The 121,896-nt window shown below is 42.0% G+C and overlaps 1 protein-coding gene and 1 non-coding gene across 2 annotated transcripts; both read right to left on the minus strand.

The window, feature by feature from the left end:
• Nucleotides 1-20,536: 20,536 nt before the first annotated feature.
• Nucleotides 20,537-121,556, minus strand: LOC126100839 (cytochrome P450 6j1-like). The gene is made up of 8 exons (XM_049911492.1): nt 121,515-121,556; nt 95,708-96,120; nt 79,869-79,993; nt 59,497-59,756; nt 55,769-55,892; nt 47,208-47,426; nt 29,405-29,656; nt 20,537-21,958 (listed from the first exon to the last, which is right to left on the minus strand). The coding sequence occupies exons 2-8, from the start codon at nt 96,094-96,096 to the stop codon at nt 21,786-21,788; spliced, it is 1,542 nt and encodes a 513-aa protein (XP_049767449.1). The 5' UTR covers nt 96,097-96,120; nt 121,515-121,556; the 3' UTR covers nt 20,537-21,785.
• Nucleotides 94,905-94,979, minus strand: Trnas-cga (transfer RNA serine (anticodon CGA)). Its single transcript has one exon. It is a non-coding gene; the product is annotated as a tRNA-Ser (tRNA).
• Nucleotides 121,557-121,896: the final 340 nt, after the last annotated feature.

The raw sequence follows: 121,896 nt of genomic DNA on the forward strand, positions 1-121,896 counted from the left end.
ATTTATCAACTATTTTAGTGATTACATTCATGAGGAGAGGAATTTTCATTTTGATGTGCTATTTGTACATAACCAGCAACACACCCCACTTTCACATGGGTAGTGTTAAGTACCTACAATCCGACAAGTTCTCTCCCAAGGCGGTAATTGTATTCGTAGACTACCGTGGAGAATTGTGATTAAAGTTAGGACAACAACCTGATGTAATGAACATCATCACATTCTGTGACACAAATGATGCAGTCAGTGCCCATCACGAAAGTTCTTGGGAGGGACAAGCATTATCTGTTCCATACGTAACTGGTGCTTGGATTGACATCTCATGACTATGATGAAGCCTGGAGGTACTGTAACACCTCGTATGCCCTGTACCAGTGTAACTGTTAGTGAAAAGAGTGTCAAAATACCTAAACCATTTCTTGCAATGAGCTTGAATACACAGGCAGAAACTGTGGTGCGGGACTTTAACTTTTAATATGTGTGGATGGAAAAGTTATGTATAGATTGTGGTGTAATAATTTCATATGACCCAATGACTTTCACTTCATGTCCATAATAGACAAAATTGACTTGTGAGACCTCAGTTTCTGTCAGCATATACTGTTTCCAAATAACTTATCGGAATGTAGCCAGGTCACACCATCGATAACTGTCGATATTTCGACAGGGGCTCACCCTTCCATTTTCAAGGCACAACTGCAGCAAGTAAGCACTGTGCAAGCAATTGACTTGATCCATGAAAATGAGTAGACACCACAAAATGTATTAACTGCAGAACAGAACATGACAATAGGCCACACAGCCACATTAATGGTGTCTGAAAGTGAGCAGAGAATCATCACCACCACAGGAAACAGCAAAGAACAAACCATCACACTTTACTGTGCAGCAACAGTCCTGCTGCGACAGATGTCAGTCGACACTGCTCTCGCTCTTCTCCACTGAGCAGTCCTGATGCAGGGGCGTGGTATGCCTCCTGAATTTCCGACACCCATAGCGTCACTCGTCAACTATCATGGATAGGCAGAACCTACTACTGCATTTGGAAATGCCAAAACTATAAACAGCATTAACACAACAGCTGTAACAGGATATGAACAAGGAATTCTGTATGATGGAAAAAGGGGTGGTTTCATCTGAGTAAGGTCGAAAGTGGCACAGTCCCCAAAAATATCCTTAGCTTTCTGCAGAAGACCTTTCCGAAAAGTAACAAATTTCCAGATGAAATGATTGTAACAAAGGATCTGAATAACAATTTCAAAGTTAGTGTCAACTTTGAGCAAAAAGATAAAGTAATGGATCATAGTGTATTACCCACAAATATTATGATACATCATCTTTTGTTCCAGGGAATTGACAAAATTCCAATAAAATAGGCTCTGCACTGAAAAATAAGCAGAAAATGCTAAACAGTAAGTGCCGATGTACAATTCCTGAGAACTAATTTTGATGTATTGCTATTCTTTATAGAAGAAGTGAGGCTAGATGTGCTGTGTCTATGTGAGTGCTAGTTATCAGCACAAAAAGGAGAGTACTACAAAAAAAGAAAGGTGAGTACTACAATTGTATTGAATTCCATAAACCAGGGTGACCTTGCAAATTTCTTCTAGGGAATCGTTTTTGACCAATTCTGAAGGTGTATGTAAGGTGAACTTATGGCTCAACCGTTAAACTTAACACTATTTTCCTGGAGTACACCTGCCTACCAAAAGTAACATTATAAACTTGGCACAAAGTCACCCTGTAGGGGAGGGTGGCTTGCATCATTGTCTTGTTCTTGATTTTTTCCTCCGATGCTAAACAGTAAGTCGCCTATGTGACAGCCTAGCTACAAGGAAGCTATGTGAGAATAAAAAGTAAATACTCCAAAAGAATTAGACTTTCTTGAGTATTTAATGTTTTATTACAAGTTTTGCTTTACAGGATTACTGATCCCAAATTCTTTTTAACTCAAGAATATAAAAGCATTCTCTTTAATTGTTATTCACCATATAGAGGAGACTTTCAGTTGCAGACCGGCACGATAAAAAGACTGCTGTGCATTTAAACTTCTGACCAAAAGGCCTTCTTCACCTAAGCATGATCCACACACGAGACCACTGTCTCTGGCTGCTGTGGCTGTCGTTATTGTATCCTGAACTTTCCACTGTTTGAAAGAGTTTTGTTTTACTCTAACTATGGAATTTTCATTTTTTGGAGATAGTTTGTGTATGTATACAAAATTTCATCTTATTATTTTCACTACTTCCAAAACACACAACTTTTTTGTAGAACACTCACTCGAGCAGAGCCAGTTTCATTTCCTGTGATTTACCCAGGTGAAACTCTCCCTCATGTTGGACGATTACACAGTCCACTGTAGAGAGAGCTTTTGAAGAGAGTACAGATAGTGCAGCATTACTGCAGGAGTCGTGCACAGATGGCAGACTCTCCAGTACCGGCTGTTTCAGTTTCATTGTCAATGAATAAGCCACTATTCCTGTCCTGGCATGGAACATTGCTTACATCTTCACTACTGTCACTAGAGCTGCCTGTTTTTGTTGGTCTCTTCTTTCCAGTTTTTTGCTATTGATGTGTTAGATAGTGAAGCTTCTGGTACGAATGACACTGATTGTGTGTCTCTTCCACTACATTGCTGAGCACTGACCAACGCTAATTATGAAATGCGCTTACCAGGAGGAACATTCAAGCATTTCTGCATCTTCGTAGTTTGTATTACTACGCTACTGTCCATTACAATTGCTACACCAAGAAGAAATGCAGACGATAAACGGTATTCATTGGACAAATATATTATACTAGAACTGACATGTGATTACATTTTCACGCAATTTGGGTGCATAGATCCTACGAAATCAGTACCCAGAACAACCACCTCTGGCCATAATAACGGCCTTGATATGCCTGGGAATTGAGTCAAACAGGTACAGGTACAGGTACAGCTGCCCATGCAGCTTCAACACGATACCACAATTCATTAAGAGTAGTGACTGGCATATTGTGTCGAACCAATTGCTCGGCCACCATTGACCAGACGTTTTCAGTTGGTGAAATATCTGGAGTATGTGCTGGACAGGGCAGCAATCAAACATTTTCTGTATCCAGAAAGGCCCGTAAAGGACCTGCAACATGCGGTCGTGAATTATCCTACTGAAATGTAGGGTTTTGCAGGGATCGAATGAAGGGTAGAGCCACGGGTCATAACACATCTGAAAGGTAACGTCCACTGTTCAAAGTGCCATCAATGCGAACAAGAGGTGACCGAGACATGTAACCAATGGCATCCCATACCATCACGCCGGGTGATACACCAGTATGGTGATGACGAATACATGCTTCCAACGTGCGTTCACCGCGATGTCGCCAAATATGGATGCGACCATCATTATGCTGTAAACAGAACCTGTATTCATCCGGAAAAATGGCGTTTTCCCGTTTGTGCACCCAGGTTCGTCGCTGAGTACACCATCGCAGGCGCTCCTGTCTGTGATGCAGCATCAAGGGTAACCACAGCCATGGTCTCCGAGCTGATAGTCCATGCTGCTGCAAATGTCGTCAAACTATTCGTACAGATGATTGTTGTCTTGCAAACGTCCCCATCTGTTGACTCAGGGAACGAGATGTGGCTGCATGATCTATTACAGCCATGAGGATAAGATGCCTGTCATCTCGACTGCTAATGATACGAGAGCGTTGGGATCCAGCATGGCAGTCCATATTACCCTCCTGAACCCACCGATTCCATATTCTGCTAACATTCATTGGATCTCGACCAAAGCGAGCAGCAATGTCGCCATACGATAAACCGCAATTGCTATAGGCTACAATCCGCATTAATATCTGCAAGAGGGGTTGCCTCTACCCATCAAGACCCTGTCAATTGCTGTAATAAAGTAATGGAAGCCAACAGAGATTGGTAGCAGTCCCATGAGGTCCAAATGAATGTGTTGTAGCCTCCAAATTGGGATGTCAAACTTGCCTAATGGTGGGCTCACATCTTCCCATCCTACTCCGCTGACAGTCTACACACAGCTTGAGACCACTGTCAGCAATCAGGGTTCAATCCAGGCCATACAAAGCCTTCAGTCATTAACTGAACCAATGGACGTACACAGGGATGTGCCAGGCTGTGCGAACATCTGAATATAGTCAAACTCTATGGCTTAGAAATAAATGGCCCTGCACAGTCCTGCGATGTGCCACACCACAATTTACAATTCATAGTATGTGCTTGGAAATATTGAAGCTTAAGAGTACTTGCATTGCCTGTTAACAATTTTCATAATTCAACATGATTGTCCTGAGCTTCCGTGATTTACGCCATTTCAGTAGGGTTTGACAGGGCATTAATCCTTGACAGGATAAAGTGACTAAATTCTCAGTCCCCTTAATTTGTTTCATAATTGTTGAAAATTGTACAATAAAATGAATTTTCTGAAACGGCAGGGAGGGTAGTCTCTCCTTGGGTTTCTAACTGCCTCTGCCAGTGGCCGGCGATCCATATAGATCCTGAACTCCCATTCCTCTATGTCTAGTTTGAAGTACCAAATTGATTCATACAAGGTTAACAAATCTTGGTTAAATGATGACAGGTTTCGCTGGGAAGCTACAAATTCTTGGAAAAAGCTAAGGGGCAATGCTGTCCCTGTATACTCTTATGAAGAATTCTGCCTATTGCCTTGTTGCTTGTGTCAGCTGTGAGGGTCAATGCCTGTTGCATTTCTTCCATCCATTTTAAAACCCTCTTTCCTTATGTATCCTTACCAGCCAATGTGTCTCTTAGCAGCACTTGTACCTGTCCTGCTAAGGGTATGTGTTTCCTGTAATATTTATTGCACTGAGGAAATAGCGTAATTACTAGAAATTCATGGCACATGGTATTTTACAGATAGTTTTTTTCCTCTCTGTACTTGGTCTGATTCCCTCACTACTAATGGAGTGGCATAAAAATGTTACCTGCTCCTTATATAAATTACATTTTTCTTTATTTACTAAAACTCCATGTGAGCCTAATGTGTAAAGTAGTATTTGAATGTTTCTCATGCTCTTCTGCCAACAGGGAACAAACCAGAATGTCATCTAAATAACGGAAACATTGAACTGATAAAATGCTGCTTTGTTTGGGCAGCATTTTTAAATCTGTATGTTATTCTAACAAATTCAAACAACGTGAAGGGCAGAATGATTGCTGTCTTATCTATGTTGGGTAGTAACAAAGGAATCTGGTGATATGCATTTGTGCAGTCTCTTATGCTGAAAATTTTTACACCTGCTAAGGTATGGGAGAAGTCAAGCAGATACAGTATTGTGTTCCTATCTGGTACCACTTGGGAAATGAGTACTCTGTAATGCCTGCAAAGCCTGAGTGACCCATCCTTTTTTTAGAACTAAAAGGATTGGTGAAGACGAAGCACTGGATGGAGGTCTAATAATTCCTAAATTTAACAGGTCTTCTTCCATTTTCTTAGCCTTTCAGAGTTTGTCGAGCACCATTCGGCATGCTCCAGTGAAAACTGAAAGCCTGATCACAGTTTGAATGTGATGCCTTGTGTTATGTAAAACTCTGCTGCCAGCCTCTTTGTCTGTCCTAGCCTTGACAGCTCAGTGTTCACACCTCTGACCACACTACTGACCTTTTACTGTTGTTGTCGATGGTCAGAAGTGACTTGTAGCACTTGTGTCTCCAGTAGTTGCTGTTTCAGCCTTTGATGTGATGGAGAGCATTGCTGGCCCTACTGAAATATTTACTACTACTGTAAAGGAGTAGTCTGCCGTAGGTGGCTAGGTGCTTGGGGCACCACCAGCAGTGCCTGTGGTGTTGATAGAGGATCTGGAGCTTGCCCCCGCTGATAAGACTTGTGATGTGTTCGTAGGAGTTGTGAAAACTGCTGTCTTCTGTGCTGACGCGGTTATTAATGTGACTAACTGAAAAATGGCTGCTGTATGCCTTGCCCTTCATCTTGTGATTTTTATTGGCTAAGCTGCTGATGACTGTCAAGATTGTCCTGATGTGTGATGTATTTTAGTGCAGGTATGGCCTTTTTCAAATCGTGCAACTGCAATTCTCGCTCTAACACATCAGTCTGCAATGGTGCATTTTGTCAATATAATGATGCAACTTCGTGATTAACAGCCCATAATTGTGAGCTCTTGTCAACAATGCCACTTTCTATTTGGCACATGCAGTCCATCAAACTGTTCCTGCTGTCTTGTTCCGACAGTGTATTGGTGGACCCAGCGTGTTCTCTTGTGTGCATTGATTTTTTGTACCCCCATCGTTGATTTCAAAGGTACCAAAGATTATTGACAGTTTATAGTGACTAAGGAAGTCTGCACCTACAATCGAAACTGACAATTCAGTCACACAAAAATTCCACACAAAACTGAGTTGCAGTCCCAGGTCGATCGTTAAAAGTTTGTAGCCAATATCCTGCACTGGTGTGCCGCTAACAGCCCATAAGGATACCACCCCACATTTATTGACTCCACATGACTGTTCATAGGGGATGGTGTTAATTGCTGAGCCTGAGTCAATCAGAAAGTTAGAGTCAGGCCCACACATAAATTCTCAGGGTCTTTAGATGGCTAAGCATCATGTGTGATTTAGTGTCATATCCTGGTAATTTGGAGTCACACGCTGTCACATTGTCCAATGTGTCTACATGTGGTGGTTGCATCTGGTGCAGAAAAATGCAGATCGGATTGCATTTGTGTGCAGAAGCCATAAACAATACATGAAACCAATTCTGAGTGATGTTCCTCCTTGTACTGAAGCATGCTGACACGTTCCATGACCTTGGAGATTTGCTCCTCAGTTTGGTCCTACGGAACTTGACGAGTAAATAGAATAAATAAATAAAAATTAACTGCTGAGTGGTGGGCCTGGTCCATGCAGCCAACACCCTGCATTCTAGATCTCATACTCTTAAAGCTTTGTTAGTCTCTGGCAGTACTTGTGTAGCCTGTGTCCAGCAAGCCGATCCAGCTTTGTGTGTATTTGGAAGTGGTTGGGTAACTCTTGGGGCACACCTACTCCATACCTCGATGCTTGCACCATATTGGCGTTACATGGAATAACACGACTACCTTAGTCTTGTCTCTGTTGAAGGGCAAGCATCCTGTCTGCTAAACCAAGTTTGCTGCTGTTAGAATTTCCCTGACTGATTACTAATGGTGTTTGCAGAGCCAATGGCAACTCCAGAAACCAGATCCTCCATAAAGTGGCATTCGACAACATATAAGTTTCCATAGGTAGCCAAAGGTACCACCATTATGAACCTTCAACATCGCAGCGCGTCAGCAATCGTTGGTTAATATATTAAAAAACTAGAAACCCGCCTTGATTGCAAAAAAAGCACCTAGTGTTAACCTAGGTTTCGGCGTAGATAACTACACCTTCTTCAGAACAATAAAACCCACAAGTGTCTAAGAAGATCTTTGTCAATGATTAAAAGACCACCTTAGCTAATATCTAAGTATCTACTTGCTGCATCTGACATCTTGGCTGGTATGAATTTAAGAACCTTCAACATCGCAGCACGTCAGCAATTGTTGGTTAATATATTAAAAAACTAGAAACTCGCCTCAATTGCAAAAATGTATGTAAATGAATGTAAGTGAGCGACCATTTGTAGTTGCAGTTTATGGCGGGTCATGGCCCATCGAACACAGGCCGGTGTGAGGTGGAGGTTACACCATTAAGTTAAGTAGTGGTTTAGACTTTGTATATATGTACTGTTTGTATTTGCCTTTTTTCGTTTATAAATGTATAGATATGGTGGTCTTTTAATCATTGACAAAGGTCTTCTTAGGCACTTGTGGGTTTTATTGTTCTGAAGAAGGTGTAGTTATCTACGCCGAAACCTAGGTTAACACTAGGCGCTTTTTTCGCAATCGAGGTGAGTTTCTAGTTTTTTAATAATTTAATACCACCATTACTCTGATGATGCCTTATTGTTGAGCATGCTTTCATAATGTATCTGATACATCTGTAGTTCTGCTGACTTTGATAAATGAAGTAATATGATTTTTTTTAGCACATTCATCTTGGTTGATGACAGGAGTGCTGCTAATATGTTACTAACTTTATGAGGGTGTTGTGCTAAACCATTTAACACTGTCATGAACTTACTGTCTTCAGTGATACTGTAGTTTTGTAGAATTAATTCTATTATGCAAAGCCATGTTTGTGGTTCTAAAAGCTGACAGGATGGGAATTTGGGTATACCTTTCCTTTTATGTCGCATTTGCCCATCCATATTTTGCCTGAGATATTGGCAAACTCTCTTGAGACACTCACAGCATGGTTCAAAATGCAGGGCAACACTTATGCGTCTGTGTCTGCTGTAGAGATAGCTTTGGACATATAACTTGTGCATTTCTTGGTTGTGCAGATACTGGCAAACCTTGGGACATTTCTTGACACTGAAAATTGAAGCTCGGCATGGTAGATCTGATGAACAGCATTCACTGATTGTGTACATAACCAGCACTGTCACAATCATACACAGTTCACCACCCGATGCCTGTGATGAAACACTAGTTACAGCTACCCATACCGGCGAAGTCAATATATTGCATGTTCACTTCCCCATAACTGCTACACACACTTTTTTCTTGCACTCTTGGGTTTTGAATTTCTGCAGTTCATACATATCTTCGGAATTCTGGTAGGTGAGATCCCTATCTTGCCATAGAAGTTGATGAACGTTCATGTGGATAGCTTACAGTACCTGTTTTGTGCACTCACTGGGGTTACCAGTACAGTAAACTAATGTCCTTATTGTGTATATGCCTTTGAAGAAGCCACATTTTTTGTTTGTGTGAGGATCTTTCCCAATATTGACCATGTTTGGATTGACCATTAAACAGTTATTGCTTCATTGCCATGAGGTGTTCTTCACTAAGTGGGTTATGTAGATAGAAATTCTTTTCACAGAAGCTCTGGAAGTAATCTTTGTAACTGTCATACAAACTACTCAACAAATTTCTTTCCTGACAAATATTATTCCTTTCATTACATTGTGTACTGTTAGACCAATATTTGGGTAATAATTCTTTAATTAACTCCTTATGTGACTGGCAATACTGTCCTGCTCTCATTTTCCATAAGAGAGCATGCACTTCCGTTCTACCAGGACACAGTCTATCTTTCTCCTGTCATCTAATTTCTCTGGTAATACACCTTGAAACCTTTTTACAAACACCTTGGGATGTAGTCTCTCTTGTGATGTAAAATTGTGGAATATACACACCTCTAAATAGTGGTCCTCATTGCTACTGTTTTCACAGTTATTATTGTTATTAATATAATAAGCTTTCTTAATTTTGAGTCTAACGTTTCTCCTAATCTTTCACCAAAGATGTCAGTGGCCCTGGCAGTAAAATCACTGGCCTCTTGCCAAATAGCAGCTACACTGTCCAATATCTCTTTAGTATAAACTTTTACAAAATTCTGCACTGACTCTATTCTGTTAGAAAACACTGACCCAGTTTCATTGAATTTTCTGTTTAACTTAGAGACCAACACATAATGTTTTTAAATCTCATTGGAAGTTTTAGTATTCTGTTTGAGGTCCTTGCTACATTTATCATGATTTTCAGCCTTGGTTACTCCAGAAATTATTCAGTCTAACAAATCCTTAGCTTCTGCCTCTGTTCCTCTAATATGTCCCCTATTCTTTCATCCACTTCTGTAAATCTTTTGTCAGTCTGTCTGATTTATTTCTCTAATTTATCAGTGGATCTTTTATTAGTTTCCTGAATGAATTTCATCAGCTGTTGGTTAGTAAACCAAGCAATTTCTTCTATTTTCTTATTAGTTGTATCCACCTTATCTTCTCAGTTTCTTCTAATTTCTTGTTAGTTGCTTCTAGTTTCTTGTTATTTGCATCTATAGTTGTATTTAATTGTTTCTTAGCATTCCTAATAGTTTATTCCATTTTCTTTATTACAACTGTACACATTCCCTGCATATTAAATTCTGTGTCCTTACTCCACATTTTCTCACAATGAAGACTTTCTTCCTTGAATATGGGTTACCCCAGAACATTATTCCATATGACATTATGGAATGAAAATACGCAAATTATATCAACTTACTGATTAGTCTCTCCCCAAGATTTTCAATGATTCTTAGTGCAAATGTGGCTGAAGTAAGTTTTTTTGGGAGTTCCAAAATGTGTTTTTTCCCATTTAAATTCTTATCGATATGACCCCCCAACTTTTCAGAACTGAATATATTGTATCTTTTTAAAATTAAGTGTGAGACTATTCACAGAAAACCAGTCAATGATATTTTTAAGAATTCTGTTTACCACTTCTGTACATGTGCTTGTATTGATTATAATACTAGTGCCATCTACAAAAGAACTAATTCTGCCTTTGGTATACTAGATGGAAGATCTTTCAAATAATGTGAGGAATATTGGTGGACATAAGATTGATCCTTTAAGAACCCCATATTTGATTTCTCCCCAGTCATAATTATGTGCTGTTGATAAAATATTGATATATAAATACTAATGAAACATTGATATATCAATAATTATTCCAGAAACATTGATAATTATTGGTGATATCTTTCCACTGATATATTGATATTGAAATGGCAACATTGAGTGCTGAATCAGGTGTGGTTTTAAAAGTTTTCGGAATGGAATAGAAAAAAGTACTTACATCATCGACACTTTTTTTATTTTTCAATGTAGTCTCCTTGTAGATTAAAGCACTTGGTTCAATGTTCTTCCAGTGTCTTGATCCCATCTCGAAAATAAGTTTCCTCCAGGCCTGAAAAATAGTTGTCAACTCCAGCTATCAATTCTTTGTTTCACGTGAATCTTCATCCACCAAGAAAAATTTACAGTTTCGGGAAGAGATGGAAGACTGACGGAGCTATGTCAGCTAAATAAGGTGGATGTGGCAACAATTCGTACCTTAGTTTGTGTAATTGGCTCAAATGGCTCTGAGCACTATGGGACTCAACATCTTGGGTCATAAGTCCCCTAGAACTTAGAACTACTTAAACCTAACTAACCTAAGGACATCACACACACCCATGCCCGAGGCAGGATTCGAACCTGCGACCATAGCAGTCCCACGGTTCCGGACTGCAGCGCCAGAACCGCTAGACCACCGCGGCCGGCAGTTTGTGTAATTTTGCCATGGTGATGACACATGTGTGCAGGCGCACATCAAGAGTTGCGGCACCCATCTTGCAGATAATTTTTTCATTTCTAATCCCTCAGTTAAAATGTGATATACTCTTTCAGATGACATTTGGCAAGCATGAGCAATTTCACGCACTTGCAATCGGCAATCCTCCATGACCATTTTGTGTATTTTTGCAATGATTTCAGGAGTAGTGACACATTTTGGCCAACCACTGCATGGATCACCATCTAAGCTCTCCCAACCAAATTTAAATTCATTTGTGCACTTGGCAACAGTTGAATATGAAGTAGCAGAGTCCCCCAGTGTATTATGGAAATCAGCATGATACCTTTCATTACAAAGTACATAATCACTGCTCAAATCTCGTTTTTTTTTCCATGTTCGCAAATCAATATGTAGGAACAACAACAGAGCCATGTCACTACTGCCACAGCTCTCTTCCAAGAGCATTGATGTGGCATGTGCAGTGTGCTCTTTCTTTACATCAGTATTCTTCAAAAACAGTTGCTGAAAATGATGAACAAAAATCTAAATGACAAGATTTGTCTTTGCAGTGAGTGGAGGTGCATGAGGGGAAATGCTGATATTATCAGCACTTGGCACTACCAACAGAAACCACATTTAACTTCACGATACAATTTCAACACTAGAACAGCTGGGTCGCTGGTATTTGCAGAAATGAAAGTACAGGGAAGTCGACATGAAGTGCTCTGGACAAACCCAGTTTGTAATGAAACCGAACGATGGACCCATCAGACATCTTTCATCGTGTGACACACACACACAGTTGCCATTGTTAGTAAAGTGTTAATCGCCAAGAATGAGCATGCATTGTCTTCCTTTCAGTTATTGCTTTAAGAGGGATAAACTGGCTGCTAGCTTGTTGATGTACAGAGTATCTAATAATAAATCAATAATGAGTATACTGCTCTAGAACTGGCAGTATATTTACAATCTGCAGCTGATATATCTTTAAACTGGTACAATAAAATGATATATCGATATTTTATTTTGATATATCAAGGGCCAATAATGACTTTTTTTAAATATCAATATATCGTATTTCTAATATTTTAAAAACATCAACAATCCTACCCTGGAATAAACTGCCTGAATTAACTAAGTTCAACTTTCTGCATTATTTTGGTCACATATGACATTATCCATTGGTTTGCTATACCATCAGGGCCATAAAATGTCAATTTACCTAGGAGAATACTGTATTCACACAGTCAAATGGCATAGAGCGCTTGCAGAAAATACCAACTGATACTGTCTTATTATTTAATGCTTGTAAAATAGAATAACTCTTCTGAAACCCAAACTGATTTGCTAAGGATACTGTTGTTGCTAACGTGAGATACTATTCTACAATACATCATCTTCTCAAACATTTTGGAGAATAATGTCAGCAGTGAAATAGGTTGGTAGTTATTGACATCTCTCTTATCAGTTTGCTTAAAGAGGGGTTTAAGAACAGCATATTTCAGTCCCTTTGGAAAAATGCCTTCAGAAAGTGATGCATTACATGTTGCACATAAGACTGACCTTATTGCTGGTAACATATTTGTAGTACTCTATTGGAAACACTGTTAAAACCAGATGAATTTTTATTTTTAAGAGAATGTATAATTTTCTTAATTTCAGAGGAAGAATAAGTTGGTGATTCATAAAATTCAGTCATATGAATGTAAGTTACATTTTCAGCATACTGCTGTTGCTCTCGAATGCTTTCTACTATATTTAAGAAGTGATTATTGAACGCATTGCTACCTGTGCCCTTCCATTCAGTTCAATAGTGATGTTTTGGTTTATGACAGGTTGTCCTGTCTCTCATTTCACTACATTCCATATAGACTTAAGCCTGTTGTTGGAAGTACTGATTTCTGACATGTGCGTGTTCTTTGATTTTTTAATAACCTTTCTTGGTAATGTTGAATAGTTTTTGTAATGTGCAGCTACTGCAGGACCCCTACCTGTTCTTGTCAAAAGATACATTTCCCTTTTCCTTTCACAAGATACTTTAATCCCTCCAGTGATCCAAGGTTTTTATATGGTTGTTTAGTGTCCTTTCTCATTAGCTTATGTGGAAAGCTATTTTAAAATGATATGAATTACTTATGGGTTCTAGTGTTGTAGGATTGCTGAATCAGGAAGAGTCCGCAAGACTTTAAGCATTGTTCCATCACTGTGGATGAAACATGGATACATTACCATACTTCTGAGACCAAACAACAATCTAAAAAATGGGTTACCAAGGAAGAATCTGCACCAAAAAAGGTGAAGACCATTCCTGCAGCCAGAAAGATTATGGCGACTGTCTTTTGGGATTCACAAGGGATAATCCTGATCAACTAGCTGAAAAAGGGTAAAACTATTACAGGTGCATATTATTCATTGTTATTGGACTGTTTGAAAACCGAGCTACAAGAAAAACACCGGTGAACCATCCTTGCAACACTTCACACGATTCTGTTTTTGGTCAAGTGTGAGCAATCGCAGAACCCATCTTGCGGATAGCTTTCTCATGTCCAAATGTTTATGCAAAATATTATGTACCCATTCATTTGAGATGTCCACAGCACTAGCAATCTCATGCACATTAACTCTTCTGTCATTCATCACCATATCATGGATTTTATCAATGATTTCTGGAGTCGTAACCTCCACAAGAACGTTCAGCATCTCTTGTGCCCATATGGCCACTGTAATGTTTACCAAGCTTCTCTTTTACCTGTTGTAAAGTAATGTTCAATCACCACACAAAATTCTTTTTTGTCCATTTTTTGACAATCACTCAGGTTCCTTGATTCATACGAATGCCAAACACAAAGAAATAGACCAATATGGCTGAAACTTGGTGTGCGTTCTTTCCGAAGATGCTACTAACTAAACATGACCTCAATAAACATCAGTGGTGCCATCTCTCGGATTCTGCATGGACTTTTCAAATGCCCCTCGTACATTACATTACATTAGTAACTGAAGCCTTTGAGCCAGTGAGGGGGGCGGATGGTCCTGCCTGCCCAGGTGAATCCTCATACAGCAGTCGAGGGATCCAGGGAGGGGACAGTGGGTGTGAGGGGCCAGGGTAGCAGACCTGAATACCTGTTGCGGTACGTAGTACTTTTACTATTGATGGATCAGTACCAACAGGTAAGGGGACAGACTGGAGAAGATTAATGTGGGTTAAGTTGCCATTGGGGGAGCTGGGTCATTTGTAGAAGATACACACATTATCCGGCTGCATAACAAAAAACACTTTAGAGCTGCAAATAAAATGTGTACTGACATTCGCTACCACTTCCATATACAGGTTGATAGAATCTCCACACGAGTTGTCATCATTGACATCACATGTTCCGATGTTGGCTCCTGATATGTCACTGAATCCTAACAGGGGAAAGGTGGGGGGTTGCCTGTAGGAGGGGGAGTCGTCACACGCATCACTCTGTATGGGAATGTCACACGCACCTGTAGCATGTGTAGCAGGGGGTCGTGGCTGACTGGGTTCGGTATTGGGCAGTTCTCCCAGAGACCACGCTGGTTTTAGGCGGCAGACAGATACCGTTTGAGGTGTGCCATTAATGAGCACTACGAACGTGTTGGTATGCCACAATATGATTCTGTGCGGGCCCAAGTATGAAGGTCTGAGTGCTGGTCGGACTGTGTCATCGTGCACCATGACGTGAGTGCACGACACTCAGTACTTATGCAGAAATACCGGAGGGAGCGAGTGCGGTTGAGGTGGAGACACGAGAATGTTAGTAATTAGCTCCTTAACATGCCCAACGAATGTCGAGTCGCAGATTTGATCTGGAGGAAGTGAAGGCTCGACTAGCTCTGCTGGGAGTGTGATTGGTTCTCCGTACAGTACTTCTGCCAGGGATGCACCAAGCTCTTTGTAAACGGCCCGATCGCCTAACCTTACCTATGGTAAGGCGTCGGCCCACTCACCTCTGTGGCACATCAGGGAAGCTTTAAGCGTTTGGTGCCAGTGTTTGACAAGCTCATTGCTCTGGGGGTGGTATGCTGTAGTCCTAAATCGTTTCATCCCACATAGATCACAAAGCTATTGGAAAAGGGCAGATTTGAACTGGTGGCCCTGGTCAGTGGTGATAGAAACTGGGCAGCCGAAGTGCGAGATCCAAATTAATAAAAGGGCTCGGCCCACTGTGTCAGCTGTGATAGTGATGAGAGGAATTACCTCTACCCAGAGGATAAACCTGTCAATGGCGGACAGTATGTAATGGATGGGTCCCAATGGGGGTAAGGGCCCGACAATATTGTTGTGTATGTGCTGGAATCATCTTTTTGCTACATTGAACGTACCCATTGGGGGCTGTGCATGACGTCCTACTTTTGTGCGCTGTCGAGCCACACATGCTTGCACCCAACTGTTTTATCACCCTGGACCAAACGAAATGTTCATATACCAGATGTGTGGTGGCGCGAATGCCAGGGTGTGCCAAGTTGTGGATACTATTAAAAAGTCCTGGTGGAGAGGTGCAGGAATCACTGGACATAAGCGTCCTGTTGAAATGTCACACCAGATGGGTGATGAAAACCCAGGAAGTGTCCATAACTCTAGTTTGCATCCTGTTTTAACATCAGAGTGCAATGTGGTGAGTTCAGTATCCTCTGTCCGCAATGTAGGGAGTTCGCTGAGGTCCAGTTGTGAAGATAAAACCGACACATTAGATAGAAAATTGGCGACGACATTGTCTGCCCCTCTGACGTAGCGTATGTTGTTCATAAACTGACATATGAGGTCCATATGCTGAAAACATCTCGGGGATGATTCCATGCCTGGGATACCGAAAGCGTATACCAATGGCTTGTGGTTGGTAAATAGCACGAGATGGCGACCTTCGATATCATCTTGGAAATATTTGATAGCGGCGTAAATCGCAAACAGTTCACGATCAAAGGTCGACCATTTATGTTGGGAAGCAGACAGTTTGTGGGAGAAAAATCTGAGCAGCTGTACAACAAAACCCATGGATTGCTGAAGTACCGCCCCCTCTGCTGTATCACTCGTGTCTGTAGTAAGCGAGATGGGAGCATCAGCAATGGGGTGAGCAAGTGTAATGGCTGTCTGTAAGGCTGACTTTAGGTTATTAAATGTGCAATGCATATCCGGAGTTCATGTGACTGCTCGAGACCCTTAAGTGTTCTTTCCTGCAAGAGCACCAGCCAGTGGGGCTTGTATGTTGGCGGTGTGGAGGATGTGCTTGCGGTAGTAATGGGGGCCCTGAAAATCTTTGGGCAAAGGCACCATACTAATGGCCTCGACCCGTTTGCGTAGGAGGCGGATGTCGTCGGCAGAAAGCCCATGGCCCAGAAAAGTGGCACTAGTGCGGCGGAGTTGTGACTTAGCATTGTTCACTGTGACACCATTTGCTTTTAATAGTTGGAACACTGTATTTAAATGGAGTCCATGTTCCTCAAGGGAGGAAGAAAAAATTAACAAAGTCATCCAGGTAGGCATATGCAAAGTCCAGTTTTCCAGCCAACAAGTCGATGAACCATTGCCACATCTGTGCAGCATTTTTAAGGCCGAACGGCATAAACAAATACTCAAACCACCTGAATGGGGTGATGATAGCAGTTTTTCCAACATCCTCCGGTGCCATTGGCAGTTGGTGATACAACTTGTGACAGTCGATTAAATGGAAAATTTGTGCTCCGTGCAGTTGGGACGCAAAGTCTTGAATATTTGTGATGGGATAATTATCTAGAATTATTCTGGTGTTAAGCACCTGATAGTCACTGCAGAGGCAGAAAGTGTCATCTTTCTTGGACGACCAACTACTAGAAAAACGGCAAATAGTCTTATATCTAAAAGTTCCTGACTAATAGCTGTGGCGTGTTTAAGTTTTTCTGGATTTAAATGCCTAGCCTTTGCACGTACTGGTGGACCTTCTGTGGTATTGATTCTGTGGACAGTACCATTGTTGACTGTGAATACCGATGGGGATGATGGACCTGCACCTGATGTACCATGACTAACCTGTGCCGGCCGGAGTGGCCATGCGGTTCTAGGCACTTCAGTTTGGAACCGCGTGACTGCTACGGTCGCAGGTTTGAATCCTGCCTCGGGCAAGGATGTGTGTGATGTCCTTAGGTTAGTTAGGTTTAAGTAGTTCCAAGTTCTAGGGGACTGATGCCCTCAGATGTTAAGTCCCATAGTGCTCAGAGCCATTTGAACCATTTTTGAACTAACCTGTAATGCACATGCTTATGTGTCCCAGGTCAGCATAATTGGCTCGGGTGCAGTAGCAGTGCACCAGCTTCCGGCACTATCAGTGGCACGTGGCACAGTAGACGCAGCTGGCTCGACCTTGGTCGAGAAATCAATGAATCCTGTGTTCGACGGAGTAATGCAACAGGCAAAGGATGGACTGGCGTGGTAGAGCCTACCGTAGTTGATCGATGTGTGGAGAATGACCGAGTACAGTTTCTGGGTCCCTCCCCTACAAGTGCATTAAAATTGTTAAAATCACCTAATGTTTGTGGAACACAAGCGATAGGCGTGGCAGGGATGGCATGTGCCATCAGAAACACTCCTCATAACGCATATGCTGGTAGTATGTGTGTGTGGGAGGGGGGGGGGGATAGGGGGGCTGGTGCAAAATCCGGATTCCGGGATAAACATTAAATTTCCCAACTTTAGCATCTGGCTCGATTTGTACCACCACTGATTCGGGTCGAAAGTTCACTCTGGCACTTGAGAGACCTATAAACATAGTCACTGCGGTCTGAGCACATTGTGTTGCCTGTTGTTGAGCACTCGGAACACGTGGAAAGTTCATATTTGATGTAAAACGTTCGCATGCAAAGTTTTGTGTGCGGAAAACGTTCTGTTGCTACAGAACACTGCCACACGACTGCTGGCTCATGTACGGTAATGGAAAGTTATTGTTTGTACCTGATGCCGGCACATGTGGCTGTGGGAATGCAGAAGCATTGTTCTGTTGAGTACACCTAGTAGGCGTGTTCAGGAACTGCGTCGAACTATTGTGAACACTAGGTGGATAATTGGAAAACCGTGCTGAAGCGTCCGTTGGGAAACTTAGTTGGCACATGTGTGGTGTAGCGGGCCACAAGCGATCCATTGTGTACGGCTCGACAGTATGACTGTTCGCAGTAGCATTCACGTACAAAATTCGGGGTCACCAGTATGTGTTTTAGTGTTGTAGGATAGTCGAATACAATGATGCACACTATACCACATGTAATAAGCACTGTTTTATTACTCGGAAGCAGACATATAAAGTTATATACATTCTTCATTCTCTGTCCACGTGTGTACTCTTTCGTGCGCAGCCACAGACTGCCACAAAGAGCTTCCCAAAACAAAGATATTACACACGACTTGGTCGATAGTCACCATATAGTAGTAGAATAGATTGAATTTTATGTTACCATTTGGTTCATTATATATTACAACCCATGTCATCTCCTGTAAACTATTCTTAAGAACATTTGTCCTGGGGTCATTAATTATTCTAATTGATTTCCACTGAGGACCATCCATACTGTAAGGTGCTATGTTATTTATCCCAACTGTGCATCATTATCAGAGAGAGCATTTGTTAGTGGGTGAACAGTAGTTTTGTACATTGATATTCATCAAAGACAACACTATCAATTAGTTTCCTACTGTTTTTGTCCACACTTGTTGGAAAGTTAATTACTGGGACCAAATTGTAGGATACAAATAAGGTTTCCAGATCATTTTTCCTATCAGAGTCCTTTAGAAAACCTACACAGAGGTCATCACAGACTATTAAGTGCTTGCTGCTGTCTGATAGACAGCATAGTATGGCATCCATATTCCTCATAAATAGTTCAAAATTTCCCACTGCGAATCTGTGTATGGTTATAATTAAAAGTGAACAATTTTCAGCATTAATTCACAAGCACACACCTCTGTATGCTGATCACTATAAAATCTACTCGTCTCAATGTTGTTGAATGTGTGTTCTGTCTTAATGTACGTAATAGCTCCTCCTTTTCCTATGTTATTTCTGTATGAGTAAGCTCCAATAGTGTAATCTTTTATATGTAACTTATCTAACCCTGATCAGACAGACACAGGATGTCTATCTTTCCAGAGCTCTCTAAATTTTCCAAACAGACATGAAGCTCTTCTACCTTATTACTCGATCCTCTAATATTTTGAGGAAATACTTTTCAGTGCTTTATCAAGCATTTTGTGGGGCTCTTATGTTATTTTCACTTCTTTCAAAACATTGTGCTTGAATCCTGATTCTAACCTAAAAAAGGTGCCCCTCTGACACCAGTAACCACAGGGATCTTGTTATGTGTGATGGTGGCCCCCCCCCCCCCATATATTATCTGCAACCTAGCTTTCCCTCCCGTTTTCAGGTGTTTGCCACAAACAGCAGCAGCCTGCTCAACTCAGTGTTCAAACAGTTCACAGCAGTATTTATTAAGGGCTGCTCATGATGCTGCAAGACCTACACAAATCCCACATTTGTGGGTGTAGTTGCTATTTATATTTCATTCAGGTCACCCCCAATGCTGTACTTACTGTTCTTATCCAGGCTTTTCCCTGGTGCACCAACTATAATAGCCTGATCCTCTTTGACAAAACCTTTGCACAAATTCCCTATGTCCTCCACCACCTGGTTAAGGCTAACATTTGGCTTCACAATACTTGTGACCTGGTACCCTGTGTCTAATTTTTCCTGTACCGTCTGGCCTACAGCGCTCTCATGACTACTACTTAGAAGCAAGACTCTTTTCTCCCTACTCTCTTTCAGTACTGGCCTACATTGAATTTCTTTGCTAGAAGTCTGCTGCATCCTACTGTGACTTACAACTGGTGAGGCTCTTCCCCTCCTACTTCAGGTAACAAGCCAAATTTGTTTGCTACTGTTAGTTGAAATGTAGATGGAGTTAGTTAAAGAGCTGTTCTTCTTTCACCCATTGGTTGTTATCTTCGCCAAGTTCCCAAAACCTCTTTCCCCTTTCAACCTATCTAGTACAAATTTCACATGATATAATTCAACCTGAAGAGCACAAATCTTTGCCTTCTGCTCATCATTTCTCTTGTGTTTTTTGCAAAGCATACAGTTACCTGTGAGAGCCTCATTGAGTTTCTCATTCAGTTCCCACTACAGTCACCCTAGTGAAATTCCAACCCACTTTCTACACACACCACTCTCCCTGCAACTCTCCTACGGTGACAGTCACTCTTCTCACACATTGTAACACAGATTACATGCTTAAAAATAGAATTAAATCACTTAAACTTTACACTACATGAATTTTCAAAACTTGTGAGCAGCAAAAATTAGACCTACATGTTAAATAAGTGCATATAATTCTTAGGAAAAACAATTTTTTTCCATTTTTAAGTTTTTTCCATTACTCTTAACATAGTTTGTTTACAAAAAAGTGTAACATTTATTTGTTAACATTGCTTTTTTTGTTATTTTTAATCCTCTCATACTGAAACAGGTAGTTTTACTCAATGTGCTGCAACTGAATGTTGCATGTACAGCAGATAAAAATGTTCTATTTTCTAAGAGGAGTCTCCTACAAAAAATATTAGAAGAATGTCTCCAGTATTATTTACTGTGATAAACACATTGAAAAGTAGTCTCACAGGAAAGCATTTCTCCACAAATTATTTATGGTAGTTGACTCAACAAATATATTTTGCAATGTTCAATCTACAAGTTTACATGAACTCTGCAGAGAAATAAACACAGGCAGGAATTTAATTTTAAATGGTCTCTCATATAAAGAATGATCAGTCAATATGAGCCCTATAAATCTTCATGAACAGATCACATTATCAACACAAAGTTTTTGGCAAGTGATATACACAAAGAGATGCTTATCTCTATGTCATTAATACTCTTACAGTCTGTTGTATAAACAGAAAGCTGTACTCTTGAGAGCATATGGTAGCTCCTGAAGAGTGATACAGTGCATGGTAGGTTTTACCAGTGAAACTGTTTGCAGCACAAGGTCAGAATCATGTTTAACTTAAAATCTAGACTCCCAGTCTAGAGTCTTTTCCACCCTATGAAGTGATTTTTAACTTAGCAATGGCAGTGTGACTATGCTGCACTGGAAGTCAGAACTAATTATGAACTAAGACATCTTGTTTAATAAAGAAACAAGCAAGTCTAGCAACTTGAGTAAACTTCTTACAGATGCAAACACACAAGACCTTCAAGCCCATTTAAAGACAGTGTAGATCTACTGAAATTATGCTACTCTGGCATAGTTCCAAGACACACGTAGCCTACCTCTTTCAGAAGATATAATATAACACTCATGCATGGTTAATATCTTGAGTTCGGGAACATTACCATGACAATAATTTAAATAGTTACTGATGAAGCAGTATCTGAGACTTCAGTAACAGTATGTAACTTACTTCCTGGCTTCAGTGTGCTGTATTTTTGGATTTTGTTTCCACTTTGTTAGCAGTACTTTCACTGCACTGTTCTACGACAACTGTCAATAGAACTAAAAGAATGCAATTATGCTGTGATGCATTCACTGACACACTATGGCAGTCCACTTCTGTGAGTGTTGTGCCTGGACTGTTGACTACCCAGGACTCATCACTGTGTTACCAGCTTCTGGAAGCTGAGCAGCAGTGGCCCTTGTGGCTTCCGGAGGAAGGTTTTGGGGTCCAGAAGCAGAGGAACTGGCGTATGCACTGTGGGGCCAACGACGAAGTTGCTGAGGATGTGCGCAAGGCCAAGACGCACCTGCATCAGACCCATCCTCATTCCTGTAACAAAAGCATATGTTTGTAACAGCATAGCACACAGACATTACAGGACCTCTTGTGTAAACCATGTAATAGCATATATGTTTGGTCCTATGTGGATATGTGGAACTTAAGAGTGGAATGTCGCCAAAAGGCAAAGTGTGGTATGGTAGATAAGGCAGACCACCCCAAATACATTCAGAATGAATAAATGTATCAAGGTGCACATTTTGTACCAACTTTTAAAAAAATACTTTTTTCATTGGAAAATGACTTCAAAGAGGAATTCAATGACATAATGTGTGGAAGACAATCAAATAGAAACAAATTAATAGCACTGCAAACCACTGTCCCACAGCCATGAGAAGTGGTGCCACCAGTATCTGCTCTAGTGTATCAAATGCAAACAAATACCTAATGGAGGTGCAGTTCATGTGTTTACATTCATCCTAGAAGCCCAACAGTCTGTGCTCATCTGTTGTAGCAATCAGACAACTTGCCCTTGAAGCTGTATAGACTTTAACAATTATACGACATCCAAAAAAGTGTGTGTGTTCTGGCACCACTTGGTGAGCAGATCTTTTTATCTATCCAGTTACATTATTTTGTTGAAAAGTGGATATGGTTTTTGTTTTTGATGAAATCATAAAACCTTTGCAACCAATCCTTTCAAATATAATTTAAAAAAATTAAGAAACTGGAACTGAATAATAAAATACACCAACAGTAAAGAACAGTAACTGATGAGAAAAAAGCCACTAAAATTTGACAGTGGTAATATGCACTATACACATCACTAAGAGGCAGCTTTAATGTGCAAGTGCAATCAGCCAGAGGAGTGTTCCATGAATACTATATTCCAATGCATTTCATCCATTCCACATTCTGCTTCATCAACCGCTCCACATCAATAACTTCGAAAACCTGTTATGGTTCAGGGGCAGTCGTTTCAAGAATCACATAATTGGTCCCTGTATTATTGGTGCAACTTAAAATAGCCACAAGTATCCACAGTTAACAGATATGCTGCCACAAATATTAGAGGACATCCCACTGTAGTTTTAACGTGATGTGCATCACACTTACTCACACAGATAGTTGCAACAGAGCTTCTTAACAGAAGATTTGGATATTGGTTGCACTGGCTGTTGTGGAAACACAAAATGATTCATATTCTCATCAGACTTTACAGCTTGGAATTTTCATCTGTGCATTAAATTAAAACAAGAGTTTTACAAGCAAATACTGAAGAATCATTGAGATGTGATGCAGCAAGAGCCTGTGCTATGATAAGTCCAGTTTAAATTAAGCACGGAGATGGATGTAGTTATGTATACTGTGAGACCAGCTGTCATACTGGAATGAAATTCACGTTACCTAAGCAACTCATAATTATGACAGCTAAGCGCTCTTCAATATGCCGAGAAGCATGTGGGCTCTGAGTTCTTTACTGTTTCTGATTCCAGATCAGCATTGGAACTATTCCAAGGCATCTGCACTGTGTACAGTCCCACCAGCCAATAGCATAGATATCATGAATCTGAGGTTACCGATGATAAGCAGGAATCAGGAAGTTAAAATGTGCTGGGTAAAAGTCCACTGTGGCATACCTGGCAATGAAAGAGTAGATAAGCTAGCCAAAGCAGCTGTCTATGATTGAGTAAAAGGATACATGGAATAATCAGCCACAGATCTTTTAAACACAATTAAATCAGCAATCTGGGAGAAATGTAATTCTGAATGGCAACAAACCATTAAATACAAAGGCACAGAAATCTTGCCAAAGTGAACCCTCTGCTGATTCCAAGTTTCTGGCACAAGAAAAATCAGTGCTTCCAAAGAATGATGAACACTACAAGACACCTCACATTGAACCACAGCTATTACAGGAAGCATCTACACCATACTGGTCTGGTGACATTCCTATTGTGCATTCACATCATTTTTGGCTATGCAAACAGATACTGTCTACAAGTTACCTCCTACATTGTCTGGTTGATTGAAATACTTGACAATGTGTCACTCTTCATGCCTTTTCATTGGAGGAGCAGGTCAACTTCTAAGACGATTCTACTGTAATTTTATGTTTATATTGATGCATAATGTATTAAATCCAATGTTTGATGTGTTGAACCTTATATGTATGATGACACCTGATCCTGGTCAGATGAAAAAAAATTGCAAAGACTCAACATTTTTAGCACAGTCAAACACATGAACTGTTCCCAAGTTACATGCTTGTTTGCATTTGGTACAGTAGAAGAGATATTTGTAGGACCTCTTCTCTTGAAGGCAGAAGGGTTAGTTTTGCAGTGCTGTTACTGTTTCACCAACATCCACACATATTAAGCCTTTAAAATCCTCTTTAAAGGGTCTCCTCAATGACACAAAAGGTATATATTACCATTTTCAAACATGAAAGATTTGTGTCATATTTTGGCAGCTATAAAAGTTGAAAATCACTTGCCTACATCAGAGAATTTACCACACTGTCACCTACAACTTAGCAAAATCTGCAACTCAGCACGTTTACTTGTTATGATTGCATTTGAGTTGGTCTGTCTTAGCTGCCTCACCCCTTACAGAGGTTACAGCAAAACTATGATCCTTTGCAATGGTGCCCACTTTTGCAGTTTATGAGATGACATAGACAGTTCTTGTTATGGACCTACTGTTCATAGGCAGAGTGTAAGTTTGTGGTTCCAGAAACCATACATAAGCAACTCCACTTTTTAAAGTTCTAAAGCATAATTTCTCAGATACAAATGGACAGAGCAAAAAAAAGTTGTTACCAATATTTGAATTGAATTGTAGCTTGTCCTTTTCATACACTAATATAGTATTTTTAAAATAATAAATAGTAAATTCAAACAATGGAAAATCCAGGATGGAATGTAACAATATTAGAGAAGGAAAGTTGCTACTCAACATATAGCGGAGATGCTGAGTCAAGATAGGCACAGCAAAAAGATTCACACAATTATAGCTTTCGACCATTAAAGCCTTTGTCAGCAGTAGACACACATATACTCACACAAATGCAACTTGCACACACGTCTGCAGTCTCAGACAACTGAAAGCACACTGCGAGCAGCAGCACCAGTGCATGATGGTAGTGGCGACTGGATTTGGGGGGGGGGGGGGGGGGGGGGTAAGGAGGAGGCTGGGGTGGGGAGGGGGAGGTATAGTATGGTGGGGGTGGTGGGCAGTGAAGTGCTGCAGCTTAGACGGAGGGCAGGAGAGAAGGTGGGGAGGGGGGGGAGGGGTAAGTAGTAGAAAGGAGAGAAAGAAAAGGAATTAAAAGACTGGGTGTAGTGGTAAAATGATGGCTGTGTAGTGCTGGAATGGGAACAGGGAGGGGCTGGATGAAGTTTGAGGCCAGGAGGGTTATGGGAACATAGGATGTATTGCAGGGAAAGTCCCACCTGGGCAATTCAGAAAAGCTGGTGTTGGTAGGAAGGATCCATATGGCACAGGCTGTGAAGCAGTCATTGAGATGAGGGATATCATGTTTGGCAGCATGTTCAGCAACAGGGTGGTCCACTTGTTTTTTGGGCACAGTTTGTCGGTGACCATTCATGTGGACAGACAGCTTGTTGGTTGTCTTGCCTACATAGAATGCAGCACAGTGGTTGCAGCTTAGCTTGTAAGTCACATGACTGGTTTCACAGGTACCCCTGCCTTTGATGGGACTGGTGATGTTAGTGACTGGACTGGAGTAGGTGGTGGTAGGAGGATGTATGGGACAGGTCTTGCATCTAGGTCTATACAGGGGTATGAGACATGAGGTAAGGGATGGGGAGCAGGGGTTATGTAAGGATGGACGAATATATTGTATAGGTTTGGTGGATGGCAGGGAGGGGTGGAATGGACAGTGGGCAGGACATTTCTCATATCAGGGCATGATGAGAGGTAATCGAAACTCTGCCGGAGTATGTAATTCAGTTGCTCCTGTCCCGGATGGTACTGAGTTACAAGGGGAATGCTCCTCTGTGGCCGGACTGTGGGAAACTGGAAAGATAAGGCATGGGAGATTTGATTTTGTACCTATCCAGCAAGCCAGTAGTGGATTATGATTTCTGCTTTCAGAAATAGAATGGGCATTGGAAAAGATGGATATAACTAATGAGAAACTGGCTATAAATGAGGACCAAGATTTGGAACATTAAATATACAAACATTGACTGGAAAGGTGGAGGAGATGGTAGAATGATGGACAGAAGGAGTTAGCTGAAACGAGATGGAAAGGAGAAGGAAGGAGACAACTGAGGAAAGGCTACCGACTGTACTGGAGTGGAAATGAGGAGGCTAGGAGAAATGGAGTTGGAATAGTAGTAAGAGACAGATTAAAAGAGGAAGTGAAGAGAATAAGTGATAGGATGATGATGACCAAAATATCAATTAAGGGGGCGACCATAGAGGTAATACAAGTGTATGCACTGCAGGTGGGTTGCACTTTTGAGGAGAAGCAAGTGTTTGAAGAGGAAATGCAGAAGCAGATGGGAAGGAACAATATGATAGTAATGGGGGATTTAAATGCACACATTGGAAGAGAAAGACAAGGCTGCATAAGTGTGCTTGGACCAGAGGGTTGGGGCTGCCGAAATGAAGACGTGGAAAGACTATTTCAGTTCTGTCAAATGAATGGCTTGCTGGTTGGGAGCTCATGGTTCAGGAAAAGCGAGAGCCACAAGATTACCTGGTACAGTCAAGACTTAAAGAGAAAGTCAATAGTTGACTACTTCCTGTACAATAGTGAGCTGAATAGGAACATCACTGACATTAAGGTAAGGTAAGGTAAGGCCTTGGATAGTGACCACCGTTTGCTGGTAATGAACCTGAGAGGGACTAAGGATGATAAAGGGACAGAAAACCAGGAAAGACATAAAAGAATATGGAAGTTGAAGGAGGAAGAAAGCAGGCTACAGTACCTACAAGTAGTAAAGGAAAGAATTCCAAAGGATGAACCAAAAATGGTAGAAGAGGAATGGGGTAGATTCAAGGAAACATTAGTAAGTGCGACGGAAGCAATATGTGGGAGGACAAGCAACAAAAAGAGATGGTAAGAAACACCCTGATGGAATGATAATACAAAAGGATATAGTACAGAAGAATAATAGAGCCTTTAGGGTATGATTCCAGAAGAGAACAGTAGAGACAAGAGAAGAGTATCAGGCAAGAAAGAAAGAAGCAACAAGAGTGGTGGTGGAGGAAAGAAGAAAGTGGAGGAAACAGTGGACCAGAATGATGGAGGAGTATAAAGTGGACAAGATGTAAAGAATGAGGAGGAACTCAAGAATATGTGGAAGGAGTATTTTGAAGAACTCCTGAACCTGAATGAGGACCTGGATGAGGGGGGATACGCTAAGGAGAAAAAAGAGGAGGACCAGCAAATAGAAAAAGACCTTACATGAGGAGAACTGGAAGAGGCATTAGACAAGGTGAAGGGAGGGAAGTCACCAGGTCTGGACGAGCTAAGTGTAGAGATGGTGAGAGCAGCAGGAGAGGTGGGGATGCAATGGCTACATCGAGTAATGAAAATTGTGTGGAGTCAGAAGATGATCACAGAAAACTGGAAGAAGGGAATAACTGTCCCAATCTTGAGGAAGGCAAATAGAAACGAGTGCAAGAACTATGGTGGGATAACATTGATGAGTCATTGTGCAAAGATTTTTGAGAAAATTTTGGAAGCACAAATTTGGGCATAATTAGCAGGAAAAATGGGAGAAGAGCAGCATGGCTTCAGGACAGGAAGGTCCACAGTGGATCTAATTTTTGCTGTAAGACAACTGCAGGAACAGCACTATGAATATGGAATAGATCTACTAATGACCTTCCTGGACATTGAAAAAGCATATGGTAGTGTATGTAGAAGCAAAGTGTGGAAAACCCCAGAGAACAGAGGAGTAGCAAGACAGATTATTTGGAGGATAAGGAAAATGTACCATGGTAGTGTGAGCTGTGTGAAAGTGGGAGGAGAGAGATCAGCATGGATTTAATGGAAGAATGGCTTGAGGCAGGGAAGTGCACTTTCACCATTACTCTTCATTGTAGTAACGAATGATATAATGAGTACAGTAGCACAAGTAATTGGTAAAAGGGAGATGAAAGCTATGGTGTTTGCAGATGATCTGATGATTTGGAGAAATAAGGAGGAGGAAGTAAAAGAACAGTTGGACGTGTGAGAATGAACAGTACAAGAATATGGGATGAAATTTAGTATAAGTAAGATTCAGATGTTTATCACAACAAGACAGAAGGAGAGAGGAACAACTGGAATAAGAATTGGTGGGGAACGATTGAGGAGAGTGGAGAGTTTCAAGTACCTAGGAAGCCTTATGCAGGAAGATGGAAAAAACAACAGAGAAATAAACGAGCGGGGGAGAAAAGCAGAAGCATTTTGTAAGTGTCAGAAGCCTGATACGGAGCAAGGATGTACCCTAAATCAGTAAAAAGGTTATATACCAGTCATACTATGTCCCAATCCTGACATAGGTATCAGAAACCTGGGTTATGAAAGGAAGAGAGAAAAGCAAAGTAGAAGCTAGTGAGATGAAATTCTTGAGAAACAGTATTGGAGTGACAAAGATAGACAGATTAAGAAATAAGAGGATCAGATAGTTAATGAAGGTGGAACCATTACAGGATGAGATAGAGAAATCAAGGCTGAGATGGTATGGACAGGTTAAGAGAATGGAGAAGAGGATACCCAGGAGGATACACAAGATGAAACTGGAAGGAAAGAGACCAAGAGGAAGACTGAGAGACAGATGGCTAAAGGAGTAGAGGAATGCATCCAGAAGAAAGGAGAAGACTGGACCAAGGTGAAGATGGAGAGATGGTGGCAAGACAGAAGACAATGGGGAGGCATATGTTCCATACAGGCCCGGCCAGATGCTGGAAACTGTTCAAGATGATGATGATGATGATGATCAGCTGTAGTGGTTCCCATGGCTGTTGAACATATACAGAATTTCTGCTAATTGAGCGCTGCATCGTAAAACTGATTTAACCCTCTTCTGCATAATAAATCTGCACATCACACTTTTTACATCATTCAACATCTACTAGTTACTAAACTTCATTAACAAGATGTTTTGTAGCTTCTATTGAGGGGGCTATAACTCACCTGATGCTAAAATTTTGTTCAACAGTAATTACAGTCTTTGCAGGAAAAATATTGTGCATCAGGGGAAGAGGTTATTTAAAACAACAACAGAGCTGCCTCTTCTCTTGACAGATTCATCAATTTATGCACAGTGTGAATTCTAATTGCTCTAATTTGCTTTAAAATGATATTTCAAACTATTTTTTGAAAGGTTCTTAATTAAATACCTTGCACTTTGGTAACTTAGTTAGCTGCAACTACCTTTTTGCAATGATTTTATGTAATGACTCAATGTTTCTGGGAACAGTTCATATAATGCATGCAATTTTTTGTGCGGGTGACTGAAGTACAGTACTTACCAATGCACTGTCTGGGCCCGTCACCAAAGGGCAAGTAGGTGTAGTTGGGCCGCCCCTTTGAGTTCTCCTCACTGAACCTGTCGGGTATGAAGTGATGTGGCCGCTGCCAGTACCTCGGGTCATAGTGCAGACCCAGCACCGAGATCACCACCCCTGTGTCTTTCGGTAGCACCACAGATGTGCCAGGGATCTTGTAGTCCCGTGTTGAGCGCCTGTCCAGGAAGTTGACCACGGGATACATGCGAAGGGCCTCTGTGAGCACGTAAAGTTAAGGATCAGTAGGGCTGTGACATAATTCTGTTTAGTCCTAAACTTTTTATGTCAGTTAAGATCTGGGTTCGAGAAGATTTTTTGACATAAGTGACATATCATTTGTTCCCCAACCAACCCTCCCTCCCTCCCCTGCTCCCTCAGACATTGCATGGCTGTATTCCCTTGGACTCCTGATAAGAACTTTAAAAATAAATATAAAGCTAGACTTAGTAGAAATGGGTTATTTTATCTTAAAACGAGTACTACAGATACATTCTCTGTAATGGGAATAAATTTCTGAATTTTATTCCAGTGCTAAATGTTAAAAGAAAAAAACAATTCATATTTATTTAAGGTAAATCTTGAGAGTTTTAAAAGCTTTTAGCAAAAAAAAAAAAAAAAAAAAAAAAAAAAAAAAAAAAAAAAAAAAAAAAAAAAAGAAAAAAAAAGAAAAAAAACCACACTAGACCTACAGTACTGTTCTAGCTACCAGTATGGCTAGAAAGAATGGAAACATAAAATTTGTTATCATTTTTAGTTTGATAACTGAGGTTTGCAATTCTATAACTTGCACATTATGTCACTTTCAGTCAGAACATAAGATAAGATAAGATACTTTGTCACATAACATGTTTTTATACAAGCAAGCTACATGGAAATCTGCACACGAAGCATGGAATGCATTTGAACTATGATGGGAAAAGATTTGTTTGTGATCGTGTTAGTGAAATAATCAAAGAAAGACTTGTAAGGGATAGAACAATTTATCAGCTTCCTGAACATCCTTCCAACAGCGAGGAAAACAAAATAAACAAGAAAGAAGAATGAAAATACAACGCTGCTGACGTTCCTAATTTAAACTAGAGGTATGTGATGCTGTAAATATGATTCCCAATTACCAAATCGTGAATACGCCCGAACTAAAAATTTATCACCATAATGTGCAATCCCTGCGTAATAAGATTGATGAAATTAACGTTCTATTAACACATGAACTTAATGATATCTCAGTGTTATGCATTTCAGAGCACTGGCTTAACCCAGAATTAATCCAGAATATGAAAATAAACAAATTTGTCTTGGCTGCTTACTACTGCAGGAAAAACAGCAAACAGGGTGGGGTAGCAATTTACACAAAGGATAATGTAGATTTTATTACACTACCTGACTTAACTAGGGCAAATGTCGAAAAGGATTATGAAATTGCAGCTATAAAAATTACTCAGTTCAACCTGGTTATTGCTACAGTTTACCGAACACCGTCCGGGAATTTTGAACTTTTCTTAAACAAAATGGAGTCATTGCTAAATAAAGTAAATAAAATGGATTGTGAATTGATAATCTGTGGTGACTTCAATGTTGACTTCCTCACGAATAGTGGAAATAGGGAGACCATTTTGAACGTTGCAACGTCCTACAATTTAAAGGCTGAAGTAAAAGCAGCTACCCGAGTATCAGAAACTTGTCAAACAGCTCTTGATCAGTTTCTAGTAAAGAAGAGTTTACACAACACCTCACTAAAAATTTTCAATGCAGGTTTTAGTGATCATCTTGCTCAAATATTAAGCATAAAAGTACAAGGCAGTATTATTAACAACATGTCTCTTAGAACAGCATATCGAAGCTATAATCAGCATAATGTGAACTACTTCAACAACTTATTACAGAAAGAAAAATGGCTAGGAGTGTACAAAATGAACGATATAAATGAAAAATTCGACACTTTCATTGATACATTAACCCATTTCTTTGAACTTGCATTCCCACTGAAAACATTAACCATACAGGGAAACTCTAGAACAAACAGCTGGATCACAAAGGGAATAAGGGTTTCATGCCAGAAGAAAAGACTAGTTCATGAAATATGTAACTCAAAAAATTCCTCACCTGTAGTACGCGCATACTATAAAAAATACTCCAAAATATTAAGAAAAGTAATAAAAGCAGCAAAAATAATGCATAATGATGAAATCATTTATAATTCAGCTAATAAATGAAAGGCTATGTGGAGTGTTATAAAAAAAGAATGTGGAGAATACAGACAACCTTGGAAAAATATAACACTATCACATAAAAATAAAAAAGTAACAAACCCCTTAGAAGTAGCTAACACATTTAACAACTTTTTCACAGGTGTTGCTGAAAATATGTTACAATCAAACTTTAAGAGCATCCAGGCAAATGAATATAAAATAAGTACATGTAGAGGATCAATGTACATCAGTTCTGTTTCACAAGATGAAGTAGCTAAAGCAATAAAAGGACTAAAAAATTCCAAATTGGCAGGTATTGATGGTATACCTGCAACAATGTTAAAAAAGAGTGCATCAAACCTAATTGAAGTACTCACACATTTATGCGACTGCTCACTTCAGGCAGGCACTTTCCCTGATGTGTTAAAAACATCAAAAGTTATTCCTGTATATAAAAAATGGGATAAAGACAATGTAAATAACTACAGACCCATCACAATTTCCTCCTGCATCTCTAAAGTACTGGAAAAAGTTATGTACGAGAAACTTATGAAATTTATAAATAAAAATAGCATCGTATGTAATGAACAACATGGATTCAGAAATAAGAGGTCAACGACAACTGCTGTCTATGAGTGCATCAATTCCATCCTAAACCTGATGGACAAAAAACAGGAAACAATAGGAGTCTTTATTGACTTGTCAAAAGCTTTTGACATGGTGGACCATAAAATTCTGCTATCAAAGCTAGAAAGATATGGTATTCGAGGTCTGTCCAACAAGTGGATCAGTTCCTTCCTGACAAATCGTATGCAGGCAGTGTGCGTCAAGCACACAAATATTGAACTAAAAACTGAATCTAATCACTTATCTGACTATAAACAAATAAAATGTGGTGTACCCCAAGGATCCGTATTGGGACCCCTTCTGTTTCTTCTGTACGTAAATGATCTAAGCTTAAATATTGATGCACACAAATCAATCATATTTGCAGATGACACCACGATTCTACTAAAAGGAGACGACGATGAACAGTTACAGCAGACAGTAAACACGGTAACGAAACAACTTAGCAGCTGGGCACAGAGTAATCAGCTTGTAACAAACAGTAAGAAAACTGTTGCTCTAAAATTCCACAATGTTCCTAACAAGGACATGTTTATCCCATCAGTCTCTATCAATGACGAACCAGTTGGTAACAGTACTGAAACCAAATTCTTAGGACTTTGGCTGCAGAGTAACATCAGATGGAATAAGCATATTGAATGTCTCAATGCAGAACTGAGCAAAACATGTTATCTTCTTTGTTCATTAAAATCATGCTGTAGTGAGAAAACAGTATTGAATGCATATCATGCGTACTTTCATTCTCGTCTTAGATATGGGGTCACCTTCTGGGGAAACTCTAAAATAGCTAATAGCACTTTTAAACTACAAAAAAGGGCCATTAGAATCTTGTTTGGGTGCAAGCCTAGAGACTCTTGTAAACCCCTGTTTAAGAAATCTGGTATTCCCCCATTACCGTGTGTATACATTATGGAAACCCTTTTGTTCTTTAAATTAAATGTAATAGGCAAGGACCAGAGGCTACAAAAAAACTGTGATATACATGAGCACTTTACCAGACAAAACAGGAACTTACATATGACTCAAATCAGCACAGCACTGTGCCAAAAAGGTACTTTTCACATGGGAGTTAAGCTTTATAACAAACTTCCTGAAAACATAAAAGCTATCACTGAGGTCAATACATTTGGAAAATCTCTAAAGTCATATTTACAGCATCACTGCTTTTATTCCATTGAAGAATATTTAAATTTATGAAATGTGTTATATAAATACTTGTGTGTAAAGTGTATTATTGTAAGCTTAAATATGTATGCCTTGAAATTACTTTCAGCCTGTATATTTATAACTTGACTTGTCCAATGTCTTATGCATAAGCTGCTATGTAGACAACAGGACCAATAAAAATACAATACAATACAATACAATCATTCGATTGAGAACATTGGTGACTCGTCAGTCTTTAACCTAAGTTGTTACAGTATTTTATATACTACAGGAAATACCTCATACATACATTGCTTATTATAATAAAAATACAACATTATATTTTAAATCTTTTCGTAACTCATTGAATCATTACTATAGCCTTCACATGCCTATATGAAGTATGGATGTACTGAACGGGATACAAACCACCCTATAATTCTATATATAAACATGAATATACAGTGAACGTGTATACTTTGTACCTATATGGCTTCGAAAGTATACCATTTGTACTTGCATCTTTACTCCCTATTCCTATTTATAAATTCTTCTAAAATATAACATTGCTTTTTATTCATTTAGAAATTCTTCTAGACTATAATAACATTTGCTTTTTAGGTATGTGCCAATGGTCTCCAATGTGGATTCCCCAAATATTGACCTTATCTTATTTCTGATCTTCAGAGCCATGTAATATGGAGTATTTTCATATACTGTGAGTCGGTGACAAGGTAGCATGTATTTCAATCTATGTCTAGTTTCATAGGCATGTGTGAATGTATTTCCTTCAAACTGATGTGAGTTTTTTTGTTCAAAGAGAAGTATTTCATAAATGAAGATGGAAGGGATTGTCATGAAGTCCAGGCTTTTGAATAGTGGTTTGCATGAATGTCTACTATTGGTTCCTGTCATTGCTCTGATTTTTTGTTTTTTGTTTTTTTTTGTTTGAAGATTCGAAGAAGGTTTGTCTTTTCAGCACCCCAAAATATTATTCCATATCTTATAAGTGTTATGAAATATGTGTGGTATACAGTTTTCTTCACTGTTAAATCCGTTACTTTGTGTAGTACCCTCATTGCATAAACTACACTATTTAATCTCTTCAGTAAACTGTCCACATGGTCGGTCCATTGCAAGTTTTTATTTAAAGTTATCCCAAGAAATTTTACAGAATCAACTGTGGTCAGTTCTTTACCTGAATATTCTATTTGTGATATACATTCAGTAGTTTGTTTGGTCCTGAAGTGTATGATTTGGGTTTTTTCAAGATTTAATTTCATAGCATTATTTTTTATCCATTGTTCAAGTTATTGTAGAGTTTGTTTCGTGTTCCTTACTAATTCGTCAGTGTTTTTGCAGCAGACTACAGCAGTTGAATCATCTGCGTAAAGTATTGTATCTGTATTTACTTTGCTAGGCATGTCATTTACGTAATATAAGAACAGAAGTGGTCCTAATATCGAGCCCTGGGGCATGCCTGCTTGAATTTCTTTCCAGCTAGAGCAAGTGTTCTCTCCCTTTTGATGTATCACCACCCTTTGGTATCTGTTTTTGAGATAAGATGAAAACCATCTTATAGATTTTCCATGGAAGCCATAGGTACCCAATTTTTGGAGCAGTAGCTTATGGTTTACTGTGTCAAATGCCTTTGAGAGGTCACAGAAAATACCAGATACACTTTGTTTGTTGTCAGGGCATTTACTTACTTTGGAGATGAGTTCATTTACAGCTTGTAAAGTGTTTCGTCCCTTCCTAAACCCATATTGGTTATTGAGAATAATATTACCTTACTTATTGTACTTTTCTAATTGATTACATACTATTCGTTCAACTATTTTAGAGAAAACTAGGAGTATAGACACTGGGCGGAAATTTACTAAATCATCTTGTTTTCCCTTTTTGTAGACTGGACAGACTTCAGCATATTTCAGTCTGTCTGGAAAGCAGCCCTCATCAAATGATTGGTTTATTATTTTACAGAGTTGAGGTGCAATGCTGTCACTTCCTGCCTTTATGATATTTGTTGGAATTTCATCCCAGCCCACAGATTTAAGAGTTTTTAGGGATTGTATGATGTTAGATACTTCATGACATGATACTGCAGTAAATTTAAACTCTCTTGATTCCTGCAGTACTGCATCAGGTCTTATGTACTTATACTGAGATGTTAAACGTAAGACACTATTTAACTGTGGAAAACTTACCAGTAAGCAGTTAAATGTTAGGGAATTTTTCACACAAATAGTAGAAAATTGACAAACTTGGCAAAAATTATTACATATGCAACCAGAAAGGATAACATAAATTTGTGTGTGTGGTATGAAACCAAAATCAATGGGAGGACCTAAATTTGACTACTGATGACAGCACCAATTTAAAGTGACATGCTTTTCACTCAAATGGCAGTGACTGTAAATATTTGCATCTAGATCTGAGGCACAAGAGATTTATTGTAATAAAGATTTTGTTATTATATGTGCAGGATGGGTCACAACTTATAACAAAAAGTCACATGTGTGAAAGCATATAATAAAAGAAGCAAAAAGTCTCATGGCAAAGTAGACACAGTAATCAACAAATGTTTATCATTTGGTGTCTTCCCACAATTCCTGAAACTGGCAGAGACAGTACCAGTTCACCAAAAAAAGGTGACCCATGTGAATTGTCCAGTTTTTGATTAATTTCAATAATTCCAGTTTGTGGCACTAACATTCAGTGTCCTAAGCAAGGCATCTGACTGCATCTCACACAAGATACTGCTTAATAAGCTAAAATGTTATGTTACTGAAGATGTTGTGCTGGCAACTCTTCAATCTTATCTTGAAAACTGGGGACAGGCAAAGTAAATCCATGGAGCAGCCTCCCAAGAACAAAAATTCAAGCATTGTGGAGCTCTCCTATTTCTTATTTATATCAATGATCTCATGATGAACCACCCTTTTGTGGCAAAGGAAAAACTGCTGCACAAGCTCTACTAAGAACAGATGTACTCTTTGAAAACTTCAAATAGTGGTTTATCAAAAATAAAATGAAAACAAACAAAGAGAAAATACACTAATTTCATGTGCAGCCTTAGCCAGGTTGGTTGCCAGGATAATAAGGAGGCTGTCAAACTGGTGAACTTCATGTTTGATACCAAACTGTCTGTGAATGAGCCCCACAGTGTATGTGTACTCCAGGCTCTACCATTGTTAAGTGGCCAGTACCTCATAACAGAGTGTTATGTACTATTTAATAGCGATATTATGGTCTGCTGTTATGGGGACATTCTGCAACTTGCAAGGGTATGTAAATGATACAAAAAAGCTGTCAGGATCATCACATCAAGCAAAAGACTGGAGCACTATAAATCTAAATTCACCCAGTTAAGAATAATGACCATTTTCAGCCAGTATGTGTTTTTATGCCTCATCAATGTAAAAAGCCAAAGGGGCTTTCAGCATGAGGCAAAAAATACATTATTATTACACATACAAGAAGAGGAAAATTTAATTGTCTGGCGCACAACAAAGTTTTCCAATGATTGCCCTAAAAATGTTCATCACACTGCCTTGAGAAATGCAATGACTGTCATCAGAATTATTCAAAAGGAAAATTTCACAGAGTTTGAAACAAGTTCCATTGTACTTTATTGGAGAATTTTTCAACAGTGAACAAAGTGAATGGATAAAATAATAATGTTTTCATCTGGCATGTATATCATCACTGTGAACAACCTTCTTTATATGTTATTCAAAAATTGTAAACAACTCGTGAGTCTGTATTATTCATGCAGTCTGTCCAGTCATAACTGGTAAATGATGAAGATCTTGTGATAAAGTATACTATAAAAGAAGCACAAAGTCATCCACATGAAACTTTATGTATTTTTAGACTATCCTACTTGGTCCCTCTCTAACACAGCTTCAGTTCTAACTAGCACAATATTTGATATGCAGTCATTTCATGAATACATCATTTGTGGATCCATCTTTCTTAGAATGTATTTACTTCTATTATTCTTTACTTTCACAAGTGTCTGTTTTCACTATTGATTATGATGCAATTGTACACAAATTTTGTGCTTGGGTATCTCTGGTGCTTCTCTCAGCACAGCACTCCAAATGACCGTGTGTCACTTGGGCCTTAAACTGGCCCTGTTAAGTTTGACTGGAAGCTCTCAATCTGTATCTCATTGACTGCCTCAGATGGCAGGCTCTATGTTACTCATAACCTAAATCTTGATGTGGTAAAAGTTTATTCTGTTGCAAGATAACTGCCACTTTCAGTTACAAAATAAAGTGCTTGAAATTATCTGTCTCTCCTTATGTCAATCATTTTACACATATTTAATTTACAAGATCTTGTCCTGCAATTCATGTTTTTGCATTTGGTTTTTCCTCTTTAGAAGTTATCCCCAACATTAGTATCATGCATTGGTAGGCAGAACCACAGTGACATAATGGGTTTTATGGGAGACAGCTTCCCTGAACCAGTCACACCAAAACTGTTATGAGAGCACTGCTTAACTCGCTTTTTAACTTTTCCATAATAAAGCATTCTGGAGCAACTGAGGTAGCTCAGTCAAAGTACAAGGTCAAAACACAGTTATGCAAGTAATTTGTGTCTTCTAAAGACAGTATTTTAAATGTTTTGGCTTCCAGCCCCATCAAGTGGTTAAAATACCACCTATCAATCCAGTTATTTGGAAGTGACATGGTCCAGCTTTTTGTCACACTCTTACATTCTCTTATTTTCTGTACAGGGGCCATATTATGATCAGATGGTCAGCATTGTGATTGGAACCCTCTTTATGGAGAATTTTAAGGATATTGCCTTAGACAGAGTCCAACTGAGGCCTAGTTGTTTCTTCCAAAACACTGATGACACATGTATTATATGGCTCCATGAACATGAAAAACTTGACATGTTCTTGGAGCATGTCAACAGCATTGATGTCCAGTTTTCTGTGGAAGTAGAAAAAGCTTCTTTGACACCCTCATCCACTGCAAATGAAATGGTTGTGTTGGCCACAGTCAATCCATACTTTTATGCTATCAGGCATCATCACCCAACACAGATGCACGCTGTGTTACAAACATTGGTGCATCAGGCAAGAATGCTGTCAGATGCTGACAACTTGCCCCATGTGCTGAGCTAACTACACAAAGTCTACAGGGACAACAGTTGCAACATTTAGCAAATAAATGAAATGATCTGAAGCAAGAATCACTATGAGACCACTGACGAGGTACTGGGAAAGAAACTTGCTTTTTTGCCATTCTGTGGTTCACTGTCAGGCAAGATACGCCACCTGCTGAGAAGTCACAAAATCAAATCGATAGTCATGTCTCCAACAAAAATTTGGTAAAAAAAAAAAAAAAAAGAAATGAAACCCACAAACCCCATTTAAAAATAACAGTAATCTATTAATGAGGTAACATATACACTATACACACTACAGTCAAATAGCACACTGAAGATTACTCAGCCACTGGAGAATTTCTCCAGCAATGTTGTGGATGTCTAATTCCTCCCACTTTGAAGCCATAAATTACACAATGTAAAATATGTTCTATAGTTTGAAGTTCACCATACTCACAGAAGAGCATAAAATAAGGGCGCAACAGTGGCCCATCAGCAGTCAATGGCAATGGCCAAGGACAGCTTGTCTGAAAGCTCAGCGGCATTTTAACCATTTTACGCAGCAGGGATCTTGAGATCATTTTATTCAATGTTACCACCATCACTCTGCATTCTTACACCAATAAATTCCATTGACAACTTTTGAAATATCTTGCCTTGGCAAAATCTAATTCCAGATTTGTAATCTATTAAACAAATGCAATCATTTGCTGTACATGTAAACCCCTGTTCTATTAAATTCTTATTTTAGCTGTTTTCAGTAATTTTCTTTTGCCTGCTTAGACCATCAATCCAGTTCAGCCAATATACTGTAAACACATTTAGCATAAAACACTGACCCACAGTCTGTGAAGGTCCCTGAATTCTATGCTTATCCACTGTGTCATGCTTAAAATTGGCCTTTGGTGTTGTTTGAAACTGTATAAATAATAATGTTATTGTGTGATTCTGTTGGATGGCTTGGTTGCTGAGACAATGCTGACACATGCTACAGTTATAAAATCAGCTGCCTCCACTGAGGGTGGACAGTTTTTCTAACAGTTACTGGCAGAGTGGCAGGTGTTGGCCTGACAGCTTTAATTGGTGAAATGTATGTATATACCGTTATCAACAAACAATGGTATGGTGGCAACAGTGTTGGTGGTCATATTGAAAGCCATGTTTTTACTTATGATGGAAGCTAACAATAATATAAAAAAAAAACATTGCAGAAAGTTTTGAAAATTCCTGGCAGACTAAAACTGTGTGCTGAACCTGGACTCGAATCTGAGACCTTTGGCTTTTGCAGGCAAGCGCTCTACTGAGTGAGCTATCCAAGCATGACTCATGGCCTGCCCTCACAGCTTTACTTTTGCCAGTACCTCAACACCTACCATCCAAAATTGCACAAGTTCCCTCTATACCTTGTGGCAGTAGCACTCCTAGAAGAAAGAATACTGGGAGTACTTGGCTTAGGCGCAGCCTAGAGAAGTGTTTCCAGAATTACTATCCACTTTGCAGTGCAATGTATGCTGATATGAAACTTCCTGACAGATTAAAACTGTGTTGTGCAACTGGACTGGAACCTGGGACAGGTAGAGCACTTGCCAGTGAAAGGCAAAGGACCCATGTTTGAGTCTCATTCTGGCATAAAGTTTTAATCTCCCAGGAAGTTTCAAATAAATGCATACCCTGCTGCAAAGTGAAAATTAATATTGATTACATAAAGTCCATCTGTTATTAAACCTCTAATATCACATCAGACATATGAAGCTGTTGACCCAAAACCCTGTATGAAATGATAACCACAAGATAAGAACATTGCCAGAAAAAAATTTGTGCACCTGGAAAGATGACATCAATTTTAATCCGATGACAACATATGCCACCTGTGGGATAGTAGATGTATTGATAGTGGTTTCAACTTTGTCTGCCAACAAATAACGTGGTGCATAGCTACATGAGTGACATCTGTGTCTACCTTTTAATAGGAAATGCTGATACCCAGAAGGCTCAGTATAGTGCAAATGTATGAAGCAAGCAGGCATCCATGCCACAGAGTTGCACTCGTGCTTTCTACAGCCAACTGAGAACATCTGAAAGATGTCAAATTGTGGCCTTCCAAATGGTGGTGGGATTGTCATTTTGGAGAATTGTCACACAAGCTCAATGTGCTGCATTACCTGTGCAACGATTCTAATATCAGTAGATGCATGAACATTCTCACACCCATAGATGAAGTTCTGGACATCCATGCAGCACAGATGCCTGCAAGAATTGTTGTGTTGTAAGGGCTGCAGTGGCAAATTGTACTGCTACCAAAGCACAGATAAACGGGTTTGTGAGCCCAGATGTCTCAACACGAACTGTTGCAAACCAGTTATTAGCAGTGGGTCCACAGACACACAGATCTCTAGCTCATTTTTCATGCTACGAAATTGATGTGCATGGCTTGACTGGTGCTGTCAAAGGATCACTTGGAAGATGGAATGGTGCACCGTGATCTTCAGCAATGAAAGCAGATTCTGCCTGCATATGCACATGATGGTTGTTTGCCTGTGGACCTGGTGAGAGCTGTCTCACAGAGTGCAGTCCTCCAAGACACACTGGCTCCACCCTACATCTTATGGACTGGGGTGTGATAAGCTATGACACTCTTTCACCTTTGTCTTTCTGGAGGGAGTGCTAACCAAAGCTCAGTACATGCAGAATGTTATTAGACCCATTCTTTGGCCATTCTTGCAACAGGAAGGTGATATGTTGTTCCAGCAGGATAATGCTCACCCCCGCACTGCCTGTGAAACTCAATGTGCTCTGGAAGACATGCAGAAACTTCTCCAGCCAGCACAATCTCTGGACTTGTTTCCAAATAAGCATGTGTGGGATATGATGGAATTAGAAGTGACTTGGGTGACTCATCAACTAACAACACTTACAGGTCAAGCAGGCATGGTATAACAATCCCAGGAATTCACAATCTGTATGATCAATTGGAGAGGCAGCACCTGCATTGCAGCCCACGGAGGCTACACCATGTTCTAATATGGGTGTTTCAGCATGGTTCATTACTGGGTACCTCAGAACTGCTTGTGTTATTGATCTGTTAACCTAGTAATTTTATGCACTCCGTATTCACTATTCCAACAATAGATCTTCAGTGAATCAGAAATCTCTAAAAGAATGTATTAATTTTTTTTTCCAGCAATGTATATTCAAGGGATTGTGGGTTTAAGAAGCTACCGATGGGGGTAACAGCACTTCCGGGATAAAAGATGTACCCTGGCTTCATCTCTTACTAAGAAGGTCAGAATCTCCAATGAACCTGCATCTCCAGCTCTGATAGTTTTGAAATGAACAACTTTGCCAAAGGTGTTGGTTCAGAGTTTGAACTTCGGTCCCTATAATCTGGAATAGCAGCATCAACATTGGCAGCTGATTTCCCTTGACAGCCCAAAGACTTTCATGTCTCGTGATCTGCCTCAGACTGTACAAAGGAATGCCCCTGTTTACAAATCATTTTATGTATGTTCACTGCAGGGAGGATTAGTGGTGTTTGCTAAGAAACTTCCATAAAACTAAAGAGTAATTCTGGATGAAGAAACTTGAAACATCTGATATTGGGCTTTCAGGGATGTTCAGAGATCCAAACAGTCTTTTGGAGTCAGTATTTTAAATGTAATCTTTCGTGTACTGCTCAGTTACTCATGTATGAGGCACTTTGTATTCATCAGCTAGTCTTGAGCCTAAAAAGTCTGTAGGTGGTCATTCAAGTAACTGAAAGCCTGATAAGCCTACATCAAGCACATTGTCATTCCATGCTGATTCAACTCTATGCCAGAGTTCACCAACCATAGCTACTGGTGAGAGGTGCTGTGCTGGTCTGTTGGTGACTCATCAGTTATGACCAGATGTTTACAGCAGCTGAGAGATTTGGATAATGTGCTGTGGTTCAATGCCCTCTGTATCAAGGCAGACGAGGACAGCACAGGGTGCATGCAGCCTTAAGTTATCTTGTTGGAAGTTAACATGATGTTGAAGGTTAACACAATGGAGACCTTGAAGACAGGGCACAGATACAGGCCTTAACATGTCAGAAATGTGACACCTGCTTTCCAAATTACTGGCTATGTGAGTCAGAGGTAATTGTGTTCAGTACCCAGTGGCACCAAATATCATTCAGCCAGGGCCTGTATGATGATGTGTCCAATTTGGTTATACTCATTTTCCTCTGAGCCTCAATACATGGATACAGCCATCATGATGCTGCATGCAGAACTGGGAATTTTCTGAAAATACAACATTGCACCACTTCTGTGTTCAGTATTGTCTTTTAGCACACCTCTCTCTGCTGCTGCATCAAGGGAAGCCTCAATAATGGTTGGCATGTTGATACTAACTTTGCTGCAGACAGGCCCAGTTACTTATTCAAGTTAAGTGACTTGGCCATTTGATACTGCACAGCTGAGCAAAAAGCAACTTTTGGGCGCTAGTTGTGCAGTGCCACTGAGCTCTTATTGTCGTTGAGTATGGCCCTCCCAAACCCATCGAGTCACTATTCACATCCTGAACAATGTGATCAGCAGTATCACAGACCAATGAACCACAGTCTCGATAAACCACAACTCACTGCTGTTGAAATCTGATAAGTACTTGTAGATGTTACTGCTCCTGAAATGAGGTGTAATGCAAGACATAAACAAACAACATCCAGATGTGATTGCTGAATAAACAACCTGCAGTGTAATTTTTCCTTACATGTAGAATGTAGATGGCATTGTTCCCTCCTACATTGTGCAGTTGCGCTGACATGATAATCATTTGCACAACCGAGGAAAAGATACTTGGCAGATAGCATCTGTAGCCTTGGAGACTGTCCACAGATGAGGCTATTGTGTACACATAGGTGACATCAAAGTCTACCTTATATCTATGGAGTGAGCATAGCCCACTGTGCATGTTTTCAATGTCAAATTGGTCTGGTCATGTGATTTTAGGACAACACTTGTTGTTTACAATTTGCAGTAATACCAAAACTTGAATATTACACATATTCACCTTGTTTTATATATGTTTCTGCACATTTGAGTTTTAGTAATAGTTATGGTGCAGTACTGTCATCATTACAAATATAAAGAGAAGTAGGTGAATGTAGGACCAGGTACTTTCCGTAGGTATGTATAACAAATATATAACTGTAAATTTCATATTCGGATGAGGCACTTTATATGTTGAAAAATACTGAGACACAATATTAGGAAGTCTTGTAGAGATAATTCTGCAATTTTATGGCCATGTGTTTATGAGACAAATACTAGATAAATTTCCAAGTGTGTTTGAGTAAACTGCCAGTCAGTGTACACATAATGGTGCTATGTTGATATGCAGATAGAATTTGTTCATGACAGTCTGGTTGATATCCTCCAGTTTATGCAGGGATGCAAAACTCTGAATGTATCTATTCCTGCACAAGACAGTTTCCCATACTGCATCATTGTAACATAATTAAGAAGAACAGATTCAACAATGTGAATCAGTGCAATAGAAAATATATAAAAAATTGTTGGCTGTCAATTCGTATCCTGTTATCAAAAAATTGTAATAAAGTGGACTCTCAGCTATGATGCTGTTGTGAGAAATCACAATGCCATTGTTCTTTACATCTTCAAGTCAACTTCAGTTTCTGGTATCAAATTGCTAAGATGTCTGTAAAATGCTTATACAATGTTTCACAGTACTTCTGACAGTGATCTATGTGAAGCAGCAAAGTAATAACACCCAAAATACTCTAAAATGTCCCATTTCAGAGATCACATGGCTTGTGCTGCAGGAGATGTTACAGACGGAATTCCCATTCTGCACATCTCAATGCTACTCTGTAGATATTTATACTCTATAAGTTTAACATAACAGTTGCGAAACTGCAATTTATTTTTGTTAGCTACTGTGATAGCAGCACGCTAAGCATCCAGCAAGTTATACTGTTTAGTTCCACGAAAGCAAACCATAATTGTTTATATAGGTTCATAGAATGGTTTTTACAAATGAGTGTATCGTCCATCATAAAAAATGCAGAAACATAAAAAAGAAGACACAATATTTGTCCATTTCCTACCGACCCTGGGAAGGTACAAAACAGTACATTACATGGCAGTTTATTTACAATTCTCTTATAACCTATTGATATTTACTCAACATTGTCATTTCCCTTTAAGAACTGAAAATGGCTTGTAAACACCAGAAGATCTGACCTTTTGCTGAAAGACTTCATACATCTACTCAACAAATGAAGTTTTGTTCACTACACTTCCAGTCAAATCAGTGAATTTAGAACATAGGAAATGTGTACGGAATGTGGAACTCACATTATTTAACATGCCAAATAAGCCACAACAACTGTAGCTGAAGGGAAAACCACACATGTGACGATAAAATTTCAAAAGCAAGACAACTTTTTCCCCACACAGAAGAAACCCATTCCACAATTGCTGCTATAACTGAGCCACAAATGGCAAGAGTTGTATGATGGAAAGTTGAGTGACATGTAAGAAAATGTGCTTCATTAGACACCACAGAAAACTGTGAAGTTTCAAAAAATGTGCATATCATAATAAGAACAGACAGCAGCAACATTAATCCTGCAGGTTGCTCTCTCACCATTAGTGGTGCTAATGGTGTTTCATCTATCAAAATGGTAATAACTTTCACAGCAGTGGCTGTCGTGACTGTATATGTTAGAGTGTGGTGACACCATCTGAAACCTATTATGAAATACACAGAGATCTGCTGATAATCACCACCAGGAGCAAAGGTTAGCAACTAACTAATTTAAGGTGAAATGACAGCATAAACCTAGCAGTGGGAAATGCAAATTTCAGCCTCAGATTCACTTGGAGGAATCCTGAGGAAGTGTAATTCCAGCACAAAATAGGTTGGTTACAATACCTCTCGTGACCAATTCCCAAGTGTTGTTCATCAGCCTGGGGCCCTTACCAAGTTGAATTAATGGAAGAAATTCCATGAAGATATGCTCGATTCACCCCCAAGTTTCTGTTTAGTCAGTACTAGGATGTCATGGGAGTGCTTAACAAACTGCAGATGGAGATGGTCAGTTAGCATTGCTTGCTCCTCTTAACCTGATTGCAGACTTACCATGATAACAGTGCTAAATTTAGAGAAATTTGAGTCCATGTGGAGGGTTATTGACTATTTCTTCCCATGCAGCATGAACATGAAACCTGGAACACTACGCTGTTACATGATATAAACTACAATGCGGGCTTTTAAGGCCGGTCTAGTGTCTTGGTGGCTTTTGTTTTGTGGGCATAAAAGAAGGCAATGGTCCAAAGCATATTTCTGTGGCTGATGTTTCATCTCCTAATACTGGAGTCATCATCAGAGGCTATAAAGACTCAGATAGGAGTTTGAAACTTAAACAAGCTCAGTAAGGAAAATTGTTTATACATAACCATGCAATAGCTGGATCACCGGACCGCTGCCTAAGATCACAGTTATGCCGACTGGTGTTATGGAGTTGTAGTGGGTTGTAGGCTCACAACAAGAACAACTGTCATCAGCAAAACTTCAGTAGCAGATCATGCATTGGGACCACCAAATTAATTTCTATTATACTAAGATTATCAGTATTTGATCATTACTATGCTAGGATGCATAGAGAGGGCACAAAAATTCAAAAGCACAAAAGCAATCCCCAACACTTTGGAGCAAAGCCCAAAAATATCTCAGGCCACAATGCTGAGTTCAAAAGACCACACTCGCATATAGGTCGGGCTGCGATTTTCTCGATGTGCAAGCCATCTGTCATTTGAATACTGGACTCATTTAATATGAGAACAATGTATGGCCCTCTTGCTGTCTGAGCCTTACACATACCATGTTCTTTTGTCAATTTATAGAATTATTTCAAAAGTAACATTATCACACACAACAGCTGCTGTCAAGAATGACTGAGCCAGTATATGATCACGTTGATGTAATTTCATGAATGCACTCACACTTTGCTGTAATTCTGCTACAAATATGTCATGTTTGTTGAGTGAGCAAGAGATTCTGGAAGCTCAAGTGGAATAAATTGCTCAATAACTCACCTTGTACTTTTTTTGGAAGGCTAGTTACACTTTGTCATCATTGCTTTAAAATTTGTTATCTGAAAAATAAATCTTTAGGCTTGGTCTTTTTTAATCTGTATTACTCCTGAAAATATTTTAATTTCATGTGTGTCAGTAATGCTTTAAATAATGTCATAAATGTCGGGTTTTCTAGGCTCTACATGCTTCTTAGTCGGTGGTCTCCAAAGTATTAAACAAAACAGAACAACGACTGAAATTAGACATCTTAGGCAGCATCCTGATGATGTCATGAAATGACCACTGCAGTTCAGCTTGCTTAGTTTGCTTATGTTTTAAACTGATCCCTGATTCTTTATAACCCCCTATGAGGTCTCCCGCAGTAACTGATAGAAAGCTTAGGCACAGATACATGCCTCGGACCATGGCCTAATGCCCATAAAAGAAAATTCATCAAGGACGCTATGTACCCTACCCCAACACTGTACGGCGGATTGTGTAGTACAAAAGTAGGTGTTGAAGTCATATATTCACTTGTAAGTATGTGTTTGCAGCTAAAAATTTGTATGTTTCCATCTATCATCAAGATGATAGGATAAATGACGAGAAACTGACCACTGACGGCATTGTTGAGGTCGGTCATCTCTGCAACAGCTTCGTATGTGATGCTGCCATGCTTGGCGGCCACCTCCTTCACCTGCTGGCGGATGCGCTGTTGCAGCTCCTGGTTCAGAGCCAGTTCGTACAGCGTGAACACCATGGTTGAGGCGGAGGTCTCAAAGCCGGCCATTAGGAAGGTCAGTACCTGAGCCACCACATCTTTCTGGTCAAATCCTGGCCACAAAAAGAAACATGGGTTAAAAATATTGCATTTGATTAAGTGTAGTTGTGACCCATCACATTGGCCAATAATTGTCTATCTCTAACATCACAGACACAGATGACATACTGAGAGAGGAGGTGAAATGGTAGAACACTGAAATCACGTCCGGATGGATGGCATTTCAAGTCCTTGTCCAGTTACATATTTATTTTTTTCTGTGTTTCCCATAAACTATTCAAGGAAAATGCTAGGGTAGTTTCTTTGAAAGGACAACTGCTTTTCTTCCCCATCATACTGCTAACTGAGTTTATGCACTATCTCTGATGACCTCATTGTTGACAGGAGGTTGAACCCTAACCTTCCTTATGTGCAAGTTTTATACAACATTTACAATAAAACCTAGCAACTCATCTAATACACTATAAGAGAAAACGAAACAATGCACCAAGAAGGACTTATCCGAATGGGACAGAAATTTGGCCCTTGTGCTAACAGTTATTTGGCTTGGCACTGACTGATAGTTGTTCGATGTCCTCCTGAGGAATACTATGCCAAATTCTGCCCAGTTGGTGCATTAGCTCATCAAAATGCCAAGCTGATTGGAGGGCTGTGCCCAAAATGCTCCAAACATTCTCGATTGGGTAGAAATCTGGCGACCTTGCTGGCCAAGGTAGGGTTCGGCAAGCATGAAGACAAGTAGTAGAAACTCTTGCCATCTGTGGGTGGGCATTGTCTTATTGAAATGCAAGTTAAGGATGGCTTGCCATGAAGTGCAACAAAATGAGGCTTGAATATTGTTAACGTACCACTGTGATATAAGTGTGCCATGGATGACGAAGGGGTCCTGCTGCAAAATGAAATGGCACCCCTGACCATTGCTCCTCTTAATAAGATTGTATGGCAGGTGACAGCTAGGTTGGTGTCCTGCTGCTGTTTGGGGATCTCCAGACACACCTTTGCTGCTCATTGAAACAAGACTCATCCACGAAGACAATTCTACTACAGTAAATAGGATTCTAGGCCCTGATGACCAATAAAGACATGTCTAGAGACACCCGAGGCAACAGGGGATACCAAACTGTCACTCACCATATGACCCAACTATTGGGAGTGATGGTCCGGGTTGTCATTACATTTCATTACAGGACCTCTTTGGTTACCATCTGTGGCACTCTTACAGTACAGCCATACATTGATGATATTCTATTGTTGCTCTTCATGGCAAACTACCTTGGGCTTTCATTTCAGCAACATAATGCTTGCTTGCGCACAGCAAGAGTATCTACTGCTTGTCTTCATGCTTGCAAAACTCTGCCTTGGCCAGAATGTCAATGGATCTCTCCCCAATCGAAAATGTCTGAAGATTTATGGGCAGGGCCCTCCAATCAGCTTGGGATTTTGACAGTCTGACCCACCAATTGGACAAAATTTGGCATGATATCCCTCAGGAGACATCCGGCAACTCTGTGAATCAATGCCAAGTCAAATAATTGTTTCATATGGGCCAGAGGTGGACCAACACATTATTGACTTGCTCAATATGTGAAGCTCTTGCCCTTTGAATAAATCATCCAATTTTTCTGAAATTATACCCACTTGTTTGTTTGTACATGTATATCACATCTACCTGTTTCAGTATCATTCAGATAATTCCTTTATGATTTTTTCCCTTAAAGTGTACATAGATAGTGTCTCAAACCTTTAGGATGAAAATTACAGAAGCAGTAGTAGATCCTAATGTTACTATTTTGAAACAGGGAACTAATGGCCGAACAAATATTTTGTTTTTCATCTACATAAACATCAAAATGTTTACCCCCAGTCTCATACCTGCATTTAAAGGTGCATAAAATTTTGCCAGTGTCTCACAAATGGGGAGCTTCTCTTCTGAATTTCTTCTGGGTTCATGCAACAACAACTACAAGTAATGCCATGTAACTTGTAATGTTACAAAGGGACGTCAAGTGCAATGAGTGCATAAGGCCATCTGTACAGTAGGTGTATGGTCAACTTCAGTTTATGGACAATTCTAGGAAAGTGTAGCTCATCTATAAAGGAGACCAAGTAAAACTCATTCTTGAATACTGCTTGAATCTTTAGAATTCACACCAGGCCGGTTTAAAGAAGATATCAAAACATTTCAGAGATATGCTGCTAGATTTGTTGCCAGCAGATTTGATCAACACATGAATATTATGGAAATGTTCTGTGAACTCAAATGGGAATCCTAGGATGTGAGAAGATGTTCTTTTCACAATTTACTATTGAGGAAAAGCAGAAAACCAGCATTAGGAATATACTGCAGAACACCCTTACTGCCATCAACAAACATCATGCATAAGGATGGCAAAGACAAAATGAGAGATAGGGCTTATATGGAAATGTATAAACAGTCCTTTGGCCCTCACTCCATTTGTGAATGTGACAGGAAAGAGAATGACAGCAGTGATGCTAGGTTCCCCACTACCACGCACTGTATGGCTGCTTTCAGAGTATGTATATAGATGCAGACCATTTGAATTGGGCATTTGAAGACAGCTCACTGGAACAAACAATCTATCAAATGTTAAAATGAATAAGTTGCTGTAAGTTTACTTCCTGAGTGCAGAAATGTAACAAAGTGAAACATAGACCCTATTAAAAGTTGGAATGTTATTCGGACACCCACCAAGACACTTACGCTTAGTTTAAGTCATATTGATTGTCGAGATATTAGGCATGTTAACTACAAGGGCTATTCAGAAAATAAGGTCAGATAGATCATGAAATGGAAATAACAGTGAAAATCTAATGAAGTTTTGCACAGATGTGTTGGGTAGTGTCTCTAGTACGCCTGCCAATCGCGTTAAGTTGCTCTTTTCAGTTCTGAGCACAACAGTGTCTCCCGCCAAGTATGGGTGTCTGTCAAGAGGTTCCACCTGATATGCAACCCCTTGTAACATACCTATCATGCACTTTCTTATTATGACGATTCTTGGTTGCACCTCCAGGGGCAATGAGGATGCCCCTGCAGCATTTTTGATGGATAGGTTTGATCATCCAACATACAACACAGACATGGCTCCCTCTGATGTTTACCTCTGCTCACATGAACCGCTGGCTATGAAGACAACATTCTGGCACAGACAATGAACTGCAGACCAGCATAGAGAAGAGGCAGAAAGCACAGGTGGCTGCCTTCTGTGACAAGGGTACTGGAAAGCTGGTACAACGCTATGACAGATGTCTAAGTCAGAGCAGTGACTATATAGAAAAGTAGCTGACAGGTTGCAAATAAAACATTTTTGATTTTCACTGTGATTTCCATTTCATGATCGATTGGACTTTACTTTCTGAATAGCTCTCATTCATACGTGGGAAGTTAGGTCAGTAAAGAAAGAGAGTGAGGTGGCATCACATTTGTGTCCGGAGTTCGCACATGACCGGGGGGGGGGGGGACAGAGAGAGATCTGAAAAAGTTTTAGATGGACCTAATTTTTTCTTGTGTTCTTCAGAGAGGAAAAAACGTTACTAAAAAAAAGAAATGAAAGTTTCTAAGAATACATTATCTGATCAGAAGTAACCAGACACTCCCATGTAATGTGGAATTGGCCAGTAGCTGTCATGAGAGGCAATTACAAAGGGAGGTGGGGAGTATTGTGTTGTCGGTAGAGAAACAATAACAGCACAAAGGGTAGGTCAGAAGAGCTCAGACTTTGAACATGGTCTAGTCATAGCATATTGCATGAGTCCATCAGGGACATTTCAACCCTTCTAAATCTCGCTGCCTATTGATGATGTGATTATGAAGTGGAACAACGACAGATAAACCAAGACCAGGTAAATATTATGTACAGCTGGAAAGGGACTGTCAAGCATTACAGAGGATGGTTGTACAAAATTGAATCAAATTAGTGGAAGAAATCACTCATGACATCCAAAGTGCTGCCACCAGTCCAGCTAGCACAATTACTATGTGTACGTAGTTAAAAAGAGGAGGTCAATGGTTAGACAGCTCCTCATAACCCACACATTTCTGTAGTCAATGCTATGCAATGCTTGCATTCATGTAAAAAGCAATGCCATTGGACAGTCAGTGACTGGAAATCAGTGATTTGAGGTAATGAGGCACTATACACTGTGGCAATCTGATGTAACAGTTTGGGTTTGGCAAATGCCTAAAGAACTTCCTAAGAAATTTTGGTCTTATGTCAGAGTGGTAGGTGGATCAAAACAAAATGTCCAGGCACTCTGTGACCAAAATGGAACTGAAACAGAGGATGACAGACTAAAGGCTGAAATACTAAATGTCTTTTTCCAAAGCTGTTTCACAGAGGATGACTGCACTGTAGTTCCTTCTCTAGATTGTCTCACAGATGACAAAATAGTAGATATCGAAATAGATAACAGAGGGATAGAAAAACAACTAAAATTGCTCAAAAGAGGAAAGGACGCTGGACCTGATGGGATACCAGTTCAATTTTACACAGAGTATGTGAAGGAACTTGCCCCCCTTGTTGCAGAGGTGTACCGTAGATCTCTAGAAGAGTGTAGCATACCAAAGGATTGGAAAAGGGCACAAGTCATCCCCATTTTCAAGAAGGGACATTGAACAGATGTGCAGAACTATATCTCTAACATCGATCAGTTGTAGAATTTTGGAACACGTATTATGTTAGAGTATAATGACTTTTCTGGAGACTATAAATCTACTCTGTAGGAATCAGCAAGGGTTTAAAAAAAGACGACTGTGTGAAACCCAGTTCGTGCTATTCGTCCATGAGACTCAGAGGGCCTTAGGCACGGGTTCCCAGGTAGATGCCATGTTTCTTGACTTCCGCAAGGCATTTGATACAGTTCCCCACAGTCGTTTAATGAACAAAGTAAGAGCATAAGGACTATCAGACCAATTGTGTGATTGGATTGAAGAGTTCCTAGATAACAGAACACAGCATGACATTCTCAATGGAGAGTAGTCTTACGAAGTAAGAGTGATTCCAGGTGTGCCACAGGGGAGTGTCGTAGGACTTTTGCTATTCACAATGTACATAAATGACCTAGTGGATAACATCGGAAGTTCACTGAAGCTTTTTGCGGATAATGATGTAGTATATTGAGAGGTTGTAACAATGGGAAATTGTACTGAAATGCAGGAGGATCTGCAACGAATTGATGCATGGTGCAGGGAATGGCAACTGAATCTCAATGTAGAAAAGTGTAATGTGCTGCGAATACGTAGAAAGAAAGATCATTTATCATTTAACTACAATATAGCAGGTCAGCAACTTGTCCAACAGAAAATGATAACTACTTAAGGACATGAACACATTTTACAGCATTGAGTACTGTGTACAGTAGAGGAACAGTTTGGAAACAATGATTGTATGAGCATAACAAGCCCTGTAGTAAAGCAGCATGTCTGAGGCAATGGTTTGTTGACAATAATATTCCTGAAGTTGACTGGTCTGCCCAGAGTCTTGACCTGAACCCAATGAAAACATTTGGGATAAGTTAGAAACATCAACTTTGTTCCAGACCCCAGTGTCCAATATCACTTATTGCCCTGGTTTCAACTCTCTGCCATTCCTCCACAAACATTCAGTCACCTCACTGAAAGTGTACTGAGCAGAGTTCAAGCAGTTACAATGGCAAAAGCTGGACACGCACCATATTAATGTCCTTCTAATAGCTGTCCACATACTTTTGCGTAGATAGTATAATTGGAGCGGTGGAACAAAGAACCTTTGCTGACCAATCAGTGGTAAACATATACCCTTGGTGAATTTTGCAGATTGCCAGGGAACAGAAGACATTTAGAGGCAGTCCTCCTGTGGGGGACTTACTGCCACATCTGATATGAGTCACTTTTATGTCTCCTAGGAGACTGCCTCGTGAGGAGTATAAAGTGATGACGATGAGTGAATCATTGCTGTTAGACGTGTGGTTCCGCCCAGATGGGTTGCAACCTTACATGCAACCCCTGCTTCCTGCCATCATGCACTCAGTTAGAAAGCAACAAGATGCTTTACCATCAACACACACCACTTGGTAATAAATGCACTAAAATATCTGAGTAAATGTCAACCTGCCCACACTCTATTCATCTCACTGTAAAAGTAACACTCAGGATGGAGACACAGATTACCATAAATTCAAGAGAAATACTGCTTTTTTAAAGTATAGTTTGTTGATGAAAGATATTGCCATGTTCAGATGCTTCACAATAAAATATAAAGTCATTTTTAAAGGGTAACGACCATCACAATCCAAAAACAATTATTCATGTGGACGTTGTAATGGTCGCCTGGTCGTAGATATTGCTAATTGCTATAATCGCACTATTTCACTCCCATTTACGGAGCTTGTTAGCACTTGATGTTAGGTTGGCGCCATTACAATGCATTGTAGTAATCACTGCTGCTTACTGGATCGCTGCTGTGTCTCGAGGTTGATGGTGGCTCTAAATCTGGTTGTCTAGGGTTAAAAACATGAGGTCCCGTGTTTTGTTTTATGTGCTTTTGATGATAAAGGATGAACGAAACCCACAAATATGTAAACTTCAAATATTTATTTCTCTGGTGGCCATCTTAATTCCACTGTCCACCAAAGACTATGACACAACACAACTTCCTTTACATGTTCTTTGCATTGTTTATCCACCTCAAACAATAACACACAAACACACTGTACCAAAGTGACATTCCGACTGCCTCTCGACCCTTCTTGCTGCTCGTATTTATAACATTGTCAAAGAACTACTAAAAAGAGATATAGTTTACAAGTCACATGTACATCTGTTATCATAATTTGTGCAGAAAAGTTATTAATTTGCATCGAGTGACATAATTTAACATGTTATTAAAATGACAAACAGATTTGTTGACTTGACAGAATAATTCTTTGTTACAAAAAGTCCGTTTTTTAGAAGTTTGTCAATTGACTTCTCTAATTTGCATAAATAAGTAATTAACATGAATTATTAAGGAATACATTGGTTTTCGTCTAAAACAGGATTGATTTCGTGAATACTAAGTGAAACCGCTCCTAGTGAACAAATAGGTTTCACTGGGTGATTTTTATTTAAGGAGATCCAAAATACCTAAGTTGTACACTATTTTTCGTACTTCATATCAATTATTTAAGATGAACTCAGTGTTTTTACATGATGACATTTGCTGTATCAGTGATCAAGTGATATTAACTTTTGTGTGGGTTAGTTATTCAGTATAATTTAATGGGTTGACTGTTTATGGAGACATGTTACGCAATCATTGTTACCATACACAATAACTTTTCTATAATCATAAATACTCGTTAAACTGGTTGAATTTGGAGGGTATCGCATACTTCGGTACAGTAAAGCCTTTAATATGTTCCGTTACAACGTACAAGCAGTTGTTGATGTACCTAAATTACGATATTGCTGCTAGCTCACCTAAGCCTGTTTTTCAATTGATTGCAAACATCATGTTAAGTAAAATTATTTTAATAACCATACCTAATTACAACTTGATACATAAAGGATTTTAATTTAATTACTGTAAATAAGCTCTTCGAGTTTGAAAGCAAAATAAATCTATCACCACAAATGATTTGCCTATAGTGCTGTTAATGAAGGTTGCCACATTAAATAACTTCCCAGTGTGGAACTGAAAAATTGTTCAAAGGTGTATAAGGTATTTATAAATTAATTATACAAAAGTAACCTTTAATTGGGGAAAGGGTAAATAACTTATAGAAATGTTTGATACAATGCTGAATGTATATCTACAAGTTTTATTCCTGCCTAACACCATTAGTTCCCAAATTCCCCCTAGATAGCATGCACAGATGAGTTACTGCACATCATCACAGGGTCATATAATTGTCAGAGCATGCACAGTGTTGTTTATGTTTCATGAATCCAAGTACGCTACTACAGTTGAGACACAATTCAGGACAAAATATCGCAAGTCACTGCCTCAAAGGCAAATGGTTAGTAATTGGTGGATTCATTTCACCAAAATTGTCTGCACATCACATAGGATGCTGGGTCAGGGTCACCCAGCAGTCTTGGATGATGCTATTAAAAAAGTTCTACAGTGTTACAAGAGGTGGCCACACCGAATATTGGTAAATAAAACTTGAAGATATACTTAAGTCAGTGCTGTACCATACATTTCTTTAAGTTACATACCTTTTCCACAGTTAAAGATTACTTTTGTATAACTAATTTATAAACACCTTGTGTATCAGCAAAATGCTATGTCATCCGACCATCTCAAATGACAAAGTCAGTGCATAAGTAGTTATCCAAGGCACTAAATGTGAATTCCAACTTACTTCTACATAATAGGAGTAGTGGCAGAGTGTAGAATGTAACTACAGTACGTACTAAATTCCTGGCCAGTTTCATCTCGCAGGCGCTTTGACTCATCCGTCTGTCCATCACGGACACGCATCAGCATGTCGATGGAGTCCTCTCGCACTATGCCATTTTTCTTGCGGTAAGCCATTGTCTGTAAACAACGAAAGCCATCATAGAACAGACTAACTTTTAGGAGTTCATAACTGGAGAGTGGTTTCCTCAAGAAGAAGTTTATGGAATGTAGTTGCACAATAAACACACTGAGAAAATTTTTAAAGCACTTCAGTACAACCAGCACACATGTGACAGCATGTGTAGCTAGTACATTCCAAAACACCGCACACAAAAATGGGATTATCTGGTGCTCATACCTTAGGTTTTATTGGTGATAAAAGCATTTTGGATAGCCCTTGGGCTAGGCACCATTTGTATACCCACTATCCTACAATACAGGGTCAAAGAATGAATATTATGCACTTCTTCCTTCTTAGACAAATGGAGCAAATTGGCTGGTTCTTTTTGCATTTAATTTAGTCTATGGTGGGCTTGATGGGACTTATGGAGGCATTAGTTCATGGGCAGTTACCTGGAAAACTCAACAAAAAGGTTTTTTACTATATTGTCACCGTCACCAGCAGACCAAAACCCAGCTAGCATTCAAAAACGGCTATGCATACAAAATGACTGAAATTTTTCCAATTTATTTCTCAGATCCCCATCCTTGACCAGTTTTGAAAACTTTCTTGATATCTTTATCCATTTCCGAGATACAGAGGTTGAAAGTTATCCTATTTGTACACATAAAATAAGCATGTGAAATCTGGTATGGAACGAAAACACAGTTTATAAAGTGATGTTTCTTGGAGAAACATGCTGAAAAGTATCTCCATTATCATCACAGAACTCCATGTTGTAGTACTGAAGCGCACAAATTTTTTTGCAGATGAAATTCGGTCTGAGTTGTAAAATTTACTTTGCATTATTTAAGTTTCACGTAAGTAAACTACCTAAATTTTACTGACCAATACATTTCTTTTCATATGAGTTACATGCCCTGCTCCAGCAGGGAAAAGTAGGGAATGAGCAGAAAAATGCTCCTATCAGAGCACAAAAAATGCAAATATGTTCCTTTTTATTTAAGAGAATGACTGGAAAGTGAGGTACCAGGTGCCTCATTCTATCTTCCTCAGCACCTTTAAAATTTTTCCCAATAATTTTGGCATGCAAACATATTTGCACCACTTTTTTTCTGAGGTGGGAATACGTGGGTAGAGATGGGAAAATAATAAATACTGAGAGATAGTAGGCAGTGATTGTGTCGTAGAGAGAGTGAAGGAAACAGTGCAGTCTGAAAGAAACACAGGGACACAGTGGCAGTGGAACGTAGTTGGCAGTGAAAGAACAGTGCTGGGAAAAGAGTGAAGGAGACATTGCCAGAGGAGGAGGGGGGGGGGGGGGAGGAGGGGAGGGAATTAAAGAGAAAGTGAAATGGATGAGAGGGAGCCAATGATAATGAGACAGTATATGACAATGACAACAAGGAAGAGAGAGACAGTGACAGTGGGAACAGACAGCAGCAACAGGAAGGAAAGAATGAGATATTAGGAGTGAGAGAGAGCAAGAGGGAGGAGTGACAGTGAGAGGTGACAGTTGTAGTAGGACAAAATGAAGGGGACTATGGCTGTGACACAGGAGACAATGACAGAGATTATGAGAGTGAGTTGAGCTGAATTAGTGAGTGAGTGAGTGAGTGAGAAAGGGCAGCTGGGAGTGGATAGGTATGAGCGACTTACAGCAGTGAACTGGTGGGTGTGAGCGAGCTACAGTTAGAGGAACTTGTGAAAGTTTGAGGTGGGTAGCATGTCAAAAAGAGTGTGAATATGTTTGAATGCCAAAATTTTTGGGAACATTTTTAAGCATGCTGAGGAAGGAAGAATGAGGCAGCTGGTACCCAATTTTTCTGTCTGAGTCTTATAAATAAACAGGAACATAGTCAATATTTTTTTTGTTCTAAGAGGACCATTTTTCCTCTGGAACCCAGTGCTCGAGATTTGTGCATAACATCATCATCATCATCATCATCATCATCATCATCATTTAAGACTGATAATGCCTTTCAGCGTTCAGTCTGGAGCATAGCCCCCCTTATACAGTTCCTCCATGATCCCCTATTCAGTGCTAACATTGGTGCCTCTTCTGATGTTAAACCTATTACTTCAAAATCATTCTTAACCGAATCCAGGTACCTTCTCCTCGGTCTACCCCGACTCCTCCTACCCTCTACTGCTGAATCCATGAGTCTCTTGGGTAACCTTGCTTCTCCCATGCGTGTAACATGACCCCACCATCTAATCCTGTTCGCCCTGACTGCTACATCTATAGAGTTCATTCCCAGTTTTTCTCTGATTTCCTCACTGTGTACACCCTCCTGCCATTGTTCCCATCTACTAGTACCTGCAATCAACGTAGCTACTTTCATATCCGTAACCTCAACCTTGTTGATAAGGTAACCTGAATCCACCCAGCTTTCGCTCCCATACAAAAAAGTTGGCCGAAAGATTGAACAGTGCACAGATAACTTAGTCTTGGTACTGACTTCCTTCTTGCAGAAGAGAGTAGATCGTAGCTGAGCACTCACTGCATTAGCTTTGCTACACCTCGCTTCCAGTTCTTTCACTATGTTGCCATCCTGTGAGAATATGCATCCTAAGTACTTGAAACCATCCACCCGTTCTAACTTTGTTCCTCCTATTTGGCACTCAATCCGTTTATATTTCTTTCCCACTGACATTACTTTCGTTTTGGAGATGCTAATCTTCATACCATAGTCCTTACATTTCTGATCTAGCTCTGAAATATTACTTTGCAAACTTTCAATTGAATCTGCCATCACAACTAAGTCATTCGCATATGCGAGACTGCTTATTTTGTGTTCACATATCTTAATCTCACCCAGCCAGTCTATTGTTTTCAACATATGATCCATAAATAATATGAACAACAGTGGAGACAGGTTGCATCCTTGTCTTACCCCTGAAAATACTCTGAACCATGAACTCAATTTACCGTCAACTCTAACTGCTGCCTGACTATCCATGTAAAGACCTTTAATTGCTTGCAAAAGTTTGCCTCCCATTCCATAATCTTGTAGAACAGACAATAACTTCCTCCTAGGAACCCAGTCATATGCCTTTTGTAGACCTATAAAGCATAGATACAATTCCCTGTTCCACTCATAACACTTCTCCATTATTTGCCGTAAGCTAAAGATCTGGTCCTGACAACCTCTAAGAGGCCTAAACCCACACTGATTTTCATCCAATTGGTCCTCAACTAATACTCGCACTTTCCTTTCAACAATACCTGCGAAGATTTTACCCACAACGCTGATTAAAGAGATACCTCTGTAGTTGTTACAATCTTTTCTGTTTCCATGTTTAAAGATTGGTGTGATTACTGCTTTTGTCCAGTCTGATGGAACCTGTCCCGACTCCCAGACCATTTCAATTATCCTGTGTAGCCATTTAAGACCGGACATTCCGCTGTATTTGATGAGTTCCGACTTAATTTCATCCACCCCACCAGCTTTATTGCACTGCAATCTGTTGACCATTTTTTCCACTTCCTCAAATGTGATCCTATTTCCATCATCATTCCTATCCCATTCTACCTCGACATCTGACACATTACTGATCGAAAAAAAACTTTAGGTGCTGTGCACTTAAAAACTAGAGCTTTTTTTTAGGTGGTCATACCTCTTCAGTAGTCTTATAAAGGAATTCCTCGAACTCCTTCCTGACGACGCTGATGTTGAGCTTCTCGAACAGCTTGGGTGCCAGGAAGCTCATGGCCTGAGCCAGCTGCCCCACCAAGTCGTCGCGCATGATCCTTTTCAGGCTCTCCCGCATGGGTGCCTTAGGGTCCTGCAGGGCGCCACCCTTCGTGCCCACAAATGCCGAACACACCGCGTCGGTCGTGTAGCACGCCATCAGCTCCTGCACTTCCACGTTGCTATCTGCAACAGCAAGTTTTAATCTTCAGTCCAAACACTGGTCTGATGCAGTTCTACACACCACTATCATCTCTGCATAACTACTGCAACTGACAACCATTTGAATCTGCTTACTGTATTTAAACTTTGGTCCCCCTACGCAAAACCCACCCCTCATTCCAGCATTTCCCTTCATTACTCAAATAACTGCATTTTTATGCAGCAGGATGGTCACCTGATTCCTTGTTTTCGGTTTGTGATATTTCTCCTCATTCAATTCAGTACCTTTCCATTAGTTATCCAATCTATGCAACTAATCTTCAAGTTTCTTATGTTGCACAACATTTCGAAAGTTCATATTCTCTTCGTATTTGAACTTTTTTTGTTGCAGCTATATAACAAAGCAAGATCATGCAAGTCCGCTTCTAAGTGTCCATTTAATGGTTTTTGAGATACCGTAGAAACCAAAGCAGGGGTACCCATAGAAGGGGGCTAGTGGTGGCACCCATCCGTACTTAAACTCATTTAGTTTACGAACATGAAGAAAGACATAGGTTTGAAAATTATCACTAAAACGACCTGAAAATATAGATAAAACGTCGTAAAAATGATACACTGGTAACGTGACTTATAAATATAAAAATAGTTTGAAAAGTATCGTTCAAATGTTTTGTGATAAAATATGCCTTAAATTAAGAAATAAAATAGATCAAAGAAACATTTGACGCATTTCATTTGCTGTACATGATTTTGGATATCATTCAAAGGTGCGCCAAATGTTTCTCCAATTATTTTCCCTACTGTTACGTAAATCATTTTACAAAACTTTTGATCTACTTTTTAAAATTTATTTCTTAATTTTCCAATTTTGTTTGGGAAGCGCGATCTTATTGACGCCATATTTTCTCCGCCAGCGTCTTCTGGTCTCGAAATGTCCTAAATTTCATTTGAATGAAATCAATTTGACAGTTAAGTATCACACCAATGTAATTTCTTATGCGCAAAATAGAAGATTAACACCTCATTCGTCTTCCTAGTTTCTGTTATTCTCGAAATGTTGCAAAATTTAGTACTTGTTTCGAAAGAAGTCATTTAAAAAATCCAGTATGACACCAATGCAACTTTTTCGAAGCAAACAGACAGGTCCTGAAGAGATGAACTTTTTGACACTTCATTTACGTGGCAGCTGTTCGTGAAATATTTCAGTTTTCCTTCAAATCACTAATTAAGTTTTTCTTAATTGCCCTGATTACTTTCAAACAAGTAAACACTTTCTTAAAAAATGAGACCTCAAGACAGTCAATTTGGTACACTATTTCTCTGTTTCCAGCTCTTAGTTCAACTATGAAACTCTGCACAAAAATTCATTTTGTCATTTATGGGGCATCTAGTTTTCCCTCGTCCCAAACACTTGACCAAGAAATGAGCTTCAGCAATGAAAAACTTTATTGGGGGTTAGAACTGAAATCACAAAAAATTTAAAATCGGAATGTTTTCTTTAACTCAATCTTTGAAGATATACGAAAATTGTTGTATAACCACATATTCCAGTGTATACTGAGGTGACGAAAGTCGCGGGAAACTTCCCAATATCGTGTCGCATCTCCTTTTTCCCGGCGCAGCAACTAGATTTCACATGGATTCAACAAGTCGTTGAAAATCCCCTGTAGAAGTACTGAGTAGACTTGGCCACTGTTTCAATGTTTCGATACAGTGTATCGATACGTGGAACTGTTTCAGTGTTTCGGAACGGCTGTTGTTCACTGTTTCGAAACAGTGGTGTTTCATTCAGCCCCTGTCTCGGATAACCGCACCAGATTCGATCTCGAGCCAGACACAGAAACTGTATCGTTGTTTCAAAATAAGTCTGTTTCAGTCCACCTGCGCTTGGAACGAACTAATTGTATGGAAACAGTGATGTTTCATTCCGCTCTGTGTCGTACGAGATTCGGGCTCGGTACAGATACTAAAACACAACATAACACTTCGTGAAACACTTTCAAGAGTGTCGAAATCTTTTTGACAAGCAATCGAATGAAGCTTAAGATATACGAAAATAAAGCTTCGTTTCTAGCTGACTGTCCTATTAGGAAATGGCGTAACATCTGCTTTATAAACACAAACCAAACAATAAAACAACGCATACTATTCACATTCAAAATAATAAATATGTGAAAATCATTCGATTAAATTACACTTTTTTTTATAACGTACGCTTCTCTTTTCATTTACAGTAATCATATTAAGAAACGCAAGTAAGCCTACAACATTTTGAATAAAAAAAGGCGTAGAGTGACAGTTATTAGACATATACATAAATTTGATCTAGGTATAATTGTGAGCAGTCTGTTTGACATACCACTGATAGTGTAATGGTGAACGGGAAGGGCCGGTTAGTATGGTGGCTTTATAGTAACGGTTCGAAACACCTTGAAAGATAAAATTTTTTTCTGTTATATTTTGTTATTTATTCGAATTATTTGGCGTTATTTGTGAGTCTATAGTCACTGTGCCTATTATCCACAATGATTCCCTTTCTGTGCATGGAAATTAGCAGGATGGGTATATTACCCACACTAACGGAATGTGGGAATCCCAGTAGCAAATCCGTTGTTTCTGCAGTTTGCTCCTACCTCCAGTTCCGTTCATGATGGATCTTCTGTCTTCAGCTATGGCTGTCCTCAGCCAATTGAAAAGCGTGAAAGTCACACAACACGAAAGCAGCGCATTTGCTGCAGGAAATACGAAACTGCCAAGACGCCCAAGTGATAGTTTCATACTTTCTGCGAAATGATTAGCGCTCTCGCACCTCATTTGTGTTTATATGGACATACTTATACAGTAGACATTCAAGATGAGAAAATGTGTAGGTTTATTAGATTACAAAACACAAACTGTTTCACTGTTTCGAAACAGCGTATCGAAACATTACATTGTACTGTTTCATTTGTTCCGAAACAGTTAAGTGTGTCAGTTTGCCCATCTCTAGTACTGAGTCATGCTGCCCCTATAGCCGTCCATAGTTGCGAAAGTGTCGCCGAGCAGGATTTTGTATACGAGTTGACCTTTCGACTATGTCCCATAAATGTTCGACGGAATTCATGTCGTCTGATGTGGGTGACCAAACCATTCTCACGAATTGGCCAGAATATTCTTCAAACCTACCACGATGAATTGCGGCTCAGTGGCATGGCGTTTACTCATCCATAAGAATTCCATCGTTGTTTGGGAACATAAAGTCCACGAATGGCTGAAAATGGTCTCCAAGTAGCCGAACACAGCCATTTCCAGTTAATGATCGGTTCAGTTGCACCAAAACGACCTAGTCTATTCCATGTAAATACAACTGAAATCGGGATTCATCTGATCAGGCCGCTGTTTTCCACTCGTCTAGGGTCCCACCAATATGGCCACAAGCCGTGGAGCGACGCTGCAGGCGATGTGCTGATACACGGCCGCCTATATTAGAGGCCGGAGTCGTCAAGGTGACAACGTCGTAAGCTGTGACGTCAGTAGGCCGGCTAGCGTGACCAGCTAGTCCGAGACTGAAGTTTAGATTTCGTCGAATGCAGGCGACGTGTCAGATATAAATACGCAATCACGTATTACGCCGACTTTATGTCGGAATTACGCATTTTATTCTCGTTTCCTTGCAACGATGAACTTTTCAATAACTCACATGTGCTTCATAGCAGTATACACTCCTGGAAATTGAAATAAGAACACCATGAATTCATTGTCCCAGGAAGGGGAAACTTTATTGACACATTCCAGGGGTCAGATACATCACATGATCACACTGACAGAACCACAGGCACATAGACACAGGCAACAGAGCATGCACAATGTCGCCACTAGTACAGTGTATATCCACCTTTCGCAGCAATGCAGGCTGCTATTCTCACATGGAGACGATCGTAGAGATTCTGGATGTAGTCCTGTGGAACGGCTTGCCATGCCATTTCCACCTGGCGCCTCAGTTGGACCAGCGTTCGTGCTGGACGTGCAGACCGCGTGAGACGACGCTTCATCCAGTCCCAAACATGCTCAATGGGGGACAGATCCGGAGATCTTGCTGGCCAGGGTAGTTGACTTACACCTTCTAGAGCACGTTGGGTGGCACGGGATACATGCAGACGTGCATTGTCCTGTTGGAACAGCAAGTTCCCTTGCCGGTCTAGGAATGGTAGAACGATGGGTTCGATGACGGTTTGGATGTACCGTGCACTATTCAGTGTCCCCTCGACGATCACCAGTGGTGTACGGCCAGTGTAGGAGATCGCTCCCCACACCATGATGCCGGGTGTTGGCCCTGTGTGCCTCGGTCGTATGCAGTCCTGATTGTGGCGCTCACCTGCACGGCGCCAAACACGCATACGACCATCATTGGCACCAAGGCAGAAGCGACTCTCATCGCTGAAGACGACACGTCTCCATTCGTCCCTCCATTCACGCCTGTCGCGACACCACTGGAGGCGGGCTGCACGATGTTGGGGCGTGAGCGGAAGACGGCCTAACGGTGTGCGGGACCGTAGCCCAGCTTCATGGAGACGGTTGCGAATGGTCCTCGCCGATACCCCAGGAGCAACAGTGTCCCTAATTTGCTGGGAAGTGGCGGTGCGGTCCCCTACGGCACTGCGTAGGATCCTACGGTCTTGGCGTGCATCCGTGCGTCGCTGCGGTCCGGTCCCAGGTCGAGGTCGACGGGCACGTGCACCTTCCGCCGACCACTGGCGACAACATCGATGTACTGTGGAGACCTCACGCCCCACGTGTTGAGCAATTCGGCGGTACGTCCACCCGGCCTCCCGCATGCCCACTATACGCCCTCGCTCAAAGTCCGTCAACTGCACATACGGTTCACGTCCACGCTGTCGCGGCATGCTACCAGTGTTAAAGACTGCGATGGAGCTCCGTATGCCACGGCAAACTGGCAGACACTGACGGCGGCGGTGCACAAATGCTGCGCAGCAAGCGCCATTCGACGGCCAACACCGCGGTTCCTGGTGTGTCCGCTGAGCCGTGCGTGTGATCATTGCTTGTACAGCCCTCTCGCAGTGTCCGGAGCAAGTATGGTGGGTCTGACACACCGGTGTCAACGTGTTCTTTTTTCCATTTCCAGGAGTGTATTATGACGTTTCTTACCCGAGATTTGGAGATACAAGTTCAGCAAACAATTTTGTGAGGTGCCTACTAACATTATTTGCAGACTTGCAATTATTTCAGTCTGTTATGTGAAATGCATTATCATGTTCCTTCCTATATAAATGACAAACTAATATAAAAGTTTCTGACAGCTGCAACATATCTTTCACACCTTTGTATATGACGGTGGCATAATAATAATAATTTTTAACGAACGTTTTGTGTATTGTTCATTAGTATGTTAGATTTTTTTTTTAAATCACAGGTCATACACAATCTATTTAAATACTTTCACACATCTTTCTGAGTCAGAATGAACTGGTGACCTTGCTGTAGGATTTGCATAAGAAGCATGACTGAAATTTATCAGTGCATTAAAGTTTATTTCATAGTGGCCACTTCCTCCTTGCCAGTACTAATCAGAGCATTTAAGGACTGAGGATGTGGGTAAGAAAGAAGTTTCATAATTTTGTGTCAAAAATTATGTAATGCTTTTAATTTTCTTTTAACTCCCTCCTTCTTGGAACATATTAAATGATCATTTTGGAGTTTGGTATAATTATTTAACAAAATGTTACACATAATGGAAACCAGCTTTTTGTAGATATCACTAAGTGACCTGCCACAGAGACATGAATCTGTTACAAATATTTGCAGAGAAACATGTGATTCAACTCCTTGGCCAACCAGATTGAGTAGTAACTGCTTTTAATTTTGACAAGTGAGGAATTTTGTTTCATACTCTTCAGATATTAAAAGCTGCATAATTGTATATACAAAAGTGCCAATTTCCACAACAATATCTGATGGTACAGTCAATCCACTTCGGATATTTTTCTGTGGTGTGTGTGTCTAAAACAAAATCAGTGCATGTTGTACAACTGAGCAATTGTGTTGTTTTGTGTGCTGCATAACGACAAACATACAGAAGCACAGATTGGTGTACATCAACATTTTCATTGCCTATGTTGTTCAAAACTCTTACAAACGGATTCACGTCAACATCCGTTTAAATACCTGGGTTACAGAAACATTGTAGTTTTCACCCGATAATTGACAATACCTACTAAACCGTGATTCCAAATTATCAATTTGTAGTTTTCCCGTCAGAAGATACTGCACCCCTACACCACTGAAAGAATATTCAACAACTTCTGAAATAACATAAGTCCAGTATAGCATAATTACACTCAGGGCCGGCCTTAGCCATCCAGGTGCCCCGGGCGAGTCGTCCAGTTGGCGCCCTTTATTGTATAAATAGCGAACCTGGCAGTGCTTTGCAACACGGTATTTGACTGTTTTCTAGAAATCGTCTTAAGTGGTTAATGGCGTCATCTTATGATCATAACATGGTTTTTTCCATCGTAAATTTGAGTATTTTATTTTTTTAAATGGAAATGAAATACAAATAATCTGAAAGCCCGCTAAGACGCTCCAAGTGAGTCTTGTGTAGCCTGTGACGTCAGTCCAGCATGCTGCTGTCGCTGCTGTAACAGTCAGTATAGCAGTGATATATTGTTTGGGCATTCACGTTTTGGGAAATTGTCTAAAAATATTGCGTAGTACTGCACTGAACATCTACAAAAACTCCAGAAAATTGTTTTTGCGTGTTCCAAACAAAGAAAAGATGCGTAAAATGTGGTTGAAACAGGCTCGTATATCCCAAATATTTCTTTTCTTTTCTGAAGCACCCCTGTACTGAGATTAGCGACGTATGTTGAATGAGACTGAATAATATTTTAGTTTCGCGAAATGGGTGATTGTAAATTGTAATATTTTTTTTTTACATGCGTTTAGTATGTGGCGCCCCTTGGGCCCCGGCGCCCTGGGCGACCGCCCGGGTCGCCCCACCCTAAAGCCGGCGCTGATTACACTGAAATGTCAGATAAAACAAACACCGCGAAAGTACGTAAACAACTGCTTCCGTTCGCTACCTTATAGCCACAGCCATGCGGTAGGCCTTGTAACGTTGCCACATTTCAGTCCTCCGGCCTCTAATACAGGCGGCCGTGGCTGATAGCAAAGGCAATCGCATCAGCCATCTGCTGCCATAACCCATTAACAAGTTTCTCCTCGCTGTCCCAACGGATACGCTCGTCGTACATCTCATACTGATTTCTGCAATTATTTCACCCAATGTTGATTGTGTGTTAGCGCCGACAACCTTACACAAACGCCACTGCTCTCGCTCGTTAAGCGACGGCCGTCGGCCGCTGAGTTGTCCATGGTATTCTCGGCATACTCTTGCCACTGTGGATATCGAAGTACTGAATTCCCTAACGATTTCCGATATGGAATGTCCCATGCACATAGCTACAATTACCATTCCACGTTCATTGTCTGTTAATTCCCGCCGCACAGCCATAATCACGTCGGAAGCGTTTTCACATGAATCGCCTTGAGTACAAATGACGGTTCCGCCGATGCACAGCCCTTTTATACCTTCTGTATGCGACACTACCGCCATTTGTATGTGCTCGTATTACTGTCCTATCTGAGTGTGCTGAGGTGGTCTCAAAAGTGAGGGCACGTCTGTTGTCGGACAATACATGCTTGTAGGTAGAAAATCTTTGTACATTTGCTGAAACAAGTGGAGCTTGCACTTTGATATTTTCCTTTTGTTTTGTAAACGAATCTCAAAAATACGCACACGAGTACTGACTTTTCAGAAATGGGTATAATGTTTGGTACAAGGTAGATATTTTTGTTTTAATACCTTTACGAGGTGCATTCAAGTTCTAAGGCCTCCGATTTTTTTCTCTGGACTGGAAAGAGATAGAAACATGCGCATTGTTTTAAAATGAGGCCGCGTTCATTGTCAATACTTCACAGAGATGGCAGCACCGTACAGCAGATGGAATTTTACCGCCAGTGGCGAGAATGAGAACTGTTTTAAATACTTAAAATGGCGACGTTTTCCTTACTTGAACAGCGTGCAATCATTCGTTTTCTGAATTTGCGTGCTGTGAAACCAATTGAAATTCATCGACAGTTGAAGGAGACATGTAGTGATGGAGTTATGGATTTGTCAAAAGTGCGTTCATGGGTGCGACAGTTTAATGAAGGCAGAACATCGTGTGACAACAAACCGAAACAACCTCGGGCTCTCACAAGCCGGTCTGACGACATGATCGAGAAAGTGGAAAGAATTGTTTTGGGGGATCGCCGAATAACTGTTGAACAGATCGCCTCCAGAGTTGGCATTTTTGTGGGTTCTGTGCACACAATCCTGCATGACGACCTGAAAATGCGAAAAGTGTCATCCAGGTGGGTGCCACAAATGCTGACGGACGACCACATGGCTGCCCGTGTGGCATGTTGCCAAGCAATATTGACGTGCAACGACAGCATGAATGGGACTTTCTTTTCGTCGGTTGTGACAATGGATGAGACGTGGATGTCATTTTTCAATCCAGAAACAAAGCGCTAGTCAACTCAATGGAAGCACACAGATTCACCGCCACCAAAAAAATTTCGGGTAACCGCCAGTGCTGAAAAAATGATGGTGCCCATGTCCTGGGACAGCGAGGGCGTAATCCTTACCCATTGCGTTCCAAAGGGCACTACGGTAACAGGTGCATGCTACGAAAATGTTTTGAAGAACAAATTCCTTCCTGCACTGCAACAAAAACGTCCGGGAAGGGCTGCGCGTGTGCTGTTTCACTAAGAAAACGCACCCGCACATCGAGCTAACGTTACGCAACAGTTTCTTCGTTATACCAACTTTGAAGTGATTCCTCATGCTCCCTACTCACCTGACCTGGCTCCTAGTGACTTTTCGCTTTTTCCAACAATGAAAGACACTCTCCGTGGCCGCACATTCACCAGCCGTGCTGCTATTGCCTCAGCGATTTTCCATTGGTCTAAACAGACTCCTAAAGAAGCCTTCGTCGCTGCCATGGAATCATGGCGTCAGCGTTGCGAAAAATGTGTACGTCTGCAGGGCGATTCCGTCGAGAAGTAACGCCAGTTTCATCGATTTCGGGTGAGTAGTTAATTAGAAAAAAAATAGGAGGCCTTAGAACTTGAATGCACCTCGTACATAGTACAAGTTTACAACAGCAAGCAACGTGACAATGTCAATAAGCAGATAAGTCACCAATTTATTTACTACATTTACGAATAGGTTCCTGAACAGATACGTTTTTCCTAGAAATGTGTGCGTTGTTTGTTTTTGCCAACATTAAAAGAATGAACTGTTTCAAGAATGGACGTTAAACACAAACATGTAAAAATTAAATAAAATGTTAAAACTATACAGTTTTATGTTAATCATGATCCTACAGGTTGTGCATGGGTGGGAACACGGTCTAGTTCCCATATAAATTGGGCTGAACATCGATGTTAAGGCATGTGGTATCGGTTTAAAAGAAAAAAAAAGTGAAAATGTTATCCATACAAAATGTTTAACAGCAAGGAAACAATTAGTTGAAAGAATAGGGCTTACGACGGTATTAACAAAAAATAACAAAAATTGCGGGAAAACGTACAATATGAGGACGTAATAACAGGTTCTACTGCAATTACTATACTGCTAGCTCATTAATACATATAACATTGACCAGGTACTAAAGTGCACTGTAAAAACTAAAGACCTAAATGATGAGCAGATAACTCTTTTCCACAACATTTCTAAATCACTGGTATGGGGGAAGTGTTTTACCCCTACCGATGTGATAACGTTCCTGAACCAAAGAATTCACCAGATTCATAGCTGTTGTGTCTCACTGACAAAGTGCTTTAGGTAAGAAAGAAGTCAGCATATGGCAACTTGGTGAAAAAAATACTTCACTCTTTGAACCAAACAATATGAACTGAAGTTGTGCCTTTTCGATAACAGAGGTAAAGATTAGCACAACAGAAAAAAATGTGGTACAGTATAAAGCAAAAGATGCTGAATATTAGAGCATAGAACTTTAGACAACAGCAGATGAAATTAAAGAAAATAAAAACTTCGCCATTGCAGTACTGCAGAGAAACTCGTGCCATTGAAGCCTCATAAGAAATTGGTGCTAGTAGTTGTAACATAACCCGTATGCTGCTGAGAATTCGACCAGATTAAAGTTTGAGAGGTACAATGTAAGAGTTGGCTTGGCTGAGGCATGCCGTTGAGGCATATGACAGAAGGGGCTTTCACTGTCATTCACGCGCTCGCCTACAAAGGAACGACCAGTGACAGATAAACGATGGTTTTTCTTGAGGAAGTTGATGGCCAGGGTGAGCTTCTGGTCAATAGGAAGTATGGTTCAATGTGTAAGACGTGGGCAATGGCGGTGTTTACTTCATTTTGGAAGATGGCGATATTTAAATATTTCTTAACTCTGTAATAATTCGATGGTTCATCATAGAACAGTTACAAAGATGACAGAGTACTCACGACACTGAGTCCCACCTTTAGAGACATTACTATTATAATTATCGTAAAAACTATACACGTTAAGTGATCATCGTAAACAAATTTGAGTGTTCTTACAAATGTCGTTAAATGAGTAACTGTTGAACTTTTCATAGTACTGGGCGATAGCTTAGGGCTTTAGCTATCTTTCACGAAAGCCACACATTTATACATATTTTATTTATGGATTTTTTCGTTTTTATATATTTCTTATTACCGTATGTGAAGATTTCAGACCATCGTATTCTCCAAAGTTAAAACAAAAAATGAATGCAGTATGGCAATTCTAATATCTCGCCATTACATTACCTTATTACACTTGTCTTGATCATTAACTGTTTGCTGATTTATTTGACTAAAAGTTAGTTTGGCCAGTATTAAAAGTAGTTGCAACTTAAAAATGGGGTATTGTCCACAAAATTTGATACCATTGGATAAGTTTTAACGTATATTTTTTGTTATTTGTCATAAATGTATATGCACCAGATCTGTGATTATTTATGACTACAGTTTTAGTACAGAATATTGTGTTTGGACTGTACAGAACCAGAAGAAAGTGAACATTTATTTAAATCATGTGCCTAATTTGTATCTTTGTTATTACTCAAATGGTTTCCATTTTCTAAATTTAAGTAAACTGTGCATGTTCTTGGTAGGAAAACACTAGTTCTGACTGGCGAGAACGGCGAGGTGATTGGGCATTCTGGCTCACTGAGTGGCTCTTGGGAGCAAGGAAGGACTCAGGGGAAGCTGAGTTTGCAGACTGTGTCGAGCTGCCAGATGGGTTCAGTAGTCAAGATTTGTGCAGGACAGTCTTCAGGTAACACTTGGTTTGCCTGAAAAAGCGGTAAAAGCTTTATTTTGGGTGGAAAGTGACCACGCGAATACTTTAAGATTCGTTCGTACTTATAAAACTTCCGAGCCAGTGGGTCAAATTTTGAGAGCTGACTGGACCTTTGACATTATTGTGAGTATTAGACGATATACAGGATTGAACTTCATAACTTATTTCGATTGCACTCTTGGAATTCAAACCAAATACACTCCTGGAAATGGAAAAAAGAACACATTGACACCGGTGTGTCAGACCCACCATACTTGCTCCGGACACTGCGAGAGGGCTGTACAAGCAATGATCACACGCACGGCACAGCGGACACACCAGGAACCGCGGTGTTGGCCGTCGAATGGCGTTAGCTGCGCAGCATTTGTGCACCGCCGCCGTCAGTGTCAGCCAGTTTGCCGTGGCATACGGAGCTCCATCGCAGTCTTTAACACTGGTAGCATGCCGCGACAGCGTGGACGTGAACCGTATGTGCAGTTGACGGACTTTGAGCGAGGGCGTATAGTGGGCATGCGGGAGGCCGGGTGGACGTACCGCCGAATTGCTCAACACGTGGGGCGTGAGGTCTCCACAGTACATCGATGTTGTCGCCAGTGGTCGGCGGAAGGTGCACGTGCCCACCGACCTGGGACCGGACCGCAGTGACGCACGGATGCACGCCAAGACCGTAGGATCCTACGCAGTGCCGTAGGGGACCGCACCGCCACTTCCCAGCAAATTAGGGACACTGTTGCTCCTGGGGTATCGGCGAGGACCATTCGCAACCGTCTCCATGAAGCTGGGCTACGGTCCCGCACATCGTTAGGCCGTCTTCCGCTCACGCCCCAACATCGTGCAGCCCGCCTCCAATGGTGTCGCGACAGGCGTGAATGGAGGGACGAATGGAGTCGTGTCGTCTTCAGCGATGAGAGTCGCTTCTGCCTTGGTGCCAATGATGGTCGTATGCGTGTTTGGCGCCGTGCAGGTGAGCGCCACAATCAGGACTGCATACGACCGAGGCACACAGGGCCAACACCCGGCATCATGGTGTGGGGAGCGATCTCCTACACTGGCCGTACACCACTGGTGATCGTCGAGGGGACACTGAATAGTGCACGGTACATCCAAACCGTCATCGAACCCATCGTTCTACTATTCCTAGACCGGCAAGGGAACTTGCTGTTCCAACAGGACAATGCACGTCCGCATGTATCCCGTACCACCCAACGTGCTCTAGAAGGTGTAAGTCAACTACCCTGGCCAGCAAGATCTCCGGATCTGTCCCCCATTGAGCATGTTTGGGACTGGATGAAGCGTCGTCTCACGCGGTCTGCACGTCCAGCACGAACGCTGGTCCAACTGAGGCGCCAGGTGGAAATGGCATGGCAAGCCGTTCCACAGGACTACATCCAGCATCTCTACGATCGTCTCCATGTGAGAATAGCAGCCTGCATTGCTGCGAAAGGTGGATATACACTGTACTAGTGGCGACATTGTGCATGCTCTGTTGCCTGTGTCTATGTGCCTGTGGTTCTGTCAGTGTGATCATGTGATGTATCTGACCGCAGGAATGTGTCAATGAAGTTTCCCCTTCCTGGGACAATGAATTCACGGTGTTCTTATTTCAATTTCCAGGAGTGTAGAATGCGAGGATCTACTCATGAATTCACACATATTGATATGTTGAGTGCCATAAGTGGGCTTTATGAGTTGGCGTGCAAGTTGTGTTTAGTTAATCAACTGAAGCTCTGTTTTTTGTGCACTGGCGATGTATGGATAGCACCTGGGGATTATGCTACCATTCTACACTGAAGAGCCAAAGCAACGTGCCTAATATCATGTTGGGCCCCCGCAATCACGCAGAAGTGTTACAACATGATGTGGCATGGACCTGACTAATTTCTGGAGTAGTGCTGGAGGGAAATGACACCATGAATCTTGCAGGGCTGTCCATAAATCCGTAAGAACACGAGGAGGCTGAGATCTCTTCTGAACAGAAAGTTGCAAGGCATCCCACATATGCTCAATAATGTTCATGTCTGGGGTGTTTGGTGGCCAGCGGAAGAGTTTCAACTCAGAAGAGTGTTCCTGGAACCATTCTGTTGCAATTATGGTTGTGTGGGGTGTCGCATTGTCCTGCTGGAATTGCCCAAGCCTGTCGGAATACACAACGGACATCAACAGATGCAGTTCGTCAGACAGAATGCTTATGTATGTGTCACCTGTCAGAGTCGTATCAGGGGTCCCCTATCGCTCCAACTACACACACCCCACACCATTACAGAGCCTCCACCAACTTGAACAGTCCCGTGCTGACATGCAGGGTCCATGGATTTTTGAGGTCGTCTCCATACCCATACACTTTCATCCGCTCGATACAATTTGAAACGAGACTTGTCCGACCAGGCAACATGTCTGCAGTCATCAACAGTCCAATGTCGATGTTGACAGGCCCAGGCGAGGCGTAAAGCTTTGTGTCGTGCAGTTATCAAGGATACACGAGTGGGCCTTCGGCTCCGAAAGCCCATATTGATGATGTTTCGTTGAATGGTCCGCACGCTGACACTTGTTGATGGCCCGACCCTGAAATCTGCAGCAATTTGCGGAAGGGTTGTACTTCTGTCATGTCGAATGATTCTCTTCAGTCGTCGTTGGTCCAGCTCTTGCAGTATACTTTTCCGACGGTAGCGATGTCAGGGATTTGATGTTTTACGGGATTCTTGATATTCACGGTACACTCGTGAAATAATCTTACTGGAAACTCCCAACTTCATCGGTACCTTGTAGATGTTGTGTCCCATCACTCGTGCGCCGACTTGAACACCACGTTCAAACTCACTTAAATCTTTATAACCTGCCATTGTAGCGACAGCAACCGATCTAACAGCTGCGCCAGGCATTTGTTGTTTTCTATAGGCATTTCCGACCACAGCGCCGTATTCTGCCCGTTTACATACCTCTGTATTTGAATCCTCATGGATATACCAGTTTCTTTGGCGCTTCCGTGTATTTACGCATATAAGCAAGCTTCACTGCATTTGAGAATCATCTTGTTTCACATTTTAATGGTTTATTGTAGGACCACCATTTTTAACAGTTTCTATGTTTGACTGACTGAATAAAATAGTTCATCCAATTTAAACCTTTTGCTGACAATTATACATTAGAATAAAACGTTTTTATTTTTTCTATTACTGAGTTTCATTGCATCTTGTTTCACTTAACAGACTGCATTACCTGACAATGCTTAGATATTTAGACGTCAGGATCACAGGTGTAAGCCTTTTTCTGCGAGTTTAGCTACTGGGCATGAAAGCAGACATGTATGGCCTGACCTTACGACTATGTCAAGCTACATTTCTAAATAGAGCCACGCATTGCTCAAGTACTGTCGATATAGGCAAGTAGCACATTCACAATCTTACGTATCCTTCCCTGACCCATGCTGGACAGATAGGACTAGTGTGTCTAATCTACAAATAAATTTGGATTTCCAAATGCACCAGCGGCAAGGACTTTTGAAGTGGTCGTTAACATTTCGGGAGGTATAATTGCTTTTCCCGTCACTGTGTCGTGCTTCGTTAATTCATCTTGCACAAAGGCCCAATAAGAAATTGAACCATCTCTGCTCTTCCTCAGATGACTCTGATACGAATATTCGTCACTAAAGCTTTTCGAAGAAATGTCAAGCGTCCTCACTGCTCCGCCAGCGAATTCAATTTCCTCTCTAAATGACCGTTTTACTCTTTCCGTACCGTTCATTGCCGTGGTGTAGCCACAGAGAAAGCAAGAAATGCTGATTTCCTTCTAGCACTCACCACCGCGACAGTCTGTTCTCTGTATGTGCAGTAGTGATGTGCACTTTGTGGCATGTCTGACCGCAAGCGGCTTTTCAGTTCGCTTTAGCATAAGAGATTAATGAAAGTATAAATGGGCACAAATATGCGTGTGTCTGTCATTAGGATAACCAATCTCAATCTGGCCATTTCGCTCTCCTAGCAGGTATTTTCACTTCTTGAGCAGGTGACAGAACAAAAAGGTGTGGCAGGGAAGGGATACGTGCCCTACTGAATGTTGGTACAATACATTTTAAATATGACAAAAATAATTGAAAACAGACAAATATGAAAATGTTTGCAAATGCATTTCTTCTAACAGTTAAACTCTTTGATAAGCCGTTGTCAGAGTCCGGCGCATGAAGTGAACGAATTGAGACTGAGGCAGAGTTCCGACACGGCTTTCTGCGAACAAATACTGCATGGGCTACACATCTCCACTGCCTGATAAAAATGTTAAGCACCCATGAGGGGAGGCAGAAACGAAATGAAACATTGCGGGTTGAAAGCGTATGTTATGTTATTTCAGTGATTACAATATCCAGTCATATTTACATAGAACGTGGCCAAACGACCCCGTTTATCAGTATGACTTTGCACCCTCCATGACACGGATCCCTGCACTAATTAGGTTAGGTTGTCATAAAACAGTTGTATCGTTTCCTGAGTCAACCTGGCCCAAGACTGTTGTAACTGATCCTTGATATCCTCGATATTTGCAATGGGATGGAGTTTACATCCAAGCTGATTCCACACATTTTCAACCGGGGCTGTTGATCTTATTGGCCATACGAATACCTCAGTATCACGCAGACGCTTCACAGGAATCCTTGTCACGTGTGGACAAGCATTGTCCTGTTGAAAAATGGCGTCACCATACTGTCGTATGAGAGGTAATACAAGAACACGGAGGATGTCCATTGTCATCAGAGATCCCTCAATTACTATCACCCATGATCTGCCCCATGACTCCCCACACCCTGACACCAGGAGTAAAACTGTTGTGCCTCTCCAAAACATAGGAAGAATGTGACCCCTCTCGTGGTCGCCACCATAATCACCAATGATAGTCATCTGTGGTACTGCAGAACCATGATTCATCGCTGGACACATTGTAAAGCTATTCATCAGCAGTCCATGTTTCCCAGTCACAGCATCATTCCAAATGTACGCTACACTGGAATCGTAATTCCATATTCCGGAAGCTGCTAGTGTGAGACCATTGTTGTGGGACGACACAGAATGCTCCAGGGAGTCCGTTGCTTGTTTCTGACAAGGGAACCTCCCCATCGCACCCCTCTCAGATTTAGTTATAAGTTGGCACAGTGGATAGGCCTTGAAAAACTGAACACTGATCAATCGAGAAAACAGGAAGAAGTTGTGTGGAACTATGAAAAAAATTAGTAAAATATACAAACTGAGTTATCCATGAGAAGATAGGCAATATCAAGGACACTGGCAGTCAAGGAGCGCCGTGGTCCCGTGGTTAGCGAGAGCAGCTACGGAACGGGAGGTCCTAGGTTCAAGTCTTCCCTGAGTGATAAGTTTAATTTTTTATTTTCAGTTTATGTGACAAACTCTTATGTTTTCATCACTTTTTTGTGAGTGATTATCACATCCACAAGAAAACCTAAATCGGGCAAGGTAGAAGAATCTTTTCACCCATTCGCCAAGTGTACAAGTTAGGTGGGTCGACAACATATTCCTGTCATGTGACGCACATGCCGTCACCAGTGTCGTACAGAATATATCAGACGTGTTTTCCTGTGGGGGAATCGGTTGACCTATGACCTTGCGATCAAATGTTTTCGGTTCCCATTGGAGAGGCACGTCCTTTCGTCTACTAATCGCACGGGTTTGCGGTGCGGTCGCAAAACACAGACACTAAACTTATTGCAGTGAACAGAGACGTCAGTGAACGAACGGACAGATCATAACTTTGCGAAAATGAAGAAAGTAAAATTTTCAGTCGAGGGAAGACTTGAACCAAGGACCTCTCATTCCGCAGCTACTCACGCTAACCACGGGACCACGGCGCTCCTTAGGTCAGAGCCTCCTCGATGTTACCTATCTTCCACATGGACTACTCAGTTTGTATATTTTACTAATTTTTTTCACGGTTCCACACAACTTCTTCCTGTTTTCTCGATTGGTCTGTGTTCAGTTTTTCAAGGCCTATCCACTGTGCCAACTTATAACTAAATCTGAGGGGGGTGCGATGGGGAGGTTCCCTTGTGAGTGGTAGGCGCAGATGTGAATGGATAACGACTTGCTTGGTGCACAATACAGCAAATCTCTCCTGTGTTCAGACTTGGTCGACTGGTACCTCGAGGACGAGTATACGTGCCCTCAAATTTCCATGAAGTCCAACATCGCGCCACTCTGATCCCCACAAATCTGAATATTGCACGAATTGACCGTCCAACCAAAAGTATACCCAGAATGAGTTTCCCTTTCAAACTCTTTCAGGAGCTGACAACACTGACTCCATGTCCTTCACAGTAATCACTCAACGTCCGACGCTGTTCACGCAACTTATATATCAACCAGGCCTGGTAACAACACTAAACATGAACAACATTGATGCACTCTGGTGGCTGTTCCACATGCCACAGAGAATTGTAGCTTTAATCATTTACATACCTGCTGATAAAGTGTACGTGTATGAAATTACACTTACAGTCACCATGTTATCTGCGTAATTCAGTTTTTTTTTTTATCAGACATTGTAGATGAATAGCAGCAGTGAAGCATCAAAGGCTGTTGAATCTGTGGGAATTGTGATGTGCTGTGTCTATCTTCAGTGGAATACGGCTAAAATCTGTTGCATCCCACCAGCAATATAAACAGTGCGTTTCGGGAGACAAATTTTCTCAAAACGACAGTGCAAAAGAAGTTCTATCAATATTTGAATGAATACTTTAACAATACGAGGGTAAGTCAATTATTATCTGCAGTTTAGTTATATTCCGATAATACTGTCGTTTTACATTGATGACGCATGCTTTGTTTATTTGTTGTTATATCGTTGCAATTTTAAAGCTGCTGGGTTAGTTTCGTTATCGCTGCCGGCCTGTTAATCATGGCTGCTCCGCTGTCTATTTGCACCAAAGAAGAGCAACGTTCAGTGATCCGTTTTTTGTGGTCGGAAGGTGTATCAGGGGTCGAAATTCATCGAAGACTTTTGGACAGTACGGGAACAGCGTTTTGCCACAACGGAGTGTCTATGAATGGATTGAAAAATTCCAAAATGGTCGTACAAGTGTTACGCACGATGAAGGAGCTGGACGACCGTTTACCGCCACAAATGAAGAAACCGTTGAGCGTTCACGTGAAATGATTCTCTTAGACAGCCGATTAACTACTTACGAAGTGGCACATTGTCCACAAATTAGTCACGGTTCTGCCTTCAAAATCATCCACAACAGACTTGGGTTTCATAAAGTTTGTGCAAGATGGGTCCCAAAACAACTCACACAGTTGCATAAACAAACGTGCTTGGACAGTTGCAAAAAACATTCGGATCGCTATGGTAATGAGGGGGACAACTTCTTAGACAGGATCATTACTGGTGACGAAACATGGATCCATCATTACGAGCCGGAGAGTAAATGGCAGAGTATGAAGTGTAAACACCCAAATTCGCCATGCAATAAAAAGTTCAAGACTCAACCGTCCGCGGGAAAACTGATGCTTACGGTTTTATGGGACGCACAAGGTCCAGTACTGGAACATTATGGGGAAAGGGGCACAACAATAAACAGTGTACGTTACAGCGAGATGCTTACTGCCAGGCTAAAGCCTGCAATTCGAAGCAAACACTGAGGATTGCTGTCAAAAGGTGTTGTGCTGTTGCACGACAATGCCCATCCGCATACTGCTGCCCACACTGCTGAAACGCTCCAGAAACTCAAATTTGAAGTACTGGATCATCCTCCATATAGTCCTGATCTTACCCTTCTGACTTTCACTTGTTTGGTCCACTCAAACAGGCATTAAGGGGCCGTCGATTTGCCTCCGACGAAGCAGTGAAAGAAGCGGTGCATTCCTGGCTCAGGGCTCAACTGAGAACCTTCTTTTATGAGGGCATCAGGAAGCTTGTACAACGATGGACCAAGTGCGTTGAAATGCAAGGAGACTATGTCCAAAAGTGATGTTATTGTAAGTTTCCTATTTGATTACAATAAAATTTTATAACTACTTTGCGGATAATAATTGACTTACCCTCGTAGATTCATCCTCTCTCCTAGGTATGGACAACTATCACTTTGCATAATTTTGAAAGACATTTTGTAATGAAGCGCTGAAGTTTCTAATGAAGTGCTGAAGCGTTCCAGAATAAGTGACTGTACCTTGCAGGATGCAAATGAGGGCTGATGGAAATGTAAAACTGAGACGTACCTACATTGAGTAGGCCTGCCTCTTGTGGTGCAAACAGACCTTTGGCTAGGACAGATCGTACGACAAAAGGGGCCATCGCTCAAAAACTATTGCTTTTTCTATACATACGTTTCAGGACTTTTTTCTAGTTTTGACCGATGTGTACTATTGCCTGTACGATCATGCGACGTTTTGTGTAGTGTATACGTCGGTCCTACGGCTTATCTTAAACTTCGTACAGACATTGTGAAATTCAGAATTGAAAGAGAACTCAGCTATGTCGACAACAGGCAAACACAGAGGGACAACATTATAAAATAAGCTGGAGAAATATGGATATCTGCAGCTGAAAATTGTTAAGTCATGCAAGAGACCTTCATTCAACAGTGCATCTCAAAATAGCTGTTGAATATTGATATTGTTCGTTTTGGACAATTATAGGTCACATGAACATTAAATTCCATATTTTTCTTTATTCATTCATATCATAGCAATCTTCAAATACGGTAATATAATACAAACAACAATAGTGATAACATTGAAAAAAGCTGCCATACCTTCTTTCGTAGCTGCTGTCAAATGTTCAACCAAGTCCCGTCCACACTCTTCGACCAACTGGAACATGCGCTTCATCTTACCGGAGGTGAAACCTGGTGTCATCACACTACGTAATGTCTTCCACCTGTCGAAGGAGACTCGTCTTTACTCTACTTCCATATGTACCTCACCAGATTGTACAGGGTGCTTCAAAGTGAGTATACAGGTTTTAGGGCTTTGCAGCATTCGTTACTTTCAATATACAGGGTGATTCAAAAAGAATACCACAACTTTAGGAATTTAAAACTCTGCAACGACAAAAGGCAGAGCTAAGCACTATCTGTCGGCGAATTAAGGGAGCTATAAAGTTTCATTTAGTTGCACATTTGTTCGCTTGAGGCGCTGTTGACTAGGCGTCAGCGTCAGTTGATGCTAAGATGGCGACCGCTCAACAGAAAGCTTTTTGTGTTATTGAGTACGGCAGAAGTGAATCGACGAGAATCCGCGGGAAACAACTCAGTATGAACGTGACTCGCCTAAGGTGAACGTTTTCTGTGCCATTTCAGCCAATAAAGTTTTTGGTCCCTTTTTCTTCGAAGGTGCTACTGTAACTGGACTACAGTATCTGGAGATGTTAGAGAATTGGCTGTTCCCTCAGCTCGAACAAGAAGCACAATAATTCATATTTCAGCAGGATGGAGCGCCACCACATTGGCACTTATCTGTCCGTAACTACCTGAACGTCAACTACCCGAGGCGATGGATATGCCGCCAGGCAGCCCGTGACAAAGCACTTCATCACTGGCCTCCAAGAAGCCCTGATCTTACCCCCTGCGATTTTTTATTATGGGGGTATGTTAAGGATATGGTGTTTCGGCCACCTCTCCCAGCCACCATTGATGATTTGAAACGAGAAATAACATCAGCTATCCAAACTGTTACGCCTGATATGCTACAGAGAGTGTGGAACGAGTTGGAGTATCGGGTTGATATTGCTCGAGTGTCTGGAGGGGACCATAATGAACATCTCTGAACTTGTTTTTGAGTGAAAAAAAACCTTTTTAAATACTCTTTGTAATGATGTATAACAGAAGGTTATATTATGTTTCTTTCATTAAATACACATTTTTAAAGTTGTGGTATTATTTTTGAATCACCCTGTATAATGTTAAATAATATGTCAAATGAAAGATCAACTCAAACAGTTTTTTCTTACAAGTGTTCAGTGTGACCACCATTTGTCTCACATCGAATCGACAGGCGAGCTCTTCCCAAGCCGCAAGCAGTGTGTCTGGACTATTGTTGCGACAATGCTATTTCTAGAGTCTGGTGGATCAACTGGTAGCGGAGGCACATACACATGATTCTTTATGAATCCTCAAAGATAAAAACCATCGTGTATGAACGTGGAGGTCATCCGGCCCCTTATGGCCAATACAGCAGTCGGGTACAAAGTCGTTCAACCAAACGCATACTGAGTTATGCCAGTGAGGCGGTGCACCACTTGCTGCCAAATTAAGGGGCTCCGGAACGCCCTATACTTGCAATGTTAAAATAACGCTTATAAATTACATCTTTCCTCACAAAGTATTTGAGGTAGGAAGTTGAACTTTTTACAGATTATTTATTGGAATATGGGCTACAACTTAACACAGGGATTTTACAAAAATTTAGTTCAGTTATTAAAGATGATTTTTTTCCAATTGTAATGAAAATTCACAACATTTTTTTTGCAATTTTTTATTTACATATTGAAAAATATACAGTTTTTTGGAAAAAGGCTGTGTTAAATTATGCAGAAGGTACTGTGTAACATTTACTGAAAGTTTGAAACAAATATGTTTGGAAGATCCTTAGAAAACATGTAATTAGTATGATAAAATAAAAGTTTCGGGAATCGAGCGACAAAGATTGGATTAACTTTTTAGTGCATTCCAGGTCCATAGGATGGATTATCTTCATCCTCTGCAAACTCCTCCTCCAGCTTCCTCTTGTTCCTCCTCCTGTTTGCTCTTGCTTGTATTTCCAGACTCTTTACAGCCCTGTCTGCAGCCCGAAGGCGTTCCTTGTCTAAAGCAAGCATCGCTCGTACCATGTTAGAACCTATCTTCATTCCCATATTTCTAAATACCTTGCACCTTACAATTTTGCCATCATTGAAAGTCGCAACAGCATCATACACACCAAAGTGAAGTGTTTCTATTCCAACAAATACAGTCTTGGGGATTCTCGACCATATAACACTATTTACACTTTCATTGGGGTTTTGAGTTTTTCCGTGAATACACTTTTTCAACAGTTCAGGTGCTGCTAAGTTTCTGAAAATAGGTTAGCCACAACACATACTTTATCTCACATCACTAAAATGTACCTGATGAACACGGACGTTAATAATAACACCATTTGACAGCAGTTTAACAGCGCCACAGTGGGTCACGCCCATGTAGAACACATTTCAAAAGAAATTTAAAAATAGTTGTAGTCTTCGGAATTGAATAAATTATATATCTATTAAAAGGTAATAGTCTGCAGATTCAGAAAACGCAAAAAAGTAAAAATTGAACTTTTCATGATTTTGAGCCTTTGCGGAGCCCCTTAAGTTCTGTGTTCCACCTTCTTTCAGATGAGGAGAGAGCCATTGTTCTAGCGCATCAAGATAAAAAACACCAGTTACAGTTGCTTCACCGCAAAAGAAAGGTCCGTAAATTTTCCGGGCCGCGCAGATTGGCCGCGTGGTTTGAGGCGCCATGTCACGGACTGCCCGGCCCCTCCCGCCGGAGGTTCGAGTCCTCCTTCGGGCGTGGGTGTGCGTGTTGTTCTTGGCGCAACTTAGTTTAAGTAGTGTGTTAGTCTAGGGACAAATTACCTCAGCAGTTTGGTTTCTTAGTAATTAACACACGTTTGAAATTTTCCGCCGGGACATGGCCGGAAATGCATTCAATTTAGATAGGAAGGTCTCTTTGCAGTTGTTGGCCTACCGTCTCATGGCGATTTACTGACTCTCAGACTTACCAAACGAAAGCGTCGGTATGTTGATAGGAGACAATAAAAAACACACAAACACACACACAAATTTCAAGCTTTCGCAACCCAAGGTTGCTTCATCAGGAAAGAGGGAAGGAGAGGGAAAGACGAAAGGATGAGGGTTTTAAGTGAGAGGGTAAGAAGTCATTCCAATCCCCCTAAGGTAAGTCTTTCCACTCCCGGGATTGGAATGAATCCTTACCCTCTCCCTTAAAACCCATATCCTTTCGTCTTTCCCTCTTTCCTGATGAAGCAACCTTGGGTTGCGAAAGCTTGAAATTTGTGAGTGTGTTTGTGTGTTTTTTATTGTCTCCTATCAACATACCAACGCTTTCGTTTGGTAAGTTACAGCATCTTTGTTTTTAGATATATTTTTCCCACATGGAATGTTTCCCTATATATATATATATATATATATATATATATATATATATATATATATATATATATATATATATCGCCGTGCAGCAATATTTCTTTTGTGAAGTTGGCACATAAAACTGTAGTCTTTCGGCTTTAGAGATTGTAGCAACTGCAAACCATAAGGACATAGCTGTAAGCATCTCCTTAAAAGTCTGCACACAGACATCACTGGAACTGCTATCTTACGACTAGCCCTCCGAACAGATTTATTTGGACTACACATGAAAAACTCACTCCTTCAACACGTTCTTCAGTCACTCTTGGTCGTTCCATGATCTTTCTTTTGCGTACAGGTATACATACGAAACTGAATTGCCCTTTCATTTGATGTATCATTTATAATTGTAAGTTGAATGTGATACATACTACAAAGCCTCAAAACCTGTATTTTGATTTTCAAACACCATGCACTTCTGAACAAATAACGAGGTGGAGGTGTCAAAGACACTCACCACCATTTGACCCCTTTTGCCTTATATTCATTTCACTCTTCTATATTGCCATGTATAGCTTCAAGCATTGACGTGAAACACTTCACGAGCTCGTGTCTTTTGTTTACTTTGCATAACAAATTATAGGATACGATCTAGGCATTCAGAAACATGGAGCACATACTTATCGTTATTTTTACTTAGGGTAAGTGCACTATTTGCACTATCTTAGGTGTCCCCCTTTCCTCCGAAAGCAGTGTGGCTATGTGGAAGAAGGATAGGAGGGAGAGAGGGAGAGAATGCATGAAGAAGCTGGCAACAGTTCAGAAGATGTGGCAAGAACAGAGACTATATCAGGAACAGAGTGTAACGCTAAATCACATTATCAGAGCTCGCAAAGAACAAGTAGTCTACACTCAAGCTGCTCTTAGTGCAGATACTGGAATATGGGCCACAGGAAAAGATGCATAAGATGTGGAAAGATTAGAGAGACACTTCATTAATTCTCTGATGTGTGTCTTCTATTTAAGATAATTATCCACATGTAATCCAAGAAATTTAACATCTACTTCTTGTATTTCATTGTTTGGCTGGTTCAAATGGCTCTGAGCACTATGGGACTTAACATTTGAGGTCATCAGTCCCCTAGAACTTAGAACTACTTAAACCTAACTAACCTAAGGACATCACACACATCCATGCCCGAGGCAGATTTCGAACCTGCGACCGTAGCGGTCGCGAGGTTCCAGACTGAAGCGCCTAGTACCGCTCGGCCACACTGGCCGGCCTCATTGTTTGAATAGACTATTTTAAAGCTTGCGGAGCTCTATGATAAGCACTAATTATATATATAATACACAGTGTTGCCTAAATTCAACGATTCTTTTTTTGCCTTGAAATATATATTAATGTTTTTAAGGATTTCATTAGCTTTCCTTTCTGTGAGAGGGCCTTTTAACATCTGCAACAGGCATAAAATTTGTAGTTTCTGACAATTCAAGCAGAAGGTCATTTGCATATAGTAAATCTGAAACGACAGTGAACTCAAAATAGAACCTATGGTACACCAAATTCCAAGTGTTCAGGGCTTAGGTGGGAATTTCCGTGATTTTTGCGTAACGAAGTCAGCTTCGTCATTACAGCCGACAAGTATGCTGTACTACAATTGAAAGTATATAGCAACACACTGAAATTAAACGCATTAGCAAAAGGAAAATCTTTTTATTGTTTTAATTATGAGAGTTACAGAAAATGTAACTTTACAGAAATAGAAAAAGTGCAGTGCTGTCCCACAGGGTAAATCTGATATTCAAGTTCTTCGAAGGGTATAACTTGTCCCTCTTACATCAGACTTCTCATTATCTTATACAGGGGAGGGGCAATATAATGTGAACAGTGGTAGTAATGGGATAGTTGTGTTTGACTGTCAACAACGCAGGTAAGGCACGTGCTAAGGCGCTGCAATCATGGACTGTGCGGCTGAACACACAGACGCATTCTATGAAGATGAAGTTGTAGAGGATGAAGAAGAGGAAGAAAATATTTTCAGGACTTCCTCTCTTGTACGTAAACCTAAAGACCAGAATGATTATGAAATGCAGCCGAACATTTTAATGTGACCCTACAACAGTTGAAAAGGCTATGAGCGATCTAAATATTTAACAATGGAGAGACTTTATGGAAAGAGAGCTGGAGTCATCTTATCAAAATGAAATTTTCAAATGTGGTGAAATGCCACAAGGAAAAGGACCGATAAAAGCACGATGGGCGTTTAACGTAAAAATGCTGAGTGTGTGATACCAAAATATTAGGATTGTGTATAAGTCCATAGTGTTTTCCGATAAGTGTAATATTTCTCAGAAATGTTAAATTGCACTGATCCACACATAACCTTAATTACGCATTGTCTGAGAGTGACAGCATTAATAATGACGAATGTAGAATCACAGAACAGGAAGTGATGCACACCATTCAAAAGCTCAAAAACAAAAAGGCAGCAGGCGAAGACCAGATATCAGCAGAGATGTTAAAAGAGGGCGGGATAAAACTACACAAAGAAATTTATAACGTTATCACAATGATCTGGAAAACTGAAACACTGCCTGAAGATTGGAAAACGGCAATAATTTGTTCTATACACAAGAAAGGAAACAGAATGGAATGTGGAAATTACAGAGGAATCAGTTTGCTGAACATAACATACAAAATCCTGTCAATGATCATTCTGGAAAAACTTAAACCTTACGCAGAAAATATTATTCAAGACTACCTGGCTGGATTTCGAACAAATCGCTCCATAACTGATAATTTGTTTACTATACGACAGATCTTTGAGAAATACTGGGAACTTAACAAAAACATCCACTGTCTTTTCATTGACTTCAAGCGAGCCTACGACAGCATCCACAGAAGTACCTCTACAACACATTACGAGAATTTAGTATACCCAGTAAAATCATTAGGATGATACAAATGTGCATGGATGGCTCCCAGGCGGCAGTGAAGTTCAGAGGATCCATGTACCCCACCTTTCCAATTAGAACAGGCTAACGACAGGGAGACGCTCTTTCATGTGTCCTAGAGGAAGAAGTTCGGGAGAGTAATTTACATCTATACAATGATCTCCAATTCGAACACAGTGAAATAAAACTCCTGGCTTATGCGGATGATATAGTGTTCCTGACTGAAACTGAAGAAGAACTGAAATACATGTACAGATCTCTCAGGCACAGTGCCAGCAAACGGGGCTTCTGATTAACCAAGAGAAAACCGAATACATGGAAATAGGTCGAGTCATAAACCCAAATCCTTACTTTGAAATTGACCAACATTCTAAATTTAGAAAAGTTCTCCAGTTTAAATACCTTGGATCACGTTTTAACAACAAAAATATCATAACAATGGATATAAATGAAAGAATAGCCTCAGGGTCAAGATGTCTGTACTCACTAAGCAACCCACTCAAAAGTAAAGCTTAGTCAATCACCACAAAGATGAAGATATACAGCACTCTCATCTGCCCCATAATACTGTACGGTTCAGAAAGCTGGACGTTTACAAAGAATGAAAGAGAAAAACTGAATGTTTCCGAAAGAAAAGTAATGAGAAAAATCTGGAGACCTGTTTTGGAGAACGGCGTATGGAGAATTCGAAAGAACAATGAAATTTATCAGTTAATGAAGCAACCCCCTATCACCCAGAAATTAAAAAGTAGGAGACTGCAATGGGCTGGACATGTTGCCCGGAAAACAACAATCACCAAGAAAGCATTTGAAGGAACTTTCCAGGCAACAAGACCATTGGGCCGACCTTGTACAAGTTGGAAAGATGACATAGAGAAGGACTTCGCAGCATTAGGAATTTCCGCAGGGTGGAGAGAGGCTGCGAGAGATAGAAGGCGTTGGAAGCAGATCGTTGATGCAGCGCGTGGTCTACAGGGCCTGTGATAGCTAAGAAGAAGAAGAAGAAGAAATAAACGCAACAGATACAAACAGTAGAGACTTAAGTCATCAATAATGTATTCTCTTTCACTATTTGCAACAGTCTGCCAACGCTGGAGTAACTTTCCACTTCCAGCGACTGTAGAAATCACGTAATGAGGAGCCATATTCGGAGTGCAGTTTCATCAGGAAAGGAAATTACTTGAAGGCTGTTCGACAGAGAGCGGAAAAGATGAAAATCTGAGGGCGCAAGATCAGGTGAACAAGGTGGCTGAGGAATGACTTCCCAACCCAACTCCTGTATAGTGTTTTTCGCCAGTCTAGCAGAATGCGGGCGGGCGTTAATATGGAGTAGCATCACTTCACGCCATCTTCCTAGTCGTTGTTCTTGGAATGCACCTGCGAATCGTCTTAGTTGTTGACAGTGAATGCCAGAGTGATGTTCTCACCTCGAGGAAGCAGTTCGCAGTACATCAGACCATCGTTGTTCCACCAGATGCGTAACATACTCTTTTGTGGACGCGCGCAAGTCTTAGTTTGTACTTCGTTTGGGCTCAGCCATTCCTTTCTTTTTGAGCTCAACCATTCCTTTCTTTGCCTTATGTTAACATAGACACCATTTCTCGTCACCAGTTACGAGACAGTATACGAATGGTTGGTGGTGTTCATGAGCCAACTCATGATGAGCAAACAGAGATGCACATATGGGCACCCACTGATTTCTGAGATTTTAGCTTAGCGCCTGCGGTACCCATTCACCCGGGTTTTGAATCTTCCTCTTTGCATGCAAATGTCGCACAATGGTGGAATGATCACAGCTCATCACATTTGCCAGTTATCGAGTACAATAACATGGATCATTGTGGATTAATGCGTTTTGGCGATCTTCATCAAACCCCAAAGTGCTTCCAGAGCGTGGAGAGTCATTAATGTCAAAACTATCCTTTTTAAAACTAGACAACTATTTTCGTGGCGTGCTCTATCCAATGGCATTATCCCCATTCACGCCGTTCCTAACTGCCTCCACTAATGTCACCCCTCTATTGAACTCAAACAGAAAAATAAGTCGGAAATGTTCCGATCTCTCCATTTGTCACTCCATTTTCTAGCGTCCACAGCTCCACTCACTGCATCCCAACGACAAAATGACAATACGTAAACTCAAAGAGCATCAGTGGACTACCAATAAAAAATGAATCGATAAATAAACCCATAGCAAAATCGGAATTCCAACGTGAAAAACGAAAACGCTACAAACTTATGCCCCAGCCTAATATACATGGATCTTAAAATATAGCTTGCCTTATTCCTGCATTCCTTGTTATTCAGAATTACTTATTTCGCTGCGCTAGTTCCACCAAAACCTGATTAAACTGTATGCCACACAAAATACACAAATGTTTCTAAAATATGTGCACCTCTAAAAGTGGAACGAGACACACACCTTTCCTGGATGTGCCTGTAATACGTTTTCCGTCCAATTATTTTTGTAATCTCAGGTCTTCCCGCACACTGTACAAAAATGGCTCTAAACACCATGGGACTTAATATCTGAGGTCATCAGTCCCCTAGACTTAGTACTACTTAAACCTAACTAACCTAAGGAAATCACACACATCCATGCCTGAGACAGGATTCGAACCTGTGACAGTAGCAGCAGCGCGGTTCGGGACTGAGGTGACTAGAACCGCTGGGCCACAGCGGCCAGCCACACTGTGTATATGTATTTTTTTACCATCATACGTCATGTTTGTAATGGTACGGCCCTACCTGGGATTCAACGACGAGAAAAACCTTGCTCTTTAAACACACCACAAAAATTCAGGGACGTGAATGAGACGCAGGCGCTGGAGACACACAAAAAAGACCACGTTTGTGTTTCTGTCTGCTGCATCGTATAGCTTCGGCTTTTCCTGTGAGAGAACTGGTCCGTGGAGCCGTAGTTGCGCATCAGAATCTAGCGGTGGGTTAATTGTTTCAAAGATCTGATAAAAGATTACACAACAAAATTTGCATTTTTTATTGCGATTGTTCTGTTATTCGTGTGGCAGCCAGAGTGGCACACGTTTTGAAAGTTTGTGAGAGCCTCGTCAGTATTATGTCAGCGAAACATTTTCGCGATTAGAGTGATTAGCGTTTGTGTGATGGATTATTACTGTTCAACTCGGCACAAGAACAGGAACTTACAAATTTACGTGTATTTCTCTACAAAATTGTTTGATGTTTCATGTCAGTGTTTATCAACATAAAAACCTGTTGGCCACTACTTTACGGGTTACCTGTGACTATTTATCTGGTGAAAGCACTCCATCACCACGTTTAACGTACTAAAAGATATTAGAAGTGGAAGTGTTATGTGGTACACGATTATACAGGGTGCCCCAGGAGGAAAGCCCTATATTCAGGGATATGACAGGAACGATGATTCGATTTTGTATGTAAATTATGTAAAATCATTGTAGGAGCCTGCAGTCACTATCAGTAGTTATTGTAATTGTCCATCTTGATCGCTGTTAAATTTTTTAGTGTTTCATACCTCAACTGGCAAAAAAAAAGAACCCTTATACGATGACTTCGTTGTGAGTCAGTCAGTCAGTCTGTCTATCTGTCAATAACCCCTTTTCTCAGGAACATGTATATATATCAAGTTGAAATCTGTGTTATATACTGAGGTCTATGGTCTCTTGGCGACGTAAGAAACGTTAGCTTCTAAGTCAACGCAATCAAAAGATACGGCCATTTACGTCATATATTTTGACAATTGGAAACTCTTTCATGAAAACCTACAGTGTACTTATCGTTGACCTAGAATCATGAAATGGCGAGAATTAAGCTTCCACAGTACAACTAAAGCAAAAAAATTATTGATTTGTAAGTATATCACACGACAAAATCTTTTGTTTTCATTTGTTGTCCGACTGTCTCGCTTCCTGTCTGTTAAGACCCTTTTTCTCAGGAACGGGCGGGCATATAAATTTGAAATGTATGTTGCATACTAAGGTCTATGCTTCCTTGGCGGTGCAATAAACGTAAGATTCAAAGTCAATGCAATAAAAAGATACAGCCATTTATATAATATATTTTGGTTCTCGCAAACTCAATCATTAAAACCTAAAGGTTACTTATCTTTGACTCGGAATCGTGAAATTTGGCAAGAAACACTTTTGAGGAGGTGGAAGAAAAACTCACAATAAGCCTTGAGGCATTATCTAACTACTGCGATACCAACTACCTGAAGCCAAACCCCTCCAAAACATAAGTGTATGCATTCCACTTACGGAACAGAGAGGCACGGAGGAAACTGAGAATAACCTGGAGAGGTCAACAGCTGACCCACAGTGACACCCCAAAGTACCTCGGAGTGAAGTTGGAGCGATCCCTCACCTTCAAGGACCAACCACTGTACAGATACAAAAATGAAAGTCAGTGCGAGGAACAACATTATCAGGAAACTGGCCGGCAACAACTGGGGAGCACACCCACAGGGCCTCCGCACGCCTGTCCTCGCTCTGTACTTCTCCGCTGCTGAACATGCAGCACCTGTATGACAGAACTCCAGCCATGCCAAACAGGTAGATATTGCCCTAAATGAAACAGGACGAATTGTAAACGGCTTCTTACGGGCAACCCCTGTTGACAAAATCTACCACCTCATGGGCGTAGCACCTCCAGACATCCGAAGGAGAACAGCAGCTGAAGTGGAAAGAAAGAAGCAGGAAACGGATCAGGGATACCCCCTGTTTGGATGTGAACATCAAACACCAAGACTTTAGTCAAGAAAAATTTTTCTCCAGACAGCGCAACCAATCCAGACATCACCTGCAGACTATAGTACACAACTCTGGCGTAGCTCATCATCAGACAAATATTGGGACAACCCCAAGGAAGAACTTGCTACAGGTCATCATCTCCCATACACAACATGGAACGTACTCAATACACTGAGAACTGGGATGTCTCGGTGTAAGGAGAACATGACGAAATGGAGATACATCTCAGAGGACGAACTATGTGAGTGTGGTGAACCTCAGGAAATGCAGCTACTCAACTGCAGGAAAAAGTCGGAACCTGTGACCATGGACGATCTGATTATCGCCAATGATAAGGCAGCCTGTGGAGTGGAATTTTGGGCAGTATATGGAATATAAATATGCACATATTCTCTGTAATACTTGTAATATACATGTATGATATACTACATGTGATATGCTATGTATGATATGCTATGAATGATAAATTTTATTTAATATGTAACGTTCTGGACACATATAAAAAAATAAAAATACAAAAGTAAAGGGGGAAAAAATCAGGAAGTTGTTAATTTGCAATTGTATCAAATGACAATTAATATTTCTTTTGTCATTTGTTATCTAACTGCTGACTTAAAATTAAAACATTCTCAAAAGTCTCGGAATTCCCAGGACCGATTTGTTACCAATATCACTGTTGATAACATGGAAAAATCGTCGAGATCCTCAATTCCTGGGATGGGTGAATTGTTTCATTATAAGTTTGTACGATACCTGCAGCGCTCCAGTCCTACTCGGACCTGCCCATTTCTTTCTTTCTTTCTTTCTTTTTTTTTTTTTTTTTAACAGAATTTGTGTTTCGACCACAGCCATCAATGGCTGTGATTCTAAGGATGTCTTTGGCTGAAACACATTAAGGTGTATTTTTTTTTAAAACAAATATACAACAGCAACCAAAACGGACGAATATAATGACAGTCATTCAAAGCAGAAAAAGTATAGCACACATTGGCTCTGAATTGCATACCTTAACAGCTGACAGCACTTGTTCATCTTCAATATTTGAAATATCTCTTCAACTGCAAGCTCTTTCGATTCCTTACACACTACTGACCATTAAAATTGCTACACCAAGAAGAAATGCAGATGATAAACGCGTATTCATTGGAAAAATATATTATACTAGAACTCACATCTGATTACATTTTCACGCAATTTGGGTGCATAGATCATGAGAAATCAGTACCCAGAACAACCATCTCTGGCCGTAATAACGGCCTTGATACGCCTGGGCATTGAGTCAAACAGAGCTTGGATGGCGTGTACAGGTACAGCTGCCCATGCAGCTTCAATACGATACCACAGTTCATCAAGAGTAGTGACTGGAGTATTGTGACGAGCCAGTTGCTCGGCCACCATTGACCAGACGTTTTCAATTGGTGAGAGATCTGGAGAATGTGCCGGCCAGGGCAGCAGTCGAACATTTTCTTTATCCAGAAAGGCCCGTACAGGACCTGCAACATGCGGTCGTACATGCTCAAATGAAGGGTTTCGCAGGGATCGAATGAAGGGTAGAGCCACGGGTCGTAACACATCTGAAATGTAACGTCCACTATTCAAAATTGCCGTCAATACGAACAAGAGGTGACCGAGACGTGTAACCAATGGCAACCCATACCATCACGCCGGGTGATACGCCAGTATGGCGATGACGAATACACGCTTCCAATGTGCGTTCACCGCGATGTCGCCAAACACGGATGCGACTATGATGATGCCGTAAACAGAACCTAGATTCATCCGAAAAAAATGACATTTTGCCATTCGTGCATCCAGGTTCGTCGTCGAGTACACCATCGCAGGCACTCCTGTGTGAGATGCAGCGTCAAGGGAAACCGCACCCATGGTCTCCGAGCTGATAGTCCATGCTGCTGCAAACGTCGTCGAACTGTTCGGGCAAATGGTTGTTGTCTTGCAAACTTCCCCATCTGTTGACTCAGGGATCGAGACGTGGCTGCACGATCCATTACAGCCATGCCTGTCACCTCGACTGCTAGTGATACGAGATCTTTGGGATCCAGCATGGCGTTCCGTATTACGCTCCCGAACCCACCGATTCCAAATTCTGCTAACAGTCATTGGATTTCGACCAACGGCAGCAGCAATGTCGCGATAGGATAAACCGCAATCGCGATAGGCTACAATCCGACCTTTATCAAAGTCAGAAACGTGGTGGTACGCATTTCTCCTCCTTACACGAAGCATCACAAAAACGTTTCACCAGGCAACGACGGTCAACTGCTATTTGTGTACGAGAAATTGGTTGGAAACTTTCCTCATGTCAGCACGTTGTAGGTGTCGCCACCGGCGCCAACCTTATGTGAATGCTCTGAAAAGCTAATCATCTGCATATCACAGCATCTTCTTCCTGTCGGTTAAATTTCGCGTCTGTAGCACGTCATTTTCGTGGTGTAGCAATTTTGATGGCCAGTACTGTATTTGGAGGCGGCAGTATGGGTGAAAACAAGAAACAAATGTTCAGTAAACAAGGGCTCTATAAAGTGCATGCCTGAAGAACTATGAGCACTTTTTCAGTAGAAGAGATGTTTTTCACAGTACTGAAGATGAACAAGTGATGGTAGCTGTTGAGGTATGCCTTCTAGAACCCTCGTTAATAGGCTTCTTGCCTTCGAATGATCGTCCCTGTCATATCTCAGAATTTTGGCTATTCTTCCTGGGACATCTTGCATGTATCTAGTATGATAATAAATAATCTTTGTTTATTTTTAACTGTTCATCTACATGTGTAAGTCTTCCACTTAAAGTACTAAAGTAGGGTGTAAAGTACGCTTATAAATCAGCATGCATTATGGAGGATACTTTTGCTCTACGTCATGCGACTTCTTTTATAAACTGTGACTGTTGATACTTTTAAAAATATCAGGAATCCAATAAATCGGTATTTAAAAAAGTATCATCATAGGCCCTCGATTTATCGGAGAAAAGCATCGATGCATAGCCGAGAAACATATCGACGGACTGTCCTATAAATCTTGCCTCGGGCATGGGTGTGTGTAATGTCCTTAGGTTAGTTAGGTTTAAGTAGTTCTAGGTTCTAGGGACTTATGACCTCCGAAGTTGAGTCCAATAGTGCTCAGAGCCATTTGAACCATTTTTGTCCTATAAAAATATCGGATGCACATTGTAAATACACTGCCGGTTTTAGAGCTTTATGTTTAAGAATTGATTTATTATCAGATATTCTGTACACCAACAGACTACCAACCTGCTGATCCCCCTTGGAGCAAGAATTGAAAGGAAAAGGATGCACGTTCACGTTTGGCGGTAACCATTTTGCTAACAATGGTATCTGCATGTAAGTGGCACAGTATAAGGTGTCCGATGCGATCGTCATTCGGTTTCGTCACATATCGGATTTGTCCGGAAAACTCCATGTTGACTTCCCTGTTTTTTCATTTCTGCAAAAGCCAGCGACCAAGCAGTTGTAGTGTCGACATTTCATGATGAAGTTAAACGCTGCAGTTTCTGTTGGTAGCGCTGGCCGCCGATTACGTCAGCATTTCCCCTCAGACGTCTCTGCCCGCTGCAAAGACCGTTATTTACATTTTTTTTATCATTTTCAGCAATTGTTTTTGAAGAATGCCAATGTGGAAAAATATCACACTAGTTGCATCAAAACTTGTTTTTTAACGCAACAGGCGTGCTATTTCTTCACGCTGGAAATCTCTTTACTCCATTCTTGGAAATCTCTTTATTCCATTCACATTGCTAGTCCCCAGTGCAACAGGACCAGTCCCAGAAAAAAGTGTGGACGCTATGAAATCTCAAAAAGCAGTAAGGCTTCTTTTATGCAGTGAAAGTAAAATTATGTTCTACTAAAATCTCAAAAGAACTATTTCAAATATTTACCGAAAATTGCGCAAAAAATATAATGTGAAATATGAAACTTCCTGGCAGATTAAAACTGTGTGCCGGACCGAGACTCGAACTCGGGACCTTTGCCTTTCGAGGGCAAGTGCTCTGCCAATTGAGCTACCCAAGCACGACTCGCGCCCCCTCCTTACAGCTCTAATTCCGCCAGTACCTTGCCTCCTACATTCCAAACTTCACAGAAGCTCTCCTGCGAACCTTGCAGAACTAGCACTCCTGGAAGAAAGGATATTGCGAATACATGGCTTAGCCACAGCCTGGGGGTTGTTTCTAGAGTGAAATTTTCACTCTACAGCGGTGTGTGCGCTGATATGAAACTTCCTGGCAGATTAAAACTGTGTGCCGGACCGAGACCCGAACTCGGGACCTTTGCCTTCGCGGGAAAGTGCTCTACCAACTGAGATACCCAAGCACGACTCACGCCCCGTCCTCACAGAGAGCTTCTGTGAAGTTTGGAAGGTAGGAGGCGAGGTACTGTCGGAATTAAAGCTGTGAGGACGGGGCGTGGGTCGTGCTTGAGTAGCTCAGTTGGTAGACCACTTGCCGGCAAAGGTCCCTAGTTCGAGTCTCGGTCGGGCACACAGTTTTAATCTGCCCAGAAGTTTCGTATCAGCGTACACTCCGCTGCAGAGTGAAAATCTCATTCTGGAAACATCCCTAGGCTGTGGCTAAGCCACGTCTCTGCAATATCCTTTCATTCTAGAATGTGAAATATGCTGGGTGAAACTTATTGCCGTATACATCGATAATTTTTGGAAAAATTATCAATATATCGATATTTTACCAACAGTCCAATTTTGTAGTCCTAGTATAAACTAACTGAAATAATTGTTTCTCTTACCTTGGACCGTTGACAGCGAAGATTGACCGCCCGGCCACGGAGTCGTCAGTTTCCGGTATGGTAAAATTCAGCCGGTAGAAGGAGGAAAAGTCTGAGGCCAAGACACGGCCCACGAGCTCGGGGTCCTTGACCATCAGGAGCGGCTGATCGAAGGCGAACATTCCCATGAAGGGCTCGTCCCCTGCGCGCAGGTAGCACTCGTATATGGGCTCCCCCATGTGCTGGCGGCCCGTCACGACGCCGCCCATGTTGCCGACGACCAGCGTCGGCTTCACGTAGGGCACCCCGAGCTTCCTCCAGAGAGAGTAGTGACGCGTCGTGTACCAGTAGAGCAGCGGCAGCAGCACGAGCAGGCCGTCCAGCACCCAGCTCCCAGTCACCAGCGCCATGGTTGTCCCGCGGTCCGGCTGCTGCTGCAGACAAGAGAACACTGAAGTGAGTCAGCTCTCTAAGTCGTCACGATGCGCAGCGTCATCCCAAGGCCGTTTGCCCCTCCACTTCTGCAGGCCGACCGGCGAGCATTAGCGCAGCAGCGTACATCGCAGTCTAGCACAACACTCGCTATACTCCGGCTCGTTTTCGTTACCCACAGCGTTAGGCTAGGCGCAAATTGAGACGCGTATAGCGCGTGTGGCGCGAAGCAGCGCAGCGCGCGTTTTTGTAACATCACAGGTTCGAATGGGGCCGCTCAAGTTGCGACGCGACGCGACTGGGACGCGACACGCGCCTGCGGCAGGTCGCGCGGCGTTGTGGTTGAGGCACAGTTTTCTCGCGCCGCGCGTCGCGCTTGCCTCGCTAGCACCGTGGGCAATTTGAGGAGGGGAGCGGAAGAGTAGCCCGGCCATATGCTCACATCGGAACGGCGCATATGAGCAGTGGTAGTGTTGCCCATACGATGAATTTTGCCTTACTGTGTACTAAGTTTTATTGCCTTTCGGTAGTGTTACGTTTCTCGCCATTTAAACGCTCCGTCTTTCTTCGTTAGTACATTATACTTTTCTGTTATTTATATCTGTATACTTTTTTTTCTTCTGTCAAGAAAAGTGCATATTTGAGTAACTGATGAGCCATTGGCCGCTGGAATTGTATCATATGCCTCCGCGATGTTTTTAGATCGCAAGAAAGGACATAGTATCGGTTTGCAGTAACATAAAGGAAGAAATTTCATGTTTATTTTCGTACTGGGAATCTCTTGTTTCGCTAGCTGTCGATAACTCTTAAAAAATTACTCACTGGAGTGAAATAAATAAAAAAAGAAGTATAAGTACTGGTATATCGCCATAGATACGAAAGTTCCGTGTGTTTAAGAATTGGCAAAACACTCTCCTCCTTGTGTTCTATCATTCGCCAAACTTTCGTTTCGATGTCTCGAACGGTTTAGGAGATACGAGAGACGTTGCGAGTATTTCATTCTCGCGGGCGTGAGATCGGGTGTGAGCGCGCCACATGGGATCCATTTTCTCGAGATCGGAGGCAGATAGAGACCTCCTCCCAAGTCTAATCAAAAATTCAGCATGTTAGCTAAATTTCATGCGCAGCAACATATGGTGTAATACGCACCAAACGCAAAAATCATAGCGACCCCTAATTTCCGTTGCAAGCTTTTCGAGTTTTGCGTAGTGTCTTATTAAAACGTGCACATCACAATAAGAATGGTCATTAGCGAGGTGATGAGTACTTCGTCACGAAGCTGACATATAACGCTACAAGTAAGGCAAAAATCATATATTTTCAGTGAATAGTTTCCGTAAAATCGTTTGAGAAAGGTAACAGGTTGCGCGCACTTTGGTTCTGTCAGCGCAGAGTGTCGCCAGTCGTTGCGTGCGAAGTATGGTTGCACGCGTCGCAATATGCGCTGCACCCGCGCGACTCGTGCAGCACGTACGTGTCGCACTGTAGTGTCGTGTCACGTGACACGTGCTATACGCGTCTCAATTTGCGCCTAGCCTTAGCAGCGTGCCAAGCGGCCAGCAAGCGAATTTCTGAATAAAAAAAAAAAAATGGTTCAAATGGCTCTGAGCACTATGGGACTTAACATCTATGGTCATCAGTCCCTGAGAACTTAGAACTACTTAAACCTAACTAACCTAAGGACATCACACAACACCCAGTCATCACGAGGCAGAGAAAATCCCTGACCCCGCCGGGAATCGAACCCGAGAACCCGGGCGTGGGAAGCGAGAACGCCACCGCACGACCACGAGCTGCGGACTTCTGAATACAATACCGGATGAGAGCGAATTGGTCTGTAACATAGTAGCGCCGGCCGGTGTGGCCGAGCGGTTCTAGGCGCTTCAGTCTGGAACCGCGCGACCGCTACGGTCGCAGGTTCCAATCCTGCCTCGGGCATGGACGTGTGTGATGTCATTAGGTTAGTTAGGTTTAAGTAGTTCTAAGTTCTAGGGGACTGATGACCTCAGATGTTAAGTCCCATAGTGCTCGGAGCCACTTTTTTGTAACATAGTACTTATATTAAGGAGTGTATTTAGTGCCATGAAAATGGACAATAACTAAAAAGTGACACCACAGTTGCCAGGGAGAGGAGGGTTGCAGAGGAGGCTGTTTCGTAACAAGTGTCTACCCTCACTGTGAATAACTGGATGCCTTTTGTGAGTAGGGGTTGTAGGTAGTAATCGCGATATGCACTTAGAATTGCTTCATCATTCTATAAAAAAATAAATAAAAAAGGTTGTTAGAACTAAGCAGACCTGTCTCATTGACTCATTAATTCGTGGTTTAACAAAACACCTGCAAAATCTAAATATAATTTACATTCGCCATATTAAAATTGAAAGCGGGCAAAGAAAATTCTTTTTCGCTTTAAAGTTTGTTCAGACGTTAATATTTGAGACGAGGGTAGGGTCCGCGCGATTGCTACGGTCGCAGGTTCGAATCCTGCCTCGGGCATGGATGTGTGTGATGTCCTTAGGTTAGTTAGGTTTAAGTAGTTCTAAGTTCTAGGGGACTGATGACCTCAGATGTTAAGTCCCATAGTGCTCAGAGCCATTTGAACCATTTTGAGGGTAGGGTGGGGAGGGGGGGAGAAGGGGAGAAGGGGATTGGGGTACTAGCTGATATCTGATTGCATTCAGAGGTAATCCCACAAAGGTTAGGAGCCACTGATCTACATCTATATTCTGCAGAAGTATTTTCTATGAACGGATGTCCATTTATTGTCTGTATTTCAGTTTTTAGGTTTTACTTCTGATACGTATCGAAAATGAAATCTAAGATCCAATGTCTCTGTATTTTGCTCTCATTTCCGATAAGTATCGTAAATAAAACCTAAAAACCGAAATACATATTTTATGACTGAAAGTCCGTCAACCTTCTGTATCTTCTATTTTCTGTATGCGTCACATGTGGATTCTTTAAAAAATGAAACAAGTGTTTCCTTTCTTGTGTCTCTATTACTGTACTCCCCACACGACGTGTTCCACAAACATCCACAGTCTTGATACTTCTCTAGAACCTCTGTCATTAATGTTTCGACCGCCCCGCACTTTGTCATGTGTATTATTACAGCAGCATTTAATTCCGCGCAGTGACAAAAGACGAACTTTGTCGGGCAGTTATCACGACAGCGCTACATACGGCACAGTTTGCTGGGTGGGTGGTTCTGCCCGACCGACAACCCGAAAAGGAGGATTCATTGGTCGGCCTACACATGGCCTACACATCTCCACTTTGTCGGTTGATCTGTCGGTTGGTTGATGCCCTTGTAGGGGGGGGGGGGGAGGGAGGCTTTAGCGAACCACCAAAGGAAGTTCGCATTTCGAGAAACCAAAGGAAGTTTACATTTGATTCGTTACGGCTCTAGCAGCACGCAGCTCGTGGTCTCGCATTCTCGCTTCCCGAGCAAGGGGTCCCGGGTTCGATCCCCAGTGGAGTTAGGGATTTTTCATTTGCCTCGAGATGACTGGGCGTTTATTTTGTCCTCATCATTTCATCTTCATTCCTGAAAGTGGGGAGAGTGGACTGAGCAAAGGTTGGGAATTTGTACGGGCGCTGATAATGTCTTAGTTGAGCGCCCCACAAACCAAACATCATCATCGGCTCTCGCAGTACGGGAAGCTTTCGTCTGTTATCTCTTCTACTTTTCTTGTTGCTTACGTGGCTTGCGCTAGTGATGCAGCAGAGATTTGAAAATATAGATCAAGGTGAGGTAAAGCACCTCTAAGGGGAACCGAGCTTTCACCAAACCATGCTTATTGACGGAAGCATCCCCCTTACATATTTTATTATTACGTATTATAAGGTAGCACATCAAATACTATCCAGTGAAAAAGAAATCAGGCGTCCACAAGGAGGCACTTTCTCCTGTTGTGAAACCTGGTTACAGGCTTCTAATTCATTACAGAATCTTCTCGAATTTCTGGCAGGGACCGTCTCCGACGAAATAAACTTCAGGTTAACACCGCTTGGAGGGACAGGAAGTACTGGTGCGATGTGGGTGTTGGGATGGTTTGAAGACCACTTTTTAATTTTTTTTTGAATAGCTAGAAAAACGCGGCTTCTAGCAAAAATGTTTCCTTGTACAAATATAAACTAGATTGAATTTCGTATAGAAAGCGCCCATAAAACTTCGTGAAACGCTCTGTAGTTATTTCTTGAGACGTACTGGGGTAGATAGAGTGGAAAATCACCTGTTCTATCCATCAGTTTGCAGACCTATGAACGAGGGACGTGCATGAACACAATACCACTGGCGAGGTGTAGTCTGTTGTAACCTCTCAACAAAAATATTCCGTAAACGCCCTACAGAAAAAATATAATTATTTATATCATTCACATTCTGCGTAGCCTACTAACAGATAAATGAATTCCCTAACCTACCAATAATACAATGTGACTAATCTCTCAATAAAATTGTGGCTCACTTATAACCTTTGAATAATTGACTGTGAATGTAAACTGGTAAATTTTGGACGTCAGCAGTGCTGCGTTATGGCCCTGTAAGATCATTCTGAATAAAAAGAAAATTCTTACCTCAATAAGGTCGCCGGATAACGCATATATATCTGCTCCTATAAGAAATTTTTCTGGCACAGCCGAGTGCAATGCTGACCGATAGATTTTTCATGTATAAAAAGAACAACTGAGTTTTCTTTGCAAAAATCGGGATGACCATGGATTGGAGAAATTAGTAAATTCTTTAAATTGAGATGATAGATTGTCAAAAGTTACTTTTGTATAAGAAATATTATTATTAAGAGATTCTTTACACACATTTACATGGGACTTGGGTCTGAGATTCTCTAATAACTTACATATCGCATGCAGCACGTGAGGAATCCATCAAAATTACATCTGCTCGAGCGCGCTAGCAACAAATTCCTTAATCATGGACCTCTTACACTGTGTATAAACCTTTCCTCCCGCTCCTGCATTACACATCTCCCCCCTACACCCTGTTACATTCCAGGACGCAATTTAGCTCTTAATACGGCTCTACTGAACTTCGGTGAGGTATACACATTTAATATTTGTTTTTAACCCACTTTTCAAAGATAAAAATTAATTTTATACCGTTAGAACAATATTTCAGAGAAATTAGTTAAGCCTAGAAACATCGTCACCATGCCATATTTTGGGAAAAATCAGAGAAATGGATGGAGATATTTGAATCATCAATATGTAGTTGGCATTGCAAGCGAAATACTTAGTTTGATATAGTTTAAGGCATGACGTTGGGAATGTGAGAGATAAACTGATATAAGCGGGAATATATAAAATGCAATGTGCTTCATGTGGTGCGAAATATGTAGGACACACAGACCCTTCCAGACTGGATAATTACGATAAATCTGTAATAGCTAAATGCATGTGTGAGACAGGCCACCTGCTAAAAGCCGCTAAAGAGTATTCAGAGGTGGTTCATGCAGTGAAGAAAAGAAGGAAGCATGACCTACTTGAAAAATCGTATATATCAATTCGTCAAGATAGATTTAATTATTTGCTTAATGTCAATCAAGAGAGAGTGGGAAGGGATTCTTCAAGGGGTTCATGGATTATCTTTTGAACTTAACAGTAATGCAATATACACTGAAGCGCCAAAGAAACTGGTATAGGCTTGCGTATTCAAGTACAGAGATATTCAAACAGGCAGTACCAGGCGCTGCGGCCGGCAACGCCAATATAAGACAAGTGTGTGGCGCAGCTGTTAGATCGGTTACTGCTGCTACAGTAGCAGGTTGTCAAGATTTAAGTAATTTTGAACGTGGTGTTATATTCGGTGCACGAGCGATGGGACACAGCATCTACATCTATATCTACATCCATATTCCGCAATCCACCATACGGTGCGTGGCGGAGGGTACCTCATACCACAACTAGCATTTTCTCTCTCGGTTCCACTCCCAAACAAAATGAGGGAAAAATGACTGCCTATATGCCTCTGTATGAGCCCTAATCTCTCTTATCTTATCTTTGTGGTCTTTCCACAAAATATAAGTTGGCGGCAGTAAAATTGTACTGCAGTCAGCCTCAAATGCTGGTTCTCTAAATTTCCTCAGTAGCGATTCATCAAAAGAATGCCTCCTTTCCTCTAGAGACTCCCACCAAAGTTCCTGAAGCCTTTCCGCAACACTCGCGTGATGATCAAACCTACGAGTAACAAATCTAGCAGCCTGCCTCTGAATTGTTTCTGTGTCCTCCCTCAATCCGACCTGATAGGGATCCCAAACACTCGAGCAGTACTCAAGAATAGGTCATATTAGTGTTTTATAAGCTGTCTCCTTTACAGATGAACCACATCTTCGCAAAATTCTACCAATGAACTGAAGACTACTATCCGCCTTCCCCCCAACTGCCATTACATGCTTGTCCCACTTCATATCCCTCTGCAATGTTACGCCCAAATATTTAATCGACGTGACTGTGTCAAGCGCTACACTACTACTGTAGTATTCAAACATTACGGGATTCTTTTTCCTATTCATCTGCATTAATTTACATTTATCTATATTTAGAGTTAGCTGCCATTCTTTACACCAATCACAAATCCTGTCCAAGTCATCTTGTATCCTCCTACAATCAGTCAACGACGACACCTTCCCGTACACCACAGCATCATCAGCAAACAGCCGCACATTGCTATCCACCCTATCCAAAAGATCATTTATGTAGACAGAGAATAACAGCGGACCTACCACACTTCCCTCGGGCACTACAGATGAAACCCTCACCTCCGATGAACACCCACCATCGAGGAACACTCACCATCGAGGACAACATACTGGGTTTTATTACTTAAGAAGTCTTCGAGCCAGTCACATATTTGGGAACCAATCCCATATGCTCGTACCTTAGTTAGGAGTCTGCAGTGGGGCACCGAGTCAAACGCTTTCTGGAATTCAAGGAATATGGCATCCGTCTGATACCCTTCATCCATGGTTTGCAAGATATCATGGGAAAAAAGGGCGAGTTGCGTTTCGCAGGAGCAACGCTTTCTAAAGCCGTGCTGATGCATGGACAGCAACTTCTCTGTCTCAAGGAAATTCATTATATTCGAACAGAGAATATGTTCGAGAATCCTGCAACAAACCGATGTTAAGGATATTGGTCTGTTATTTTGAGAATCCGTCCTTCTACCCTTCTTATATACAGGCGTCAACTGTGCTTTCTTCCAGTCACTCGGGACTTTACGTTGGGCAAGAGATTCGCGATAAATGCAAGCTAAGTAAGGAGCCAATGCAGTAGAGTACTCTCTGTAAAACCGAATTGGAATCCCATCAGGACCTGGCGATTTATTTATTTTCAAACCATTCAGCTGCTTCACAACCCCAAGGATGTCTATCTGAGATAGCGATAACGTGGGGATTGTCTAGTATGACAATGTCACGAAAGTGCCGTGAATATCAGGAGCCCGGTAAAACATCCAATCTCCGACAACGCTGAGGCGGGAAAAAAGATCCTGCACGAACGGGACCGACGACGACTAAAGTGACAGAAGTGCAACTCTTCCGTAAATTGTTGCAGATTTCGATGCTAGGCCATCAACAAGTGTCAGCGTGCGAACCATTCAACGAAACATCGTCGATATGGGCTTTCGGAGCCGAAGGTCCACTCGTGTACCCTTGACGACTGCACTACCCCTCACCAGGACCCGTCAACACCGACATTAGACTGTTGACGACTGGAAATATGTTGCCTGATCGGGTGAGTCTCGTTTCAAATTGTACCGAGTGGATGGACCTGTACGGGTATGGAGACAACCTCATGAATCCATGGGCCCTGCATGTCGGCAGGGGACTGTTCAAGCTGGTGCAAGCTCTGTAACGATGTGGGGCGTGTGCAATTGGAGTGATACGGGATCCCTGATACGTCTAGATAGGACTCTGATAGATGACAGGTAAGTAAGCATCCTGTCTGATCACCTGCGTCCATTCATGTCCATTGTGCACCCCGACGGACTTGGTCAAGTCCAACAGGACAATGCGACATCCCACATGTCCAGAATTGCTACAGAGTGTCCCCGGGAACACTTTTCTGTGTTTAAACACTTCCGCTGGCCACCAGATTCCCCAGACATGAACATTAATGAGCTTATCTGGGATGCCTTGCAACTTGCTGTTCAGAAGAAATCTGCACACTGTCGTACGCTTACGGATTTATGGACACTCCTGCAAGATTAATTGTGTCAGTTCACTCCAACACTACTTCAGACATTACTCTAGTCCATGCCGCGTCGTGTTGCGGCACTTCTGCGTGCTCACGGCGGCCCTACACGATATTAGGTAGGTGTACAAGTTTCTTTGGCTCTTCAGTGTATGTGAGCAATTTGCGTAGATAACTGTTGGCAACATTGTTTCTTTATAGCCTCTGTGCTATCTCTGGAATATAGTGAAATGGTCGGTGGCTCCGTGTAGTGATGTTAAGCTTATGCGGTCAGTGTTACAACTATAGAAAAGCAGCACTTTCGCGAACGGGCGGTAGTATGAAGAAGCAATACAGAGAACCTAGTGTTACCGGTTTTAAAGCAAGACAAGGACTTTATGTCTGAATACCTTTACTTGTTTCATGACTAGTTCGTGGTTTTCAAGTGCGTGTGTATGAAGGGTTGATGCAGAGAGCCCAATGACAGGGGTTTGGCTGCCGAAACACGTGGCCATGGACACTATTCTTCGCAGTTGTGCATTGTACGCTAAATGGCAATAACGATAACGGTTATTGGCTCAACGCTATCTCCAGCCCTTGAGATGGATAATACTAGAGTGATTTTGGTTAACTTCTGTCATCGTGTGAGACCATAGTTGACGGCCGACCACAGTCACTAACAACCACGCCCCCCCCCCCCCCCCAAACAGTCTCTTAGGAGTTGCAGAACATTTTACTTCCTAATGTGGTACTATTAGCAATGTTCCTCATACTGTGTTCCACGGGACCTTGGGGATCCGTGATCACTTCAGCGTTCCTTGAAACGCGTCGTTTCTAAGAGCCAAGCAAAAAATTAACATTGAAACACTGAAAAAAGAGAATGACACTAACCGTCACGACCACGTACTAATTTGGGTAGTCGGCACGAAGCGACACGTAAAGCGAATACGGCTGTACCTATCAGGAAGGCGACGGAAACTTAATAGACGGCAACCTCAACAACGAGATGATGCTATGGCATTTTCCAAGCTTGAGGTCAATAAAAAATTAATTTTCGACGCCACCGAACGAACTCATGGATTTCATTAACAACAAATCATGAATTAAACCGGCTGCAGTTGATTCCAGAGGGCTGGTCCCAGGACTGACCTGCGCTATGTAAAGACACTAACGGAAAAAATTCGCAATACGAGAAAATGATTAACGTAAAGTTTGAAATTTCAGGAATACATTTCTCTATGTAACATATGTAAGTGATTAACAGTGAAGATCACAGGCCCAGTGTACACTATGCGATCAAAAGTATCCGGACACCCCCAAAACATATGTTTTTCATGTTAGGTCCATTGTGCTGTCACCTACTGCAGTCATTAGACATCATCAGAGAGCAGAATGGGGTGCTCCGCGGAACTCGCAGACTTCGAACTTGATCAGGTGATTGGGTGTCACTACACTCTGCGCGCGAGATTTCCACACTCCTAAACATCCCTAGGTCCACTGTTTCTGATGTGGCAGTGAAGTGGAAACATGAAGGAACACGTACAGCACAAAAGCGTATAGGCCGACTTCGTCTGTTGACTGACAGAGACCGCCGATAGTTGAAGAGGGTCGTAATGTGTTATAGGCAGACATCTATCCAGACCATCACACAAAAATTCCAAACTGCATCAAGATCCACTGCCAAGTACTATGACAGTTAGGCGGGAGGTGAGAAAACGTTTATTTCATGGTCGAGTGGCTGCTTATAAGCCACACATCACTCCAGTAAGTGCCAAGCGACGCCTCACTTGGTGTAAGGAGCGATTGGACGATTGAACAGGGGAAAAACATTGTGTGGAGTGACGTATCACGGTACACGATGTGGCAGTCTGATGGCAGGGTGTGGGTATGGCTATTGGCCAGTGAACTTCATCTGCCAGCGTGTGTCGTGGCAACAGTAAAACTCGGAGGCGGTGGTATTATGGTGTGGTCGTGTTTTTCAAGGAGAGGGCTTGCACCCCTTGTTGTTTTCCGTGGCACTATAAAAATACAAGCCTACATTGACCTTTCGAGCACCTTCTTGCTTCCCACTGATGAAGAACAATTTAGGGATGGCGATTGCATCTTTCAACACGATTGTGCACCTGTTCATAATGCGTGGTGTGTGGCGGAGCGGTTACACGACAATAACATCCCTGTAATGGACTGGCCTGTACAGAGTCCTGACCTGAGTCCTATAGAACACCTGCTTTGGAACACCGACTTCGTTTCAGGTCTCACTGACCGGTATCGATACCTCTCCTCAGTGCAGCACCGTGAAGACTAGGCTGCCATTCCCCAGCACCTGACTGAACGTATGCCAGCGAGAGTGGAAGCTGTCATCAAGGCTAAGAGTGGGCCAACACCATACTGAATTCCAGCACTTCCGATGGCGGGCGCCACGAACTTGTAAGTCATTTCCAGCCAGCTGTCCGGATACTTTTGACCACGTAGTGTATCCAGCACTGAGACAGGTTGGTTGCTGGCCCTCAACTGGCCTCCTATCCAATACGCGGCCATCACTGGCACCGAGGCAGAACCGGCGTTCATCAGGAAAAAGAAAGCAACATGTAACGCCGGACATGCATATCCTCCTATTTCCATCTATTGTACTATAACTTTGTTTTCCTTATTTTTGTTACCTGAATATATAACATTTCTGTGACTTCGTGTATTGTAGTTGTTTTACTATTTGTATATACACTCCTGGAAATTGAAATAAGAACACCGTGAATTCATTGTCCCAGGAAGGGGAAACTTTATTGACACATTCCTGGGGTCAGATACATCACATGATCACACTGACAGAACCACAGGCACATAGACACAGGAAACAGAGCATGCACAATGTCGGCACTAGTACAGTGTATATCCACCTTTCGCAGCAATGCAGGCTGCTATTCTCCCATAAAGACGATCGTAGAGATGCTGGATGTAGTCCTGTGGAACGGCTTGCCATGCCATTTCCATCCATTCACGCCTGTCGCGACACCACTGGAGGCGGGCTGCACGATGTTGGGGCGTGAGCGGAAGACGGCCTAACGGTGTGCGGGACCGTAGCCCAGCTTCATGGAGACGGTTGCGAATGGTCTTCGCCGATACCCCAGGAGCAACAGTGTCCCTAATTTGCTGGGAAGTGGCGGTGCGGTCCCCTACGGCACTGCGTAGGATCCTACGGTCTTGGCGTGCATCCGTGCGTCGCTGCGGTCCGGTCCCAGGTCGACGGACACGTGCACCTTCCGCCGACCACTGGCGACAACATCGATGTACTGTGGAGACCTCACGCCCCACGTGTTGAGCAATTCGGCGGTACGTCCACCCGGCCTCCCGCATGCCCACTATACGCCCTCGCTCAAAGTCCGTCAACTGCACATACGGTTCACGTCCACGCTGTCGCGGCATGCTACCAGTGTTAAAGACTGCGATGGAGCTCCGTATGCCACGGCAAACTGGCTGACACTGACGGCGGCGGTGCACAAATGCTGCGCAGCTAGCGCCATTCGACGGCCAACACCGCGGTTCCTGGTGTGTCCGCTGTGGCGTGCGTGTGATCATTGCTTGTACAGCCCTCTCGCAGTGTCCGGAGCAAGTATGGTGGGTCTGACACACCGGTGTCAATGTGTTCTTTTTTCCATTTCCAGGAGTGTATATATTTATGCACTTATGTCGATGTATAATGGGTTGTTTTGTAAATATTATTTGTATTTTTACGCTGGGTCTTGCCTAGGGAAAACTATGTTATCGAACGAATACGTCGATAGGTCGTGTGGAGAACCAGAGTGTTTAGGATCTTTGGTAGTGTTAACTCTGCCGCGTGGAGCGCGGGCAGAGAGGGAGTCTGGCTGGAGTAGCGAGTGGAGCAGGTGTGTTGTGTGACGCTCCCGCGAGTTGCCGCGCTTTCGGGGTTTGGCAGCATGTAATTGCGCTCGACTTGCGATGATAGTTTCGGACACGGTGTCGCGGACGGGAAGCATTAGCTGGCGCACGTCGAGAGGCCGTTTCGCCTGGTGACCGTGTCGAGAGGAAGGCGCGCCAACATCCAGCTTCTGCAACAGCGACGGCCGACAATGAGTGACTGTCGCCACCTCCTCGATCGACGGCTTCAAACCTTCAATCAACCAACAAGGAAGACTGGAAGCACGTAAAGTTTTAGAACTGTATGGCAGACCTCAGTTTTTAAAACTGTTCAAATCACCAAATTACAGCAACGTAGCATGAACCTTTGTTGCTCATTGTCCCAATTGCATTACCAAGCAGGGTCCCTTCCTTTTCCGGAATGAACCCGAGTGTCGTTGAAATTCAAACGCCAGCATCATTAGATTTCACTGCTTTAATTTCAAAGTTCAGTTAAAGTATTCATAGCTGGCTACAATACTTAGATCACACAGGCACAAATTGAGAGCGCGAGTTTTGTTACCATATTTTAGCTTACCTGTGACTGCAGCTCAGCTTGGTACGTATTAAATTTTACTACTGTTAATTGTTCAGAATCATTTAATTCAAGTTCAAAGTTAAATCCCTTATTTCTGAATTGCGTAGATTCAAGTAGCTTTTGAAATGATTGTTGAGGTAGTCCAAGACTAACCGTAGTTTACTGAATTTCGATGTGCTTCAGAAAGAAAGCTCACTATTAACTTCAGTCACTAAATTAATTTTCGATTTTCCGGTTTTATTAATTCTTTTGCTAAATTAAGTCAGGGTGTAGCGAAATTTATTACTTCTGACAAACTTTCAGTTTTCACACTACACGTGTCAACCTTCAGTTGCCACGCTTCTAGTGCTAATTATATGTGTAATAACCTTTCTTTTTCAGTTACTATAGTAATTGTCCTTAGGACTGGCGACCGTGATTTCCCCCAAATCTCAAATACCTAATTACCGCTAGTTATTTGTTAACGTAACGGCCGCACATTTACTTTCTTTATTAACTTTACCCCTATTTCAAAATTAATTTCCACCAGTTTCATTAGAATTTTTCCTTTCATTTAGATGTAACCCTTTCCTCCCTCTTTACCGACAGATTAACTTCGGTGACGATTGCTTTTCCCAAATTTCCATTAGGTACACGCGGTTTAATTTTTCACTGTCATTAAGGTCGATAAGTGAGGGGGAGGTTACAAACAGACCTCTACGCTGCCCACTAATGATCTCTCGCTTGACACCGCTCAAGCCTCAAATGGCTTGGAGTCAGTGGATGCTCGCTACAGGCCGTCCGGCTCGGTGTTGTCCTTGAAGTAACCGAGTTCCAGCAGTTCCATAATATGTCACTATGGTGCCAACTGCTGCTCAGGTTGCTGCTGCATATGCATTGCGATGTGCCAGAGCCACAAGCTGAACACGACCGTCTTCCCTCTCGGTATTGCCACGTGGCCGTCTGGAGCCTGGTCTGGTTTGATGCAGCTCTCCATGCTACTCTATCCTGTGCAAGCTTCTTCATCTCCCAGTACCTACTGCAACCTACATCATTCTGTATCTGTTTAGTGTATTCATCTCTTGGTCTCCCTCTACGATTTTTACCCTCCACGCTGCCCTCCAATACTAAATTGGTGATCCCTTGATGCCTCAGAACATGTCCTACAACCGATCCCTTCTTCTGGTCAAGTTGTGCCACAACCTTCTCTTCTCCCCAATCCTATTCAATACTTCCTCGTTAGTTATGTGATCTACCCAGCTAATCTTCAGCATTCTACTGTAGCACCACGTTTCGAAAGCTTCTATTCTCTTCTTGTCCAAACTACACTCATGGAAATGGAAAAAAGAACACATTGACACCGGTGTATCAGACCCACCATACTTGCTCCGGACACTGCGAGAGGGCTGTACAAGCAATGATCACACGCACGGCACAGCGGACACACCAGGAACCGCGGTGTTGGCCGTCGAATGGCGCTAGCTGCGCAGCATTTGTGCACCGCCGCCGTCAGTGTCAGCCAGTTTGCCGTGGCATACGGAGCTCCATCGCAGTCTTTAACACTGGTAGCATGCCGCGACAGCGTGGACGTGAACCGTATGTGCAGTTGACGGACTTTGAGCGAGGGCGTATAGTGGGCATGCGGGAGGCAGGGTGGACGTACTGCCGAATTGCTCAACACGTGGGGCGTGAGGTCTCCATAGTACATCGATGTTGTCGCCAGTGGTCGGCGGAAGGTGCACGTGCCCGTCGACCTGGGACCGGACCGCAGCGACGCACGGATGCACGCCAAGACCGCAGGATCCTACGCAGTGCCGTAGGGGACCGCACCGCTACTTCCCAGCAAATTAGGGACACTGTTGCTCCTGGGATATCGGCGAGGACCATTCGCAACCGTCTCCATGAAGCTGGGCTACGGTCCCGCACACCGTTAGGCCGTCTTCCGCTCACGCCCCAACATCGTGCAGCCCGCCTCCAGTGGTGTCGCGACAGGCGTGAATGGAGGGACGAATGGAGACGTGTCGTCTTCAGCGATGAGAGTCGCTTCTGCCTTGGTGCCAATGATGGTCGTATGCGTGTTTGGCGCCGTGCAGGTGAGCGCCACAATCAGGACTGCATACGACCGAGGCACACAGGGCCAACACCCGGCATCATGGTGTGGGGAGCGATCTCCTACACTGGCCGTACACCACTGGTGATCGTCGAGGGGACACTGAATAGTGCACGGTACATCGAAACCGTCATCGAACCCATCGTTCTACCATTCCTAGACCGGCAAGGGAACTTGCTGTTCCAACAGGACAATGCACGTCCGCATGTATCCCGTGCCACCCAACGTGCTCTAGAAGGTGTAAGTCAACTACCCTGGCCAGCAAGATCTCCGGATCTGTCCCCCATTGAGCATGTTTGGGACTGGATGAAGCGTCGTCTCACGCGGTCTGCACGTCCAGCACGAACGCTGGTCCAACTGAGGCGCTAGGTGGAAATAGCATGGCAAGCTGTTCCACAGGACTACATCCAGCATCTCTACGATCGTCTCCATGGGAGAATAGCAGCCTGCATTGCTGCGAAAGGTGGATATACACTGTACTAGTGCCGACATTGTGCATGCTCTGTTGCCTGTGTCTATGTGCCTGTGGTTCTGTCAGTGTGATCATGTGATGTATCTGACCCCAGGAATGTGTCAATAAAGTTTCCCCTTCCTGGGACAATGAATTCACGGTGTTCTTATTTCAATTTCCAGGAGTGTATTTATCGTCCATGTTTCAGTTCCATACATGGCTACACTCCATACAAATACTTTCAGAAGCGACTTCCTGACACTTAAATCAATACTCGATGTTAACAAATTTGTCTTCTTCAGAAACGCTTTCCTTGCCATTGCCAGTCTACATTGTATATCCTCTCTACTTCGACCATCATCAGTTATTTTGCTCCCCAAGTAGCAAAACTCCTTGACTACTTTAAGCGTCTCATTTCCTAATCTAATACACTCAGCATCACCTAACTTAATTCGACTACATTCCATTATCCTTGTTTTTCTTTTGTTGGTGTTTATCTTATATCCTCCTTTCAAGACACTATCCATTCCATTCAACTGCTCTTCCAAGTCCTTTGCTGTCTCTGAGAGAATTACACTGTCATCGGCGAACCTCAAAGTTTGTATTTCTTCTCCATGGATTTTAATACCTACTCCGAATTTATCTTTTGTTTCCTTTACTGCTTGCTCAATATACAGATTGAACAACATTGGGGAGAGGAGATAGTGTTAGCGCAGAAATCGCCTACAGACAGTAACTGAGGCGGAATAAGGGGAACCAGCCCGCATTCGCAGAGGCAGATGGAAAACCGCCTTAAAAACCATCCACAGACTGGCCGGCACACCGGACCTCGACACTCATCCGGCAGGCGGATTCGTCCCGGGGACCGGCACGCCTTCCCACCCGGAAAGCAGTGCGTTAGACCGCACGGCTAACCGGGCGGGCTCCAACTCAAGTTACCTTAATAACGTTGGTGTTACTTTTGAAATTAATTTTTGAAGCAAATAAATTTTCATTTTTGTTGTGGATAATTCATTTACACAATGTTACATTAAAACGTATAACACAAAACAAACCAGGGGTTCCTTAACAGAAACGGACACTGAAAAGGTAAAATATAAAGAAGTCCTAGTCTATACACACTGAGATAGTTTGCGCTCTGGTAAGATACTGGACGTGTATTTGGGCGAACGGGGGTTCAAATCTCTGTTCAGCAAACCAGACTTAGGTTTTCCGTGATTTTCCTAAATCACTTAAGGCCAATGCAGGTATGCTTCCTTTAAGAGCACGGAGTAATTTCTTCCCCGAGCTTTCCGAATCTGAGCTTGTGATCTGCTCCTCCTCCTCTCTGTCAATGGGACGTCAACGTCTAATCTAATCTAATCTAATGTAAGCATAAGAAAGGAAGGAAGATTAGACGTTGCTGTCCCGTTGACAGAGAGGAGGTGGTTATCAGCTCCGATTCTCTGGCAGTATACAACGCTAAGGAGAAAATTACACCAGGACAGTGAAAGATTTCACAACAAACGGGCGCGGGAGAGGCTGGTTTTCGAGGTCGCGACGCAGACTTACATCAGTCTTCTGAATGAGCATTAACTGAATTTTCTGTCTTTGCTTCACAGGATCTGACAGTTTGTGTCGTTAAGCGACTATCTCGGTGTAGTATCATTGCCACAGATACTACTACAACTCCGCGCCAACACAAGGTTGGCAACCCGTCATCTGCCGAGCACAGCGCACTCTAGCGGGCTGTGCAGCTCGACGGAACTGGAGTCTGCCTCGTTCACTTCTTAGCTACACTCCTGGAAATTGAAATAAGAACACCGTGAATTCATTGTCCCAGGAAGGGGAAACTTTATTGACACATTCCTGGGGTCAGATACATCACATGATCACACTGACAGAACCACAGGCACATAGACACAGGCAACAGAGCATGCACAATGTCGGCACTAGTACAGTGTATATCCACCTTTCGCAGCAATGCAGGCTGCTATTCTCCCATGGAGACGATCGTAGAGATGCTGGATGTAGTCCTGTGGAACAGCTTGCCATGCCATTTCCACCTAGCGCCTCAGTTGGACCAGCGTTCGTGCTGGACGTGCAGACCGCGTGAGACGACGCTTCATCCAGTCCCAAACATGCTCAATGGGGGACAGATCCGGAGATCTTGCTGGCCAGGGTAGTTGACTTACACCTTCTAGAGCACGTTGGGTGGCACGGGATACATGCGGACGTGCATTGTCCTGTTGGAACAGCAAGTTCCCTTGCCGGTCTAGGAATGGTAGAACGATGGGTTCGATGACGGTTTGGATGTACCGTGCACTATTCAGTGTCCCCTCGACGATCACCAGTGGTGTACGGCCAGTGTAGGAGATCGCTCCCCACACCATGATGCCGGGTGTTGGCCCTGTGTGCCTCGGTCGTATGCAGTCCTGATTGTGGCGCTCACCTGCACGGCGCCAAACACGCATACGACCATCATTGGCACCGAGGCAGAAGCGACTCTCATCGCTGAAGACGACACGTCTCCATTCGTCCCTCCATTCACGCCTGTCGCGACACCACTGGAGGCGGGCTGCACGATGTTGGGGCGTGAGCAGAAGACGGCCTAACGGTGTGCGGGACCGTAGCCCAGCTTCATGGAGACAGTTGCGAATGGTCCTCGCCGATACGCCAGGAGCAACAGTGTCCCTAATTTGCTGGGAAGTGGCGGTGCGGTCCCCTACGGCACTGCGTAGGATCCTACGGTCTTGGCGTGCATCCGTGCGTCGCTGCGGTCCGGTCCCAGGTCGACTGGCACGTGCACCTTCCGCCGACCACTGGCGACAACATCGATGTAGTGTGGAGACCTCACGCCCCACGTGTTGAGCAATTCGGCGGTATGTCCACCCGGCCTCCCGCATGCCCACTATACGCCCTCGCTCAAAGTCCGTCAGCTGCACATACGGTTCACGTCCACGCTGTCGCGGCATGCTACCAGTGTTAAAGACTGCGATGGAGCTCCGTATGCCACGGCAAACTGGCTGACACTGACGGCGGCGGTGCACAAATGCTGCGCAGCTAGCGCCATTCGACGGCCAACACCGCGGTTCCTGGTGTGTCCGCTGTACCGTGCGTGTAATCATTGCTTGTACAGCCCTCTCGCAGTGTCCGGAGCAAGTATGGTGGGTCTGTCACACCGGTGTCAATGTGTTCTTTTTTCCATTTCCAGGAGTGTAGATTTCGACCTAGGCAGACGCACTTTCATAATCGGCCCTCAGCCAGTTCTGTAATGTTTGCATTGATTCTCTGAGGAGGGTCCATCAGGCTTAGTCCCTGAGAATATGTTGTATTAGTCCATGGTATTCCATGTTACGAGATTGTCGGTTCATAGCCGCAGCTGCAGTCCTACATACTACTGAAGAGAAGTAATTTCATTGTACTATGTGTTTCTTGAATAATAATCCTTCTCTCTAACAGTGTGCCGTACCGCATATTATTGCAACCTGGACCCGTTCAACTCCTATCAACTCGCCCTCCTACTTATTTGCATTTAGTAACGAGCTGAAAACACCCACGCGTTTTGTGCCCTTAAACAGTGAGACACAATACTCGGGATCCGGTACTAGTGGCAGGTTGCCTACCTAATGGCTACCAAACGCACCTGCTGACTTCCAAAGTACTTTACACGTAGGTTCAACCTTTGCGAATCTTTCTGTACTACCGACCCTACTTGCAACATACGAGGGGCGTTCAGTAAGTAATGCAACACTTTTTTCTCGGCCAATTTCAGTTGGAAAAAAATCGTAACTTTTTGTGGGACATCGTGAAATATTCCAGCTTCCGCCCTCATTGTTTCATGAAGCTCTGATAGGTGGATGCGTTATACGGAGACTTCAAAATGGCGTCTGTAACGGAGGTGAATTCCGAGCACAGAACTGTTGTTGAGTTCACATCGGCGGAAACCAAGAGCATCGCAGATATTCATAGGCGCTTGCACAACGTCTACAGAGACCTAGAAGGGAACAAAAGCAGGGTGAGTCTCTGGGCGAGACGTCATCACCACAATAAGGTTGCGCAAACTTGTCCTATATCACGCGTGCCGACCGTCTTCGCACAGGTGTGACTCCTGCAATGTTCGAACGTGCGGACACACTCATTCGACGTGTTTGAGTACAATGAAACACCTCTCTGCCCGACTGGACGTCTCTGCTGGTAATGCTGACATAAAACTTCCTGGCAGATTAAAACTGTGTGCCCGACCGAGACTCGAACTCGGGACCTTTGCCTTTCGCGGGCAAGTGCTCTACCATGTGAGCTACCGAAGCACGGCTCACGCCCGGTACTCACAGCTTTACTTCTGCCAGTATCTCGTCTCCTACCTTCCAAACTTTACAGAAGCTCTCCTGCGAACCTTGCAGAACTAGCACTCCTGAAAGAAAGGATACTGCGGAGACATGGCTTAGCCACAGCCTGGGGGATGTTTCCAGAATGAGATTTTCACTCTGCAGCGGAGTGTGCGCTGATATGAAGTAAAGCTGTGAGTACCGGGCGTGAGTCGGGCTTCGGTAGCTCAGATGGTAGAGCACTTGCCCGCGAAAGGCAAAGGTCCCGAGTTCGAGTCTCGGTCGGGCACACAGTTTTAATCTGCCAGGAAGTTTCATATCAGCGCACACTCCGCTGCAGAGTGAAAATCTCATTCTGGAATACTGACATACTTGACTACCAGTCCGGCTTCTCAAACGTATGTGTGGCAATTGGGTTCCTCGCTACCTAACAAGAACACGAAGAGCTTCCAACTGTTGGCCCGGTGAAAGATTCTCTCCACAGGAAGCAGTACGCACATGACGGGTAGGTTACTGATGCAGCAAGACGTTGGCTCCGATGTCGACCAGTAGAGTGGTACCATGCGGGCTATGCTAAACTGTCGGCTCTGCAAATGAGAGCGTATGTAGACAGTGAACCATCGCTAGCAAAGTCGGCTGTACAACTGGGGCGAGTGCTAGGGAGTCTCTCTAGACTAGACTTGCCGTGTGGCGGCGCTCTGTCTGCAATTACTGATAGTGGCGACACGCGGGTCCGACGTACACTAACGCACCGCGGCCGCTTTAAAGGCTACCACCTAGTTGACGAGAGGCCGTCGCATTGAACAAAGATTATGTTGGAAGATAAGGTTTTGTAGCCAAAAGAGTGGGGAATAATTTGGTGTATTGGAATCCTGAATAAAATCAAAAGAAATGTTGCATTACTTACTGAAACGTACCTCGTAGTCTCCAGAATGGATCCACATATACCACTGAAGGCACCTGCAAAATATGTCAACGTGCGACACGTAGTTTAGGGGATGACATCCTAGATATTTAATTGCGTGAAAAACTAGCTTCTCCTTAAAACAGGGCGCACTAAAACTTTAACATCAGGCGTAACGTTTTAATTTATTACTTCTTTGTAACTAACTTTATTTGGATCAGTCTTGCAGCCAATATCTATGTACAGGGTGATCATAATTAAAATTCCGGTTTAAAAATGCTGTAAAAAAAAAAAAAGAGCCGTTGCCCAGAGTGACGCCAAATTTGAACGTAATATTATCGAAGAAAGGGGGAACGTTATGGAAACAAAAAATAAAAATAAAAATACAAAAATTAAAAAAAATTAAAATTAATGAATGGCCGAGCGGTTCTAGGCGCTACAGTCTGGAACCGCGCGACCGATACGGTCGCAGGTTCGAATCCTGCCTCGGGAACGGGTGTGTGTGATGTCCTTAGGTTAGTTAGGTGTAAGCAGTTCTAAGTTCTAGGGGACTGATGACCTCAGAAGTTAAGTCCCATAGTGCTCAGAGCCATTTGAACCATTTGAAGTTCTCCGTTTGCAAACCGCCACTTGACCTCTCCTGTGGTGCTGTGGCCATGTTTTATACTGACGTCCGGTCATTTGCTCCAGATCCTTGGCAGACATCGGACCAACAACTTTTTTCTTACCCTTGAGTGTCCGTAACGTCTGTAGAGTTACTGGCACACCGTCACCAAGCCTGTCAAAGAGCTTTACCAGAAGCGCACGACACAGACAGTCATGCCTAGCGTCTCAGACGCAAAGAGAGGAAACGATCTTGTACCCCACGTCTTATTTTGCATAGTCTGCCGTTTATAGAGCGGTCTACTGTTAAAATTTTCGTTAAGTTTTTTGTTCAATAACGTTTCCCCCTTCTTCGATAGTATTCCTTTCAAATTTGACGTTCGTTTTTTACAGCGTTTTGAAAAAAGAACTTTAATTATAATCACCCTGTATATCACTGGACATACCTGGAAAATTATATCACTGTACGACACATGGTTCATGACATATGCTGTCTGAAACGTTGAGATGCACGGGGAACTTTCTTTTACTTAAAATGGAGCGCAAATTACTCAGCCTGTATTCATCCAGTGGTTCATATTGAGAACACTTGGGGACTTCCAAAAAACTCTAAAAATAATATCAAACCTTTTATAAAAATTTTCTCGGTTATACGGTTTAACATCATACGCTGAGGTGACAAAAGTCATGGGATAGTGACACAGATGGGGACATCGCGTCCGCAAGGTATAAAACGGCAGTGTACAGGCGGAGGTTAGCAGTTGCACTCAGGTGAGTCATGTGTAAAGCTTCCCGACGTGATTGTGGCCGCTCGACGAGTATCAGCATGTTTGAACGCGCAACAGTAGTTGGGACTAGACGCATGGGAGATTCCATTTCGGAAATCGCTGGGAATCTAACATTCCGACACCCACAGAGCCAAGAGTCTGCCGAGATCAACAAATTTCTGGCATTACTTCTCACCGGGGGCAACGAGTGGCCAACGACATTCACTTAACGACCGATACCAGCAACGTTAGTATAGAAATATCAGTGCTCACAGACAAGCAACAATGCGTGAAATAATCGCAGAAATAAATGTGGGGAAGTACGACGAACGTCTCCGTTAGGGCAGTGTAGCGAAATTTGGCGTTAATGGGCTACGACAATAGAGAGGCGAGTGCATTTGCCAACAGCAAATCACCTGCAGCGCCTCTTCTGGGCTCGTGACCGTATCGGTTGGACCCTAGACGACCGGATATCCGTGGCCTGGTCAGATCAGTCCCGATTTCAGTTGGTTAGAGCTGTTGGCAGGGTTCGACTGTGGTGCAGACCCCACGAAACCACAGGCCTAAATTGTCAACAAGGCACTGTGCGAGCTGATCGTGGCTCCATAATGATGTGAGTTCTATTTACATGGAATAAACTGGGTCCTCTGGATGATCGGCTACTTGGTGACCATTTGCAGCCATTGATGGACTTCATTTTCCGAAACAACGTTGGAATCTTTATGGATAACCATGCGCTTTGTCACTGGGCCACAATTGTTCGCGATTTGTTTGAGGAACATTCTGGACAGTTCGAGCGAATGATTTGGCCACGCAGATCGCCCGACATGAATCCCGTCGTTTATGCGATATAATCGACAGGTACATTCGTGCACAAAAATTCCTCCATCGGTAAAACTTTCGCAATTACGGACGGCTATAGAGGCAGCAGGGTTCAGTATTTCTGTAGGGGACTTCCAACGACTTGTTGAGTAGGTGCCACTATGCCAGGGAAAAGGTGGTTGTAAGGGGTTCACCACCCTGCTGGAGCAAATGTAATTTCGATGTATTGCTCACACGCGCTGCCTGCGACAGATAATATCTTTGCTGCAATAGAGTCACAGGTCAGAGCAGTCTCGGCAGTTGTTGCAATCGCTCGCTGCAACAGAGCAGTTGCAATCGCTCGCTGCTACAGGGCAGTTGTTGTCTGTCGCAGGTACAGCACAGTTCATAGCCACATATTGTAAGCTAAATTTTATTATTTTTAAGGCATGCGCGTAGTTAAGTCACTCGTCTGAGATATTAATATGAATTTGTTTCAATCTTTTTTGTGATTCGTCGGCATCAGTTGACCCAGAATTGTAATATTCAATTTTTCGTATAATGTATTGCAGATCTTTATCAATAATATAATTTTTACCAGTCAACAAAAGAAGGAAGGAACAATTTTGCCTTAAGTCATTACCAGTCCCGATCCAGTCATTTATTTAAATTTAAATATTTCAGAAATTTTCTCAGATCATAATCATGTGTTCGTTAGTAAACAGACGACCAGCTGTGCAGCAAAGTCAGTTTTTCTAATAATTCAGATCTCAGACAAATGTTGTCCAGTATTGGTAGATAGGCCAGCACTGCACTAAGCCGTGCCATTTACGAGCAGATATATAGACAGCGTTAACCGGGGACTAGATCATGAGGTAAGAATTTTTCAGTTTATCTCTCACCGACAGATTCAGATTGATTTCACAGGACCATGGCGTAGCGCTGCTTACGTCAAGATTTATCAGTTTTCATCAGTTGAGATTTAAAAAATATACATATAATTTATTTAATACGAGAAGGTTACAAGGTGCGACACGATATTAGGTGATATCCTGTGACTTGTCATCTCAGTGTGTTTTTAACACATTAACTCATTTTTAATCAGACGTTTAAAGCTGTTTTATACATTGGATTCTACTCCGTAAAGAATCGGAGGTTTACTGGTAAGACCTGTATTACTAAATGGCTAAGATGGTGTACTGTCAGAGTTACAGGTTACCTATCTAATAGTTTCCAGGGGCAACTAAGATTTGATTTTCAGTATTTCGTATTATTATTGACCGAATTTAAAGATTTTTTAATGATTTCGCAATATACCGATTAAAGTTAAGACTATAATTCAAGAAGTCAAGGATTACAGTTAGAAACTGTGTGTATGTCGTCAGGGAGCGTAACTCACAGCGCGCAAATTACCCAGACGTCACTCATTTACCAAATGGGAATGGGAGCTTTGGCGACTTCCAACAGACTTTACATACAATTTCGAAACTCTGCGACTGGCATTCCACACAAAATAACGAAATGAAAAATATTTTTTTCTTCTTAAATTTTCGCTGTTCATGCAGCAAAACCTCAGTATCAGGCAGGACGATTTTATTTATTACTTCTCAACCACTAATTCAGACCACAACATATTTTGTAGACAGTATCCACATATACCAATGAATTTACCTGCAAAATTATATCATTTTGCAACACATTGCCGGCCTGGGTGACCGAGCGGCTCTAGGCGCTACAGTCTGGAACCGCGCGACCGTTACGGTCGCAGATTCGAATCCTGCCTCGGACATGGATGTGTGTGATGTCCTTAGGTTAGTTAGGTTTAAGTAGTTCTAAGTTCTAGGGGACTGATGACCTCAGAAATTGAGTCTCATAGTGCTCACAGCCATTTGAACCACATCACATAACTCAGGAGATACGACGGGAACAATGAGACGCGTGAAACGGAGTTCGAGTCTTAAAAAAAGTCGACGGTGGAGTGGATGTAGCGATTAAATACCAAACACTTTCATAAAGTTCCGCAAATTGTTATTTGTTTGATCAGGAATCGGCTTTTAGGTTGTTAGGGTACTGTCAGGTAACAGCTGAATGATGCATCGAACGTGCGACTAACACAGTCATTACTGATAAACAATACATAAAATTATGACATACACAGTGTTTCTAAAGGAAAGTATTACATTTTATGATACAAAAAATTTATTACATTTAACCAGAAAATTGTGATTGCTGTGATGTGTGAAAGTCGTTAGACTTAACAACATATTTAAAAATAGTTGACTTTGTTATCGTAATCTGACATTTTCATAATGCATTTAACGGAAGGTTCAAATGGCTCTAAGCACTATGGGACTTAACATCTGAGGTCATCAGTCCCCTAGAACTTAGAACTACTTAAACCTAACTAACCTAAGGACATCACACACATCCATGCCCGAGGCAGGATTCGAGCCTGCGACTGTAGCAGCAGCGCGGTTCCGGATTGAAGCGCCTAGAACCGCTCGGCCACAGAGGCCGGCATTTAGCGGAATTGAAAGAGGAAATCGTGTTCGGCGATTTAAAACTAAGTTAGCATTCTGTGTGATGCTTTAGTGATTTCAAGCATGTTTTAAGAAATGTGTTCGCGTATAAGACACTTCGGCGTTAGAATTCATAAAGGGCACTCGATGACCTGTATGGAAAAAAAAAGTTCTTTGGAACGCCAGATAGGAAACAGGAAGCAGTAGACAGTTACACAAGGACGCGACGTTTAGGTCAGTTATACTGTGTCGCTTCCTAGTGTCACATGTAGCGCCCCTGTAGCATCGCCTGCCGGCAACGGAGCACAAAACACTCACCGTTGTTGACTGCAACTGTAGTTTGTGCACTGAAGCGATGAGATACTGTGTGTGCTGGAGGCGCAGGCCTCGCCTTATGTACCAGAGAGTGCGTGCTGATAAGCCGCCTCACCGTGACGCAGCGGTTCTCAGCTGTCCACTATCAGCGACATATATGGTTGGGAAAGAGCTTGTACACCGTACGCCACGTGTCGATGACAGGAAATTAGTTCCACGTGTTTTACTGGAACGCACCGCCGTAGCCGTCTGAAATGTCTGTACTCACAGCAGTTCGTACAATTAACTTCGCGAGCTGTTAGGGATTTGCGGAATCCGACCAACTATTACCTTTCAGTAGCACACTTCAAATTATTTACTGTATTTTGCTTTTTTTAAATATAGG

This window comes from Schistocerca cancellata, chromosome 9 (assembly GCF_023864275.1).
Source record: "Schistocerca cancellata isolate TAMUIC-IGC-003103 chromosome 9, iqSchCanc2.1, whole genome shotgun sequence".
NCBI classification, from domain to species: Eukaryota; Metazoa; Arthropoda; class Insecta; order Orthoptera; family Acrididae; genus Schistocerca; species Schistocerca cancellata.

Bases quoted from the DNA above. Each gene is read 5' to 3' on its own strand.
- LOC126100839 (XM_049911492.1), bottom strand. From the start codon at position 96,096: ATGGCGCTGGTGACTGGGAGCTGGGTGCTGGACGGCCTGCTCGTGCTG. The intron at 55,893-59,496 runs GTATGACCACCT...CGTTGTTTACAG, and splicing joins TTTATAAGACTACTGAAGAG to ACAATGGCTTACCGCAAGAA. The intron at 47,427-55,768 runs GTACGTACTGTA...TTTTGTGGCCAG, and splicing joins TGAAACTGGCCAGGAATTTA to GATTTGACCAGAAAGATGTG.